General features: G+C 45.8%; 1 protein-coding gene and 1 long non-coding RNA gene across 3 annotated transcripts in view; both read left to right on the top strand.

The window, feature by feature from the left end:
• The window catches only part of LOC122932105, a 27,367-nt gene extending 8,191 nt beyond the window's left edge, over positions 1-19,176 (top strand). Inside the window, exons 2-3 of the long non-coding RNA XR_006388277.1 lie at positions 18,859-18,922; positions 19,036-19,176. This is a non-coding gene — a long non-coding RNA (uncharacterized LOC122932105). The remainder of the gene's footprint in view (positions 1-18,858; positions 18,923-19,035) is intronic.
• A 42,710-nt stretch (positions 19,177-61,886) lies between these two features.
• MBD6 (methyl-CpG binding domain protein 6) lies at positions 61,887-132,041 on the top strand. Of its 2 annotated transcripts, none has more exons than XM_044286905.1 (13): positions 61,887-62,311; positions 85,340-85,513; positions 86,160-86,296; positions 88,138-88,240; positions 88,630-88,798; positions 90,254-91,933; positions 93,360-94,060; positions 108,762-108,954; positions 109,175-109,353; positions 109,950-110,702; positions 122,488-122,540; positions 125,258-125,333; positions 129,603-132,041. In XM_044286905.1, the coding sequence occupies exons 3-13, from the start codon at positions 86,184-86,186 to the stop codon at positions 129,672-129,674; spliced, it is 4,092 nt and encodes a 1,363-aa protein (XP_044142840.1). In that variant the 5' UTR covers positions 61,887-62,311; positions 85,340-85,513; positions 86,160-86,183; the 3' UTR covers positions 129,675-132,041. The 2 variants fall into 2 exon arrangements, with proteins under 2 accessions (XP_044142840.1, XP_044142841.1); XM_044286906.1 differs by having other exon boundaries at positions 61,887-62,315.
• Positions 132,042-134,549: the final 2,508 nt, after the last annotated feature.

Raw genomic sequence — 134,549 nt, 5'->3', positions numbered from 1 at the left:
GCCAGGTCTAAAAAAGTGGGTGGGGAAGGGGACGGGCCAGCAGGCCTGTCTCCTTCATCATTTTCTACACCTGATTTCGGCATACAAAATGGTCTAAATGTAAGACAACAAGAAAGCTGGCTTACATGTAGACCGGCACTGGATACCCCAAAGTTATGTAGAGGCCGGCACCACTTTGGCGGATCCGCTGCTAGCGCAGGGGCTTTTTAAGACCAGCATTTTTTTAAGACCGGTTATAATAAATGATCCCCTATGTGTGTCAGCACTTGGTTACCTTGCTCTGTAACTTTACATGGCCTGACACTTCATGGCTGAGTTGCTGTGGATTCTAAACGCTTCCATTTTACAATAATACCGCTCCAGTTGATCATGGAATATTTAGGAGGGAAGACATTTCACGAACTGTTACAATGATAGCCTCCTGTTACAGTACCCCGCTCAAATTCAGTGAGCTCTTTAGAACGACCCAGTCACAAAGGGAAACTACACGGCTAGGTGCCGGATTTGATATACCTGTGGCAATTGGACTGAATGTAACACCAGAATTCAATTATTAAGAGGTTTGTCCCAATGCTCTTGTCCAAAGAGTATACTCTCACCTAAAGAATTATTAGGAACACCTGTTCTATTTCTCATTAATGCAATTATCTAGTCAACCAATCACATGGCAGTTGCTTCAATGCATGTATGGTTGTGGTCCTGGTCAAGACCATCTCCTGAACTCCAAACTGAATGTCAGAATGGGAAAGAAAGGTGATTTAAGCAATTTTGAGCGTGGCATGGTTGTTGGTGCCAGATGGGCCGGTCTAAGTATTTCACAATCTGCTCAGTTACTGGGATTTTCACGCACAACCATTTTTAGGGTTTACAAAGAATGGTTTGAAAAGGGAAAAACATCCAGTATGCGGCAGTCCTGTGGGCGAAAATGCCTTGTTGATGCTAGAGGTCAGAGGAGAATGGGCCAACTGATTCAAGCTGATAGAAGAGCAACGGTGACTGAAATAACCACTCGTTACAACCGAGGTATGCAGCAAAGCATTTGTGAAGCCACAACACGCACAACCTTGAGGCAGATGGGCTACAACAGCAGAAGACCCCACCGGGTACCACTCATCTCCACTACAAATAGGAAAAAGAGGTTACAATTTGCACAAGCTCACCAAAATTGGATTGTTGAAGACTGGAAAAATGGTTTCTTGAACATGACAATGAGTTCACTGTACTAAAATGGCCCCCACAGTCACCAGATCTTAACCCAATAGAGCATCTTTGGGATGTGGTGGAACCGGAGCTTCGTGCCCTGGATGTGCATCCCTCAAATCTCCATCAACTGCAAGATGCTATCCTATCAATATGGGCCAACATTTCTAAAGAATGCTATCAGCACCTTGTTGAATCAATGCCACGTAGAATTAAGGCAGTTCTGAAAGCAAAAGGGGGTCCAACACCGTATTAGTATGGTGTTCCTAATAATTATTTAGGTGAGTGTATGTCAGCCACCAATAAAAGCAAAAAGTGAATGAAGTCTATTCTAATTAACCCTTTAAAGCAAAATGATGTAACTGGACGTCATTTTAGTTTAAGGGATGTATGGAGCGGGCTAATGTCAGCTATTTAACACCCACTGTACTCCAAACAGAGCCCCCGCAATGAAATCATAGGGCTCCGATCAGTTACTATTGCAGCCTGGGACCTTATGAAGGCTCCCATGCCTGCCATAGTAAGCTGCCTGTTAAGCCCTACCTGTGGCAGGGATTTATTTGATGCCTGTAAAGATTCGGTAGACTGCAATAGGTTTCAGGAGGTCCTATAAGTGTGCTGCCACACAGCAAGTCTATGTGAAAATGTTTAACCCAATACATGCTGTGATAAAAAAAAAAAAAAACTCAAGGGACAAAAAAAGTTACTGTCTTAAAACAATACTACTAAGAAAATTGGTGTTTGTAGGGCATTCCCTATTGACCAGCATGTAACAACTGGACATGGTGGGGAAGATTTATCAAACTGGTGTAAAGTAGAACTGGTTTAGTTGCCCATAGCTACCAATCAGATTCCACCTTTCCTTTTCCAAAGGAGCTGTGAAAAATGAAAGGTGGAATCTGATTGGTTGCTATGAGCAACTAAGCCAGTTCTACTTTACACCAGTTTGATAAATCTACCCCGGTGTTTTTCTCTCCAGAAGGGATAAAAAAAAATCGAAGAATCATTATTCACCTCTAAAATCCCCCACCGTTGCCATGTTAGTGCTGCTTCGCTCTCCATCGCTCTTCACTTTATGATTCTGGCGCGACACACTGGAACTGCCAGGAAAGGACTGCTCAGCCAATCACAATTTACTGAAAAAGTAAGCTGCATTCACGCTGACAACATTTGTGACAATTTTTAATGGATTGTGTCAGAAACCTAACAGATCCCACGACTTTAGGTAATGCTCAACAGGACATTTGGGTTACGGTAACAATGACTTAACCTTTTAGTGACCAGGCAATTTTTTTCATTGTCACATTCCAAGAGCTATAACTTTTTTATTTGTCCGTCAATGTAGTTGTATGAGGGATTCTTTTTTGTGGGACAAGTTGCAGTTTTTAATGGCACCATTACACTTACTGAGGCAGGGGGGAAATGGGGCATGGGAAGAAACAGCAATACATCACTGAGTTTTTATGTTCTACATTTTTTTTTCTTTCTTTCTTTCTACGGAGCCATGTGAGGGCTTGATTTTTGTAGGACTCGTAGTTTTCATTTGTATCATTCTGCGGTACATAACATTTTTTATCCCATTTTATTCCTTTTTGGTGGCCAATAAGCAAAAAGCTATTCTGGCATTTCTTTTTGTACGATGTTCATTATGTGGGGTAAATTACATGATAATTGTGTAGTGCAGGCATGGACGCGGCAATACCAAATAATAGACGCCGAATATGTCACAGTACACCCGGAGGAAGACACCAGCCGGCATCGCTCTGCAGAGAGGGTCTTCTTATTTGCATATGATAAAAGTTATTTTTCTGCAGTGACAGGGGCATGTATTAAAACAGGACTAGGCTATTTAGGTTTAGCTGACATTAGCACATCGCTAATGTCAGCCAGGTTAATACTGTTATTTCTGCTGACAGAAGCCCTTTAATAAAACTTTTACTCCAAAGATAGGGCCCTTATATTGTGAGCCCCATTGGGGACAGTTGGATGCTAATGTCTGTAAAGTGCTGCAGAATATAGTAGCGCTATATAAGTGCATAAAATAAATAAATTACAGTACAGTGTATTAGTGAACTGGATTGTGTTTCTTTTCTTGCTTTTCACGGCAGCAGGAGTGGATTGGCCATAGACCTTACAGGGAAATTTCCCGGTGGGCCAATGTCCAGGGGGCCGACTGCTGCTGGCTGGGTACATAATAAGCTAGCAGTGGTAATTAACTCTGTGAGAATCAGTTACTTATGTACCCAGCCAGTGACATGCCCTTCTGAATTCAACTATGTTCCCCATTTCACCTCCTAAGCCCCCTGCTCCATATCATAATCAGAGACAATTGGAAGAGGAGAGGAGAAATGGCCTCTATTGATGGCCAACTCAGAAGGACAGCTTTTGGGGCAATATATGGTGCAGGTATGTGGTATTTTGCACTATGATATTGCTGACGCCCCCCCCCCCCCCCTACTTTTTTTGCCCCGCCTCCTGTCAATTTAGACCCTCTAACAATATGGGGCCACTGTTAGGTATTTTTTCCGGGGCCACTGTTAGGTATTTTTTCCAGGGCCACTTTAGGTTCCCAATCCGCCCCTGCTCAGCGGTCTGGTCTAAGTGCTGCAAAGGTCCCCAGTGCACTCCCTCTGTCTCCCATTAGCCCCTGCAAGTAATATTGCGGGGTGCCGATGTGTGTATAGTCTGAATGGGACCTAGTGTCGACCCCAAGCCTGCTTTGACTGTTCCCCAGAAGGCTGTGTCTCTCTGGCCTTTACACAACTCTATAGAAAGAAAAATAAAAAAGTTATGGATTTTATTGCAAAAAAGTAGTAAAACATTAAAAAAACTTTATGTATTTGGTATCGCTGTAATCGTACTGACCCAAATTTACCACATTTGCAGTTTTCTCTTATCGCCCCCATGATTAAATACTACTTTATGTTTTCTCATCATGACTTAGGCCCCTTTCAGACAAGCGAGTTCCACACTCCGGACTCGCAGTGTGAATATGCAGCAGCTCCCGTGCTGGCCTCCTAGTACTGACAGGGTCTCATAGCATTATATTGCCTTATTATGTTATATAACCCTTAGAGGTCTGGAATATATTGTATAACACTGACAGCATTATGTCACTGTCATCCAATGCATTCCAGAACTCTAACTTCAGATTGGTGGGTGTCCTACTGGTGGGAACACCACCAATCACGAGAACGGGGGGCCCTGCAGGCCCCTTGCTGCTCCTCTAAAAAGACAGGAGCGACCATTTGCACATGTGCATAGCTGCTCCATTCATTTCTATGGGAGTTCCGGAGACTCCGCTATCTCCGGAGCTCCCATAGAAATGAATGGAGCGGCCGCGCGCATGTGCGACCGGCCTCTCCGGTCATTTTAGGGGAGCAGCAAGAGGCCTGCAGGGTGTACGGGGCCACCGTTCTCGTCATTGGTGAAGGCCCTGCAGTAGGACCCCCACCGATCTGATAGTTATCCCCTATCCTGAGGATAGGGGATAACTTGTACCTACCGGAACACCCCTTTAACTAAATACTCTTCTAATACACTTGTAAAAACTCTTCTAAAACCTCCTCCAAATTAGAAATTTGCTAACAAAATTGACCTGTTTTCAGCAAATAATCTGCTACAGATTTTTCTGCCACAAATTTTGCTGTGTGAACTTGGCCAAAGACCCAGCAGCTCATGCAGATACCCAGCACCCAGCGATCACATGATTGTTAGAAGTGGAGCAAGGAATAGCATTGCTGCTCCCTGATCTGTATTAACTGTGCTCACTGAGCACTGTGTATATAGCGACGGAGAAGGCAGATGGTAAGATAATTATGGTGGGTTTGTGGGGCTCTCTAGGTCCCTGAAAACACTTTAGGGCTCATGCACACGAACGCATTTTATTTATGTGTCTATTCCGTTTTTTTTTTTTGTGGACTGTATGCGGAACCATTAATTTCAATGGGTCTGCAAAAAAACGGAAGGTGTGCATTCCGTGTCCGTTCCGCAAAAAAATAGGACATGTCATATTATTGTCCGCATTATGGACAAGCATAGGACTGTTCTATTAGGGACCAGCTGTTCTGTTCCACAAAATATGGAATGCACATAGACATCATCCATATGTTTTACGGACCGCAAAATACATACGGTCGTGTGCATGAGCCCTTAAATACATATCTGGCAATTACATAATTACACAATTACATATGTGGCAATTACAAACTCCCAGCCTCCTGTGCTGATCACTGTGTGAGATGGGGGGCATGTAACTACAATGCTGTACTCCCCTTCTGACAAGAGAGGCAGCTGCAATTATACAATTCAGACGTGCATCACTACTTTACAAACCATGGCTCAGGGAGCCACCTGCTGCTGGAGAGCATCATTTCACAATGCTTTCTGTAACCTTGCAACAGCAAACATGGGCAATTGGTGTGACATGCTGTTCCACTTTGCTGTGTCACAGGTTTTGACCTATATAAAATATAATTTTTACATTTTCTTCATGTCACAACCTATCAGAACATGTTTATGTGAAATAAATGAAAGCATATCTTCAGCCACACCTTTTATGGTTATTTAATGTAAACCATAGTAAAAAAAAAGATTAATAAATCCATTATTGTAATAGGTCTTATTATCACCAGTGCTTGTTTGAAAATAATCTCCAGTGATTCCGCCTATTTCCTCTGTCTTCAACACCCTAGAACTAGAGGGACGCCGTCTGTTTCCTAAAGGATATGTATGCACTGGCTTTCATTGGTGCTGCATGCCGTTATCTAGTAATTCCAGGCCACAATATGTCATTTTTGTTATACTACAGTACTTTAGTGCAATAAAAAAAATTTTTTATGGAAAAAGCCCCTTAATGACCAGCAACATTTTTTCATTCCAGTTCCATGTGGACTGTAACTGTGGCTGCTGTGTGCCGCTGTTCCCCTGCTTACCGCCGCAGTTCCGGCACCATGTTCAGCTGTGATCTGCGGCTGGTGCTTCCTATTTCACCTCTGCGGTCCTGGGCTCTGTCTGTGTGGGTGCTGTTGTTCTGGATCCGCTCCACAGTTTGTTCCTGCTGCACTTCCTTAAGGGCCAGTGCACATCACTTCCTGGGCTTTGTGGCTTAGGTCATGTGACCTCGCTGACCTATTCTAGCCCACCTAAGCATATGTAAGTGGCTCAGCCCCCTTCCCAGATGCCTCAGCGTCAAGGTCCTCGTGTCCTGCTAAGGTTCCTGATAACTACTTGTGTTCCTGACTTGTACTTGTGTTCCTGGATTCTGCCACCCATCTGATCCCTGCCTGTTTGCCTTGAATCTCTTGTTGCCGAGCCGGATTGCCTGACCTGTACCTGTGCTGCCTGCCCTCACTTTTTTCCTGTCTGACTTTGCTTCTGCCTCATGCTTCGGTCCTGCACTGTTGCTCCTGGTAACGACCCCGTCTGCTGACATCGCCTGTACTTCTGGTACCTGGATCAGCTGCCTTGTGTGCCTATCCTCCTGAAGAGGAAGCGACCTGGTGTTCCCCTTGGCAAAGTCTATCCCCACCATCAGGGTTACTGTAAAGAATCAAGGGGTTCACTGAGACAATGCCCTTAGAGGAGTTGGGACTCGTGGCAGAGTGAGTTTACACCCGCTGATTCATGACATGGAAAATAAAATATATTTTGCACAAAATAGTGGTTTTGTTTTGGTTTTATATTTTTTTTATCACATTACTTAAATCCGTTATGAAATTGCTATTTTATAATGTACACTACTCACAAAAAGTTAGGGGTATTTGGCTTGTGGGTGAAATTTCAGGATAAACCTAAAATGCACTTAATCTGCCCTTCTGTAAACTTTTGAATGTCCAACTGTTCAATGTTTCAGTACGTTTTGCACAACTTGCAGTTCTCAAGGAGATTAAGGGCAAAATTCACAACAGGTGTTCGATCCATGAATTACCCAATACATTTCCTGGTTTACTTAGTATTGGTATTTAAACAGTCCTCCTTATCAAAATTAACATTTTAACATCATGAGACCAAGATGACACTTATGAATTAATCAACAGCACCTCTCCATTGCAAGGCTTCAAGCAGGATGTTCTCAGACGGAAGTGGACACTGAGCTTAGAGTGTCACAGAGTGTCATCAGCAGATGGCAACAGAGATACAGAAAGACTAGAAGAGTCACAGAAAGGCATAGAAGTGGACGTCCTTTGGCCACATCCCACACTGACGACTGCTTCATTGTGAACAATGCCCTGCGGAACCGGATGATGAATACCGCACAACTTCAGGCACATTTAAGGGAGGTGAGCGGCACCCAAGTGTCACATCAGACTATTCAAAACCGTTTACATCAGTGTTGTCTGCATGCTACATAACCTGCAAGGGTACCTGACCACACCACCAGGCACAGGTGTCATTGTCTTGCATGGGCCAGGGAGCATCTACGCTAAAGGAGGGACCAGTGGGCCTCAGTGTTGTTCACTGATGAAAGTCGATTTCCGCTGAGCAGAAATGATGGCCACCAACGATGTTGGAGACATCAAGGAGAGTGCTATGCATCAGCCACTGTTGTCACCTGACGAACCTTTGGTGGTGGTGGTGTTATAGTGTGGACAGGTGTGTCTAGTCAATACAGAACTGCCCTACACTTTGTAAATGGTACAGTGACAAGCCCATACTACTTGAATAACATTAATCCAGTCATTGTGTCACAGATGGTGTTGCAGAAAACTAGAAGACAAAAATAAAGATCCGACTGACTTGATCCCAAACTAAGAAACATAAGGGTGAGCCCTATAAAAGCCCTAGAGCTCTCCCTGACTGCTCAGCCCATGCAAAGATCTTTATGATAGATAATTGCATGCCCTCGTACCTAGACTGTGTGACACCTGAAAACCCTATAATAGTGAGGGGACACGACCACCGCTCCCTACACTTAATACGGAGGGAGTCAGGGTCACCTAGGATCAAGCCAACAGGAAAACACAAATAAAGGAACAGACTTATCTGAGGAACCAGCAGTTGCGGCATCTAGCAGAGAGCACAATCCAGGAAGTTGTATAAACCGCAAAGTGATGCAGTATGGGAGGGGATATAAAGGGATGCAATCAGTGCAACTAGATGACAGCTGAGAGATGACAAAACGAAACCAAAACAAAAGAACCTCAAGCAAGAGGTACTGAAGAACGTCTGTCAGAGCTTCTCAGAGATCTAGTGGTGACACATTGTGCCTCTGCATGAACAACACAGGCCTAATTTAATCTTCGTGGATGACAATGCACCAGCTCATCGAGGTCGCATCATAAGGTAACGGCTGCTGGAGACCGGGGTACCTCAAATGAGTGGCCTGCACTTTCTCCAGACCTGAATCCCATTAAAAACCTATGGGATTAGCTGGGTCACTGTGTAGAGGCTTGTAACTCTGTACCCCAGAACCTCAATGACCTGAGGGCCGCCCTTCAAGAAGAGTGGGATGCCATACCTCAGCAGACAATAATTTGAATTGTGAACAGCATGGGACATCGTTGTCAAGCTGTAATTAATGCTCAAGGCCACACGACAACTTATTGAGACATTGACATTTTTGGTGGGGGTATACCCACCACTGTTGGCTTTTGTTTCAATAAATTGTTTGAGATGAGGAAATCACCATTGCTGCTTCTACTTAAATGCCCTACTTTAATGTTGTAATATCACTGTAACGTGAACTTTTTACGTTTTCCATAAATTTCACCTGAAATCCAAATATCGCTAACTTTTTGTGACTAGTGTATATTTTAAGCTTATAATATACTAGCACACTCCTGTATGGCAGCACATTATACTCTGTGGGGTAGATATATTAAGACTAGTGATGATCGAGCACCAAAGTATTCGAATGTTCGGCCCGAACACATTGCTATATTCGTGTGCTCGGCCGAGCACCCGAGTATAATGGAAGTCAATGGGAGACAACCAGGCACCCCCTGCTCTGAAGAGGGGAAGGTGCCTGGTCCATTGGAAAAGGTCAGAAAGTGACAGAAACACCACCGAAATGGATCGGGAACAGCATGGGGACAATGTCTGGATGCATCTTGGACTCCCAGGTCGCTGCTGGGAACCATGTTGTCCGAGTTGTACGCCACTTTTACAGACTGAAAAATATGCACAAACCCCCCCCCCCAAAAAATCAATTTTACATGAAAAATTGCTAGGAAACATTTTTTCCTCTATATTCAATTGTATATAAAGTGCAAGTGCTGCAAAAAATTACAAGCAAGAGGCACTCCGAAACAGCCTGTAAATCACATAAAGGAGGGCCTCATTCACATTGCGGTACAATTGTTAAGGTAGTGGGACTCCTATACTCATAAAGCTGATGAACTAAGTGAAAGGGCTGCCAAAAATTACAAGAAACCGGCACTCCAAAACACCCTTTGTTACACATAAAGGAGGGCATCATATACACCCTTGAAAAATTATGATTGATGGCCTGCTGGTGACCCTCAAAAACATTTGGAGCAAGCGCCTGCTGATCTGATTATCTAAAACCTTAGGCCTGCTGCCGCATTGGTGACTCTAGATAACCTCTGGGCGATTGCACGTCCTTGTGACATTGACGATCCATTTGGATGTCTGCCCTATTAACTTTCGATGTTCTTTTCCGCGCCTACCATGTTGATCTCGGGTAATGGGGAATCAGGGTTCGATGTCGGAGAGGGAGCTTGAGAATATACCACATCCAAGGAAGGTCAAAGGCTGAAATCTGATTGGCTGTTGTTGCCTTGCCCCTTTTTTCCTAATTGTGAACCACCCAGAGAGGGTGGGTCAAGTTATAAAGGCAGAAGCATGCAAGGAAGGCAGCAGGCGCGCGGCAATTACCCACTCCCGACTCGGGGAGGTAGTGACGATAAATAACAATACAGTACTCCTAAGCGGCCCTGTTATTGGAATGAGTACATTTAACCTTAACGAGGATCTATTGAAAGGGCAAGTCTGGTGCCAGCAGCCAACTTGCTTCAGGCCTCCACAACGTTCACCCAGTGTGCCATCATGGTGAGGATTGTGTTGACCAGACTCTCGGCTACTGAGACTGGACTTGTAGGTGAGTACCTGCTGCCGCTTTGTTGACTCTAGATAACTTCTAGGCGATCGCACTTCAACGTGACGGCGACGATCCATCTGGATGTCTGCCCTATCAACTTTGGAGCAATTTTTCAACAAGGACCTTCTGGTATCGCTCGGTTTGCTTGTCCTCTCCACCAAAGGAATGAGAGATAAGAAGTTCTCTTTGTAGCGGGGGCCGAGAAAGGTGAACAACCAGCAATCCGTGTTCTCTAAAATGCGTATAACACGCGGGTCGTGGGGAAAGGCAGCTTAACATGAAGTCAGCCATGTGTGCCAGAGTACTAACAGGCAAGACTTCGCTGTCATCATCAGAAGGTGAGCTGACCCTGTAAAAGATTGCAGGTGACCTGACCCTGAAAAACATTATATGCAAGGGTCTGCAGTTGAGCTGACCCTGTAAAACATTATATGCGAGGGCCTGCAGTTGAGCTGACCCGGTAAAACATTATATGCGAGGGCCTGCAGTTGAGCTGACCCGGTAAAACATTATATGCGAGGGCCTGCAGTTGAGCTGACCCGGTAAAACATTATATGCAAGGGCCTGCAGTTGAGCTGACCCTGTAAAACATTATATGCGAGGGCCTGCAGTTGAGCTGACCCTGTAAAACATATGCGAGGGCCTGCAGTTGAGCTGACCCTGTAAAACATATGCGAGGGCCTGCAGTTGAGCTGACCCTGTAAAACATTATATGTGAGGGCCTGCAGTTGAGCTGACCCTGTAAAACATTATATGTGAGGGCCTGCAGTTGAGCTGACCCTGTAAAACATTATATGTGAGGGCCTGCAGTTGAGCTGACCCTGTAAAACATTATATGCGAGGGCCTGCAGTTGAGCTGACCCTGTAAAACATTATATGCGAGGGCCTGCAGTTGGTTCAGCTGACCCTGTGAAACATATGCGAGGGCCTGCACTTGACCCTGTAAAACATTATCTGCGAGGGCCTGCAGTTGAGCTGACCCTGTAAAACATATACGATAGCTGCTGGTGAGCTGACACTCTAAAACATCATATGCAAGTGCATGCTGTTCAGCTAACGCTATAAAAAAAAAAGTGAGTTTGAGGGCCTGCAGTTGAGCTGACCCTATTAAAAAAATTAGAGTAAAGGGAATATATACAATCTGGATGAGGAGGAGAAAGCAAGATTCAACCATATACTCTTTTTTTGTGATGGAAAAGGTGCATGGGAATACACTACAGTAGATTGAGTACATTATAAATGATAGATTGAAATTGCCTTTATGTTCATCATCAGCTCAGCTCTCCTTTGGTGGAGTTGAGAAGTCAGGGGCAATCCAGGCCTTGTTTATTTTTATCTGAGTCAACCAGTCAACATTGCCAGTGGACAAGCGGATACGCTTATCTGTTATAATGCCACCTGCAGAACGAAATACACACTCAGACAAAACGCTGGCGGCAGGGCAGGCCAGCACCTCCAAGGCGTAGAGCGCAAGTTTATGCCACGTGTCCAGCTTGGACACCCAGTAGTTGAAAGGCACTGATGGATCATTTAGGACGCTGACACGGTCTGCTATGTATTCCTTCACCATCTTCCAAAACTTTTCCCTCCTTGTACCACTAGGCCGCGCTTTAGGGTAAGGTTGCTGGCGGGGTGTCATGAAAGTGTCCCATGCCTTGGAGAGTGTTGCCCTGCCTTTGTTGGAACTACTGTGTGTTTTCTCCCTTTCTCGGTTGCCTAAGGAAGTACGGACTCTGCAGGCCGCGTTGTCAGATGGAAAATTTTGGAGCAATCTCTCAACAAGTACCTTCCGATATTGCACCGTTTTACTCGTCCTCTCCACCACAGGAATGAGAGATTAGATGTTCTCTTTGTAGCGGGGGTCGAGAAGGGTGAACACCCAGTAATCGGTGTTATCTAAAATGGATTCAACGCAAGGGTCGTGGGAAAGGCAGCCTAACATGAAGTCAGCCATGTGTGCCAGAGTACCAAGAGGCAAGACATCGATGTCGACATCAGGAGGACTCTCCATCTGCTCATCCTCCTCCTCCTCTTCTGCCATCTACGCTGAACCGATGGAATTAAAGTTCCATGGGTACTACCCTCTGTAGCAGAGGCAACTGTCTCCAGCTCCTCCTCTTCATGGTCCAATTCGCGCTGAGAAGACGAACTGTGGGTGGTCTGGCTATACCCCTGTGTAATGTCCTCCCCCATTTTCTCGTCTGCCATACTCAGAGCATCGTCCTTAATTGTAAGCAGCGAGTAGACACAGTGGGATGGTTACACTGATAATAGCGTTATCGCCACTAACCATCTGTGTCGATTCATCAAAGTTTTTTAAAACCTCACAGAGGTCTGACATCAATGCCCACTCCTCGATTGTGAATAGTGGCAGTTGACTCGAAAGGCGATGACATGTTGCAGCTGGTATTCTATAACTGCTCTCTGCTGCTCACAAAGCCTGGCCAACGTGGAACGTAGAGTTCCAGCACATGCTCACGTCGCACAACAGTCGGTGAGCTGGAAGCCGCAAGTGCTGCTGCAGCGTTGACAGACCGACTGAAGCTGTGGACGACTTGCGGAAATGGGCACACACACGGCGTGCCTTCTCTAGTAGCTGTGGCAAATTGGGGTAGGTTTTAATAAACCGCTGAACCACTAAGTTTAAGACGTGGGCTAGGCATAGAATGTGCCAGGTTGCCGAGCTCCAAAGCCGCCACCAAGTTACGGCTATTGTCAGACACAATAATGCTTGGTTGTAGGTTGAGTGGCGAGAGCCACAGCTCGGTTTGGTCCCTTATCCCCTGCCACAGCTCTGCGGGGGTGTGCTGTTTGTCCCCTAAGAAGATCAACTTCAGCACGGCCTATTGACGCTTACCCACAGCAGTGCTACACTGCTTCCAGCTAGCGACTGATGGCTGACTGTTTCTGGAGTTGGAAGTGGAGGAGGAGGCGGCGAAGGAGGAGAAGTGGGGGTTGGAGCTGGCGGAGACCCTAATGGACGTAGAGCCTGCAATCCAAGGAGTGGGTAGCACCTGTGCCATCCCAGGGTACGACTCACTCCCGGCCTCCACAACATTCACCCAGTGTGCCGTCAGGGAAATGTAGCATCCATGTGTCCGTGGTTAAGTGGACCTTCCCAGTAACTGCGTTGGTCAGGGCACAGGTGATGTTCTGGGACACATGCTGGTGTAAGGCGGGCATGGCACACCGTGAAAAATAATATCGGCTGGTGACTGCGTCCCGAGGGATGGCCGCCGACATCAGGCTGCGGAAGGCCTCAGTGTCCACAAGCCTAAATGGCAACATTTCAAGGGCCAGTAATTTCAAAAGTTGCACATTTAGTGCTATGGCTTGTGGGTGGGTATTTGCACTTGCGTTCAAATGACTGTATGTGTTATGGACATTTGGATGCTGCGCTGGGACAGGAAAGTGGATGTTGTTGCTGATGGTTCATGCGAAGGTCCAGGTGCAGGGCGAGGGGCATCCAGGCCTGCGTCTTCGACAGGGGATTGGCCAGCAGTGCATAACACAAGTGAAGAGGAGGCAGTGGTGTGACCCGCAGACCCAGATTGTGGACCCAGGCGTTCGGTCCACTTATTAGGGTGCTTGGATGCCACGTGGCGGATCATGCTGGTGGTGGTGAGGTTGCTAGTGTTCACGCCCCGCCTCATTTTGGTACGGCACAGGTTGCAAACTACCACTTGCTTGTTGTCTGCACTTTACTCAAAAAAGGGCCATACTGCGGAACACCCACCCCTTGGCAAGGTAGATTTACGCATGGGGATGCTCGGTGTAACGGTTGCGGGCCTGTTTGGTGTGGGCCGACTTCTCCCTTTTGCGCCCCCACTGCCTCTTCCAGCCTGTTGTGGTGCTGCGGATCCCTCCCCCTCTGTACTGCTGTCCTCGCTCGGCTTTTCACCTTCCCATGTTGGGTCAGTGACCTCATCGTCAACCACCCTCTCTTCCACTTCCTCACTCTGCTCATCCTCCTGACCTAACCACAACCTCAGTGATTGACAGCTGTGTCTCATCATCATCCACCTCGTGAACTAATGATTGCCGTTCACCACTGTCATCTTCTTGAGACTGTGAAGGCTCAAGAGATTGGGAATCAGGGCACAATATCTCAGGTCCCTCTTCAAGCATGCTGGACGCACGGGCCAAATGTAATAGTGGCGCTGGAAAGAGCTCCTTGGAATATCCGAGTGTGGGATCACTCGTTTGGCAAGCCTCTCCATGGTGGGAGGTAGGATGATCAGAGTGAGTATTCGGTTGACCAGACTCTTGGCTACAGAGACTGGACTTGGTGGAAGAGAGAGTGGTGCTTAACCGACTGGAAGCATTATCTTCAGCAATTCAACCGACCAACTGTTCGCACTGGTCTGACTTGGACAGTTTTGTCCTGCGTCGCCCAGCTTAGTTGGACATGAAGCTCGGTACGGTGGATGCTTTTAGTTTTTTTTTCTGGTGCACTGGCAGCAGGCACAGTTTCAATGCGCCCAGGGCCACAGACTCTGCGTGCACCATCAGCATCACGCCCACTTCCCCGTCCCTTAGTGCTCGCCTTCTTCATATTAATGGTTTTGTCACTAGATGTGTCGCAGATTGTTTTACAGTCCGCTGAAGACACAGTTTTCGGATGCAGGACAGTATATGTCACAGAAACTCACAGAATATGGACACTATATTAGGCCCAGATTAGTAAAATTTCCCCCCAAAAAAACTGTTTTCGGATGGCGTACTGTATTTGTCACAGAAAACAACAAACTATGGACAATAGATTAGGCCCAGATTATTTGAATTTACGCTAAAGAAACAGTTTTTGGGGATGGAGTACTGTATATGTCAACACATATACACTATAGACAATAGATTAGGCCCAGATTATTGGAATTTGCAATACAAACTCAGTTTTCGGATGGTGTACTGTATATGTCACAGAAACCCACAAAATATGGACACTATATTAGGCCCAGATTACTTAAATTTGCCCTAAAGAAACAGTTTTCGGATGGTGTACTGTATTTGTCACAGAAAACAACAAACTATGGACAATAGATTAGGCCCAGATTATTTGAATTTACGCTAAAGAAACAGTTTTTGGGGATGGAGTACTGTATATGTCACGGATGTGTATTAAACGAACACACTAAACAGACAGTAGACGAGGACTGGCACCTGATTATTTAAATTTATTCTAAAGAAACTGTTTTCGGATGGTGTACTGTACAGTTGCAAGAAAAAGTATGTGAACCCTTTGGAATGATATGGATTTCTGCGCAAATTAGTCATAAAATGTGATCTGATCTTCATCTAAGTCACAACAATAGACAATCACAGTCTGCTTAAACTAATAAGACACAAATAATTAAATGTTACCATGTTTTTATTGAACACACCATGTAAACATTCACATGCGGGTGGAAAAAGTGAACCCCTAGACTAATGACATCTCCAAGAGCTAATTGGAGTGAGCTGTCAGCCAACTGGAGTCCAATCAATAAGATGAGATTGGAGGTGTTGGTTACAGCTGCCCTGCCCTATAAAAAAACACACACCAGTTCTGGGTTTGCTTTTCACAAGAAGCATTGCCTGATGTGAATGATGCCTCGCACAAAAGAGCTCTCAGAAGACCTATGATTAAGAATTGTTGACTTGCATAAAGCTGGAAAGGGTTATAAAAGTATCTCCAAAAGCTTTGCTGTTCATCAGTCAACGGTAAGACAAATTGTCTATAAATGGAGAAAGTTCAGCACTGCTGCTACTTTTCCTAGGAGTGGACGTCCTGTAAAGATAACTGCAAGAGCACAGCGCAGACTGCTCAATGAGGTGAAAAAGAATCCTAGAGTGTAAACTAAAGACTTGGCATATGCTAGCATCCCTGTTAGCTAATCTAAGATACGTAAAACACTAAACAAGAATGGATTTTATGGGTGGATACCACAGAGGAAGCCACTGCTGTCCAAAAAAAAACATTGCTGCACGTTTACAGTTTGCACAAGAGCACCTGGATGTTCCACAGCAGTACTGGCAAAATATTCTGTGGACAGAGGAAACCAAAGTTGAGTTGTTTGGAAGAAGCACACAACACTATGTGTGGAGAAAAAGAGGCACAGCACACCAACATCAAAACCTCATCCCAACTGTGAAGTATGGTGATGGGGGCATCATGGTTTGGGGCTGCTTTGCTGCGTCAGGGCCTGGACGGATTACTATCATTGAAGGAAAAATAAATTCCCAAGTTTATTAGGACATTTTGCAGGAGAACTTAAGGCCATCTGTCCACCAGCTGAAGGTCAACAGAAGATGGGTGTTGCAACAGGACAATGACCCAAAGCATAGAAGTAAATCAACAACAGAATGGCTTAAACACAAGAAAATACGCCTTCTGGAGTGGCCCAGTCAGAGTCCTGACCTCTTGAGATGCTGTGGCATGACCTCAAGAAAGCGATTCACACCAGACATCCCAAGAATATTGCTGAACTGAAACTGTTTTGTAAAGAGGAATGGTCAAGAATTACTCCTGACCGTTGTGCACGTCTGATCTGCAAATGCAGGAAACGTTTGGTTGAAGTTATTGCTGCCAAAAAGGTTCAACCAGTTATTATTCCAAGGGTTCACATACTTTTTCCACCTACACTGTGAATGTTTACATGGTGTGTTCAATAAAAACATGGTAACATTTAATTATTTGTGTGTTATTAGTTTAAGCACACTGTGATTGTCTATTGTTGTGACTTAGATGAAGATCAGATCACATTTTATGACCAATTTGTGCAGAGATCCATATCATTCCAAAGGGTTCACATACTTTTTCTTGCAACTGTATATGTCACACACTATGGACACTAAATTAGGCCCAGATTATTGGAATTTACGCTAAAGAAACAGTTTTCGGATGGACTACTGTATATGTCACGGATGTGTATTAAGCGCACACTATAGACAATAAATGTGGAGCTGATTATTGGAATTTACGCAAAAAGACACTGTCTGCGGATGATGTACAGTATATTTACACTAATAGGTATTATAAAAACATATCTTGCTGCTGACAAACACACACAGTAGTCCTTAAAATGACTTTGGGGTCTTTGAAAAGCTTTTGGTAGTAAAAACAGCAAATTTCTCTCCCTGCACTATCTTTCTCTTCCTGACTGATCAATTTAGCGCAGGTAAAAATATATTGCTGCTCTAAAATACACACACACAGTAGTACTTAAAAGGACTTTTGGGTCTTTGAAAAGCTTTCTTTGAATAATAAGGCCTCCTGCACACGACAGTATGGCTTTTTCAGTGTTTTGCAGTTTGTTTTTCACGGATCCGTTGTTTTGTTTTTTTGTTTCCGTTCTGTTTCTGTTCCATTTTTCCGTTCCGTTTTTCCGTATGGCATATACAGTATACAGTAAGTACATAGAAAAAATTGGGCTGGGCATAACATTTTCAATAGATGGTTCTGCAAAAAACTGATGCATTTCCGTTCTGTTTCTGTTCCATTTTTCCGTTCCGTTTTTCCGTATGGCATATACAGTATACAGTAATTACATAGAAAAAATTGGGCTGGGCATAACATTTTCAATAGATGGTTCTGCAAAAAACGGATGCATTTCCGTATGTGTTCCGGTTTTTTTTGCGGACCCATTGACTTGAATGGAGCCACGGAACATGATTTGCGGGCAATAATAGGACATGTTCTATCTTTCAATGGAACGGAAAAACGGAAACAGAATGCATACGGAGTACATTCCGTTTTTTTTTTTGCGGAACCATTTAAATGAATGGTTCCGTATACAGAACGCAAAAAACGGCCCGTAAACGAAAAAAAAAAACGGTCGTGTGAAAGAGGCCTAACTGTGAATTTCGCTCCCAACACTGCCTTTCCCTTCCTACGCTCTGCTCTCCCTGACTATGACTGATCCGAGCACGTGTCATCGGGTGCTATATAGCACCCGATGACGCGTTCCGGTCAGCCAATCACTGTAATGATTGGCTACTGGCATTACAGTGATGGCAGTACTTGCCTGCACGTTTATTGGCTGCTTAGCAGTCGCGAAACGTGCGGGAAGCAGACTCGAGCACATGCGGTACTCAGCCGAGCACCGCCTTGTGCCGAGCATAGCGATGCTTGAGCCGAACAGGTATTCGGCCGAGCATGCTCGCTTATCACTAATTAAGACATCAAAAGCCAGTCTTAGGCCAGTCTGTTTGCACAAAATGTGCCAAATTTATGAAGAGGCACAGACCTGTTAATACATTTGAAGCATCAGTCAGAAGTCTATGCACCAGAGATTCTATAAACTGTCTTAGATTTGAATTATAATTTACACCAGTTTCTGGTGGAAATTATAGTAAATCTGATGGGTCATGGGAGGTCTTGCCTTCCCCCTCTAAGCCGTGCCCACTGTTCCCTTTTGAAAAGTAGACAGAAGAGTAAGAAGTTGCAAACTGTTGTGCAGTCATATGGCGTGTGCCATAATCTGCGTCCTTTTCATAAAAGTGGCATAAAAAACGGAATAGCCGTGCCCCTGCGTCTCTGACACCGGCTGCTGTTAGGCCAACACTAGTGTGCCCTAAACTCTGGATTACTGGACAGACAGAACTGACGTCTTTTGTAGGTGCCCATGGCTGACTGCAACTTACCCCCAAATCTCTGATTGGATCATTAGGAATCCTGGTAAGGTAATTAACTTTATTTTCTTTTTTCTTTTACTAGTGCACGCTGAAATGCAATATTACTAATCTATTGTCATTTTTTGTGCTTTTAATTTTTTCACTGACATACAACCTATTAGGACCCTGCCTTAGGACCCTTGCTGCCATAGCATCCCAGCTGAACCCATGAACATGTTGTGGAGCCAACATCTTCAGTCAGTCTACTCAGGTGTTGCAGTCACTCAGAAGTTGGAAAGAGAATGTCTTGGAGAAGAAATCACTGGATGTAAGAGGTATGTGGGGCGGCATTCTCCTTTATGACTAGGCAGCAGGCCGACAGAAGGGCTCTGTGCTGCAGCCTGCGTCTTATCAACTGGAGGACCGAACATGGCAGCGGACACAGGCCACCACACAGGGGCAGCTTCTGGGGAGGTATTGTGAGCTGCTAGGGCTAGGACATAACATTTTGTTGCATTGTCGTGTTTGGTTCTGCTGGAGCAGTATATTGTTTTGCACTGTGGTATTAGAACTGAAAACCAAATACCAAAGTGCAGCACAATATACTGCCCCAGCAGGACAAAATCCCACCCCAGCAGAACCAAACACCACAGTACAGCGCAATATACTGTCCCAGCATTTAATTCTGCTGGGACACTATATGGTGCTAAGACTGTGGTACTTGGTTCTGCTGGGGCAGTATATTATACAGCACTGTGGTACTTGTACAGCACTGTGGTACTCGGTTCTGCTGGGGCAGTATATTGTGCTGCATTGTGGTACTTGGTTTTGCTGGGGCAGTATATGTGTCACGGACGTACCGAGACATACGGACGTTCCGGCAACAGGTGGCAGGAGATCTGTGAGACTGGCAAGACATGATTTGATCTGACATGTTTTCCTTTTGGATCAAATGACGTCTGTGTTTCTGGTGCTTGCCACACCTTCTTTCCCCAGGTATGGCTTTTGTGGTCATTTAACCTTCTCTATTTATTGTTGTTTCTTCCACTATGCTATGCGGTTTATAGCTTCTGTTGGACTTGTGGTTAGCTTGTGTTTGGTTCTCGGCTGAGTTCCTGGTGCTACCAAAGCTTCATTAAAGATAAGTGTTTCCTTTCCCTTTTGTTTTGATATATGTGTGTGTTGCCTTTCCCTATTGTTTGTCATTAGGCCTGACGGAGACTCCTGTTTGTCCTTCCCTTTGGAGGAACAGGTAGACTCAATACTGACATTAGTTTCAGGGTCCTATAGGGTGAGATAGGATTCTAGGTATGCGGTGTATGAACTTGCCTACCTTTGGTGTCTGTTCATACTGGTAGTCTGTCAGGACTGGAGTTAGAGTTTTCTCTAGGAGGTGTCCATCTTCCTTCCCTAGTTTCCAGGCCTTATTCCGGTATCCCCTGCCCCTCCTATGCTCGGTGTGGTGTTTTCCTCCCACACACACGAGCGTGACAATATGGTGCTGCACTGTAGTACTTGGTTCTGCTGGGGCGGTATATTGTGCTGCACTGTGGTACTTGGTTCTGCTGGGGCAGTATATGGTGCTGCACTGTGGTACTTGGTTCTGCTGGGGCAGTATACTGTGCTGCACTGTGGTACTTGGTTCTGTTGGGGCAGTATACTGTGCTGCACTGTGATATTTAGTTCTGCTGGGGCAGTATATGGTGCTGCAGTGTGGTACTTTGTTCTGCTGGGGCAGTATATTGTCGTACTTGGTTTTGCAGACATCATGTTATAGAGCAGGAGGAGCTGAGCAAATGGGTATATAGTTGTATGGGAATTACTTTAATTGTATTAATTTAAATTTCTCATTGTATACTTAGGAGTCATGTGGGCGGTCTTAATCAGAGATGGACTGCTATAACTGTATGCACACTCATACAAGGATAGCTGTCAATCCTGAGTACAGGGGGGGACAATTCAATTGCATCGCCATACTCAGCTCTCGTCTTGTAACTGGCACAGGTTCTAACTGTAGGTATGGCTCGTGGCAGTTGAACCTTTCTTCCCAACTGTCCTGAATTTGGCGGGACAGTCCTGGATTTCAGCTGTTCTGTGGTCCCTGGATGGCTGAGGGATGTCCCGATTTCAACTGTGTATTTGTCCTGTGGACAAAATCTTCCAGGAAGAATCGCCAAACAGTGGGTAAACAGACATGAGTAGGTTATTGGCTATTTCCTCGGGGGCCCCCTTTACTGCTCTTTGAGAGAAATTTGAGAACCGCACTCTGCTATTTAGCGTTCAGGTGCCAACCAAGGGCTATAAGCAGCCAATACATATAAAAGTAAAGTTGAGGCACACAATTTTCACGATTTGCGAATAGAGAATTTATTCATTTGCATGTAGTGCTATCATCATTTTGCCCAATCTGTTTCAGAATTTGAACATTTTTATAAACCGTACGTTTCGGTCGCGCAGGACCGTCATCTGCGGTTTTATCTGTTCAGACGGATGTGGGTTACTGGGGCGCTGGATGCATTTTAGGCCCCAGGCTGTCATGATAACCAGTCAGAGCTCTGCGATTTTACTGCGGGGGCTCTGATCGGAAGGTGATCTCTATTGATTGTGGCATTTGAGTAGTTAAATGACCAATTTAGGGGTCATCAGTGATCCCAGTCATTGCGTACATAAAGGGGTTAGAGGAGATCTCTGGGATTTTGATATTGATGTCTATCTTTACGATTATTAGTATCAGATCGGCAGAGGTACCAGTGGCGTACTGCCAATATAGGCAGACCACGCAGCTGCTATGGGGCCCGTGGGAGGGGGGGGCCCGGAGTGCATGGAAGCAAGGGCCGGCTCCCAGCTACCACCATTCTTCCTTCTCTGCTGCTGGACTGCATTTAGTTTTACTTTGGAGAAAGGGACAGCACAGTACCGTGCAGGGATTGTTCCTTTCTCCAAAGTAAACTTTACCGATCTGACATGAGCAGACAGCTCCCCCCCCCTCCTCCTCTCTGCAGTGTGATATTCCTTCATGTGTGAGGAGGGGGCGGAGCCAGAGGAGCCGAGGCAGCAGCAGGAGATAATGGAGACCCTGCACCTTCTGACCTCCGGTGTCACTGTGCCTCCAGTATAAAGTTCAGTCCCTCACCGGTCCTCCTACACAGCAACAATGGGGTAAGTTACTGTGGGAGGGAAGTCAGAGTCCTGATTGAAACTGCTGCCAGAGAACATCTTGTGTCCCCCTGCTGTTCCAGCCCTTCACAGACCTGCCCACTGACTATCTCACCTATACTTCATGCAAAGCAAGAAGTTATGTCTCCCAGTGACTCCCCCCCCCCCCCATCAGTGGCATTTCAAATTTTCCCAGCCCTCACCCCCATATGTATGATGTAATGTCTCTGGAGGTTATATCAGCGCTGGAGCGTTATAAGAGAAGCAGCTGATATCAGTCACATAGGATGCAATGTCTCTGGCGGTTATATCAGCGCTGGAGCGTTATAAGAGAAGCGGCTGATATCAGTCACATAGGATGCAATGTCTCTTGCGGTTATATCAGTGCTGGAGCATTATAAGAGAAGCGGCTGATATCAGTCACATACGATGTAATGTCTCTGGAAGTTATATCAGCACTGGAGCGTTATAAGAGGAGCGGCTGATATCAATCACATAGGATGTAATGTCTCTGGAGGTTATATCAGCACTGGAGCGTTATAAGAGGAGCGGCAGATATCAGTCACATGTGATGTAATGTCTCTGGACAGTGCACAGCCCCCATCATTTAACCCCCCAGGTGCCACGATCAATGCTGATCGCGGCACCTGTGAGTGAAGGCGGAGGAATGCGGTTCCCTCTATAAAAAAAAATTATGATTTATCCATAAGAGTTTTAAAAGGTTATTTATACATTGTATTTCTTTACTTATTAGCAAATGGGTGTGGCAGCGGAGGAGCCACGGCCAGGGGTGGGTAATGGGCGGAGTTAGGGGGCCCAATTCAGATTCTTGCTATGGGGCCCAATGATTTTTGTGTACGCCCCTGGGTACAACCATCACATTGCGTATGTTATGCTAAGATTTCCCACGTGGAATCTGCTTCAAAATTTTGTGCAGTCTGTTTTTGGTTCGGATATGAGTTTACCTGTTTCAATTAGAACTACAAGAATGGACATGTCGCTGTGTCACATCTTTTTTTCAGAGCCCCAGTTTTTAAAGGGCTTCTGTCACCCCCCAAAACTCTTTTTTCATTTTTGGGCATATTAAAACCCTTATTGGACGACTATTCCCTATATAGGGCTCTTACCTTGTTCTGTGGCTTGGTTTCACAAAAAATCGAGCTTTTAAAATATGCAAATTACTTCACTACCAGCAAGTAGGGCGTCTACTTGCTGGTAGCCGCCGCATCCTTCTTTTAAAAAAACACCCCCTCCTCCTGTTGATTGTCAGCATTTAAAATCCCGCGCCTGCGCCTTATGTGTCTTCATTCGGCGCAGGCGCTCTGAGAGAAGGACGCTCGCTTCCTCAGCACTCCCTCAGTGCGCCTGCGCTGATGACGTCACCTCTAAACCCGATAGAGAAGACGTCAACGGGGCAGGCGCACTGAGGAAGTGCTGAGGAAGCGAGCGTCCTTCTCTCAGAGCGCCTGCGCCGAATGAAGACACGTAAGGCGCAGGCGCAGGATTTGAATTGCAGACAGGGCCAGCCAGAGGAGGAGAGCACTCACTGGCCCTGTCAATCAACAGGAGGAGGGGGCATTTTTTTAAAAGGCGGATGCGGCGGCTACCAGCAAGTAACCGCCCTACTTGCTGGTAGTGAAGTGATTTGCATATTTTAAAAGCTCGATTTTTAATGAAACAAAGCCACAGAACAAGGTAAGAGCCCTATATAGGGAATAGTCGTACAATATGGATTTTAATATGCCCAAAAATAAAAAAAAGGAGTTTTGGGGGGCGACAGAAGCCCTTTAAAACTACCGCACGGTTTTCCTATTGAAATCAACTGGAGGATCTGTGCGAATTTTAGGAAAGGAATCCATGCCAGAAGAACTCCATGTGACTTCACTCTTAGGGCTCATTCAGACGGCTGTATGTGTTTTGCGGACTGCACATGGCCACCTCTCTCATAGAAAATGCCAATTCTTATCCGCAATTGCAGACAAGAATAGGACATACTCTAGAATTTTTGCAGGGCCGCGGAACGGAACAACGAATGCGGACAGCTCGCGGTGTGCTGTCCACATCTTTTGTAGTCCCATTGAAATGCATATGTCTGCACCTCGGAACGGGTGCGGAACAAAACAAACAGCCGTCTGAATGAGCCCTTAGTAGATGAGATTTACAAAATCTCACCTACACAGTCCAAAAATTTCAGCATGTAAACTGACCTGCGGTGTGCAGTGCGAGATCTGCAACATGTCAACTGTTTGTGTGGACATTGCAAAGGGTCAAATCTACAAGAAAATCTGCATGTAACATGCAGTGAATCCTTGTGGAAAATCCACATAAAATACATTGCCTTGTGGATGTGGTATTAGGGGTTATAAGAGCTTTCAAATACAAAAATTAATAAATGGAAGGGTACGGACACTCATAGCGGGTCTGATGCCTATCCGGTTGTAATCTACAGTGGTTAAATCCATACCAAATAGCACAGATTTTGCTGTGGGTGTTGGTGTGGAAAATCTGCAGATCATTCGCAGATATCAACCTGCAATGCAGGGTATAAAATCAACGGCAGATATCCGCAACCATAAATTGACTTATTTTTTTTCTTAATCTCTCATCCACTTCGCTGCTATTGTAAATGCTATGGATTCTCCACATGCAATTCCATTCAGAGAATCCAGAGCATTTATGGTATATGTGGCCATACCCTTAAAGGGATTATCTCATGACAATCTCTTTCATACAAAGCTAGGACCAGGCCTGTACCTCACGTGGATCCAGAGCTCCCACAATTTATTGCTCTGCTAGACTTATTTTAGATGGTAGCTCAGGGACGTGTCCTTTTTGCTGCTGCTCTCCTCCTATAACTGGCACAGCTTCTAAAAGTACATATGGCTGGTGCCAGTTGAAGCTTACCTCCCAACCATCTTGGAGTTGTCAGGACAGTCCCGGATTTCGGCGGTTGTCCCACGGTCCTGGGATGGCTGAGTTATGTCCTGATTTCAATAGCCTAAGGCTGGGTTCAGACCTGAGCATTTTACAGCGCGTTCCTATGTGCTGTAAAATGCTCAACAAGGAGAAACCAATGCTTCCCTATCGGCATGGTTCTCACCTGGGCGTTTTACAGCGCGTACGATCGCGCTGTAAAACGCCAGACGCCCCAAGAAGTACATGAGCTTCTTTGGGGCGTCTCGTCTCGCGTTCCCGTACATAGACTTTCGGGAACGCGCGACAATGGGCGTTCGCTTGTCTCTGTATGCGCGATTGCAAACACCGGTACAATCGCGCATACAGAGCGCTCCTTTCAGAACGCTCAGGTCTGAACCCAGCGTCAGAGACAGTTGAATGTAATGGGGAAGCAGGGGGGCATCAACTCTCTCCCTCACCACCCACTGGCCAGGGCTCCCCAGCAGGTGCAATGCAGTGACACATTGTGACAGAGGAGTGCACAGTGCCAGGAATAATTTCCCACTTGGTGATGTATTGTGCCTGCTGGGGAGCGCATGAAGTACTCCAATCATTGGGGGAACTGGACTAGGTGAGTATTACGTTTTTGTGCATTTTATTTTATTTTATTAATACTACAGGGAGAGCACTACTGTGTGGGGGCCATAACTAAAGGTGGCCATAGTCAGACGACTGTATATTTGTGTTCGCATCCGTTCCGCAATTTTGCTGAACGGAAGCGGACCTATTCATTTCAATGGGGCCGCAAAAGATGTCCTATTCTTGTCTGCAATTGCTGTTCGTTCTGGTCTGCAAAATGCACGTTTGGTATTCATGTTCTGCGGATCCACAATTTGCGGACCGCAAAACAGATATGGTCGTCTGAATGAGCCCTTAGTCTAAAGCTGATCAAAATGGACGATTTCAACCGACCAGTGACAGAACATTATCCTTTAAAAAGAAGTCGGCCGAAAAGACTGTCGGATGAAAGATCCTTTGTCCATCGCCCGGATTCATTGAATGTGTATGGCCAGTTTGAACAACTGTAACGGCCAATATGGACGAAAAAGTGTATAACCGTGACTGTGAAACGAACGTTCATCAGATTATTGATTGTTCACCTGCTGATCAACTATTAACCAACTTTTTTCTAATGTGTGCAGCCACCTTAACTACTGTGTGGGGGCATAGCTACTGTTTGGAGTACAAAGGGTGTTGTAAGGGATCGCCTCTTATTTGGGGGTCATTCTCACGACTTTAGGACACCAGGTTTCAGGTCCAAACCGTGCATTTATTGCGCACACTCCAACCAATACAGGTTATTATGAAGTCGCAGCTTCACCTAACACATGTGACATCCACATAAAATAATAAACACTTGCCCGGCTAGGCTCTAACTAACAGTTTCCTGACTCACCCAAGTCCCTGTTCACACCCTGTGAACACAAGCGGCTTTCTCAGCCAATGTCCCACAGCCTCCTGGCTGTACAGAGCACAGTACGCTCACTGCCTCCAGTCCAGTGTCTCAGCACACATGGGGAATAGTGGTCTCTCAGCCCTCCTAGCTTGGACCACACAGAGCCTCCAGGCCTCTGTCCACAGGCAACACACTCCCCCCCTTGCTGACACCCTGGGAGGTGCTTTGTGCCAGCCTGATTACCTCCAGCTGGTCTCACCTGTGGTGGAATAGGGGTGTGGACCGAACTATCCACCCCTTCCTTGCCTCTAACCTGCGTGAGACCTGTCACTGTCTCACATATCCCCCCCCCTTTGTTCAAGCCCGTGAGGGTGAACACCTGCATAACCACGGGAGGCTGGTGAGAGGGCATCCACCTGGCCTGGACGTGGGGAACAGCCATCCACCCGGCTCTTTGGCTGCTCCCAATAAGAACCGGCCCAGATTGGCTTTACAGCCACACTACGTAACACAGTGTCAGAGAGCACTAGCTGCCGCTGACACAGAAAATTACTGGTTCTTATTTCACCGAGGCCAGGAACCTCGGTGACACGTACCTTCCCTTTGTTCTGCGAGACCCACGCCAGCAGAGCTTGGTTTATCACCAAAACCAACATCTTGCCTAACCTAAACTGCCTAAAGGCCTCATGTGCCCATCTCATGACCAGATACTCTTTTCCTACTTTTTCCCGAGTGATAATGATGCGCTGTCGTATATTTTGATCTCTCTCTCTTTTTAGATCCTCTGGCTCCTGTATATGCGCCTCACGTCCTTTCTTGGACTGCTGCAGCTCTTGCCTGAACTGTTCCCAGTCATGGTCATATCCCGACACTTTCTCCTTTGCTTTGCAGGGCTCCTTCAGCAAAGCATGCTGGCCCCTACTTGCTTCTTTTACGTGCATCTGGGTCACTTCTTCCTTCTTTCCAGCAGTAGTTACCCCAGCTACTATGGCAGTTTTAGAGACCTCTGCTTCTTTAGCGGCTTTTTCCACTTTGGCCGCGGCTCCCTTTGGCTTAACTTTGGTCTCTGTAGCACCTGGGGACTTCACGTCAACCAACACATCGGCCTTAACTTTTTCAGTCTTTGTCTTCTTGAATTCTCCAGTCTCTTTGACCGCCTTCTCAGACATGGCACCATACACTTGCCCTGTTAACCCCTCCCCCTCTTTCTCATCGAGGCAGGAGGCACCAGGGTCTTCAGCAGACTCCTCGTCTTCTGTCATTTTCTCCAGAGGCTCACCCAGGACACTGGAGGAGTCAGGAGTCAGGAGATACAGCCCATCGTAATAGCCCGGATCCGAAAACTGATCATTCACCTCCTCGTACTTCTACCCCAGCAGCCTGCTGGCTATTTGGAAGGCCATGTATGCAAAGGGGACGTCTTCCAGGCCTAGGTTACACACTACCACGGGTCTGTGGTCTTCGGCATCCACATCAGCCCCATCAACTGGTTTAGCAGAAGCATCTTCCATCTTCTCTGCCACAGCCAGCACCACAGTGCCACCCTCTCCAGTCCCATTTTTAACAGGCTCTAGCTTCTTGACGTCTTCCAGAGGATCTTCCTCTTCCGGTTTCTCACTTTCTTCCACCTGCTGTGCAGGAGCACGCTTAGGCTTCTCCACCTCATAGATGGCATCTTTTGAGCTCATGAGAGCTTCCATCTCTGCTCTGAGTTGCTTGTTCAGCCTCTCTAATTCATTTCGCTCCTCAAGCACTTCTTCAAGGGCTGTAGCCAAGGAGAGGGCCTTGGACTCTTTCTCCCGAGCATCAGCCTCCGCTCGGTCATGTTCTTCGGCATATCGAGCCGATATGTATTTCTCTTCAACCAAGAGCTGGTCAAACTTCTTTTGTTTCTTCTCCAATCTAGATACAGTTTGTCTCTGGTGGTCCAGGTCCACCATGCGATCACATAACTCTTGATCAAGTTGAGCCATCCTGGCTTCCAAATGTCTTTTCTCCTCCAAGAGAGCAGATTTTTCTGAGGCGCTGCTTAGAACCTCATCAGCCAGCTCAGCTCTTTCCTGCTCTGCATGAAGTCTGGATCGCTCAGAAGCTGCAAGTTCCTCTTGAAGTTGGAGAATTTCCGCTTCTATTAGTGACTCTAGTTCCTTCAGTTCATTCATCTCTTTCTGTGACTCCTCTGGAGATTCCTGCAGTTGCTCTGCGAGAACCGCTTGCCCCATCTCTAGTGTATCTAGGGACTGTGCAGAGCGAGCGAAAACATCTTCAAGTTTGTAGCTGTACTGTCCTGTCATCTACAACTGTCATGATATGAGCTTCAGACACTAGGCTGTCACCCGACTGAACTCTCGTCTCGTCAGATATAACTGTCATCTGGTCGCTAGACTCGCTACTAGTAACCACTTTAGTTTTTCTGGGTCTTGACATGGTAGCCTCACTCTCAGAGTTGCTAACTGTCACGGCACATTGGCCACTTATACTGCTCGTGTCATTATTAACCCTGGCCTCTAGGGGCACCCCTGAGTCAATCCCCACCTGGGACATTTTATTAATCATAGAAACCTGTGGAGACTGCACATCCACCTCTGGTCCGTGTGGTACACCCTCTAGCCCCGCCACATTGTCTACAATGGGGTCTCCTAGCGGTGTTTCTTCAACATTTATCAACACTTTTATATCAGACACATGTTTACCAACAGGGGGAGCTTTTTCCCCAATCACAGCCTGCAAAGGAAAAGGCATGTCATTATTATCACATATTTCACATTTCCATTATGCATTTCGGCAAACATGGTACCATCACTGTTTTCAATGGTCCTTTTCCTTACAGGTACAGGTACAAGTTCTGCAGGAGTTTTTGCACTCTCTGCAGAAGTGTCTCCATTACTCCACAACTCCCAGCATAAGGGAAAAGTACACCCCAACACTCCCTCATGCATAAGCGTATGTGTAACATCAAGTTCATCAGTCTCTGTTCTCATTGGAGTCTCACGCTCAGTGAAAATCAGCGGATAGTCCTTCTCCACACGACTGTCCAGCACCTTTATTATTTTACCAGTCTCAGGTTTCAATATTGTGCTACCTCTCACTCGGGCTAGCATGGGATCCCGGATCCTTGTCATCCCATGTCTAGCTTTGGTCATGGGCAACTGAGGTAACACAGAAACCTTCTCCCCTGCAGGTTTCTGCGAGGGAGCAATCACAGCAGGCTTATCCGCCTGTTCAGACACAGTTTTTTCTCTGTGTGACTTATCACCTACCGGCCCAGCAGATATCCCCTGCCGCCGGCTCACTGTCACTGGGTCTGCCACATGGTTAATAACAGGAACAGTCTTACCCTTTGTAATCAACCATTCTGGTAAAGCAGTGACATTCTCTCCCGCGGACTCATCAAGGTTGTGGTTGCTCCTAGCAACAGCTTTACTGCACCTCCGCACTTCCTCTCTAGGACTCCGGGCACAGTCGCAGGGAAGATATGCACTCCTGAGAACCGCACCGCTCTCCACCTCTTTGTCTTCCCGACGGTTGCCCTTGGCAACGGCATATCTTTGCTTTTCCCCTGATAGTCCCGGCACACCACCAACCTCTTGGAACTTTGTACAGGGTCCATACAGTGTTGAGAACCCATTTCTCAAGGCCAGCTGCAACTGTGCCTCCAAAGCCTCTTGCTCTGCATCAAATTTCGCCAATTCATTTTTAGTGTAGCCAATTGCTATGGCCATGTCTTCTGCCTGCTGTATGCGCCAGCGCTGCCGGACATACTCTTCCCCGAGACCCATGGTAGCAGGAAAAGCTTTCAGCCACAAGTCCACTTTTGCTGGGCTACTGGCCCTTTAATTCACTGCAGTTTTACTTGCACCACAGCAAAATAGTCCACACTCTTATGAGCAGCACCTGCTCCACTGGACAAAAAAAAGCTTCCGTTCCTTTAACGCCACACACGGCAAAAAACAGCTTTTAGCAGCACCTGCAGTCTCAGCGTTGCCCCTAGCAACCAACCGTTGCCCTTCTCTCATGGACAACTTGCCCGCATTCAACACCAATTGTAAGGGATCGCCTCTTATTTGGGGGTCATTCTCACAGATACGACTTTAGGACACCAGGTTTCAGGTCCAAACCGTGCATTTATTGCGCACACTCCAACCAATACAGGTTATCATGAAGTCGCAGCTTCACCTAACACATGTGACAGCCACATAAAATAATAAACACTTGCCCGGCTAGGCTCTAACTAACACAGAGTTTCCTGACTCAGCTAAGTCCTTGTTCACACCCTGTGAACACAAGCGGCTTTCTCAGCCAATGTCCCACAGCCTCCTGGCTGTACAGAGCACAGTATGCCCACTGCCTCCAGTCCAGTGTCTCAGCACACATGGGGAATAGTGGTCTCTCAGCCCTCCTAGCTTGGACCACACAGAGCCTCCAGGCCTCTGTCCACAGGCAACACACTCCCCCCTTGCTGACACCCTGGGAGGTGCTTTGTGCCAGCCTGATTACCTCCAGCTGGTCTCACCTGTGGTGGAATAGGGGTGTGGACCGAACTATCCACCCCTTCCTTGCCTCTAACCTGCGTGAGACCTGTCACTGTCTCACAGTGTGTATAAATACATTTGTCACTGCTGTTGTCCCTCTCTGGCCTGTTTAAAATTTGGGAGGTTTGGTTGAAGGATGGAGCTGAGCATGTGCGTCCACCTCAGCAAAGTTACTAAGGTGGACGGAGAAATAATTAAAAAAGAACAAACAGCAGGTGGCAATCTACAGATACATTTTATTAAATAAATTTAATTTTTTTTTTACTTACATGCAATTACAGAAGTATTCAGAATCAGATCCAGGTGCTGGATAGAAATGTAGAATATTTTCATGGGATAACCCCCTTTAATTAACAAATAAAATCTGTTGGCAGTTCCCCAGGTCTTTGTCTACAAGTGGCTGGTACGTAACCACTAGAAGCCTCAGCGACACCAATGACTAATGTTGAGCGAATCTTTTGAGACTTTCATCCGAATTTCAGGGTAAATTTGATTCGCCACAATGGAAAATTTCCTCGTGCTTCGTGGTAACGAATCGATTTTCCCAGAATGGCAGTAAAAAAATAAATTAAAAAAACCATACTTACCTCATCCGTTTGAGCGTGGAGAGCCGGCCGCCGCCATCTCGATTGAAGATCGTACGCAAAATCCCATGCGCGGTCATGTATCACCAGACCGGCCGACGTGATTGCGTCATCATGGGCTGCGCAAGTTTTGCGTTAGATCGTCAATCAAGATGGTGGCTGTGGCTGTCTCTTTCCAATCAAATGGATGAGGTAAGTATGTTTTTTTTTTTAATGTTTTTATTTTTTTACACTGTAATATCAATGTCAGATGCTGTGATCAGCTATAAGGGGAGCACATTGCACCCACTACTTACAAAATAATGTGCTTTGTGACAAAGTAATTTGTCATAAAGCTAATTTTTTATTTTTTTTATTTTTAGAAGCAGCCTAATCAAATCTTTCAATAATTTGCTCATCTCTACCAATGACGTACTACTGGCATTATGCTAGATGTGTGACTGCTCAGGTTACTGATTGGGTGCAGCAGTCACCCCATGTGTCATGTCACTAGGTCGCATGATGCATATGGGACATGTCTCCCTGTGGTCAGTCATTGGCTACAGCTGCCACATCACCAGTGTCAAACCGAATATTGACACAGGGAGACAGGAGAGCATCATCGGGGGAGCTAGAACCCAGCAGCACTGAGCATGTACCGGTATGGTATGTATGTTTCCTAACTAAAGGTTAATCACTGCATGATAAATCTCCAAAACCTTCTCGAAAATGAAAAGGTCTCCAGCTTGTTAATATTATGAGTGAGAATAATTATACACCAGTCTTAGGCCTCATGCACACGGAGCATCGGAAAATGCTCCGTTTGGCATCCGCGTTCGTGATCCGTGTTTCCAGTCCGTGAAAAAAATATGACCTGTCGGACAACGGTTCACGGACCCATTCAAGTCAATGGGTCCATGAAAAATCACAGCTGCACACAAGATTGTCATCCGCGTCCGTGATCCGTGTCAGTTTTTTCCTATCATTTCAAAGGCAAACTTGACTTACATTTGTTTGTTCATTTTTCATGTCCGTGGATCCTCCAAAAATCAAGGAAGACCCGCGGAAGAAAAAACGGACACGGATCACGGAACAACGGAAACCGTTTTGGCGGACCGCAAAAAAAACCGTCTGTGTGCATGAGGCCTTAAACTGTACTTTCTTGGAGTAATATGTACCAAATTTATTAAGAGACGTGCATATCTTTGCTTGGGACCCCCGTCTAGGAGCCTGAATGATGTGCTGTTCTGGTGGACTTCCAGATGGTGGGCTATAGCCTTTCCAAACAAAGGCCTCATGCGCATGGCCATGTATATTTAAGCAAGCCCGCAAACCACTGATCTGCAAAATACGGATACCCTCTGTGTACTATACCATTGACTTCAGTGGGTCCGCGGACCACATTTTGCGAACCAGAATAGGATATGTTGTATTATTTGCGGGCGGAATGGACGTATGGATGCAGACAGCACATGGGTGTATATGGCAACCCAAAGAAAAAAATTAATAAAGATAAAAAATAAAAAAAAAACATATCAAAAATATAAATATTGCATCACCATAATCATACTAACCTGCAAAGTAAAGTTATACTACACAGTGAAATATATAAAAACAAAACTGAAAAATAAGTGGCAGAGACCGATGATGCAGCGATTATGTTCCCGACTACCCCAGATGACCACTGAGGCTTGTGACGGGTTGCGACAATTGCATGGAGTGTACAGTGATGTAATTTCTGCAGCAACGGAGACAAAGACCGCCGGTACCACTGGAGCAATGGTGTGGCGAGGGCACTAAGGAAAGGAGGTGATTAAGGTTTTTATTTTATAGCATTTCCAACCTTTTGTAAAATTTTTGGGGGTCCAGATAAAATATTATCACATATTTCTTATTATATAAAAGTGCAGCTGTGGTAAATTTCACCCCCTGTAGCTATAGGCTACTGTCTATATGCAGTGATTATAGGCCCAGATTAATGTTGGCGGAGGCCAGTAACCCACCTCTAGAAACCTTGACATTACATTACATAGGAGCTATGAAGAAGGACAAGCCAGCAGGTGTGGTATTTTTAGGGCCCTTTCGATGCATACATCTCAATTTTAAGGGGGTTGTCAGGTTTAGGCACCGACTAACCCAATCCTCAGAACCCATGCCCAATTTATAGAAGACACTTGCCCACAATGCTGCCGTTCCTGCGCTGCTGCTCTGTTTCCAGCTGCTTGACAACTGTGGCCTATCACTGGCTTCAGTGGTCACATGTGCTAGAACCACACATAAGGCCAGTGACCGGCCACAGTTGTCACAGGACCAAGCCACTTCTAGTCAGCTGGTGACTAGTGTTGGGCGAGAATATTCGTATCCCGAATTTTAATTGCGAATATCGTCACTTCGAGAATTTGCCAATAGTTAGAATATAGTGCTATATATTCGTATTCGCAAATATTCTAGATTTTTTTCCATCTGAACCCATGATCCCTCCCTGCTTCTTGCTTGTAGGCCAATGAGAAAGCTGCAATGTCTTTGTCTGAGCTTAGCAACATCCCTAGCAACCAATAGGAAAGTTGCCTACCCCTTACTATATAAGAACGTCCCCAGCAGCCATTTTCTGTAGTTTTTTACAGTTCTGAGAGACAGAGAGCAGTGTCATTGCTGTGCTCTGTGCTTTACTGCATCATTACATTAGATAGATAGTTAGATAGTTAGATAGCTCATATATATAATACAGATAGTCAGTGGGAGATAGTCAGTGTAGGTTATATCCTGATATAGTGGAGCTGATAGGTTCTGCTGTCCATACATACATGCTACAGACATAGAGCTGTGATGTCACAACAATACTTAGTGCATCAATCAGTAATATGTAGTCAGACCTGCTAATATGTGAAGTTGCACGTATTGCGCCAAAATATGTGCATTATTAATTGATGATTTGTGCAATCGTGAATATATTGGAGCACTCTATCTGCATATAAAGCTATTGTAATGTTCTGCCGTGCGAACCATTTTTTCCAGTTTTAGGAAACTTCTAGCAGCTTGAAAAATGTAGCAAACGTGACCCACGCCTGTATTGCGCACGCATTACGCGAATATTACATTGCCGGTTTTCGCAATCAAGAGAATAATCTTGAATTTATGACGAATATTCGCCCAAATATTCGCGAAATATTGCGAATTCGAAGATTGCCCATGCCTCTAATCACTACTGGTGACTTGAAGAAGCTGGAAACAGGGCTGCAGCTTAGGAATAGCAGGACTTTGCACAGTGTTTTTTTTAATTGGGTACAGGTTAAGGATTAATTTGGCTGGCTCCCAGGCTGGACAACCCCCTTAACCAAAACTGAACCATAACCTGCAACTGTACAACCTGTGCTACCATCCACGTATTGGTCACCATAGACCCTATGGTTATCTAGGTTGGGATCAGTTGAACCACAAAAGGGAATCTGTCACCATATACCCTTGAAATAAATCTAGCTGACATTGGAGATGTGCGTTTGACAGCTGAATCCAACCCCCGTTTGTCCCGTGTTGTTGGTGGTCCCAATCCAGAGATTTAAGGGTACGATCACATGGCATGGTCATGTAGCTGTAGCTGTGCTGCGTTTTAGTACCATGCAGTCGTATGGGCCGCGGCAGGCTCTAATTAAATGAAGACTGAATTGCTTAATTGGTCTGTATTGGTTGTTACTAGCCACCTGGCTCCTTCAATACCGCACGACCATAAAACAATAGAGACTGACTAAACAGATTAGAGCCTACAGCAGCCCGTATGCCCGAGCGGTACTTGAACACAGAGCAGCTGCGTAGCAAAAGGCCACACGACCATGCAGTCTAGTCGAACCCTAAGGCTTCTTTCAGACGGGCGTTGCGGGAAAATGTGCGGGTGCGCTGCGGGAACACCCGCAATTTTTCCGCGCGAGTGCAAAACACTGTAATGTGTTTTGCACTCGCGTGAAAAAAATCGCGCATGTTTGGTACCCAAACCCGATTTTCTTCACAGAAGTTCGGGCTTGGGATCGGTGTTCTGTAGATTGTATTATTTTCCCTTATAACATGGTTATAAGGGAAAATAATAGCATTCTGAATACAGAATGCATAGTAAAATAGGGCTGATGGGGTTAAAATAATAATAATAATAATTTAACTCACCTTAGTCCACTTGATCGCGCAGGCCGGCATCTCCTTCTGTCTCCTTTGCTGAACAGGACCTGTGGTGAGCATTCATTACAGGAACAGGACCTGTGATGATGTCACTCCGGTCATCACATGATCCATCACCATGGTAAAAGATCATGTGATGACCGGAGTGACGTCACCACAGGTCCTGTTCAGCAAAGAAGACAGAAGGAGATGCCGGCCTGCGCGATCAAGTGGACTAAGGTGAGTTAAATTATCTTTTTTTTTTTTTTAACCCCTCCAGCGCTATTTTACTATGCATTCTGTATTCAGAATGCTATTATAATAATGATCGGGTCTCCATCACGCAACCCAATTCACTTCTATGGGGCCTGCGTTGCGTGAAAAACGCACAAAGAGGAGCATGCTGCGATTTTCACACAACGCACAAGTGATGCGTGAAAATCACTGCTCATGTGAACAGCCCCATAGAAATGAATGGGTCGGTATTCAGTGCGGGTGCAATGCGTTCAACTCACGCATCGCATCCGCGCGGATTACTCGACTGTGTGAAAGGGGCCTAAGGGATTTTATTTTATGCAAATTAGCCCCTTGGTGCAACAAGGGCATTGCTTTTGCACCTCACTGAACCCAGAGCTCCGCCCTCTTTCTGTGCCAACCCCGCTCTGAGTGACAGGGCCAGGCAGTGTAGAGGTAATCACGCCTGGCCCTGAAATCTCGCAGGTGCGCCGATCAAAAAGGCGCATGTGCAGCCTCAAGGTTTCAGGGCCAGCGGCGATTACCTTTACACTGCCTGACCCTGTCACTCAGAGCGGGGGTGGCGCTGAGCTCCCTCGTTACACCAAGGGACTAATGTGAATCATATAAAATCACCTATATGTCTGGATTGGGACCACCAATCAACATGGGACAAAGGGGGTTGGATTCACCTGCCATGAGCACATCTCTAGTGTCAGCCGGATTTATTTCTAAGTACGTGGTGACAGATTCCCTGTGTAGGGCCCGTAATATGGATGCCAAGATGAGCTTTATTACAGCCTCCTGAGAGTGGCCTAGTTTTTTTGTTTTACCACAGTTGACGTAAAGGAGCTATCCCACAAAACACATTCATCATCCATTCACTGATGGAATACCCATCAATTACTAGAATGGGGATCCCAAGTGGAGCGGTGGCCTATGGGATTTGCAAGAGCATGCACGAGCAGCACTCCATTCAAACTCCTCTAGAACAGGGCTCAGGACCCCCTGATAGTGATCAGTGGGGAGGAAAGTTAGGATAGGGCTACATGTGTCGCACGACAGCAAGTTATGCAACAAGAAATATGTGCGACTTGCAATGGCGGATTATAATAGGGGCATTTGGGTCAGCAGCCTTGGGCCTGGCATCGCTAGAGGACCCAACGCCGACCCAAACGCCCACATACTGCGGCGGGGCATGGGAGAGCATAGTTCCCTGCCCCGCCGCCGATCACCGCCATAGGCTTTAGGCCTAGTAGGCCTGAGACCTATGTGGTAGTAAAACTATTACATGGGGAGCAGTGTTGAGGCAAATTGCTTTTGGGGGGATTACTATGTGGGGGCAGTGTGGGGGAAAATTACTACATGGGGGTAGTGTGGTGGATGTTGCTATTGGGGAGGCACTGTAGGGGCATTTCTATTATAGGGTCATATTAGGGGACATTATTTTTGGGGACACCATACAGTACAGGCATTATTACCTGGAGCACAATATAGGGTGTCATTATTATTACTGGGGGTACTCTGGGGGACATTATAATTGCTGTAGACACTATAGGGACCTTTGGGGTAATTTATCAAACTGGTGTAAAGTAGAACTGGCTTAGTTGCCCATAGCAACCAATCAGATTTCACCTTTCATTTTCACAGCTCTTTTGGAAAATGAAAGGTGGATTCTGGGCAGCTAAGCCAGTTCTCCTTTACACTAGTTTGATAAATTACCCCAATTATGTCTACTGGGGTCACTATTTTTTTCAGCAGTATAGTACCTGGGGCATAAGGGAGCACAGTGGGCACAGTATTGGGAGTGGCAGCAGGATGACATTGTCAGGACACCAGGATAGGGAGTCTGTGTAAGGCCTAGTTCACACGAACGTTTTTTTTGCGAGTGTACGGGCCGTTTTTTTGTGTTCTGTATACGTTCCGTATACGGAACCATTCATTTTAATGGTTCCGCATTAAAAACGGAATGTGTTCCGTAAGCATTCCGTTTCCGTTTTTCCGTTCCGTTGAAAGATAGAACATGTCCTATATTTGGCCACAAATCACGTTCCATGGCTCTATTAACGTCAATGGGTCCGCAAAAAAATGGAACACATACGGAAATGCATCCGTATGTCTTCCGTATCCGTTCCGTTTTTGCTGAACCATCTATTGAAAATGTTATGCCCAGCCCAATTTTTTCTATGTAATTACTGTATACTGTACATGGCATACGGAAAAACGGAAAGGAAACGTCAACACAACGGAACTCAAAAATGGAACAACGGATCCGTAAAAAATGGACCGCAAAAAACTATAAAAGCTATACGTTCGTGTGAACTAGGCCTAACAAACTCTGCAGAGTAGATATGCAGCTGAACGAATTAGTCATGGCGGTGTGGATCATGAGGAGAAGAGGAAAGAGAAGGTCTACATAACAGGAGACGTCACTGGATGTAATTGGTATGTGGTGCTATATTCACACTACTGTTACCTGCGTCTCATCTTCTCCTCCAAGTCTTTTTTATTATAATCATATGTATTTTATCTCACAATATTTTTATTGAAAAATAACATGTAAACATACATAACATATAAATCACAGTAGTGCTTTCCCCTACATAGAGTTGGGTAAGATGTTAATCATGAATGCATAGTTACCCATACATTGGACGAGTTCTACAGTTATGTACTTGAGGACCGATGGATGGGAAAGTGTGGGGCGGGGGGGGGGGGGAGGGTATAAAATTAGGGAGGAGGTACATAGGATAAAATCAACAACGACAACAAAACTAGTTAGAACTAGTTAAAACTTGAGCCAGGGGATAAGTACATTATTGTGCCCAATCCTTCAACTCGGAGAGACAAAGTAGGTACTGAAGACTATAACAGAAGACTGTTAATAATTATTAAGTAAATATTAAGTAACAGCTAATGATTGACACAATGCTATACAATACGACTAGCTATAAAGTGATGCAATAATACACACGAGCAGGTAAGTAATGAGGGAAAGAGTTCCCCCAAAAGTCTAATTAGCTCCCTGATTTCATGTTGTAGCTCCCCAAATTTGTACACACCAAACAGACAACTAGAGCCCTCTAGAGTGGTTATGTACCAGTGAGGAGAGGGAACTTGTCCCTCCATATCTCCCACAGTTTTAAATACACCGCAAGGATACCTTTGCATGAAGCCATAGTACCTTCCATTTCACAGTTATAACTGACTCTACGAATAACATCTGAAAGCTGGGGAACCGAGGTGGACCTCCAGTGTTTGGCTACAAGTATTTTAGAGGCAGTTAAGACATGGAATATAATGGTGCGGAATAGTTTTGGAAAGGAGTCTGATTCAGTAAGAAGTAAGTACATAGGTGGTGTAAAGGGTATCACACACAAAAATCCTTTTCCCAAACTCCATAATCTTAGGACATTCCCAAAATACATGTAAGGCTACTTTCACACTTGCGTTCGGAGCGGATCCGTCTGGTAGCTCCTATAATGCAAACAATGGTATCCGTTCAGAACGGATCCGTTTGCATTACGATATATTTCAGAAAAAAATCTAAGTCCAATTTGTACTCAGACGGATCCGTCCAGACTTTACATTGAAAGTCAATGGGGTACGGATCCGTTTGAAATTGCACCATATTGTGTCAACTTCAAACGGATCCGTCCCCATTGACTTACATTGTAAGTCTGGACGGATCCGTTTGGCTCCGCACGGCAGCGTTCGGGTGTCCGCCTGCTGAGCGGAGCGGAGGCCAAACGGAGCCAGACTGATGCATTCTGAGCGGATCCGCATCCACTCAGAATGCATTGGGGCTGTAGGGATCCGTTCGGGGCCGCTTGTGAGAGCCTTCAAACGGAACCCCGAACGCAAGTGTGAAAGTAGCCTAAGATAGTACCTAGATGTTGCTCGCATCTCAAGCATTGTGCTCAGACTTCTGAAAAAATTATAGATAAACGCTCTGGGGTCATATACCATCTATATAAAAATTTCTAGATGCTTCCAAATGAAGAGAGTACTTAGAATACCTCAGAGGGCCTAAGAATATTGTTTGCCAACATACAGAATCATTTGAGATGTTCAATTCTACCCCGGAAACATTTGCTATATTGTATATTTCCAATAATAATTTGTATAACCTAGACAGGCCCTTACTCCGTCTTGGAGCACCAAAGAAATATAATACAAAGGGAGATCTGGTCGAGCTGTGGTTTTTGGGTAAGGAACCCAACAAGGATCTTTGGCCTCATGCACACGACCGTTGTTTCATTCCGTGTCCGTTGTTCAGTTTTTCGTGATTTTCTGCGGACCCATTGACTTTCAATGGGTCCGTTGAAAACTCGGCTAATGCACCGTTTGTCATCCGCGTCTGTGATCCGTGGTTCCAGTCTGTCAAAAAAATATAACCTGTCCTATTTTTTTCATGGAAAACGATTTGCGGACCCATTCAAGTCAATGGGTCCGTGAAAAGACGCGGAGGCACACAAGATTGTCATCCGCGTCCGTTTTTTTCCTATCATTTGCATGGCAAACTTGACTTAGACTTTTTTTTACTTTCCTTCATGTCTGGTGATCCTCCAAAAATAAAGGAAGACACACGGAAACGGAAACGGATCACGGAACAGAACCCCATTTTGCAGAACGGAACACAACAACGGTCGTGTGCATGAGGCCTTAATCTGAGATATTTGAAGAATTCCTTATTGCATATGTTGTATTTATCTGCTATAGTGGAGAAAGATACTAAACCCGATCCATCCCAGATAGTGCCTATCATCAAAATCCCCTTCCTTATCCAGTCTGTAAAGAAGATATCAGGGATCATATATTCTATAGTTCCCAAAGAGATTTGAAGGATCTCCAAACTAACCACTTTTTTGGAAATAATTTATTTCCATAAAATCATTTGTATTTTAAATTTGATGTTCCAATGAGCGCTGCAGCCTCTTTGCTCCTTACCAAGCACAGCTCTGTCCATATGATAGCTCTGTGCTTGGTATTACAGCTCAGCCCCAATCACTCAGCTGGGACTGAGCTGCACCTAGACCATGTGAACGATGAACGTGATGTCATATGGCCTAGGAAGAGACTGTGGCGCTCACGAAGCACCGCATCCTCTTCATACAGAAAAAAAAAATGGAGGGAGGGGCCCAAGTTGGGTAGACAGCCCCGGGCTTATCATGCACTTAATCCGCCCCTGGTGACTTGTCTGCAATTTGCTGTCGCATGAATATTTTAGAACTGTGATTTGGCTGTAAAAACACAATCCTGTCGCAGGTGACTAACGCTTCGTTCACATCAGCGTTCAGCCTTTCCGTTCTCCTACTTCGTTATAGGGGCAGAAAAAAACGGAAAGGACGGATTCGGCAAATAACTGAGCCAAATGGAGCCTACGGACCCCATAGACTCCTATAGACTATAATGGGGTCCGTTAGGTTTACACTCAGAAGATGATTTTGGAGCGGAGTCAAAAGTAGTGCATGCGGGATTTTTATCTCCGCTTCAAAAATCTTCCTCTGTGCGGAAACCTAACGGACCCCATTATAGTCTATGGGGGTCCATGGGGTCTGTAGGCTCCATTTGGCTCAGTTATGTGCTGAATTCGTCCTTTCCGTTCTTCCTGCCCCTATAACGGAGTAGGAGAACGGAAAGGCTGAACGCTGATGTGAACTTAGCCTTACAATAAAGTCAATGAAATAAAAGTCGCAAATGACTTGTGACGCAACACAAAATGCATCAGGGCTTTTTTTGCTACTGTCAAATCACAGCACTGCGGCACCATTGATAATCATTAGATCAAGTGTCACACGACATGTGTGTCAGCTCGGCTGCCCATTAAGATGGCCTTGTCTTCCCTATGGGCAATAACTTTTCATTCTCCAATCCTAACTCCCTTGTGATTTGCACATAGAATTAGGCCCATATATATTTGGACAGTGACAACATTTTTCTAATTTTTGTTCTGTACATTACCACAATTGATTTTGAACAAAACAATTCAGATGCAGTTGAGGTTCAGACTTTCAGCTTTAATTCTGTGGGTTGAACAAAATGATTGCATAAAAATGTGAGGAACTACATCATTTTTTAAAATCAATCCCTTCATTTCAGGGACTCAAAAGTAATTGGACAAATTAAAATATTGTAAATAAAATGTTAATTTCTAATACTTTGTTGGCAATGACTGCCTGAAGTCTTGAACTCATGGACATCACCAGACGCTGTGTTTCCTCCTCTTTAATGCTCTGCCAGTCCTTTACTGCAGCGGTTTTCAGTTGCTGTTTGTTTGTAGGCCTACATACAAATCAAAAAAACAAAAAACTGGAGACAGCACATCCAAAGTAATGGAATTTAATCCGGATGCAACGTTTCGGCTTAGATAGCCTTTGTATGTACGCTGGTACGGTTGAGCGAACCCGAACTGTAAAGTTCAGTTTCTTACTGAACTTTAGGGTTTTTTGTACCCGAACCCGAAAAGTTTCATAAAAGTTTGGGTTTGAGTTCGGTGTTCGGCGATTTAATGGCGCTTTTTGAAAGGCTGCAGGGCGGCAAATCAACAAGCGTTTAACTAGTGTGCCCTACTAATGGCATGGCTGTGATTGGCCAAGTGCAGCATGTGACCCAGCTTCTATATAAGCTGGAGTCACATAGCGCCGCAGGTCACTCTGCTCTTACTAGTTGTAGGGATAGGATGCTGCTGCTGTGAGGGAGAGATTAGGAATCTGCAATTGGTGTGAAATCAGCGATCTACAGCGTTTTTTGTTTTCGGGGTGCAATGCAACATTTTTGTACCCTGCCCTGATCCCAGTGAGACTGAAAAAAAAGTTTTAATCCGTCTGTTAGTTAGGTGGGCGTCGGCGGCCATTTTGTGCAACAGCGGCGCACCAGCACTGCATATGTGCCAGGGACAATCATTTAATCCTGTTCTTGTAGTTCAGTGGCTGACATATACCCATTTTTAAAGTGCACCTGTGCCAAGGGAAGGGAAAATAATACCGTCTGTGAGTTCAGGGACCCAGGCGGTGACATATCCCCATTTTTTTTCTGTAAAGTACCCCTGTGCTGCATTTCTGAGAGTGAACTATAATCAGTTAAATCCATCTGTTCCATTGTGGGATAACATATTTAAATTTTTTGTTGTAAAGTACCTCTGAGGCCTGCACTACATATGTGACAGGCAGGCACATAAATTCAGCAAATCCATTGTAGGGGTGACATATCCATCATTTTTTATGTTAAAAATCCCTGTGCTTCATTTGTGAGAGTTAAATATAATCACAGTGAAATCCATCTGTTTCATTTAGGGTTTAAAGTACCTTTTTGCCCTGTGTTGCATTTCTGACAGTCCAATAAAACCGCCAAATACTGCGGTTAAATTTTTTGCTGAAAAATTAAATTTTTGGTTGCTATAAAGTACATTTGCGGCCTACGCTGCATTCCTGTCAGTCAAATAAAACCATTAAAGGGAACAGGATCAGATGAGTATTCAGTAGTCTAACAAATAGCCAGGAACCTAGAATTAACAGGCAACCTGTGGCCAGCAGGCTGCCTGTATTTATAGTGGGGTCTGAGGGTCATGTGATGTGGCCAGCGTCACATGACCGACAGACAGACAAGTCGAGCACCGAGTGATCAGTTCGGCGCTCAAGGCAGACCTAGGAGCAGGGAGCCTCCCAGCTAGCAAAGCCGTCCTGGGAAGGAGGCCAAACACAGATCCTCACTCCCGTAGCTAAGCAGCAGGTCTGCAGCTGATGGGAGACCGAGTGCGCCTTTGGCGCCCCGTGACAGTACCCCCCTTCCTTTTACGAGGGGCCACCGGACCCAAGACTTCAGGCGATGACCTTTCAGGGTGTTCTAAATGAAATTTTCGAACAAGTCCAGGAGCATGAACCTCACTGGCGGGTACCCAAGATCTCTCTTCGGGTCCATACCCCTTCCAGTGAATCAGGTACTGTAAGGAATTACACACTCTCCTGACATCCACTATCTTAGACACCACATACTCGACAGCATCACTAACAAGAACCGGCGGAGGCTAGGCTTTCAACGGTACAACAGGTTCAAAATACTTTTTAAGTAGAGATTTATTAAATACACTATGAATGTGGAACGACTGGGGCAGCTCCAACTTAAACGATACCGGATTAATCACCTCCGTGATCTTATACGGTCCAATAAAACGAGGAGCAAATTTTCTAGAAGCTACCTTGAGAGATAGATTCTTGGAAGACAACCATACTTTATCCCCAACCTGAAAGTTCACCCCCCTTGATCGTCTCCTATCGGCCTTGAGTTTTTGAGAACTTTGAGCCTTTTCTAGGTTCGATTGAACCCGGGCCCAAACTGTGCACAGTTTGGAGGAGAGTTTATCAGCTTCAGGGTTAGAGGAGGAGACGGACGACCCAGAATGAAAACAGGGATGAAAACCATGGTTACAAAATAAAGGGGAGACCCCAGCAGAAGAATTGACACGGTTATTCAAAGCAAATTCAGCCAACGGAAGGAATTTGACCCATAATTGCTGGTCATCAGCAACATACAACCTCAAGAATTGTTCCACAGACTGATTAAGGCGTTCAGTCTGCCCATTACTCTCAGGATGGTAGGCAGAAGAAAAAGACAATGAAATTTTTTTATGTCAAAAACCCCTGTGCTTCATTTGTGAGTGAAATATAATCACAGTTAAATCCATCTTAGGGTTAAAAAAAAAACTTTTTGGGGCAATAAAGTACCTTTTTGCCCTGTGCTGCATTTCTGGTAGCTAAATCAGTTTCATTGTGTGAGCGAAAAAAACTTTTTTTTGGGCAACAAAGTACCTTTGCTGCCTGCGCTGCATAGCAGACCAGGCAATAAGTTAAAACAATTTGTCTGTTCCATTGTTGGGTGACATTAACCCATTTTTCCCGTCAAAAAAACCCTGCTCTGCCTAGGTGACAGGGACCTAAATTTCTAAAATTCTCTGTTCCATTGTTGGGTGACATTAACCCATTTTGGCCGTCAAAAAACCCTGCTAAAAACGTCTGTTACTTCGGTGGGTGACCGCAAAAAATGAGGAGAGCGTCAAACAAGGGACGTGGTCCTGGTCGTGGTGCTGCTGGTGTTGGTGGAGCTCCTATTGCAGGGAGAAGACGTGGCCGATCTGTGCCAGCTACATGCCCAAGTGAAACACCTTCCTCAAGTGTGAGTAGGCGACAGAACCTTCAGCGTTATTTGGTAGAGCCGAATGCGGCTCTACAAATGGCGAGGCCAGAACAAATACAGGCGATAGTAGATTGGGTGGCTGACAGTGCCTCCAGTTCCTTCACATTGTCTCCCACCGAGTCCCCTTCTGAAAGATCAGAGTTGGCACCTGCAGCCCATGGCCATCAGTCTTTCACCTCATCCAGTCTGAGCCCCAAGTCATGCAGCAGTCTCTTCTGCTTTTTAATGACTCTGCTAGCAGGGTTTCCCAGGGCCATCCACATAGCCCTGCTCTAGAAGTAGAAGAGATTGAGTGCACCAATGCCCAACCACTTATGTTTCAGGATGAGTCCATAGGAGGACCACCGCAGCACGTCTCGGATGATGACGAAACACAGGTGCCAACTGCTGTGTCTTTCTGCAGTGTGCAGACCGACCAGGAGAGCAGGGGTGAAGACTGGGTGGAAGATGATGTGGAGGACGATGAGGTCCTCGACCCCACATGGAATCAAGGTCATGCAAGTGACCTGTGTAGTTTGGATGAAGAGGCGGTGGTCGCACAGAGCCACCAGCACAGCAAAAGAGGGAGCAGGGTGCAAAAGCGGAGCGGCCGTCCCCTAGACAGTACGCCTGCTACTGCCCACCGCACCAAGGGACCGATCACACAAAAGCCAGCTCCAAGGAGTTCCCTGGCGTGGCAGTTCTTCAGACAATGTGCTGACGACAAGACACAAGTGGTTTGCACGCTGTGCAATCAGAGCCTGAAGCGAGGCATAAACGTTCCTCAACCTGAGCACAACCTGCATCTAAGTGCTAAGCATGAGCTGCAGTGGAGTAGACACCTCAAAAACCAAGAAAGGTCTCTGGCTTCTCCTGCAGTCTCAGCCTCTTCATCCTCCTCTGGAGTGACAGTGGCACCTGCCACCCCGCAAACAGAGGATGTGCCAGCAACGCCACCACCTCGGTCACCAAGCATATCCACAATGTCCCATGGAAGCGTTCAGCTGTCTATCTCCCAAACACTGGAGCGAAAGAGGAAGTACCCACCCACCCACGATCCCTGGCCCTGAATGCCAGCATTTCCAAATTCCTGGCCTTTGAAATGCTGTCATTCCGTCTGGTGGAGACAGAGAGTTTTAAGAATCTGATGGCGGTGGCTGTCCCACTGTACGTTGTGCCTAGCCGCCGCTACTTTTCCAGGAGTGCCATCCCTTACCTGCACAACCAAGTGGGGGACAAAATCAGGTGTGCACTGCGCAACGCCATCTGTAGCAAGGTCCACATAACTATGGATACGTGGACCAATAAGCACAGTCAGGGAAGTTATATCTCACTTACAGCACACTGGGTAAATGCAGTGGCGACTGGGCCTGAGGCGGATAGCAGTTTGGCGCATGTCCTTCCACCACCGAGGATTGCAGGGCGTTTCTCTTTGCTTCCTCCTCCTACTCCGCTTCCTCCTCCTCTACCGCCTCCTCATCCAGTCAGCATAACACCTTCACCATCAACTTCAGCACAGCAAAGGGGAAATGACAGCAGGCAGTTTTGAAACTTATCTGTTTCGGGGACAAACCCCACACACCGCAAGATATGTGGACGGGCATGGAACAACAGACCGATGAGTGGTTGGTGCCAGTGAGCCTCAAGCCCGGCCTGGTGGGTGTGCGATAATGGGCGAAATCTCATATCAGCTCTGGACCTAGCCGGTTTGACGCACATCCCTTGCCTGGCGCATGTGATGAATTTAATTTAATAACTTGGCCCACCCTCTCCACCCAATCAGATTTCAGCCATTGACCTGGATGTGGTATCCCTTTCTCAGGCTCCCTCTCCGTCATGGAACCCTGATTCCCCATTTCCCGTGATCACCATGGTAGGCGCATAAAAGAACATCGAAAGTTGATAGGGAAGATATCCAATTGGATCGTGGACGTCACGGGGGCGTGCGACATGGTGGGGCAGTATGTGTGCACACACCTACATGTACTAACTAATGGGTCTGCCCCCTTCAACTTCTGGGTCTCCAAATTGGGCACATGGCCTGAGTTTGCCCTTTATGCCTTGGAGGTGCTGGCCTGCCCTGCAGCCAGTGTATTGTCTGAACGTTTGTTTAGCACGGCAGGAGGGGGTTATCACAGACAAGCGCAGCCGCCTGTCCACAACCAATGTGGACAAGCTCACGTTCATTAAAATGAACCAGGCAGGGATACCACAGGACTTGTCCGTACCTTGGGCAGAATAGACATGTATACCGGCCTCACCCAGCCATTGTTGTACTCCAGCGCACTTTCTCTTTGTTTTATTTTTTATATTTCCCAATGTTTTGGGGTCTACCCAAATTTAAACAAAAAAAATAAAAAACAAAACCAATGTTGGCTACCTCCTCCTCCTCCATCGCCGCTTCCACCTACACCGCCACATCCACCGCCTCCTCAACCTCCTACTCCATATGGACCTTATCCTCCTAGAGCAAGATTATTATTTTTTATTTTTACGTATTTTGTTATTTTAAGTCATTTCCTTATCCACATTTGTTTGCAGAGCACTTGCCATGCTCTTAACCACATTTTGCTGCCTTTTGTAGCCCTCTAGCCCTTTCCATGACTTTTTTAGAGCCATTTTAGTGCTCCAAAGTTCGGGTCCCAATTGACTTCAATAAGGGGTTCAGGGTCAAGTTCGGGTCCCAAACTCAAACTTTTTTGCAAAGTTCGGCCTGTACTTCCAGGTGTCCGCTCAACTCTGTACGCTGGATTGGGGGCTTTTTACCACCCCCTGGAGACGTGCACCCACTATATCGATGCCAAGGAGTGCTGTTCATCCATGTATCGCTCTGTTTGTGGGCCTTTCTGTCTGAAGTTTAGTCTGTAACAAGTGAATTGCTCTATTGGGTTCAGATCAGGTGACTGACTTGGCCTTTCAAGAATATTCCACTTCTTTGCTTTAATAAACTTCTGGGTTTCTTTGGCTTTATGTTTTGGGTCATTGTCCAACTGTATTATGAGACGCCGGCCTATCAGTTTGGCTGCATTTGAGCACACAGTATGTCTATGAAAACCCCAGAATTCATATGGCTGCTTCTGTCCTGTGTCACATCATCAATAAACACTAGGGACCCAGTGCCACTGGCAGCCATGCATGCCCAAGCCTTCATACTGCCTCTGCCATGTTCTACAGACGATGTAGTATGCTTTGGATCATGAGCTGTACCATGCCTTTGCCATACTTTTTTCTTTCCATCATTCTGGTAGAGGTTGATCTTGGTTTCATCTGTCCAAAGAATGTTCTTCCCGAAGTGTGCTGGTGCTGATGTTTTTTTTTTTTTTTTAGCAAAGTCCAATCTAGCCTTCTTATTCTTGAGGCTTATGAGTGTCTGTATTTACCTTCATGCAGTCATCTCTTTATGGTAGACTAGCTGAAGGACCCGGCTTCGCTCGGGTACATTTCATCTATTTTATTTAATGTTTGTGTGTGTCGTTAAAAGATATCAACACTGTCCACTATAACAGTGACATCTACAGCACACCGCCCCCTTAACAGTGACCTCCACAGCCCCCCCCCCTTAACACTGACCCCCCAAGAGTATCCCATCCCTTAAAATTGGACCTCCACAGCAGCCCACCCCCTTCACTTTGACCTTCACAGCAGCCTGCCCCTTTAACAGTGAGTTTCACAGCACATCACCCCCTTGACAATGACCTTCACAGGGGCCCGCCCCCTTAACAGTGGCCTTTCCAGCAATCTGCCCCTTAACACTGACCTCCATAGCGGACCATCCCCTTAACTGTGACCTCCACAGCAGCTTGCCTCAGGGTGGCCAGAGGTCCAGTTTTAGGCCGGACATTCCGGCTTTCAGACTTCCTGTCCTCTGTCTGGCGCAGGGCCTGGACTGACACAAGGATGTCCTTTTGAACAGCTTACTCTCAGATAGCAGCACTGTGCTATCTGAGCGTAAGCTGCAGGGAGAAAGTCACACTCACTCCCACCCCTGCAGCTGACAGAAATAGATTTTTAACTTCATTTTTTCAATCCCTGTCAGCTGAGGAGTGGGAGGGAGCGTGACCTAATCGGATTGGGGTTGTGGCTTAGCGGGACCTAGAAGTTAATTTTTAACTTCATTTTTTCAATCTCTGTCAGCTGAGAGTAGAAGGGGGCATGGCCTAACCGTATTGGGGCGTGTCCTTTTGCACAGCTCACTCTAAGACAGCAGCACTGTGCTGTCTGAGTGTGAGCTGCAGGGAGAAAATCACCGTCTCTCCCACCTCTGCAACTGACAAGTTGATTTTTTTAGTTTCAATGGGGTATTTATTGATGAGAGCATAGTAAAAATGTTTAACATTTCAATATAGAACAATTCAGGTCTTAAACTTGAATATACTTCAAATGAAATAACAGTACATGGTGACATTCCTATTGCGATACACGATTTAGTACAGTCGGTGCAATAAAGGCAGAATATAAAACCAGACAGTGAGTTGATGATATACATCTCGACATGTCACTACCAATCATAAAGTAAGACAGTAACGTATGTCTGAGGAGTGTGGGGATGAAAGCCAAGGTTCCCAGAATTTTTCAAAGGTGGAGAAAGTATCCATCCGAATGGCCGATAATCTTTCATTCAATAAGATCCTGTTGACCCTGTCTAATACCGCTTGGTAACTTAGGTCAGGTGACTTCCACTTATAAGCTATATGTATTCTTGCTGCTAATAATATAAACTGAGATAGTTTAAAGTTTGAATATCGAAGCCAAGTAGGTTTATCACCTAGTAGGCACAGCTGTGGAGATGTCGGATAGGTACAACCTAGAGTGGAGGATATAAGATTGCTAATCTTGCCCCAAAATCTCCTAACTATTGGACAAGTCCACCAGATGTGAAGCATTGTACCATTATCTTCACATCCCCTAAAACACCTTGGAGAAACTTCAGGATAGATATGGTGCAGTCTAGATGGCACCAGGTAGGTTCTGTGTAAAATCTTTATGGAGGTTTCTGCTAATGTTGTTTATGGGAGAGGCTTAACTGTGATGAGTGGGTGAAGCGCTTCCCCTGACCTAGCTGGCTGTGTTGTGCCGGAAGCCAGGAGCGAGGGTAAGCCTAGTAGTGGGCATACCCTAAAAGGGAGTGTTTGAGAACAGGGGGGGTGGGTGGGTGTGAACAGAAGCGCCCTGAGGAGCTGGAGGCTGGGGCTTAAGAAGGTAATATGCCCCTCCCACAAATTCAGGCTGACTTTTCAGCCTTCCACTTATGGGAGAGGCTTAACTGTGATGAGTGGGTGAAGCGCTTCCCCTGACCTAGCTGGCTGTGTTGTGCCGGAAGCCAGGAGCGAGGGTAAGCCTAGTAGTGGGCAAAAATAAACGAGGAGAGCAGAGTAGTGACCAAAAGCCTTCAAAACCACCCAGAGAGCAAGATTACAAAATGCCTGGGAAATCTCAACATGCGGGTTCGGGATGTATCTCGTGAAGCAAGAAGAGCGCCACCTACCCAAGCATTTAACCCGTGCGCCGAGACCCCGTTTTCGATGCTGAGGGCGCAGCTCCAGTTCAGAGCGAGAGTCCCGTGGTGGCCAGCGGGTTACGACCGAGACCTGAGGCCAGCGTTATGATGTGGGCCACAAAACTGGATTGATGACAGGGGCCCCCAACGCCAAGGAAGCAGCGGGGCCTCTGGGGAGGCCATTGCAACGGGGCCAGCAATTGACGGGGGACCATGACTGGGCACCAATCGTTGGAGGTTTTAAAACCTGACCTCCGAGGATGGTCCATGCTGATTGGCCTTCGTGGAAGGGAGCCAGAGGCCACAAAGGTCATGGGCCCAGGACAACTGTCGCACCGGCAACCCCTAACGTTTAGGGGAGGTGCTGGTGAACTCACCTGGCCCGAGGAACCCGCAAAACCCGAGATACACGGCTGCCCTAACAATCAAACTAGGAGAGTGGCCAAAAAGGAAATCCATCCAGCGCGGACGAGAGTCTCCCAAACATCTCACCGGAGACAAGCTGCGCGCCACCTACCCGCATGGCGCAGTGCTGTCTCCCCGCTAGGTACAGCTTGATGGTGTTAAATGACAGCCTGAGATTTGCAGTGACAGTGGGCTATGAACGCCAGGGTGTAGGAGACATCGTTCAAGCCACCTGCGGGTGGGACCTTAAAAAAACTTTGGAAACCTTGACGCCGGCTTGGTAGTTTCCTGATGGTACGGGAAAACCTCTGAGCGTTTCAGGCAAATATATTGGATCCTGACCGATTCAGGCAAATGCGAACAACCTGTGGGAAATACGTGACCTGAGTGAATCAGGAAAATACATAGTAACATAATAACATAGTACATAAGGCCGAAAAAGACATTTGTCCATCCAGTTCGGCCTGACATCCTGCAAGTTGATCCAGAGGAAGGCAAAAAACCCCTGTGAGGTAGAAGCCAATTTTCCTCATTTCAGGGGAATAAAAAATTCCTTCCCGACTCCAATCAGGCAATCAGAATAACTCCCTGGATCAACGATCTCTCTAGTAGCTATAGCCTGTAAAATTAATACATACACCCTGGAAATACCGACAACCTGAAGAGACAGGAAAATACAAACCTGAGCGATTCAGGGAAATACATGACCTGAGTGATTTCAGGGAAAATACGTAAAACCTGAGCGATTCAGGGGAATACATAAAACCCAAGCGATTCAGGGAAATGAGACCTGGGGTGCGTCAGAAACCCCCTCCCCGGAAACCCCCCTAAAAATATATACATATTTCCCCCCTTTTTTTTTTTTTATATATATATATTTTTTTAATGGAGGTGCGTAAAGCCGCCACCCGGCTCGACCTTACCTGAAACCTGGCACCGTGGAATAACCAGACACGGAGACGCCCTGTGACACAATTGAGGAAGGATCGAAATTCCGGTGGCCTGAGGCCCTGCTTACCTGAAATAAACTAGCGTTGGTACGAGACCCGGAGAGAGGTGTGATCTGGTGGCACTGGAATGAAGCGACGGAGAACCAGGATGCAGCCTGGGCATCATGGCCAACTGCTGGATGACCCTGAACTGCCAGAATCAGGGCCCGAAGTCGCGCTGCATGCAACAAGACCTGTGGGAAACAGAAATCCAGACGTGCCGGACACGAACCGGGTAACCAGGAACCAGCCGGACCCTGCTGAGAAACCCCCGAGCGTTCCAGGCAGCTGCATGGAACCTGAGCGATTCAGGCAAATACATTGAATCCTGAGCTTACCTACACCTTTCGGGGAGGATGACAGGCCTGGGTGAACCAGGAGGCAGAGGTAGGAATGAGCCTGGGCGAACCAGGAGACAGAAGAAGGTGCGTGCCTGGGCGATCCAGGAGGCAGAGGTAGGAATGAGCCTGGGCGAACCAGGAGGCAGAGGTAGGTATGAGCCTGGGCGATCCAGGAGACAGAGGTAGGTATGAGCCTGGACGAACCAGGAGACAGAGGTAGGTATGAGCCTGGACGAACCAGGAGACAGAGGTAGGTATGAGCCTGGACGAACCAGGAGACAGAGGTAGGTATGAGCCTGGACGAACCAGGAGACAGAGGTAGGTATGAGCCTGGACGAACCAGGAGACAGAGGTAGGTATGAGCCTGGACGAACCAGGAGACAGAGGTAGGTATGAGCCTGGACGAACCAGGAGACAGAGGTAGGTATGAGCCTGGACGAACCAGGAGACAGAGGTAGGTATGAGCCTGGACGAACCAGGAGACAGAGGTAGGTATGAGCCTGGACGAACCAGGAGACAGAGGTAGGTATGAGCCTGGACGAACCAGGAGACAGAGGTAGGTATGAGCCTGGACGAACCAGGAGACAGAGGTAGGTATGAGCCTGGACGAACCAGGAGACAGAGGTAGGTATGAGCCTGGACGAACCAGGAGACAGAGGTAGGTATGAGCCTGGACGAACCAGGAGACAGAGGTAGGTATGAGCCTGGACGAACCAGGAGACAGAGGTAGGTATGAGCCTGGACGAACCAGGAGACAGAGGTAGGTATGGGCCTGGACGAACCAGGAGACAGAGGAAGGTAGGTGCGTGCCTGGGCGATCCAGGAGGCAGAGGTAGGTGCGTGCCTGGGCGATCCAGGAGGCAGAGGTAGGTGCGTGCCTGGGCGATCCAGGAGGCAGAGGTAGGTGCGTGCCTGGGCGATCCAGGAGGCAGAGGTAGGTGCGTGCCTGGGCGATCCAGGAGGCAGAGGTAGGTGCGTGCCTGGGCGATCCAGGAGGCAGAGGTAGGTATGAGCCTGGCGAGCCAGGAGACAGAAGTAGGTAGTAGATGAGACAGCAGTATATCACGTGAAGCATAGATATATAACATGTGGCATGTCGCCCATAGAGTAGAAGACTGCGGTGAGCGTATGGTGACCGCTAAATGGGTATGGCGAGGAATGATGGCCTGGACTACTTATGGTGAGACCCCCAATTTTTTTTTTTTTTTTAATTTTTTTTTTTTTTTTTTAACCCGTGCTAACCTGGACCCTTCCAGCCCAGCGGAATGAGGAACCAAGGATGACTGCCTCGCTCCCGCACGGCGGGAGTGCGTATGAAATGGCTGGAGATTGGAACCTACCGATTAACTTGTAGATCTATTTAAATTTCTTTATAAAATAAAATAAAATTTTATTGTATAATTTTTTATTTTTTTTTTATATATTGTAAGAGAATGTCTGGAGTGGTAGTGGATGGAAGATACGTACCACTGGGGGTCGTGGCCCTGGTGGAGTAAGAGCAGGGTGGGTGTCTGTTCCCCACGGACCACCACGGGTGGACAGGTTTCAGTTGTTGGTGTCAGTCTACACTGATCCTGGCAGGTTGGTTATCTCTGGCCTTAGTTGGGTAGGGAAGGAGTTAATCCTTCACTATGCTTGCTGGGTGTGGTCTGCCTGCTACACCCAGGGCTGTGAATATAGGTTTGATGCTCACTGACTGTGGGGCTGCTGATGAAGTGTGGTCTCCTGTCTCACTGCAGGAGGCTGATCGCTGTAGTCCGCTCGTCTACCAAGGACTGCCCAATTGCTGCAGGCTCAGCGAAGGACCAAAAGAAGGGGATCCTGTGGCCGGAGCCAATCCCTTGTCCAGGCCGACACGTGGCCTGTCTAACTTGCATGAACTTGGACAAACCCACCCCATGACAAGGTGTAGTACTGACCACGGATGTGAGAGACTGTGTGAACAGGCACCAAGACGCCTGCAGCGTTTGGGGATCCTTTGTGGGAGGTGGGGGTTTATGGACATTGCTGTTGTGTTGAATTGCACAGTTTAGATGTGATGCACTGGAGTGAATAAAAGAGCACGGTTTTTCCCTTAACAAAAGAGTCATGGTGCATAGTGATTTTAACTTTGACAGGGTTTCTGATGTACATTTATGGGCCCAGGCCTGACGGAAGCACTCCGGCGTGCGCTCCAAGCTGGAACGCACGCCGCACACGCGACCAGGCCCAGACCCGGCCGAGGGACTCCGGCGTGCGCTCCAAGCCGGAACGCACGCCGGCCACGTGACCCGGCCCATGCCTTGCGGCGGATTTCCGGCGTGCGCTCCACGCTGGAACGCACGCCGGCTTGCAGTGGGGCCTGAGGTGAGGACGGGGAGGCCGTGTGGAGAGGGGGATCTGCGGGCCAGACCCTGCCCCCCCTGCTATCTCGGGAGGAAGTTGGAGGGGAACACAGGGAGGGAACCAAGGAAGGAGACAAGAAGAAATTTGGTGCGGACATGAGAATTGGCACGCGTTCCACGCTGGAACGCATGCCAACTCGGGGAGCCGGGAGTATGTGACCGCGGCTGATGGAGCCCTTGTGGCGCATTGTTTGCGCAAAATTACCTCTCCTGAAGACGTGTATGAAAACAAAACCAAACGAACCGAACCGAACCAGATGAAAGCTACTCACAACATGCACAGATGCAGCACCAGAGCAGGCGACTCCCTATCCAGAATGTGAACAGAAGCGCCCTGAGGAGCTGGAGGCTGGGGCTTAAGAAGGTAATATGCCCCTCCCACAAATTCAGGCTGACTTTTCAGCCTTCCACTTGCCAAGACCCTTTAGTGAGTGTTTGTGAGCGCTGGTGCCATCTGGATGCGGTGTAGCTCTCGTTCAAATCCTCCTCCCAGGCCCTCATGTAAGGCAGTTTAGCTCCCTCTTGTGGTGCGTTGAGTATTCCATAAATCTGAGATAATAGGCCTTGTTTACACATTGAATAGGTAACAAATCGCTCGAACTGGGTAAATTCGATAGATTGGTTATTTGCACTAAGTGATTGCAGAAAGGAGAAAATTTGCCTGGTCAGAAACCTTTCCCGTACAGGGGGGGAGTATTTGTCCTCAAAGTCTGACATAGAAAGCAATTTACCCCTAGTCAAAAACCTGTAAAGGGAGCACAGCTTGTTGGAAACCCACCAGTCCATGGAGGATGCTTGGATGCCTGGGAGGAAAGCGGAGTTACCTACCAAGTATGTTAGCGGTGGGGTTTTGGATTGCAGTGAGTACTTAAATCGAACTGACCTCCATAATATGAGGGAATAGTGTGTTAGTATGGAATTGGTGCGGATGATACCCGGTAATAGAAGGTTGGACCAAGTCAGAGCTCTCCAGGTGTATGGTGCTATCAAAGATTGTTCCAATGGGATCCACAGCGGATGTGTTTTAGGGTCTAGGTGAGTTAAAAACAATTGCGCTAGTCTGGCTGCCTTATAATATTTTATAAGATCTGGCACTGAGAGGCCTCCTTGGGATTTGTGACGACACATCGTCGCCCTAGCAATTCGGGGGCGTTTGTTAGCCCAAATGAATTTCATGATGGCAGCCTGGAGAGCTCTTAGATCCCTACAGATAACTGGTAACTGGGAGTGACCGAAACAGGTAGAGGAGTCTGGGAAGAACCACCATTCTTATAATGTTAATCCTACCGACCCAAGACACAGGTAAAGTATTCCAAGATATAAGGTCGGTTTTGAGTTTACGGTACAGCGGGACAAAGTTAGTTTTATAGACCATTTCAATTGAAGTGGGTAGTTGTATCCCTAGGTAGGGGATATGGTGGGGCTTGTGCTGGAACGGGAAATTATCTAGAATAAGGGATTTCATGTGGGGTGTAACATTACATAACAGGAGCTCTGATTTGGTGTGGTTCATCTGACAAGTTGATTTTTAACTTCATTTTTTCAATCCCTGTCGGCTGAGGAGTGGGAGGTGGCGTAGCCTAATTGGATTAGGGGCGTGACTTAGAGGGACCTCGGGTTTTAAGTTTGTCTTTCGAGGGTGGACACAGTGTGACAGGGGCGTGTCTGGGCTCCATCTTGCAAGACTGACGCCCCTCTGGGCACCTTACTGGCTCATTTGCATACCAAATAAACTGGATTTTCAGAGGATAAAAACATCTATTGCTGGAACAAAGGCACATTTTGAAATAAGGTACTAAGTGCTATTAGGCCATGGCTTTACTTTAATAGCAATTATCCTTGTGACAGATTTCCTTTAAAGCAGTGAAGATAAATGGCTGGGTTGTTATGGAAACCGAGAGTAAAACTGTGTATGTGGAGGCTAACGGCTTGCGAGCTTCTATTGGCTGATAAGGGTCATGTGACCAAGCTTCTATTGGCTAATGCATTTTTTGGGGGAATATCTCAAGAACGGTACGTCCTAGGGAGCTGAGACCTAGTCTAAAACCTTCCCCGATACCTGATGTACTTGTGTGCCAAATTTCGTGATTGTAAATGCGACGGTGCGGATTCCTTTAGCGGACATACACACACACATACACTCAGCTTTATACAAACCAGATTCCAAAAAAGTTGGGACACTAAACAAATTGTGAATAAAAACTGAATGCAATGATCTGGAGATGGCAAATGTCAATATTTTATTTGTAATAGAACGTAGATGACAGATCAAACGTTTAATTCGAGTAAATGTATCATTTTAAAGGAAAAATACGTTGATTCAAAATTTCACGGTGTCAACAAATCCCCAAAAAGTTGGGACAAGTAGCAATAAGAGGCTGGAAAAAGTAAATTTGAGCATAACGAAGAGCTCGAAGACCAATTAACACTAATTAGGTCAATTGGCAACATGATTGGGTATAAAAAGAGCTTCTCAGAGTGGCAGTGTCTCTCAGAAGCCAAGATGGGTAGAGGATCACCAATTCCCACAATGTTGCGCAGAAAGATAGTGGAGCAATATCAGAAAGGTGTTTTCACTGGGCCAGGGATCATTTAAAATGGAGCGTGGCAAAATGGAAGACTGTTCTGTGGTCAGACGAGTCACGATTCGAAGTTCTTTTTGGAAATCTGGGACGCCATGTCACCCGGACCAAAGAGGACAAGGACAACCCAAGTTGTTATCAACGCTCAGTTCAGAAGCTTGCATCTCTGATGGTATGGGGTTGCATGAGTGTGTGTGGCATGGGCAGCTTGCATGTCTGGAAAGGCACCATCAATGCAGAAAAATATATTCAGGTTCTAGAACAACATATGCTCCCATCCAGACATCATCTCTTTCAGGGAAGACCCTGCATTTTTCAACAAGATAATGCCAAACCACATTCTGCATCAATCACAACATCATGGCTGCATAGGAGAAGGATCCGGGTACTGAAATGGCCAGTCTGCAGTCCAGATCTTTCACCTATAGAGAACATTTGGCGCATCATAAAGAGGAAGGTGCAACAAAGAAGGCCCAAGACGATTGAACAGTTAGAGGCCTGTATTAGACAAGAATGGGAGAGCATTCCTATTTCTAAACTTGAGAAACTGGTCTCCTCGGTCCCCAGACGTCTGTTGAGTGTTGTAAGAAGAAGGGGAGATGCCACACAGTGGTGAAAATGGCCTTGTCTCAACTTTTTGGGGATTTGTTGACACCATGAAATTCTGATTCAACATATTTTTCCCCTAAAATGGTACATTTTCTCAGTTTAAACTTTTGTTCCGTGATTTATGTTCTATTCTGAATAAAATATTAGAAGTTGGCACCTCCACATCATTGCATTCAGTTTTTATTCACGATTTGTATAGTGTCCCAACCTTTTTGGAATCCGGTTTGTACATTATATTTGGATATTGATAGCCCTATATCTTGGAGAGTGTTGTTCACTTGGTTGGTGTTGTGAAGGGGTTTCTCTTCACCATGGTAATTATTCTGCGATCATCCACCACTGTTATCTTTGGTGGGCGTCCAGATTTTTTTGCATTGTTGAGGTCACTAGTGCTTTATTTCGCAGGATGTACCAAACTGTAGAGTTTGCCACTCCTAATAGTATAGCAATTTCTCAGATGTTTTTTTTCTGTTTTCGCAGATGAAGGATGGCTTGTTTCACCTGCATGGAGAGCTCTGCATGTTTACTTCTCAGCAAAATCTTCAAAATGCAAGCACCACACCTCAGATCAACTCCAGGCCTTTTATGTGCTTAATTGAGAATGAAATTATAAAGGAATTACCCACACCCAGGGGCAGACTGACAACTCATGGGGCCCCCGGGCAATAGGAGATTATGGGGCCCCTATGTCTCCGCCCACCCTCCAGCCACACCCACCCACAGCCCCATCCACATCACCTACACTTGGTACAGAATTTCTCTTCACTATGTTCAAAATAAAAGTTAATTATAGTTAATGGGGCCAGCGGGCATTCTGTCTGCATCCAGCAGTGCCGGATGCAGTAAATTCCGGCAGGCTGTTCTCAGCTGGAACAGCCTGCCAGAATCACTAACGCATATGTGAAGGCAGCCTAATACAGCGCCACATACCTCTTTCATCCAGTGACGTCTCCTTTGATGTAGATATTCTCTTTCTTCATCTTCTTCATTCAGACCAGACCGCCATGATGATTTCTTTCAGCAATCTCTCATCTCTGCAGAGTTTGACACAGACATCTTAGTTTCCTACTTTTCCTCCCACCTTCTCAACATCCCATCATGCACCCCAAATACTGAGATGCTGTGCCCCCCAAAACTATACTGTAGAAACAGATAAACCCCCTAAAAATAAAAGTTACACGCAGATAGCGCCCCCTTCAATATTTATTGGAACACAATGCTCTAAAAAATAACTGCACCCAGCAAATAGTGCCCTTGACACTAATAGTGTAACCATGATGTCCCCCAAAAATAACTGTGCTAAGCTGATACTGTGCCAGGGTGCCCCCACAGTAATAGTGCTCCCCAAAATCCCAGCAATAGTAATAATTCTGTGCCAAAGTGCACTTAGTAGTAATAGTGCCCCTACAGTGCCCCCAACAGTAATTGTGTCCCAGAAGTAATAATGCTCCCATAGTCCATTTGTAATAAAGTCCCCTTATAATGTGCGCCAGTACAAAAAATGCCCTGTTGTGTGGCAGTAAAAAAAAACAACTCCTCTTAGTAGAGCCAATGTCCCCAGAGTGCCCTCATGTGATCAAATGACCCGTACTGTGTGCCATTACAAAAAACACTTAGTGCCCCCAGTTGAGCTAAGGTGCCCATAGTGCCCCTATAATTTGCGGCAGTATAAAATACTTCTATATAGTGCTCCAGAAGATGCCCCCATAGTGCTCCTCACCAGTCCCCATAGTGCCCTTAATAATGTACCAGTATAAAATGCCCCTACAAACTGCTCCACATAGATGCCCCCATAATGCTTCTCTCCCCCCTTCCCCATAGTGGAACTAAAATGCGTGCCATTATTAAATGCCCCTATATAATTCCCCCATAGTGCTCTTCTCCCCCACTTATCCATAGTGCCCCCCCATAATGCATGCCAGTATATAGGGCCCCCAGTAGATGCCCCAATAGTGCTCCTTTCCCCCACACTTCTCCATAGTACCCCCCATAATGTGTGTCAGTATGTAGGGCCCCCAGTAGAAGCCCCCCATGTTTGCCAATATATAGGCCCCCAGTAGATGCCCCCATTGTGATCCCCCCCTTCTCCATAGTGCCCTCCCATAATGTGCCAGTATATAGGGCCCTCAATAGATGCCCCCATAGTGCTCCTCCCCTTCTCCATAGTGCCCTCCCATAATGTGCCAGTATATAAGGGCCCCCAATAGATGCCCCCACGTAATGTACTAGTATATAGGGGCCCCCATAGTGCTTCTTTTCCCCCTTCTTGCTATACTATACTAAAAATAATTAAAACAATAAACACTTATACTTACCTCCATGACACTCTGTGTCTCAATGCAGGCCTCTTCCGGCTTGTGTCCCGCTCTGTACGGCTCAGGCGGCGCAATGACGTCATTGCGCCACCTGCAACGGCCTCTGAGAGGCTACAGGCACTACGCTACGCCTGCAGCCTATCAGAGGAACGGGCAAGGGAGATGCCTCTCCCCATCTGTACGGCGATACAGATGAATATAGAGATGAGCGCTTCCACAATGGAAGTGCTCATCTCTCCCTGCCACTGCCGCTGGGCCCCCTAGTAGCTGTGGGCCCTCGGTCCATGACCGAGTGCCCAAATGGTCAGTCCGCCCCTGCCCATGAAACAGCCTTTGAGTGAATTGTCCGATTACTTTTGGTCCCTTTAAAAACAGGGTGCCACATGTAATGGAGCTGAAACTCCTAAACCCTTTATGCAATTTTAATGTGGATACCCTCAAATGAAAGCTAAAAGTCTGGACTTTATGTCCATTATATAACTTTAACTTGAATATGTTTTAATAAACAGGTAAAAAAAAATAAAAATTTGTGTCAGTGTCCAAATATATATGGACCTAACTGTAGCTGTCAGGTCTTAGCAGACCCAGATCAGCTCTATAGTGAGGTTGTACACATCTCTGGGGTTGTATCCCCCTTGTATAGGAGGAATCAGCAATAATAAAAAAAAAAGTTAAATGTCCCCCAAAGGTCTCGTATGACCTTATGAGGACACAAAGTGTAAAAAAAAAAAAAAAAACTAAATAAAAATACGAGCTTACAACAGAGCTCCTAGCCCTTCCCTTGGCAACCATAACCCATACTGTATATCAAAATGACCGTTGCGGAAAGGGGACATCATTTAAAATAAATATTTCAGTTGCACATTCTGCTATTATTATAGGGGTCCTGCAGTTTTTTTTTTTTACTTGAATGGAGCTTAGCCCCCGCCCAGGCCATTGATACTAGTCGTGACGTCACTGGGCCTGCGGTAAACCGAGAATACTGCGGCGCTGCTGGAGCGTCGCTGCCTTCTCAAACAGCTGATCGGCGGGGGTCCGATCAGTTTAAAAAAACTGCAAACCGTATTTTCCTAGGTATAAAAAAAAATACAAGAATAAAAAAAAAAAAAAAAAAAAAAAAGGCGCAAATGTTATTTACATGAAAAAATGTAATTCACGTGAAACAAGTCATGGCTCAAAAAAAAAAAGGAAAATGCTCTGGTCAGGAAGGAGGGTAAAGGGCCTGGCCTTGAAGTGGTTAAGGTTTTAGTTTTTTTTATAGAAAATGTTCTCAAACAGCTGAGGCAGCCGGTCACCACACAGGTTCACCCGTTTTTTGCATTTTCTTCTCCTCTCATAATTGTGAAACGCCAGTAAGCAGAAGAGACGAGCCGGTTGGAGTACGAGCAGCGCTCTCCCGCCCGTCACTCCCCTCCTGTGTTACTTTTTATGTCACGGAACCGTTCGTGTCACCAGCCATTTTGTGCAGGTTACTGTAACCCTTCTGAGTAGAACTAGAATTCATCTTATCCGTCTCATTCTTCATAAAAGTGATTCTCGCGACTGGCGACAAGTCATTAACCCTTCCGCCTGTGACAGCAAAGGAGTTACAAAAAAAAAAAAAAAGCAGGAACGCTACGTATTGCATTTGCCCACAACCAAAATGGCGGCTCGCGCGCTCCTTCCCGGCTCCCGTAGTGCGGCTTGTGTATTGTGGGCATGGGATCCCCAGGGCTGCCCTCCGATCCTTTCGGCGCATGCGCAACAGGAAACTCCATGATCTGGCTCTGGAGCCCAGGGAAGGAAAAGAGCCACTGAGAAGAGAGAGGCAGGGGTAGCTGGGAAATCTAGTAGCAAGCACAGGCCTGAGCCAGCCAGCTGCATTACCTGCCCCACTATCCTCTAAGCGGACGGACCCCCGGGGGTGGTGAACAGGTTCTGTGGGCACTGCACGGAGCAGAGTGACACAACGACCCCCCACTGCCAGCCAAGAGGAGCCTGCTAAGGAGGGGCTGCTGCTGCCAGGACATCAACAACATCCCCAAACCAACAATAACAAGAATGAGAGGGAAGCAGTAACCCGGGGCAGGCTTTATTGCTCTTTGTTGTGGCATTTATTAACCCCCCCTGCTCCGGAGGCCTGGGAGGAAGGGGCAGCTGCTGCCTGTCATCCGCACGGTGCTGCCCACAAACTTCAGCTGCCGGAGGTAAGTGACAAGAGCATGTCACCTCTCCAGGTGTGGGGGCAGGGATAGGAAGAGCCCTGTCTGGGTCAGATGGACACAGCTCTTCTCTCCATGCTGACGGTCTCCCCTCTGGGGCTGCACAACCATTTCCAAGTCATTCTTATGATATCAGGACTTACCTGGCTGTGGGGCTAGAGTTGACACCGCAGTAATGTATGCCGTGCCCTGGGATGTGGCAAAAGGTACGTGGAACCGCGTCTGCAGAAGTTGTCCACTGTCTGACACGGCCACACAAGCTGCCGCTGTCAGTGAGCGCCATACGTAACATCGCCGGACCGTATACATCATCCCCATGCGTTTATGCGGACAGCACGCCAACCCATTCGTTTCTGACGGGCCATGCGCACGTCTGTATATATATTTTTCCGGATCCGTATGGCCGTTCCGCAAGTTATAGAACATGTCCTATTCTGGTCCACATTGTGGATGAGAATAGTCCTTTCTATTGATGGGAGTGAGAGAAACGCTGAAGGTATCCGTATTTTGTGGATTTGTGGTTTGCGGACTGAAATCCGGACACGTGTGCATGAAGCCCAAGGGTGTTTTGCGGTGGTTTTCAGCACTTTCACCTGCTGCAGATGTTAGCTCAAATTAGGCAGGCCACACAAGTGACTTTTTTTTCCAGCCGCTTTCTATATCCTCCTGGATAGAGAAAAAAAAAGTTTCAGTATGTAAAAAAATAAATAAAAATTTCTAGCAGTTTTTTTTCTCTATGCATAAGGATATGGAAAACGGCAAAAAAAAAAAAACCCCATCCATACATTTCATGTATAAAAACAAAACTAAACGCTAAAATGCCATAAACATTGTTTGCAGTATGGAGAAAAAAAACAACAACGTTTCTAGGGCTTATTTTCAGTCGTAAAAAAATGCAATAGTGAATTCATGTGTGTACGAGCCCTCAGGGTACAGGGGCTCTTGCACACCACCATGTGTGCCCCGTGCCCGTGTTGCAGCCTGCATACAGTGGGTCTGCAGTATAGGGCACCGGCCCTGTGCACTATGTCTCACGCATGGGAACCCATTGACTTGAATGGGTCCACAGTCCTCAAGATACAGAGAGGAAGCACTGCGGAGCGCTTCTGCAGGATTTTGGTCCATGCCTCCGCCCCTCAAAAAAATAGTGCCCATGCATTGTGGACTGCAATTTGTGGTCCACAGCAGTGGCATGGCGCATGAGCCCTTACAGCAGGCATCTCAAACTCCAGCTGTTGTAAAACTACAACTCCCACAATGCCCTGCTGTAGGCTGATAACTGTAGGCTGTCCGGGCATGCTGGCAGTTGTAGTTTTGCGACAGCTGGAGGGCCGCAGTTTGAGATGCCTGCCTTACAGGCTGCTAGATCTGCACTAGTGTTGGGCGAAGCAAACTTCGGATGCTTCACCCGACGTCGCTTCGTTCAAAACTCCGGAATAATACTGTACGGAGATCCGTCTCCGTACAGTATTAGAATATATGGGATCCAATGAGCCGAAGTTTGTTATTTGCGAAGTCGCGCGTGACTTGAGTTGATTCTTAAAGTGGAACACCACTTTAAAACTTGAAACCGAAACTCGGCTTCTGTTCCATCTGGTACCTCGAGGCCGAGCCCTACTTTAAAAATCAGCTACCGAAGTTACTCAATGAAGTCACGCGCAACTTTGCAAATAACTACGGTAACTTCGGCTCATCGGAGCCCATACATTCTAATGCACAGGCACAGACTGTGGGGCAGCCGCATGCGGATCGCGGACCCATTCATTTGGGTAGGATCCGCAAAAGTACCGCAAAATAGTAGTGCATGCGCTACTTTTTTGCAGTGTGGAGGAACGACTAGAAACACCACGGAAGCACTCCGTGGGTTTCCGATCCGTGCCTCCAGTCCGCATCTCTGTGATTGTTGTGAAAATCCAGGTGCAAAATGCAGTGTGTGCCTATGCCCTAAGTCAGGGGTAGGCAACCTCCAGCACTCCAGCTGTTGTGAAACTACAACTCCCAGCATGCATACTTGCTCTGCTCTTCTAAGAACTCTCGTAGAAATGAATGGAGCATGCTGGGAACTGTAGTTTCACAACAGCTGGAGTGCCAAAGGCTGCTGATCCCCGCTCTAAGGGACGGCTACACACGCCGACAATGGTCGTGGCCAGGATCACAGGGGCATCGCAGTGTAAAGGTAATCTCATAGAAATAAATGGTGTTCCGCTACTGCGACCCCTGATTTACCAAATTTATTTGCTATTCAGGAATTGCAGTTGTACACAAGCGACCCCCTTCAATTTTATGGGATCACCACTATACTGCGATGTCCCTGTGATCCTGGCTGCGACCAGGGTCACCATGTAGCATACCCTAAGGCCTCTTTCACACGGGCGTAGTGTGTGCGGGCCAGACAAGATGCGAGTGCAAAGCGTTTTAATGCGTTTTGCATGCACGTGAGAAAAATCGGCATGTTTGGTACCCAGACCCGAACCCGGACTTATTCACTGAAGTTTGGATATAGGGGAAAATATTAGCATTCTTAATACAGAATGCTAAGTACAATAGGGATGAAGGGGTTAAAAAATAAAAAAACAATAATTAAACTCACCTCATCCACTTTTTCGCGCAGCCCATCTCTTCTTCTTTCTTCTTCTTTGATGACCTGGGAGAAAAAGGACCTATAATGACTTCACTGCGCTCATCACATGGTCCATCACATAGTCCATCACCATGGTGATGATCGCAGTGATGTCATTTTAGGTCCTTTTTCTCCCAGGTCATCAAAGAAGAAGAGCTGGGCTGTGCGAAAAAGTGGATGAGGTGAGTTTAATTATTGTTTTAATTTTTTTTTAACCCCTCCATCCCTAATTTACTTAGCATTCTGTATTAAGAATGCTATTATTTTCCCCAAAACCATGTTATAAGGGAAAATAATAAAGATCGGGTCCCCATCCCGATCGTCTCCTAGCAACCGTGCGTGAAAATCGCACAGCATCCGCACTTGCTTTCAGATGCTTGCGATTTTCACGCAGTCCCATTCACTTCTATGGGGCCTGCATTGCGTGAAAAACACACGATATAGAGCTTGCTGTGATTTTCACGCAACGCACAAGTGATGTGTGAAAATCACTGCTCATGTGCACAGCCCCATTGGAGTGAGTGGGTCCGGATTCAGTGCCAGTGCAATGCGTTCACCTCGCGCATTGCACGCGCACGGAATTCTCGCCCGTGTGAAAGGGGCCTAAGGGTGCTTCCACACTTACTTTTTTATTTTTTATTTTTTCACATGAAATTCATGCTTTTTTTTTTTTTTTTTTTTTGTTTAGGGTACTTTCACACTAGCGTTTATTCTTCTCCTGCATAGAGTTCCGTCCCAGGGGCTCAATACTGGAAAAGAACTGATCAGTTTTATCCCCATGCATTCTGAATGGAGAGCGATCCGTTCAGGATGTCTTCAGTTCAGTCTTTTTGACTTTTCAGGACGGAGATAATACCGCAGCATGCTACGGTTTTATCTCCGGCCCAAAAACATGAACACTTGCCTGAATGCCGGCATTTTTTTTCCATAGGAATGTATAAGTGCCAGATCCGGCATTCAAATTGCCACATTGACGCATGCGCAGACCTTGAGAAAGAAAAATACAGGATCAGTTTTGCCGGATGACACCGGAAAAACAGATCCGGTATTGCAATGCATTTTTCTGACTGATCAGGATCCTGATAAGTCTGAAAATGCCTGATCGGTCAAAAAAAAATGACATGCATTTGCATACAGTTTGCCTGATCAGGCAGGCAGTTCAGGCAATGGAACTGCCTGCCGGAATCAAACAACACAAGTGTGAAAGTACCCTTAGAAAAAAATCGCAAGTAAGATGTGACTAAAAAGTCATGTTTTACTTGCCTATTTTTGAGGTTTTTCTTTTTTGATAGAAAAGTCCACAGGAAAATGTCTGAAAACAGTTTACAGGCAAAACCCCCAGAAAACTGTCTTACAACTCAACTACAAAAAAATGCCGCATTTGTAGGGTGTTCATAATTTCCTCACATTTGGCGTCTGCCTACTTCTTGCTGGCACAAAAAAACACAGTGGGGGAGATTTATTACACTGGTGTAAAGTAGAACTGGCTTAGTTGCCCATTGCAACCAATCGGATTCCACCTTTCAATTTTGACAGCTCCTTTGGAAAGTAAAAAGAGGATTCTGATTGGTTGCTATGGGCAACTAAGCCAGTTCTACTTTACACAAGTTTTGATAAATCTTTTGCAGTGTTTTTAGAAAAAAGACTGCGTTCACATCTCCATTTCGGAGATCCGGCTGCCTGATTGGCCCAGAAAAAAAAAAAAAAAAGTTGCATGTAAAAATTGCCGGATTTTAGAATGGAGATGTGAACAAAAAACAGAATCCCGTGCCATTTGCTGACCCCCTACTGGTGTGTTGTGTAGCTAAGAGACAAAAACCTTATTGCTGGACCATTCTGCTCCAAGCGCAGCCCAGGCCTCATGCACACAACTGTATCCGTTATGCGGTCCACATATCGCTGATCTGCAAAACACTTAAACTGGCCGTGTGCATCCTGCATGTCCCGCCATATTAACAATGCTTTCTCTTGTCCACAAAACGTTCTAACTTTTTTGCAGGACGGCGGATCGGATGCACAGATGCGGACAGCACACTTCTTTTTTGTGGCCCCACTGAAATGAATGGGTCTGCATCCGACCCGCGAAAATTGCTGAATGGAAGCGGACCAGAAATATGGTCATGTGCATGGGGCGTCAGTTTGAGTCAAAATATTGGAATATTTTCCTAACTTTTAGCTCCAGATGTGTTTTTACAGCGTGCGTATCTTACATTATGACAGATTGCATTAATGGAATATTCCTCTTGTGCCGTAAAGGACCCATTTACAAGAGTTTACCTCACACGTCTCCCTTTGCAGTGCAAATCAAAGAAATCTTCCCATTTGTGATGATTACATGCTGTGCTCTGTAGTCCGCATTTTTCGCGGGTCGCAGGTGGGGCCGCAAAAGATGCGGACAGCACACCGCGTGATGTCTGCATCCGTAAGTCCATTCTGCAGCCCTAAACAAGGATAGGACATTTGTGAATTAGTGGGAAAAAATAAAAAATATGTCTGCAGGCTCTTGGCCGGTATCCGTCTTTTGCAGATCCGCAATTTGTGGACTGCGAAACAGGCTACAGTCGTGTGCATGAGCCCTTGCTCCCTCATAGGTCTTTGGAGGACATGTATCAATACACAAGACTGTATGCTGGCCGTGCCTGTACAGCGGGTCCACAATACATGGGCATCGGCCTTAAATCTGGAAGATACAGTGATTTACGGATCAGAAGCACTATGGAGAACTTTTGTGGGTTTTCTGTCCGTGCCTCCACACAGCAAAAAAGTTCATGCACTACTTTTTTGCGTTGCGGACAGTAGTCTGCAGACGGCGGTCACATGGTCGATACCCGTGCATTGCAGACCGCATTGTTTTGCATAAGTCAGTGGGATTGGTTGGTTCATTACATTGATTTGACAGGTGTTTTTTTTTTTTTTTTTTTTTTGGGGGAAACCCTTATTATATGACAAATGCCAACACAGTCAGTATAAATAAATGCAAACTTTAGTCGTTCATATTAAATAATGATAAAATGGATCATACAGAGGCGGCTACATATACAGAAACAGTGACAACAAATCCGTATCCTATTAGGTTTAAAGAACCAGAAATTGGTGTCAGAATTATTCTACACATAACGGAATAAAGTGTCGTGTGGATTCCTCCCCCGAGGAGGGGTTGGAGCTATACTGGTCTGTGTTTTAGGCCTCATGCACACGACCGTTGTGTGCATCCGTGGCCGTTGTTCCGTTTTCCGTGACTTTCTGAGGAAAAACCCGGAAAATGCACCGTTGTTCATCCGCGGCCGTGTTTCGTGTCCGTCAATAAAATATGACAAGATCCGTCTGCATAAAAGCTTTTTCAGATCTAAGTTTTCACTTCGTGAAAACTCAGATCCGACAGTATATTCTAACACAGAGACGTTCCCATGGTGATGGGGACGCTTCTAGTTAGAATATACTGCGAACTGTGTACATGACTGTCCCCTGCTGCCTGGCAGCACCTGATCTCTTACAGGGGGCTGTGATCAGCACAATTAACCCCTGAGGTGCCGCACCTGAGGGGTTAATTGTGCGGATCTCAGCCCCTTGTAAGAGATCGGGTGCTGCCAGGCAGCAGGGGGCAGACCCCCCTCCCCAGTTTTAATTTCATTGGTGGCCAGTGCGGGCCCCGGCCCCCCCTCCCCTGTATTAATTTCATTGGTGGCCAGTGCGGGCCCCGGCCCCCCCTCCCCTGTATTAATTTCATTGGTGGCCAGTGCGGCCCCCCCCTCCCCTGTATTTATTTAATTGGTGGCCAGTGCGGCCCCCCCTCCCCCCTATCATTGGTGGCAGCGGAGAGTTCCGATCGGAGTCCCAGTTTAATCGTTCCCATGGTGATGGGGGCGCTTCAAGTTAGAATATACTACGAACTGTGTACATGACTGCCCCCTGCTGCCTGGCAGCACCCGATCTCTTACAGGGGGCTGTGATCCGCACAATTAACCCCTCAGGTGCGGCACCTTCGGATCCGTCTGTATGAAAGTAGCATACAGACATGGATCATTGATGCGGATGACAATCTTGTGTGCATCCGTGTTTTTTCACGGACCCATAGACTTGAATGGGTCCGTGAACCATTGTCCGTCAAAAAAATAGGACAGGTCCTATTTTTTTGACGGACAGGAAACGCGGATCACGGCCGCAGATGAACAACGGTGCATTTTCCGAGTTTTCAACGGACCCATTGAAAGTCAGTGGGTCCGCAGAAAATCACGGAAAACGGAACAACGGCCACGGATGCACACAACGGTCGTGTGCATGAGGCCTTATAGAAATGATGTGAAAACACCAGGAAAAAAACCAAGAGCTACAGCATAATTAACAACAATGCTAGCACCGAAAAACACTTGTGTGTCCTGTGTTTTATATTTCCAATAGAACCTCAACGACCATCTGGAGCTGGTGATTTTACAGCCAAAAAAACACTCACTAAGGGTACTTTCACACTTACAGCAGAGGATTCCGGCAGGCAGTTCCGTCGCCGGATTCAGCAAAACGTATGCAAGCTGATGGCATTTGTCAGACGGATCCGGATCCTGATCCGTCTGACAAATGCATTGAAATGCATTTGTCTCTCCGGTGTCATCCGGTGAAAAACTTATCCGGTATAAATTTCTTTTGCATTTTTTTCCGGATCCGTTTTGCCGGAATACTTAATGACTGATCCGGCACTAATACACTTCAATGTAAATTAATGCCGGCATTCCATCAAGTGTTCAGTATTTTTGGCCAGAGATAAAACTGCAGTATGCTGCGGTATTTCCTCCATCCAAAACGCCGTTCATTGACTGAACTGAAGACATCAAAGGATCCTGAAAGGATTGCTCTCTATTTAGAATGCATTAGGATAAAACTGATCAGTTCTTTTCCAGTATTGAGCCCCTAGAACGGAACTCTATGTCGGAAAAGAAAAACGCTAGTGTGAAAATTGCATAAAAACAGCAGTAAGAAAACTGTGTGAAAGCCCCCTGAGGCTATGTTCGCACAACTAGTGCTCATGCACACGTCCGTTGCCCGGCCGTGTGCACCCCGCATTACGGATGCGGACCCATTCAAGTAGTCTGGAAGGTCCGGTCTCTCTCCGTGCCTCCGCACCACAAAAAAAAAAAAAAAATAGAACATGTTTTATTTTTTTGTGGTGCGGTCGGATCGCTGACCGATTCAAGTTGAATGGGTCTGGATCCATCTGGGGAATCTGCACAGGTGCTGCCCGTGCATTGGGGACCACAAATTGCGGTCCCCAATGCATTGAACGGCCGACCAGCGGAGGTGTGTATGAGGAAAATAAAAAATAATTTTCCCCAGACTCCCAAATTACACCCCCAACCTTCATCAGGCCTCAGATCAGACCCTAATATCGGATCAAAAATAACTAAATGGACTTATTCTTCAACGATGCTCCCTGGTCCTCTCTGGGCCCCCGGTGCACTGTGATGTAATGTTGCCCAGCATCAGTGTGTACAATGTCAGGACGTAGTGAGGACTGCACAGCACCCACAGGTTACCAGGGAGCGGTAAGTACAGCAGCAGTGCGTCACTCACCGTTCCATGCGCCTCCTACATGCTAATGACCAGTTCCATAATAAAAGCGCAAACTAGTATTCGCTTTATAAGGCCCCATGTACACAAATGTATTTTCTTTCCGTGTCCATTCCGTTTTTTTTGTTCCGTATACGGAACCATTTATTTCAATGGGTCTGGAAAAAAAACAGAAGTTACTCTGTAAATTCCGTTTCCGTATTTCCTTTCTGCAAAAAAATAGAACATGTCCTATTATTGTCCACATTACGGACAAGGATAGTACTGCTCTATGAAGGGCCGGCTGTTGCGTTGTGCAAAATACAGAATGCACACGGACGTCATCCTTATTTTTTGGCATACAGTTGTGTGCATGAGGCCTAAGACGCACTCCCACCTTTACACCGCCCCCCCCCCACTTTTTTTTTGGGGGGGGAGGGTCTTATAAAGTGAAAAATACGGTAGGTCCCAGACACACGTCCATATCCGTTTTGCTGTCTGCAAATCTTAGATCTGCAAAACACAGATGTTCTACTTTTTTGCGGAATGGACAAACGCATATGGTTATAAGGGAAAATAATAGCATTCTTAAATACAGAATGCATAGTACAATCGTGCTGGAGGGGTTAAAAAATAAATAATTTAAGTCACCTTAATCCACTTGCTCGCGCAGCCGGCATCTCTTCTGTCTTCTTCTTTGCTGTGTACAGGAAAAGGACATGTGGTGACATCACTCCGGTCATCACATGATCCATCACCATGGTAAAAGATCATGTGATAGACCATGTGATGACCGGAGTGACGTCACCACAGGTCCTTTTCCTGTACACAGCAAAGAAGAAGACAGAAGAGAAGCCGGGCTGCGCGAACAAGTGGATTAAGGTGAGTTACATTTTATTTTTTTTAAACCCCTCCAGCACGATTGTACTAAGCATTCTGTATTAGGAATGCTATTATTTTCCCTTATAACCATGTTATAAGGGAAAATAATAATGATTGGGTCTCCATCCCGATCGTCTCCTAGCAAGCGTGCGTGAAAATTGCACCGCATCTGCACTTGCTTGCGGATGCTTGCGATTTTCACTCAGCCCCATTCACTTCTATGGGGCCTGCGTTGCGTGATAAACGCACAATATAGAGCATGCTGCGATTTTTACTCAACGCATAAGTGATGCATGAAAATCACAGCTCATGTGCACAGCTCCATAGAAATGAATGGGTCTAGATTCAGTGCAGGTGCAATGCGCTCACCTCCCGCATTGCACCCGCGCGGAAATCTCGCCCGTGTGAACTCAGCCTAAGGGTACTTTCACACTTCCGGCAGAGGATTCCGGTAGGCAGTTCCGTCAAAACGTATGCAAACTTATGGCATTTGTCAGATGGATCAGGATCCCGATCCGTATGACAAATGCATTGAAATGCTGGATCCGTCTCTCCAGTGTCATCCGGAAAAACAGATCCAGCATTAATTTTTTTCGCAATTTGTGGAACAGCACGGACAGCCTTTAATATAACTGCCTTAATAGGACAGGTTATATATTTTTTGCGGACCACGGAACAGAGCAACGGATGCGGACAGCACACGGAGGGCTGTCCGCATCTTTTGCGACCCCTTTGAACTGAATCGGTCTGCATCCAAGCCGTCAAAGCTGCGTCTCAGATGCGGACCAAAACAACGGCCGTGTGCATGAGGCCTTAGTACTGGTTTTACAAGAGTTTTCAGCAGCGTTATTGCTGCCAGAAACTCTTCTGAATTATCCCACCCAAGGGCTGGATTAGAAAAACTGGCAAAAACGCTTCTAAAAACCTTTCCAAATCCTTCACTTAAAAACTCCTCTAAAACTGCCACCAAATTACAAATCTGCCAGCAAAAACAGCCTGTCTTCTGCTACTGAGTTTTCTGCTGTGGATTTTAGCCATATGAACCTCAGAGTCCTGAAAGAAAACTCCAAGAGCTACAACATGCTGCGTTTTTTAAAAGAAAGACAAAAGACAAAAACGCTGCCTTTACCCCCGGAGTAAAAAAACATTTGTGTGTCCTGCATTTTATAATTCCCATAGACCTTCAGCAAACATCATATGATGATGTGAGCACAACACAATAGACCCGCACCCGATCAGTGCAGTCGTGGGAATCAGCCCTGAGGGTTAGGCCCATCTTATAAAGTGCTGGCCTATCACAAGCATATGCCATCACTTTATGATTGGTGTGAGGCTTAACCTCTAAAACCATCAAAACCCTGTAAATGTTTGGTCCCCAGCAGTGGTTCATCACTGAACTCCTTTGTGTTGGGAGAACTTGGACGGGAACACTAAATCAGAATTGAGGTACCTTTCTTCCAGAGGTTGGACCCTCATAAACATAAAGTGATGGCACATCCTATTTACATGTGTTATGGTGGTGGGCACTGGTGCCGCATCTTTCACCTTTCTCTTGCAGCTGATGCTTATGGGTCCTTAGGCACCGATTCCACCGCTCCCTCGTTTCTCCTGTCTGCAGACCACGGTCTGCTCCTGTTGGCATAGGTTCTCCCAATGTTGGCAAGAATCGCCGTCTGTGGGTTTATAAGGCACCTTCCCCTGAGCTTTCCTAGTTGCTAGTAACCAGTGAAGGTGTACTGTTCTGTTTGTCTACCTGTGAACCATTCTCTGCCTGTTTACTGACTCGGACCCTCTATTGCCTGTCCTGACCTTAGCCTGTTTACCATATTGATCCTTTGCTGCCTGCCCTGATCTGAGACTTGTTTCAAGGATTTTCACGTGTGCTGCCTACCCTGGCCACTGTCTGTTTCCTGACTGCGAGTATTGCCTGACCCCACTGTGCCTTGCATCGGTGTCTCTGACCCTTGTGAGTCTGATGCCAACTACATCGGGACTGTTCCAGGAGGTAGCGGCCTGGTGGCTTCCTTGCAGCGAAGGCCAGATCTCTGGGGCTAAATGTTGATGACCAGGGGATATGCCGAGAAGCGGCCAGATGAAAAAACGGTTCGCGCAGCAAGATTTATCGAGGTGCATATTTGCAGGGTTGTGGCTGCATCGCTGCCGGTCTCCATTAGGCCTCATGAACGTGTGCACCCCGTAGCCGTGCTGCGGGGCGCAATACAGGAAAACCCACCGTGGGGCAGCCGCAGCGGATCACGGACCCATTCACTTTAATGGGTCCACGATCCGGCCATTCCGCAAAAAGATAGGACATGTTCTATCTTTTTGCGGAACGGAAGTACGGTACAAAACCCCACAGAAGCACTCTGTAGGGCTTCTGTAGGGTTCCGTTCCACACGATTTCGATTTGCGGACCCATTGAAGTAAATGATGGGATGCGGAATGCACACGGAACGGTGCCCGTGTATTGCGGATCCGCAAATGCGGTCCGCCATACGGCCACAGGGCGCACGCTTTCATGTGCAAAAGCTATATAGTGAATGCAGCCAGCAATGCCGGAATGCAGAGAGAGACCTGGCAGGCTGTTCCCTGCCGGAATAGCTTGCCACATCTCTTGAAAATGTGAAACAGGCCTTAACCGTTTGTGCCTCTTTAAAAATAAATAAAATGTTTCCCATAAAACCCCTTTAATAACCCTTTAAGGTAAATTCACGTTTTTCCCCAGATATGCAGAAAAATCTGTGTGTATCACATGCAGATTTTTCCACGGATTTCACCCTTTCCATTGCAAAGAGTATAGTCTGCTCCCGAAAACTCTTTTTGTAGCTATTGTAATGTGTGGATTTTCAGTACAGAATCCTCAATGAAAAGTCCCAAAAATCAGCCAAATCTTTCAGAATCTGCAGCATAGGCCCTGGATGGAGCCTCTGATGCAGATGTGAATGTGGTCTTGCTCTGGCCTATCCGTGGCATTATTCAAACTAAAGTGGTTATGCCCACGTGTGTCTTCCTGAATAATCATAGGATGTTTTCTATGAGAGAATGTGATGGTTAAGGATCCATGTGCCACCCCACAAGGGCCGTGCATGCTGCCTTGGCATATGGTCAGGACTGGCCATAGACCTTACAGGGAAATTTCCCGGTGGGCCGATGCCCGGGGGGCCAGCCACCTAAGCTCTCCTCACCCCCCCCCCCCCTTCCCCCAGCTTAGTAAATTAGGACATGATGCTCTCAGCATTAATTAAAGTAGGAGCATCATGCACTTATGTGCTTGGCCGACGGTCTCAGGTGTCTTCCTGAAGTCAACTATATCGCTGTCCTCAGGACGGTAATACAGTTAAATACTGCAGCAAGGGCAGTAGCATTTTGTGCTGCACTATGGTATTGCTGACCCATTCTCTACTTCTGTTGGCCCTGCCCACTTAGGTGCAAATTAAAAGAAGATGGGACAACATGTCTACAACATGGGGCCACTCTTGGGTTTTTTTCTAGGGACACTTTAAGTTCCCAGTCCGCCCCTGCTTGAACCCAACATGTGCAAGGAATGCTGGAAAATTTCGATCTCTACAATTTTGTATACAGCTCTGGAGATGTACTAGAGGCTGTAGCCCAGGATTCTTAAAAGATAAGAAATGCAAAGTATTTGGTCAACTTTTTTTTTGGAAGATTAATTTTGGATGGAAATAGTTGTGAACAGGAGTTAAAGGGGTTGTCCGGATTTAGAGCTGAACCCGGACATACCTCCATTTTCACCCAGGCAGCCCCCCTGACTTGAGCATCGGAGCAGTTCATGCTCTGATGTTCTCTTTTGCCCTGCGCTAAATCGCGCAGGGCAAAGGCATTTTCAGGAGTTCCGGTGACTAACCAGGCTCTCCGTGGGGCTGCCAGGAAGCCCGGTGACGTCACCGACACTGATGGGCGGGATTTAGCGTTGCCCTAGCCAGTAAAACGTCTAGGGCAGCGCTAAAGCACGCCCATCAGAGCCGGTGACGTCACCGAACACACTGCCGGGCTGAAGCCTCCGTCCGGCAGTGTGTTATTGTAAACAAAAGAGCCCTTGCCCTGCGCGATCCAGTGCAGGGCAAGGAAGCGCATCGGAGAATGAGATGCTCCAATGCTGACATCAGGGGGGCTGCCTGGGTGAAATTATGGATATTTCCGGGTTCAGCAATGAACTCTGATAACCCCTTTAAAGGGAATCTGTCAGTAGTGTTGACTCTGACAGAACTGCTGACAGCTGTAGGTAGGGGCTGGGAAGAACAGGACAAACAAACACATTTTGTAGGAAAAAAAAGTGAATATGAGGTTTTAGGCTATGTTCACATGGCTATGTTCACAGGGTTATTCTTTTTTTCCCCTTTTTTAACCCTGTTCTTTTGTTCATGTGAATTTAGCCTCATTTTACCAGATTCTGCTGCTGCAAGTGCCCTGGAGGCAGTGCTCCTGGGATTGAGCTGCTCCACAGCTCCTCCCCTCTGCTCTGAGTGACAGCCATGGTCTCCTGCAGCGGTCACTCAGAGGGGAGGGGCTGTGGAGCTCCGCCCTTGGGACGTCCAGGAGCAGAACCAGGCAGAATAAAAAAACGACTCCTGATAATGAAAGCTCCACAAAAGGTATGTTTTTCCAGTTCTTCCCAGCAATTAGCCAGTACTGTCAGCAGTTTTGCAAAAAATAAATCCTATACATGGATGTTTTTCTGTGTGATAACTTTTTTTTACATGCCCTTCCATTTATAATTTTTTTTTTTTTTTGTGGATTTACTGAAGTTTTTGCCTCGTTAGCGGTAAAAATGCATCTACTTATTAGTTTTGTCTTTTTTTGTTTTTTAAACATCACAATTGCAGTTTTCCGGGAATAATTTTTATTTATTTTTTTAATTTGTCAAAACCACCAATTATCTCAAAATCGTGGTGCATTAAATGTTTTGTGCTTAAAAATTAGCAGTTTTGGCCTGCTTCTATGGGAGATTTCTTTTTGCCTGGACTCTGGTTCTGCCTTCAAAATTGTCCACTGCCGGTGGGTGAGGTTTAGGTCGTACGCGGCAGCCACAGCATGTGATGCAACTTTAAAGGGGCTGTCCAGTATTTAGAACTTTCCTTTTTTAAATTTGAACTCCAGGCTGGACTAAATCATACTCTTCCGCTCCCCACCACTCTGTTTTGGCTCCATGGGTCTCTTCAGTTGTCTTCTGATACCCATTCTCTAAATGTCCAGACGTACAGACAATTTGTGCCACTGCAGCCTATGATCTTAAGAGACGTGCAGCTTGGGGACATATCATCACTGAGGCCAGTCATTGGCTGCAGCGGCGCACATAACCAGAAGTGTGAACCGACAGAGAAAAGGTATAATAGAAATATTTGGACCCACTCCTAGTTTTAGCTTACAAATACCGATGTAAAAATACTGACCGTGTGAAAGAGGCCTATCTGTCCGGAAGTTTACAGGATGGGGATTGGAAGGGAGCTGGAACGGAGCAGGAGGGTGCAGGAAGTAAAAAATAAAATAAAAAAATACACAGAGCTTGTCAACCCTATCAAGTATACAATAAATTGTATGTCCCAGTGTAAACTGAACTTAATATTTTGACAGTTATATGGGTCATCAGTAGCAGATCAGTGGGGGTCCAGCTCCTTGCACCCCTGACGATCATCTGTTTGAAGGGACTGCGGCCCATCCTCTTCAGTGTTTACCTGTTTGCAGTCTTAGGCCTCATGCACACGGCCGTTGCCGGGCAGTGGCCATATTGCGGCCCGCATACAGCGGGTCCACAATACATGCGCACCGGCCGTGTGCACCCCGCATCATGGATGCAGACCCAGTCAAGTCAATAAAAGCTGCAGTGCGGAACGGAGGCACGGAACCTCACGGAAGATACAAAGTGCTTCCATGGTGTTTCTGTCCGTGCTTCCACACCGCAATAAAATAGAACATGTTTTTTCTTTTTTTCTTTACAATGCGGACGGACCACGGACCCATTCAAGTTGAATGGGTCTCGATCCGTCCCGGCCGCAGCACGGATTTTGCCTGTGCATTGGGGACCGTGTACATGAGGCCTTACTTTGTTGTGGTGGTTCAGTGTAATTAGAGCTGTTCCATCCCATTCAATTGAATGGGGGAGTAAGGCTGCGTTCACACTTGTGTCCACATTCCAGCAGGCTATTCCGTTAGCCTGTTCCAGCATAAATGCCGGCTGTCGGCTTGACAAAAAACGCTGCATGCAGCCGTATTTGTCCTGCCGAACCCTGACATTTATGCCGGAAAAGCAAAAAAAAAAAAAATGGATGACATCCGTGTAACATCACATTGCAACAGTTTTTTTTTTTTTTTTTTTTGCGGATCCATTGTAAGAATGCCTGTCCTTGTCCGCAAAATGGACAAAAATACGATATATACTATTTTTTGAAGGGACTGGACATATGGGAACAGAAAGCACACGGAGTCCTTTCCTTTTTTGCGGACCTATTGAAGGGAATGGTTCCGCATACGGACCTGTAAAAAACGGAATGGAGAAAGAAATATGTTGTAGTGCATGAGCCCTTATACAGTGAGCGCTGGTAGGTTGATGCTTAGACCGATCCGGCTACTTGAATCCAAACGTAACTGTGAACGGGGGCTAAGCTATCATTTCAATGCTTCGCCCCTTCCTAGTAAATGGCATGCAGGTAAACAGTGGAGAGGATGCAGTGCCAGGAGTCGGACTCCCATCATCTGATATATGATGATCTATCCTGAGGATGAGTCATCAATATCATGTAAGCAGACAACCGGTAAAACCTATGCAGGTAGGGTTACCCAGTCCAGCTGTCAGGGAATTACGTGTCCTCATCCCCTAATCACAGTGTCCTAATAGAAATTGAATCTCTCCCGAACTCTGGGATATATATATATATATATATATATATATATATATATATATATATATATATCTCTATCACAGTCACCTGGTGTTCTTGCAATATTGGACTTGTAGGCTCTACCCTTACCAGGCAGTGAGATTGGGATCTGACCTCTGTGGTCAGTCGTGATGTTAGCAGTTTTGGGCTTTTCTGCAGCACTGTACAACAGCCCCTGTCCTCGTTAGGGTTCATAATGCTACTCCATATTAACAGTTCCAAGTTAACCTATTGCTATGTCTTTAAAGTGTGGGGGGAAGGGGATGCAGTACCTGGAGGAAGCCTGTACTATTAGAGAATACTTACCTTCCAAGGTAAGTAATTCTCCTGTCCCCGTACAGCGCTCTCTGCTGCCACCAGTGATTGCAGGCAAGCATATATAAGACACAGAGCATTAGCAAAATCGCTGCATTCCTAGGGGAACACACTGACCCCAATGACTGCTTATGACATATTAATGCCAGACCCCCTGTGCGATAAAACAGCAGCATAGTACATGTACACGTTTCCGATTTGCGGACAAGATTAGGCATTTTCTATTATAGTGCTGGCGATGTGCGGTCCGCAAATTGCGGAATGCACATTGCCAGTGTCCATGTTTTGCAGATCTGCAAAACACTTACGGACGTGTGAATGGACCCTAAAGAGTATTTTTTAGCAGAATCGAGCCTATTAAACCAGGCATGCCGCCTGATGGTGTTTATCCTGTGGATTCAAATGATACCTTATTTATGTCTCTACGTGCGGCGTTTGCAAGAAATGAACGTTTTTCTTTAATATGCAGATGCGGTCGTTGGAGAACCAAGAGGCTGGCTGGGGCTCTCGGAGCACCATATTGTCAGCAATGGCCACTCCACCCTTTCCCCTCAATGGACAGGGCCAGACATCTCACCTGGCCCTGTATTTTTTTACCTGCATTGTAGTTCCGGGTACTTGCGCATGTGCAGAGAATCTGCTACTGCAGCAGTGCTGATACCTACTGTGCATGTGCTAACGATGTCGGTGTAAAGGCTGAAGTGGAGATGCTGGCTTTGGACAGAGGAGTCGAATAGATCCTCTGAGCACCTCTGCTCAATTCTTCCAAAATGATTTTTTAGTAATTCAATTTTTTATTGAAGACTTTGCAGTATAATAACAATATAATGCAATGTAGAAGTAACTTGCACAACTAAGTATTAAAAATAATTTTTTAATACATCTAACAGTGATCATTGCAAGATCTGAGTGTTGATTGTACAGCAGAACATTTTCAGGTTCATGTAAATGACCTTTTGAAGAACCGTGCGAGGACGGCTGGCACCTCTCCAAAGTTCAGCCCGATGAGAGGGGCAGGAACAAACAGCATTAACTTCCATTTGATTAAAACTCTTTGCCGGGATAAAATCAGTGTAAATGTCAACTTTAATCCAACTCAGAGACTCACATCATATGAGACATTACAGGCGAGGCGAGGAATCGGTGGTCGGGGTAGAGCCGTATTTATTACTGTGTGTCCCGGGTCATAGTCCTAATACAGAACCTACCACATCCATCAGGTTTGCCACCAGCCTTTTTAATAAGATGCTTTTTATCCATGTGACTTCATTGTGATCTGTGACCTTATGTCTATACAATTTAAAGGGGTTGTATCACTTTAACAAGTGGCATTTAGCATAATACAAGGCACTTACTAATGTATTGTTATTATCTATATTGCCCCCTTTGCTCACCTGAATCATTTTTCTATCACATTATACACTGAGTGTATCCATGGTTACGACCACCCTGTAATCCATCAGAGGTGGCTGTGTTAGCACACTATAGGAAAAGGCAGACTCCTTTTCCTATAGTATACAAGCAGGACGACCGCTGACGGATTTCAGGGTGGTTGTAACCATGGAAATAAGGGGGGGGGGGGGAAGCAGCAGCAAACACTATAAAATAATACTCGCCACTAAAGATGAGCGAATTTCATATTTTGAAATTCATTCACGCTTTGTTTACTGGTAAAAGGTGAATTGTCTTATGGATTCCGTTGCCACGGACCATAACGCAATTCTATGACGGAATGCATAACCTTTAGAGGCATTCCGTTATTCATTCTGTCATAATAGAAGTCTATGGGCTGCAAAACGGATCCATCCAGTTTAGGTTATGTAGGAGAGGACTCCCCTGCATAACGGAAACCGGACGGATCCGTTATGCAGCCCATAGACTTCTATTATGACGGAATGAATAACGGAATGCCTCTAAAGGTTATGCATTCCGTCACAGAATTGCGTTATGATCCGTGGCAACAGAATCCATAACGCAATTCACCTTTTAGCAGTAAACGAAGCGTGAATGAATTTCATAACCTGAAATTCGCCCATCTCTACTCTCCCCCTCAATCCAGTGCAGACGCCCCTGCAGGACCAGCAGTCCGTATATCCAGGTGGTCAGTACGTTCTCCATGCAGTGTGTGGCACCACCACTAGCGGCTCTGCTCATTGATGTCAGTAGTACTGCACGTAATATGTCATTTTTCTTTATTAGAAAATAGTGTGGCCTTTATTATTTTATTTGAAAAAATATACTTTTGGGGGTCTGTTGTATAGTAACAGCCCAGGTAGCACCAAGGTGACCACCATATCTGTGCTCAGTGCCAAGGTACCTCCACATGGTATGTCAATCCAGTGTTAAAAAAATCCACATTGAATCAAAATCTGAGGATTTTGTTGGGGATTTCACCCTTGTGAATCGAAAAGGCAGAATGGAATGACATGCAGCAGATTTAAAGGGGTTGTTTCATTTCAGCAAATAGCATTTATCATGTAGAGAACGTTAATACCAGGGACTTGCTAATGTGATGCGATTGTCCATATTGCTTCCTTTGGTGGCTGGATACATTTTTTTCCATCACATTATACACTGCTCGTTTCCATGGTTACGGCCACCCTGCAATCCAGCAGCGGTGGCCGTGCTTGCACTCTATAGGAAAAAGCACTCCCATGGTCCTGGCCACCAGAGAGGCTGGCGCTTTTTCAAGCACGACCAGTGCTGCTGGATTGCAGGGTGGTCGTAACCATGGAAACGAGCAGTGTATAATGGGATGGAAAAATTAATCCAGCCAGTAAAGGAGACAATATGGACAATCACAATACACTAATAACTTTCTCTACATGATAAATGCCACTTGCTGAAGTGACTCAACCCCTTTAATACCTGGACCACAGGTCATTTTCTGTGCAGTGTGTGGTTGAGATGTCATAAAACCTCACCCACTCTGATGCTGATGTTAGACCCTGTTCACATATTCCGCTGCCTGAACCCCTCTGGTTTCTGCTGTGGTGTCTCAGCTTGCATGTCGCACATACTGCATTGAATGGCGCTGACGCACAAGCGGACACCTTCTGCGGTTTCCAGCAGCATCCTCCCGGACAAAAAAAGGATACGTGCCTTCTTGTCACAGCCGCGTGGACTGCATTGAGAGCAGTGGGAGGCCGAGGTTTGTGGTGCAGAGTCCAACGGCGGATAACGTCCATGTGAATGAGGCCTGATGCTGCAGATTTTTCATGTGCATTTCTGCAAACATACCCTTAAGAGTTTTTTTTATGTAGCTAAGGAACAAGCAGTACATCCATTACTAATGAAATGAAGTAGCCACATGTAATACTTCTCTCCAGTCTTATGAGTCACACTGCAGCGCCAAGCAATGAAATTCCGGTAAGTCCCTGATACATTGGGGAGGAATATATAGCTGCTGGAAACTGCAAGATGATTAGAACGTAAGTAGATTTTTACTAGAAATAAGAACAGACATATCAATCCTTAAAGGGGTTTTTCCGAGACTTAAATAACTGATGACCTATCCTCTGGATAGATCATCAGTATCTGATCCATGGGGGTTCAACACTCCGGAGCCCCGCTTTTCAGCTGTTTGAGAAGGTGCCAGTGCTCTGGTGAGCGCCGCGCCCTTCTCTCGGATTTCCTTAGGCAGAGTGACAACACGCTAATCAGTCACATTGCCTAGGCGCAGCTCAGCCCCATAGAAATTAATGGCACAGCCGCTATACGATGTACGGTGCTGGGCTTGGTGAGCTGAGGGAGGGCTGCGGGGCTCACAGGAGCACCTCTGATTCCTCAAACAGCTGATGGGTGTCGGACCCTCACTGATCAGATACTGATGATAGGTCACCAATATAAAATTCCCAGAAAACCCTTAACTATTAAATGAGAGATTTATGGGGTGTTTATAAGTGAAATATCCCTTTCAGATTGCCTGCAGGGTTTAAAAGAGTTATCAAGTGTGTAAGCAAATGCTCTCAAATACTTCATAGACCATCAATTTAAAAAAAATCTAGATAGTCCTTCAAAGTGTTTCCCAGGATGTTTAGGGTCCATTCACACGTCCGTTCTTTCTTTCCTGATCTGTTCCGTTTTTTTGTGGAACAGATCTGGACCAGTTCTGTACCCATTCATTTTCAATGGGTCCTGAAAAAAAATCTGACATTCATTTTCAATGGGTCCCATTTTTAGGACCCATTGAAAATGAATGGGTACAGAACTGATCCAGATCTGTTCCGCAAAAAAACGGAACAGATCAGGAAAGAAACAACGGACGTGTGAATGGACCCTAATACTGATGGCCTATCCTCAGGGTAGGCCAACAGTATCTGGCAGGGGTCTGGCCCCCTCACCGATCAGTGACGAAACTACCCAGCTCTGTGGATTGTGCAGTGACTTTCATGAGCGTCCCCACCTGCCATTAGCTGCGAGACCCCCCCCCCATCCGTGTGCAGGTAGAAGCAACAGCAGCGGTGCGGGGTAAGTATATCACCTATGAGGGACCCGACACATAGGGGGGGATGTTTCAGAAATCGGACAACTCCTTTAAGACCAGCTTCACATCGTGGCAATTTTATTTATTTACCAGTATTTTTGGATCCAATATGAAGCTTTGTCATTCACTAGAATATGGCAGTAAAGGCCCATTTACAGGGGGCAATTGAGGCAATTCTTCGGAACGTACCACTGTAAATGCGCAGCTGTTCGCCTGACAAGCTAGCCTGTCTGTTGGGTGTTTGCAACTTTTGTGCTGCCCCAGTTTATTGGCAGCATATCGCCTGTGTAAAGTGCAGCTGACAAATGATGACACCGTATGGGGAAAAACGGAGTAGCGATCATTCATCCCTGTAATGAAGTGATGGTTGCTTGATATAAATGAATGTTTGCTCTATAGGCCCATGTACATGCTCCCTAAGGCCTCTTTCACACGCACGATACGGATTGGCTCCGGATGCGTTCAGTGAAACTCGCACCATTTTGCAAGCAACTTCAGTCAGTTTTGTCTGCGATTGCGCTCAGTTTTTTACGTGCGGGTGCAGTGCGTTTTGATGCTTTTTTCACGTGTCTGATAAAAAAAACTGTAGGTTTGCAAACAGCATCTCTTAGCAGTCATCGGTGAAAAACACACTGCATCCGCACCTGCGTCCGGATGCAATGCGTTTTTCACTGACACCCCATTCACTTCTATGGGGCCAGGGCTGCGTGAAAAACGCAGAACTGATGTGTGAAAAATAACGCTCATGTACACAAACCCACTGAAATGAATGGGTCAGGATTCAGCACGGGTGCTATGGTTCACGTCGCGCATCGAACCCGCTCAGAAAACTTGCTTGTGTGAAAGGGGCCTAAGGTTATGGATTACCACGGTAGTCGATACAATAAAAAAAAAAACGGGATACCCACTCTGGTCTGGAGTCCAAAAGGACACTTTTTTTGCAATCATTATGTGAATGGGTCTGAATAAACCCTCTTTCTATATCGGTTCCTGTAAAAGTTTTCTAGAAAGGGTCCCACAGAAGTAGATCAGTAGACAGCTAATGGCCACAAAGCCACCGGTCCACCCGCTGGCACTACCACCGCTGCGGAGCCTTGGCATCCTGCACTCACTTGCTGTAAGTGATACTTTGCAAATGTCACTTGAAGGAAGAGAAATTCCTGCACATCCTTCTCTGTGTCCTTTTGCATCATTTCCCAGTACTACCACCTCCATTAACGTCCATGCCAAGATGTGGTGTGAAAGTGAAACCCCCGAAGACTGTCTGAAGTAAAGGTAAGAAATTCCTCTGGCTGACGAAGGGTTAATTCCGGCTGACCCCCTCCTTCCCGACTCCTCCTCCAAATGCCTCTTCTGTCTTGTGGGAATGACTGCTATTCTTCCTGAGGGTAATAAATATCAATTTACTGGCTGGCAGGCTCTTTGTCCTGGGTATTTCATCTGGTTGGAGGCGAGAGAGTGTGGAGGATGCTCTTCCCCCTCATCCACTCCCAGCCGTGTCTCTGCAGTCACACTCCGCACCGACATAAGCACCTTACTATCGCCGCCAACACCAATATGGCAGCCGAATCAGCCCCGGGCTCTCAGCCCGAGTCCACGATACAGGCTCCTGCCCGGATGTTTCTGCAGGGGGGTGTAATGGAGACCTGCCGGTAATCCGATGGCTGAGGGCAGAGGGAGGTTATCGCATGCAGTTCTGCGTATGGCTGCTTCCAGAGCCATGTGATGATGATACTGAGGCTGCCGCCTGCATAGCCTTGTATAGAGGAGTCCTAGGTAGCAACCCTGCCACCAAATGCAGCCTTAGAGGGTGAGTATTGAGTCAGTGAAAATGGTTTGTCCTGCAGAGCTGCTGGCCTCACGCAGGACTACAGTTCTTTTCATGATGGCGAGCGGCCCCTGTGGGCTGTCGTGAACTTTAGGATAGATCCCAGCTATTTTATAGCATGAGTGACTTCCTAATACTGAATGGGTCCACATCCATTCCGCAATATCCGGAACGGGTGCGGACCCGTTTATTCTCAATGGGGCTATGTGCTCTCCGCATTTCCGGAGCGCGGCCCCAATCTTCCAGTCCGCAGCTCCAGAAAAAAAATAGAGCATGTCCTAATCTTGTCCGCAATTGCGGACAAGAATAGGCAGTTCTATGGGGGGGGTTCCGCAATACACCACGGACGTGTGAATGGACCCTAAATGGTATAAAGTACATGCATTCTTCAGATCTTTGTAGCTTTTTTTTTATTTGATTTTTAATTTTCCACTTAATTTTTTTACAGAAAAAATGGAACTCTAGCAATTCTTGTGCCGTCATCTCGCAGCTCTGAAGGAACACTAAGGGAGCAGGTGAAGAGTACCTAACTCTGCCTCTTCCCACCACACAGTGACTGCGCCATGCCGGGCTGTGAGGATCGCATGCAGACCTAACGCCCATACTGTGCCGCGATGAGCAGGTAGGGTTCTTCACAAGTGCACGATTTCATGCCACAATGACACTCAAATCCTTCAGCAGCTATGGATTTGAGAACAATACTTCCATGTGCTGACGGTGGACAAACCCTTATGCATGACCGAGTGGAGCAGTCAGGACACATTCCTGCCTGGATGAAGGTTCACAACTATGGCAGATGACATTACGGTGGGACATTTCCTTAATAAAGTCAATTGTTTTCCGCCTGGTCACAAAACATAAGTGGTGTGTCCGCTGACAAGTGACAATCTTAAAAGACTTGTCTGGTGGGGTAAAACTTTTTAGAAAATGGGCAGAATGGTTTTAAAATAACAGAAGAGGCATTACTTACCTCACAGTCTTTCTCCTACCGTTCTAGCACTTACCTGGTCCCCGCCGGTCCCGTCTCGACACAACGGAAATGGCAGCTCGGCCAGTAATTAGCTGAGCGGGCTTTTCTTGTGTCAAGATGGGACCAGGAAGTGAAGAGTGGCACGGGATAGGTGTGATGACCAATGTCTTTTTTTATGAATACATTTTTTTTAACCCATTCTGCCGAGTGGATAACCACTTTATATATACATTTGACTGGTTGTCACAGTAAGTAACTGTCTGGAGTTGGTTTGTGATGTTAATATTTGGTACGGTAGGTACAAGAGAGAAGAGAGAACAAAATGAATGGCGGCAGCGAAAGTGGAGGAGGAGATAACTATGGAGGGGGCCCGATGGTCCAGGTGCCCATTGGTTGGCAAAGGAGGGTGGAGCCAAGCACCGTGGTCTATATCAGGTAAGTTCCTCTCAAAACGTTAATAACGTATTGCAGCGTTTGGGGCATGTTCTGTATGTAAATTGCTCAGGGGTGTATAACATACCGTATTTTTCGCCGTATAAGACGCACCGGCGTATAAGACGCACCTAGGTTTTTGGGGAGGAAAATAAGAAAAAAAATATTTTTAACCAAAAGGTGTGCTGTGGGTTTGGTGGGTTTGGAACTAGGTGGTCTGTGGATGGCACTATTACTGGGGATCTGTGGATGACGGACACTGTTATGGGGGGATCTGTGGATGACGGACACTGTTATGGGGGATCTGTGGATGACGGACACTGTTATGGGGGGATCTGTAGATGACGGACACTGTTATGGGGGGATCTGTGGATGACTGACACTGTTATAGGGGGATCTGTGGATGACGGACACTTATGGGGGGATCTGTGGATGACGGACACTGTTATGGGGGGAACTGTGGATGACGGACACTGTTAGGGGGGAACTGTGGATGACAGACACTGTTATGGGGGGATCTGTGGCTTTCACTGTTACAGGGGGATCTGTGGCTGGCACTGTTACAGGGGGGGATCTGTGGATGGCACTGTTATACATGTGTCATCCACAGACCCTCCCAGCCCATAACTGTGCCATCCACAGATCCCCCGCCGCTCCTGTATACTAATATAATATGTCTTATTCAATTAATAGTTATTAAATATGCCTCTTTATTCCTAAAAGTACCTTAAATCCTAAGCGCTTCAGTACAATGCCGGCAGGCCGGGCGGCCGGCGCGGCGCGTCACTCACTGACGTCACTTGCCTGCGCCGCCTGCTTCATTCATAAAGTAGGCGGCGCAGGCACGTGACATCAGGGAGTTACGCTGCCGCCCGCCCGGCCTGCATTGTACGGATGAGCTTAGGATTTAAGGTACTATTAGGCATAAAGGGGCATATTTAATAACCATTCATTGAATATGACATATTTTATTAGTATACAGGAGCGGCGGGGCGGGGCTATAGTACAGTGACTGCACCGCCCCGCCGCTATTGCCGGCCCCAGCTCCTCCTCCCAGTCCCTCCCCGAGTCCTCGCTCTCTTTACATCGCTGCCAGCGATGTAAAACTGACTGCATTCGCCGTATAAGACGCAGGGGCATTTCTCCCCCATTTTGGGGGAAGAAAAAGTGCGTCTTATACGGCGAAAAATACGGTACTTTACATATACTACAAAAGGAATGTAGATATAAGAAGGATACAGTGTGACATGTTCTTTATCTACTACTTTATTACTGTTTTATTACCAGCGTCTACATTTTTATACTTTTATGGGGTAAAGAAAAAAAAAAAAAAAAAAGATTTTTGCCAGCAGAATTTGGCACAGATTCCATGTAGTAAAGCCTCCGACAGTTCTCAATGGGTGGTCATGGCGCGCTGTCGGATGGACGCCACCAGAAACCATGGCTAGTGTCCCCTTACAGTTTAGCGCCCTTCTATGCGACTGTTCAGTGACTTTTATTTTTAGTTGTTACTACAGTAATAAGTCGAAGTGCAATTCTGGGTCCACAAAGTGATGATAATTCAAATCTTTAAAAAAAAATGTTTCTTTCCGTTCTGCTCCATCATAGGAATGGAGCAACCAAAATATCAGCAGTGCCAGATCTGTTGCATGACAGACATTAACGGTGCTCAGCAACCCCACTGTCTGTACTGGGGACCATCGTTAACCAGTCAGAAGACCACAGCGTCCTGCACCTTTGTGTCTGGCATTTTTAACACAACTTGTAATGGAGCTCCATTGCGGATGTGAACATGGCCTTAATCATGTTGGTCATTTTGGTGATTTGTCTGTATTGTGTTGCAGTCCCAGTGGTACAATTCTTACCTCTATGGATCAGTTGCGGACTTACCTAGTAACTGATGGAACTTGTAAGTGTGGGCTGGAGTGTCCCCTGAACATCTATAAGGTGAGTATTTTGCATGCCAAGATATGTTCACATCTGCATCAGAAAATAACTTTCCTGGCAAAAGTGATGACATAGCCCAGTGTTATGTAGGTGTAGCTGCACCTTCCTGTTCACTATGTCTCACCTGCATGTTTAATTTTCCTCTTTCTGATCATTGCTATTATTTTTTTTTATATCTTTATGTATGTCGATTAATTGATTGAAACAAAATAAGGAAGACCAAAGCTCCTTTTTGCTACCAGTGAACCGTTTTCTTGTTCCCATACTTGTAAATATCCCTTTTTACTAAATGGTCTGCCCAGTCCAACATCTGGGGTATGGCGTCTGTTATAATCTTCATCTTCTGAGTCCAGTGGGTGGGTGATGCATCTTGTTTTTATCTCCTCCAGGTTTTTAACTTTGACCCAAGAGCAGTGGTTAAACGGCGCAGTGCGGAGGACGTGAAAGCTGAAGAGGACATGACCAAACTCTGCAACCATCGTAGGAAAATTGTAGCCCTTGCAGCTCTGTATAAAAGCATTGAGAGTACACCCCTTGCACTACAAAGTCAAGCTGCTGGTAAATGAGAATTTGTCTCATTGTAGTGTCTTCTGTTTTGATCCCATAAAAATGTATACACTTTTTATTCTTTAGTCTTGCGGGTTAAACGGTTTTCTGAGACTTAAAGGGGTTGTCCGAGTTCAGAGCTGAACCCAGACATATCCCCTTCTTCACCCTGGCAGCCCCTCTGAGATGAGGGGCTGCCTGAATCGAGCAAGGGCTTTTTCTGCAGATCTGGCGACGTACTAGGTCTCTGCTAGGCAGAGTCTTCCACCTAGCACTGTTCCTGGTGACGCCACTGGCACTAGTGGACGGGCTTTAGCTCTGCCCTAGCCTGTAAAACAGGCTAGGGCAGCACTACAGCCCACCCATTAGTGCCAGTGACGTCACTGGCAACACTGCTAGGCAGAAGACTCTGCCTAGCAGTGTAATAATGTAAACAAAAAAGCCCTTACCCTGCGCGATACAGCGCAGGGCAAGCAAGAGCATCAGAGCCATGAAATGCTCCAATGCTCATCTCGGAGGGGCTCCCTGGGTGAAAAAGGGGATATGTCCGGGTTCAGCTCTGAACCCAGACAACCCCTTTAAAAGGGGTTGTTCAGAATTATTTTTTCTATTTGCACCTATATACCTGTGCACCAATACCTGTGGAGAAATCCATACTCGACTGCTCCCTGCAGCGTCGTTCTCGCTCCCTGCCTCTCTACTCTTGTCTTCTGGTTCCTGTCTGTCATCTTCTGCAGGGGCTGGGTCACATTTGCTGCTGCAGCCAATAACTGACCTAAGCAGCACATGGCCAAGTGATGTGCCACTTGGGGTGCAAATAAAAAAATAAAATAATCCAGTACACCCCCTTTAATTATTAATGACCTTTTCTCAGGTCACCAGTAACTGATCAGTAACGGTCTGGCACCCTCACCAATCAGGTGTTGGAAGGGGCTGCGGTGCTTAGGCAAGCACTGTAACCTCTTCCTCGGCCTGTGATAACACTTTTATTGGCTACCTGGTGGTTTTGCAGCTCAGTCCCATTTAAGCGAATGGGATTGAGCTGAAATACCAAGCATGGTGTAGTGCTGTGGCCTGGCAAGCAGCTGAACAGTGGGAGTTCTGGCAGTAGGGCCCTTCTCCGATTGGATATTGATGACCTATCCTGAGCAAAGGTCATCAGTATATTTTCCAGAAAATCCCTTTAAATAAATCTTTTTTGTGATGAATAAAATAGAATATTATGAAACGGTATACGTCATTTCGGTGAGTGAATACAACAACTTAGAAATGACATTAGAACATTTTACTTATTACTAGACATTTACTTATTACTAAACCCAGTAATGTGCCAGAACTAGTAGCCAGTACAGTTTTCAGTAATAGTAATCATTAGTAATGATAACATCCAGTGACATAGGAGTGTGGGTGAGGTGTCTATGTAAAATCTTTACATTTCACACTTTTTCACTGTTATTTATTTGACAGGATGTGGCTCAAGTCAGAGCTTTAATGCAACATCCACCAGCCCAAAGATGGGGCAACACCCTTGTTCCCTGGATCCTGACATCTTCACCAAACTGATGATGGAAAAGGCCCACAACATGTCTGCTCACCACTTGGAAAAAACCCTGGATCACAAGTCAGATACTTTCACTCCCCACCCTGGAGAAAGGTACTCAGACTTGCGATCCAACCAGCGGCCTGCCTTACCTAGACAGCATAGGACTTCTCTTGGCGAGTCCTATGCCTTAAGGAACTGTCCACCAGTGCCATCAAATGGTAATTACGAGGTGTTTTCAAGGACTCCACAAGCCATATGTCACGAACTGAGTACCAGTTCTTTTACACAAGTTACGTCTTCCCAGAATCGGCCTTCCTACCCCTCATGTAGTCAAGAACTTTCAGGCCTGTCCCCCAAACCATTAGCTCTTAATTCCTGTAGTTTTGTGCCAGGTGGCACCTTTAATCGGACGCTTGATGAATCTATTCAGGGCCCACAGCGATCATTTGTCTTACCTGAAAAAGATCCACTGGGTATTTTGGACTATCACAGCTGTAGGCCACCTAGCCCAAAGCACCGTGTATTGAACTCTCCTCCCTTAATTCAGTCTCAGGTTCCCTTAATAAACACTCACCCTACTTCTGAACACAACCCAGGCAACCATTCATCCACAGCCCTACCCCCTCCATTCTCTCCATTCACACGTAGTGGTGTTCTCACATCTCCTTCTACTACTAGATCCTCTATATCCTCCATTTCTTCTCCAGCTGGTAGTGTGGAGCCATCCCCTCAGCGTTCCCGCCATTCATCAGCCTCCTCTGAGCACTTTCCTGCCCCTATAAGGTCAAGCTCAAGATCTCCACGCCCCGTCAGCTCCCCTAAGCGCTCTGTGCCCCACAGTCCAAAAGCAATACTTGAAGGCCACCCTCCCTTTGGGCAGGCCCAACTGGGATCCTCTTCAAATGCCAGCCATGCCTTAACCCACCAAAGCAATAAAACAGCACCACCGGTGTCTTTGGGAGCAGCGCAAGGATTACTGGGCTTTCCCCTCGGATGCATATTGGGTCAGCAAGCCAGTGCTTCGTTTCCTGCTAGCAGCCTTCTTACAGCAGCTGCAAAGGCCCAAATGGCTAATCAAACCAAACCTGATGCCACAGCCCCTAGCACTTTACCCAGCCGAGTGCTGAATCCCAATACTTTGCTTTCTGCAGCTGTCATGCAAGAAGGTCAGGCCCTTACCAGCAGGACTCACTCCCAGAAAAGGGATTTATTGGTGAAGCGCAAAAGACAAAGGAATTCTCCAGGACCGGAAGCCAGTCCTCAGGATGTTAGTGGGCACAATCCTACTAGCCCTAGTGGACTTTCCAGATTGAATTCTTGTTTAAAGTTAGCAGGAACTGCGGGGCAACTCGAGGAAGACATGGGAAGATCCAAAGTCATTTATTCACACTCTGTTTCTGGTCATGCTCCCCCTTCACTTCAAATGCCTCGTTCATTAGTAGAGGAGTCCCCATGCCAAAGCAAAACTCCAAGCCTGTCTCCTGCTTCCCAAGATATCAGCAACCATCTTCTTGGCCTTGTAGGGCAACTAGTCCAGACTTCTACAGAGCAGAACTCAGGGACTTCTTTACCACTGAAGTTACCATCTACACCTACTAGCGCAAGTAAGTTGTCTTTACCTTTCATCTTTTTGGTGGTTACTTTGTGAAAATATCACACTTTTTGAGACTTATTTCATCTATTTAAAATTAGCAGTAAAATTGCAAACATATACTGTGAGGACCTCTCCCCATCCAGGACACATCTGTCTAAGGCTACTTTCACACTTGTGGCAGGACGGATCCGACAGGCTGTTCATCCTGTCGGATCCGTCCTTCCGCTATTTCGCGTGCCGCCGGACCGCTGCTCCGTCCCCATTGACTATAATGGGACGGGGGCGGAGCTCCGGCGCAGTTCGCGGTGAGAGGCCGCCGAACTAAAAAGTCCGACATGCAGGACTTTTAGTCCGGCGGCCTTTCGCCGTGCACTGCCGTGCTGCGCAGGAGCTCCGTCCCCATTATAGTCAATGGGGACGGAGCCGCGGCACGGCGAAATAGCGGAAGGACGGATTCGTCCGGCTGCAAGTGTGAAAGTAGCCTTAGCAAATACTTGTGTTCCACATAAAGTAACAATTCTGAAGCATATTTTCTTAAAACTCTATATCTGATATTCCTCCTAAACAAATTGAATTACCATAACTGTCACTGATTGGCGTATGTGAGAGTATGCAAGGCAGTGCTATCAGTTTATATGTACATTACCAGGTGGAATAACAGAGGAACAGCACAGAGTTCTTTGACAAGATACTCCTGAATTTTTTTATGAGGAGTGCAAATAGTTACTAAAACAGATATGTCAGGGGAGTCGCCAGGTTCTCTTTAAGTCCTGCACATACGCTTGGAGAGTTTGAGAGCACATCGCTCTCTGGAAGCTTTTCTCCACTAACTTTCAATTCATCTGCACGGAAGGAGCTGTAGATAGCTTGATGGAGACTGGTAGCAGAAAAGGCTGTGTTGCGGTCAGTGGGCAGCCATGGCTCGTATGTACAGAACAAAGATCCAGTGTCTGTACCTAACAGACATGCTGGGGGTGTCAGCTATGTAATACAGCCGTTATATTGGAGTGGGCTCAGCTACTGAGCCCACTTCATACATTACTTGGCAACCAACGTACATATGCATTCAGTGGCTGCTAAGAGGTTAAACTACACTATGTAGTTCTGCAGGTTGTTCCACGGGGCCTCCATGTAAGTCCGCCTCCTTAACCAGGAAGTGTTGGAAGAGTTCCGTGCCATAATCGGGTAGGGATATATATACCCGATCTCGCCAATTATTTCAAATAATGAATGCATGGAGTCGACCCCTTTTATGTGATATAATGTGCAAAGTATCCTTTGCTTTCCTATTTTTGTTTTAAGGTGGAATTTTCCTTTCTTAGAGAACTTGTACTTGTACCTTTTTATTCTTAACTTTCTGCCATGATTTTAAAAATTATTCCTAAATCCTATGTAAGTCATCAGTTGCGTAACCAATGTTTTCATTTCTGTTCTAGCATCCTCTTCTGGCCGACCCAGTCAGTCTCCATTACCAAAATCTCCTGTCCCTAGCCTGCCCCAGAGCCATGTTGCAGACGGCAGCAATGAGATGCCATGTTCTCTGACTAATGCTGGGGATAGCTTCCCCCTTTTGGGACACGAGCACGTCATGCCATTTTCTGCTACCCCTGCCCTGTTAAACTTAGCAATGCTGGGGTCATTGCCTCTTTCCCTCAGCTTAAATCAGCACCAACAGCTTCTTAACCAAGGTTTGCTTAATTTACTTTCCTCCTCTTTATTGGGTAGTACAGAACTTGGCCTGTTGGGACTCCAAAACCCGCCTATGGCGTTGCCCTCTGCCATGGGTGATCCTGACTCCAGTGCTGTGCAGGCTTTACTAATGGCGTCTCTACTACATAATCCTCTTTTACCACTCGGAGGGCTTGGGTTACCACAGCTCGATCTTCCACCACAAAACCAACAGCAAAGCGCCCTCTTGTCATCCCTTGCACCTTTGTTGGACGCTTTGCCTGCACCGCAGAATGACACAACTGAGAAGCATGAGACATCAATGACATTGCCTGAAACGTTCCCTGAAAACGCCCTTCAGCCATTGCTATTCCCACCGGTCTCTGCCTCTCCAGCCCTCATTGCTTTGAATTCTGCACTGCTGGCTGCCAGTCTAGGAGCCGTTGACTCCTCTGCCTGCCCTGGACAGGTAAGATTGATTTTTTTTCTATTATGGCATCCTGATTGGTGGTTTAGATTATACTTGGTATTCAGTTTTTTTCTGCAGATCACATAGGAGTTACACGGTGTTCAAAGATGCTGTCTGCTTTGGGCAGTCCCTTTTCTTTAGAAGGGTTCTACCTGCAGTCACCACTAGGAGGAGCTAACTGAAGACACATTTATTCATCTTTCTTTACACTTGATATTAAATGTGTATACAGTAATCTTGTGCTTTTTTTAACACCGTTAAAGCTTTCGTCTGGCTCATTACATTAAAAAAAAGCCTCAGAATAGTGTAAAATAATAAGTCATTCTCACCTTACTGATCCCCTGCTGCTCTTCTCCTGGCATTTTGGTAGGTGAGTTTTTTTGAAGGGGTGTTCCTACTAGGGTTGTTTCGGGTACTGAAATTTTGATACTCAATCAATACTTTTGTACCGGTTTCGATACGATACCGGGATTTAAATTTTTTCGATACTGGGCTGCGCAGTCTAGTATCACAGAACTCCAAGTTCCCTAAGCAGCACAGGGGATAACTGAGGGCTTAACTGCTGCTGATCGCAGCTCCCTGTCAGAGGCAGGGTGCCGGCTATGTGATTCTGCCGGCACCACCTCCTGTATTAAAGGTTAACTATCATTGGTGGCGCAGTGCACCCTTCTCCCCAGTATTAAAAACATTGGCGCAGTGCGTCCACCCCCCCTCTCCCAGTATTAAAAACATTGGTGGCGCAGTGCGCCCCCCTCCCCAGTATTAAAATCATTGGTGGCAGTGGCCACAGGGTCCCCTCCCCTCCTCCTCATTGGTGGCAGTGGCCACAGGGTCCCCTCCCCTCCTTCTCATTGGTGGCAGTGGCAGCTTCTGATTGGAGCCCCAGCAGTGTAATGCTGGGGCTCAGATCGGTTGCCATGGCAGCCAGGACGCCACTGAAGCCCTGGCTGCCATGGTAATCTCCCTGCTGCTGTGTGCACAGGGCAGCAGGGAGAGTGTGAGGTCCTATTAACCCTAATAGAGCTCTATTAGGTTAAATAGGACAATAGATTAAAAGATCCTAGGTTCTAGCCCCTAAGGGGGGAAATAATTAATAAACAGTAAAAAAAAACCAAAAAAAAAAAACACCTAAATATTAAAGGATAACTGTTATATTTAATCAAAAAAATCTATTTTCGCATATGTTACTGCTGCAGCAGCATTAGGCATAAAGTAGGATCGGACTGTTTGATTATGAGCCGGACATTCCATAAAATGCGGAATGCATGCAGCTTTTTTTTTGGTGTTTTATTTATCTCGTGTGGTATCGAATCAAGTATCGCAATACTTTTTTTATGGTATCGAAACGGAATCAAAATGTTGGTATCGAAACAACCCTAGTTCCTACACAATCTGACTTTGGCAGCACTGATTGAGTCTTTATTGCAGACTGCTGGCAACTCATCTATTAGGAATAGTACAACATAGGGTCTTAAGAATAGATGCTCCAGAATTGGTATTAACTGGTGACAGATTCTCTTTAACCGCCTAACGCAGGGATGCGTCCTGCGGGCGGCCGGGTTATTCCTTCTTAGCGCGTCATCTCGCGAGACGCGAGATTTCCTGTGAACGCGTGCTCACAGGATCGCGAGGTAAACGAGTTGATCTACAGCCTGCCAGCGGCGATTATTCGCTGTCAGGCTGTAGATGCGATTTTTTTATTTTATTTATTTTTTTTATTATTTTTTTTTACTCCAAAAAGGTATATTAGACGCAGTTTTTTTTTAACAGCGTCTAATATACCTGCTACCTGGTCCTCTGGTGGTCCCTTTTGCTTGGATCGACCACCAAGGACACAGGCAGCTCTGTAAGTAGTACCAATCACCACACTACACTACACCCCCCCCCCCCCTGTCACTTATTAACCCCTGATCACCCCATATAGACTCCCTGATCACCCCCCTGTCATTGATCACCCCCCCTGTAAGGCTCCATTCAGACGTCCGTATGTGTTTTGCGGATCCGCAAAACACGGACACCGGCAATGTGCCAGAACTATATAGAAAATGCCTTTTTTTGTCCGCAATTGCGGACAAGAATAGGACATGTTCTATAGGCTCTACAAAAAACGCAGTGTTCGCCCGATCAGGCCTGATCTTGTGCGCACACTTGCGTTCATTCCGCCCCACCTCAGTGACAGAATTTTTTTTTTCTGATCACTGCAAAAACACTGTGAAATCGCTGCAGCGCTATAAAGATCACTTTTGAGGGGCATGGCAAGTTCATAGAAGATTTTTTATATTTTTTGGCACAAGTTAGCAGAAATTGTTTTTTCTTACAAAGTCTCATATTCCACTAACTTGTGACAAAAAATAAAATCTTACATGAACTCACCATACCCCTCACGGAATCCAAATGCGTAAAAATGCCCTGTGAAATCCTAAAGGTGCTCTTTGGAATTTGGACCCCTTTGCTCTTGGCTGCAAAAAAGTGTCACACATGTGGTATCGCCGTACTCAGGAGAAGTAGGGCAATGTGTTTTGGGGTGTATTTTTTCATATACCCATGCTGGGTGAGAGAAATATCTCTGTAAATTGACAACTTTGTATAATTTTTTTTTTAAGTTGTCATTTACAGAGATATTTCTCACACACAGTATGGGTATATGTAAAAATACACCCCAAAACACATTGCCCTACTTCTCCTGAGTACGGTGATACCACATGTGTGTCACTTTTTTGCAGCCTAGGTGCGCAAAGGGGCCCAAATTCTAATGAGTACCTTTTAGGAGGGCATTTTTAGGCATTTGGATTCCAGACTCTCACGCTTTAGGTCCCCTAAAATGCCAGGGCAGTATAAATACCCCACACGTGACCCCATTTTGGAAAGAAGACACCCCAAGGTATTCCGTGAGGGGCATGGCGAGTTCATGTAAAATTTTATTTTTTGTCACAAGTTGAATATGAGACTTTGTAAGAAAAATAAAAAAATCTTTTTCCGCTAACTTGTGACAAAAAATAAAAACTTCCATGAACTCATTATGCCCATCAGCGAATACCTTAGGGAGTCTACTTTCCGAAATGGGGTCATTTGTGGGGTGTTTCTACTGTCTGGGCATTGTAGAACCTCAGGAAACATGACAGGTGCTCAGAAAGTCAAAGTGCGTAAATTTAATTTTTTTGCACCATAGTTTGTAAACGCTATAACTTTTACCTAAACCAATAAATATACACTTATTGCATTTTTTTTTATCAAAGACATGTAGATTAAATTTTGAGAAAAATTTATATACAAATGTAGTTTTATTTGAAAGATTTTACAACAGAAAGTGAAAATGAAATTTTTTGCAAACATTTCGGTCAATTTCATCTAATATCAAAAAATGTCAGCAGCAATGAAATGCCACCAAATGAAAGCTCTATTACCCTGGGTTCAGACCTGAGCGTTCTGAAAGGAGCGCTCTGTATGCGCGATTGTATGGGCGTTTACAATCGCGCATACAGAGACAAGCGAACACGCAGTTGTCGCGCGTTTCCGAATATCTATGTACGGGAACGTGCGACACAACGCCCCAAAAAACCTCAAGAACTTGTTTGAGCGTCGGGCGTTTTACAGCGCGATCGTACACGCTGTAAAACGCCCAGGTGAGAACCATTCCCATAGGGAATCATTGGTTTCTCCTTGTTGAGCGTCTGTAAAACGCTCAGGGCTGAATTTAGGGTTAGTGAGAAGAAAAGGAGGTAAACATTATTTGGGTGGTAAGTTGTATGACCGAGCAATAAACCGTGAAAGTAGTGTAGTACAGAATTGTAAAAAGTGGCCTGGTCATTAAAGGGGTTGCACTGAAAATCTGATATATAACTGAGCTAAGCAAGTTTTATGCAAAAAAATATATATTTTTCCTCATTTCCCTGGTTCTTTTCTGGGCCTTTGTTTACATGCAATAAAAACAATCTCTGCCCCTCCCCCACACTGCTAAGGGAGTGGATACAAGAGCTGCCCTGAGTGACATGTCTGCCTGCTGGGAGACTCTGCAGCATGTTGTATGTGTAGGACTACAAGTCCCAGCTGTATAATGACACTGGTAAGGGAGTGGATACAAGAGCTGCCCTGAGTGCTGGGAGACTCTGCAGCATGTTGTATGTGTAGGACTACAAGTCCCAGCTGTATAATGACACTGCACATACACACAGGATCTTCCCCTACCTTCTTGTGTAATGCTCTCTCTAGTATATCAGCTCCAGTGCCCAGCATTGTCCCTGCCTGCAGAGCTGTGCAGCTGAGGGGGTTAAGAATCCTAACAGAGAGTAGACGGCAGTGAAGGGGGCGTGGCCAGCACAGTGACGTCTGGTTTACAGGCTTGTAAACGACCTTTATCAGAGCAGGGAGAGAAGCTGACATCACAGGTCATGTGACCCTCAGTGAAATCTGAGAAACCAGGCATCGGAGATAAAGTGAGTGAATTGGAAAGCTGTTACATTTGCTTAGTTAGGAACATAGAAAGAACAAAAAAAAAACTCGATTTAAAAAAAAAACAATTTGGGGGGGTTTTCGTTTTTTACTTGCAGCCTTCCTAAAACCTTAATTTTTTTTTTATTTTTATTCACATAGCTTTATGAGGGCTTGTTTTTTGTGGGACAAGTTGTATTTTCTAATTGCACAATTTATGGTTGCATACAGTGTAGTGAGAGGTGGGGGGAAAAATCCAAATGGGGTGAAATTATAAAAAAACAAAACAGTTTTATGAGTTTTTTACAGTTTCCTATGCAGCTAAACTTACCAGTTACGTTTATTCTCCTGGTCAGTATGATTACAACTATACCACATATGTATATTTTTTCTTGCGTTTTAATACTAAAAAAAATTATATAAACTTAGGGGGGAAAAAAATCGCCATATTCTGAGCCCCATAACTTATCTCTGAGGGCAAATTTCTTTCCGGAGCGATCTGTTCTTTTCAATGATATCATTTTGGAGTGTGTAAGACTTTAATAACTTTTTATAAAAATTTTTGTGGGAGGTGATCTGACCAAAAAACTGCGAATCGGCCATATTAACTTTTTTTTCCGTTTCGCCATTTGCCATATGGGATAAATATTTTTATATTTTAATAATACAGGTGTTTTCATATACCGTTTTGGGAGTTCATTGGAATTTTAATTATTTTTTTTATATATTTTTTATTTTTTTAGACTTTTTAATAGTTCCCCTAGGGAACTTGAACAATCAATCATTAGATTGGTTCTTACATTGACTCCAATCCAAGGCAGGCTCTCCATTGGAACCTATGGGTAGCAGCCTTGAATCATTCAGGAGGACCGAGGCTGACGCACACATCATCTGGCTCCCCCAATCCTCGCTAGAAGTAGCCAGGAGCGCGTGCTCCCGGTTTTTAACCTCACAGGTTAAATGCAGCCACGGCATCCAAGGGGTAAAATGGATGCAACCAACATTATCGTCAATCGCAAACATTAGCCCTTGGTGCCTGCTGTCTAGAACACCAGGCATCTGGCGGCTCTGGCATCCTCTGTTTAAAATAGTAGGCACCCAGCTAACAATTGCGCTCGTGAGCGGGCGCTGTCTTTAAATACCTGAACGCCAGCATAAGCTTACATTAGGTGCTCGGGAAGGGGTTAAACAAAGCCCTTTTAACCACTCCCATGCTGACATTAGGGTCGGATTTAACCTTCAATTAAAAGATCACTAAGACTAATGTTCACATCACTTTTGGGACACTCAATTGAGTGTGTACCAAAAGAATGCTCCCGATGTGCACACTAAATGTGTCCATACGTTTACAATAGCCCAACCGAGGCCAAAAGAGTGTCCTAATAGGCCTCAGTCGGGCTGGTGTACATCAGGAAAAAAGTAAGGAGCATTTGGGTTACTGATGCCCCTGTATGACGTCTGCCAGAAGCATCAATTTAAAAAGGGTTATTCTATGACTAATGTAAAAAATGAAAATCAGAGATCATATAGTAGATGACAACCTCTCTCTAACAAAGCTAGAACCAGCCCTGTACCTCGCATGGATCCAGAGATCTTCCTGTTCGTTGCTCTGCTAGATTTCTATCAAGCTGACAGCTCAAGGGGCGTGTATTTTCTGCCGCAGCTCAGGGGGCGTGTCCGTGCCCTCGCTGCCGCAGCTCAGGGGGCGTGTCCGTGCCCTCGCTGCCGCAGCTCAGGGGGCAGTTGAAGGATGAAACTGAGCATGTGCGGCCATCTCAGTGAGCAGGTCAAAGAAATAGGGAAAAGAACAAACAGCAGGTGGTGCTATACTGATACATTTTATTGAATAGCTCAGTGGCTATGCTAATTTTTTTAATGACATGCAGATCCAAGTGCTGGTTTGAAAACTGTAGAATATTTTTCGTGGGACAGCCCCATTACTGTTATGGCTTATACAGAGGCCATAAATATAATGTGACCAGATCCTTAGTTGCATAGATTTCATACAGTACTCCCTGTTTTGCAAGTTATAACCATAGCATTTTCTGTATGCGCCAAATAGTAAAGGAAATGCAATGATCTGTACACACGTCTATGTCTGGACATCTTGTATACACTTCAGTGTGCTCGGCTTCCCTTTAAAGTTGTGCCCATTTAACTCTTAGTACCTGAGATCTCAACTCAAGTACCAGTTGGTGCATTATGTATTTTGCATTAAGCCATAGCACATACTTTAAATTCTTAAAGGGGCTCTGTCACCAGGATCAACCCTATTAAACCAGACCTACCGACTGGTAGGGCTCATCATTCTGATGAAAACAATACCTTTCTTTTGTCTGTATGCTAAACAGCTGCAGAGATATCAGTGTTTTTATTCGTATGCAGATGAGCAAGATCAAGCACCAGGAGGCGGGTCTGAATCGTCAGAGCACTGCTTCACACCACTCCCTGTGCTCTGTGACAGGGATAGACGTCCCCATGGGGCAGAGCTGTGTGCTAGCTTGTAAATATCATAAACCCCAGAAATATACCTATATTAGGCTACTTTCACACTGGCGTTTCTGGGTCCGCTTGTGAGATCCATTTCAGGGCTCTCACAAGTGACCCAAAACGCATCAGTTCAGCCCCAATGCATTCTGAATAGATATGGATCCGTTCAGAATGCATTAATTTGGCTGTGTTTTGGTCTCCGTTGCTTTTCAGGCGGACACTAAAATGCAGCTTGCAGCGCTTTGGTGTTTTGGTGTCCGCCTGACGATGCAGAGCCAAATGGATCCGTCCTGACTTACAATGTAAGTAAATGGGGATGGATCCTTTTTTCACTGACACAATATGGTGCAATTGAAAACGGATCCGTCCCCCATTGACTTTCAATGTAAGTTTTGACTTGGACTTTTTTTTTTTTATGAATAATGCAAACGGATCTGTTATGAACGGATACAAGTGTTTGCATTATCTCTGTGTATCCGTCTGTGCAGATACAACATGGATCCGCACCGAACGCCAGTGTGAAAGTTGCCTTAGGCGTATTTCTGCCGCACATTACCACGCAAAGGTTATTTGCGCTGCGACTTTTCCCCGCTCACGGCAGGTCTAAAAAAGTGGCATGGACAGGGCCGGGCCGGCAGGAAGCTGGCTTACATTTAGACTGGCACTGGATACGCCGAAGTTATGTAGAGGTCCCTGCCTCTCCACAACTTCGTGTGGTCCACCTCCGGCTATAGGGGTTATTAAGACCGGCTTCTAAAACGCCAGTCTTAATAAATGACCCCCATAGACTTTTATTATGGGTTAAACATGAAAGAGAAAAACCTGGAAGAGTCCCAGGATTTAACCCTGGGATCTCTACATGCAGAACCGTGCACTTCTCACAAAGCTATAGGCTTACCACATAGAGAAGTGTGTTTTTTCTATGTTTAGAAGCTAACGCACATTACTGGTGTTGTTATAATTATATTCTCTGCCTGTGAATAAAGCAGTAATGTGTGTATTAGCTTTCTGAGCAGAACTCATTGTGGTGAAGCTATACTGCAGGCATCCTTAAACTGCGGCCCTCCAGCTGTTGTAAAACTACAACTCTGAGGCTGATGCCTGTAGGCTGTTCGGGCATGCTGGGAGTTGTAGTTTCGCAACAGCTGGAGGGCCGCAGTTTGAGGATGCCTGCTATAGTACATAGAGTATATGATATGCAGATGCTAGGACACAGCTCTGCCCTCAGAATGTCTAGCCCTGTCAATCAAGGGGAAGGGGGAGTGTACAGAGCACAGGGGGCTCCAAGGATTCAGTCCCGCTTCCTTGCGCTCGAACATCTAATTTGCATATGAATAAAAACACAGATATCTCTGCAGCTGTTTAGCATACAGACAAAATAAAGGTATAGTTTTATTCAGAATGATGAGGCCTTCTAGTCAGTGTGTCTGGTTTAGTAGGGTTGATCTTGGTGGAACTTTAAATTAGCACTCCTACCCGGAAAAAAATATTCTGACCTATTGGAAAGGTCTATTGTGTAAATTGTAGTGAATCTTCTTACTGGTGACTGTATTTGGGAGTTGTAGTCTCCCTGCTGATCCTCAGCTGTGTCATTTGACTAGTACTCTGATCTCCAACTGGCACAGGACAGGAAGTCAGTTACTTCTCTATTCATTCCTATGAGACTGACATCGAGGCTTTAATGGGAATACATAGAGAAACTGGCTTCCCGTCCACACATAAGATGCTGTGTTATTTGGAGAGTCAGACTGTTGGTCACATGACACAGCTGAGGATCAGAAGGGAGGTTATAACTGGTAAGATAATTACCTTCACTACAGGTTACATTATGTACCTTTTCTAACTGGTCAGAAAATAAAAATTTCTATGGGAGTTTTTCTTTAAAGGAGTTCTGGTTTTATGTCTATAAAGCTTACTCTTAGGCCCCTTTCACACGGGCGTTGCGGAAGAGCATAGGATGCGTTGCAGGAAACCCGTGCAAGTGCGCACACAATTTCAGTTTTGTCTGTGATTGCGTTTTTTCCGCGCAAATGCAAAGTGTTTATTTTTTTATGTGATTTGCACGCGCGTGATTAAAAAACGGAATGTTGGTACCCAGACTTCTTCCCTGAAGCTCGGGTTTGGGTTCGGTGTTCTGTAGATTTCATTATTTTCCATTATAACAATAATGGAAAATAACAGCATTCTTTAAAGGGCTTCTGTCACCCCATTAAACCGTTTTTTTTTTTTTTTTTCTTTACTAATAATCCCTACACTGCGATCTCATCATACATAAGCTAATTAATGATTTTCGTCAGTAGAATTTGTTAAAAATCGATTTTTGAAATATGTAAATTACCTTGCTACCAGCAAGTAGGGCGGCTACTTGCTGGTAGCAGCCGCGTCCTCCGATGGTAATGACGCCCCCTCTGCTTGTTGATTGACAGATCCCGTCCGCTGGCCCTTTCTCTGCTGGCCCTGCCTGTTTTGATTCAATATCTGGCGACTGCGCCGCGGCCGTACCTCTCTTCAATCTGCGCAGGCGCACTGAGAGGCGGCCACTCGCTCGGCCGCTCGCTCCTCAATGCGCCTGCGCCGGGTGTAGATGTGACGTCATCGGCGCAGGCGCATTGAGGATGGAGCGGCCGAGCTAGTGGCCGCCTGCGCAGATTGAAGAGAGGTACGGCTGCGGCGCAGGCGCCAGATATTGAATCAAAACAGGCAGGGCCAGCAGAGAAAGATCCCGTCCGCTGGCCCTGTCAATCAACAAGCAGAGGGGGCGTCATTACCATTGGAGGATGCGGCTGCTACCAGCAAGTAGCCGCCCTACTTGCTGGTAGCAAGATAATTTACATATTTCAAAAATCGATTTTTAACAAATTCTACTGAACGAAAATCATTAATTAGCTTATGTATGATGAGATCGCAGTGTAGGGATTATTAGTAAAGAAAAAAATAAAAAACGGTTTAATGGGGTGACAGAAGCCCTTTAACCACTTCAGCCCCGCTAGGTGAAACCCCCTTCATGACCAGAGCACTTTTTACACTTCGGCACTACACTACTTTCACCGTTTATCGCTCGGTCATGCAACTTACCACCCAAATGAATTTTACCTCCTTTTCTTCTCACTAATGGAGCTTTCATTTGGTGGTATTTCATTGCTGCTGGCATTTTTACTTTTTTTGTTATTAATCAAAATGTAACGATTTTTTTTGCAAAAAAATGTCATTTTTCACTTTCAGCTGTAAAATTTTGCAAAAAAAACGACATACATATATATATTTTTCGCCAAATTTATTGTTCTACATGTCTTTGATAAAAAAAAAATGTTTGGGCAAAAAAAAAAAAAATGGTTTGGGTAAAAGTTATAGCATTTACAAACTATGGTACAAAAATGTGAATTTCCGCTTTTTGAAACAGCTCTGACTTTCTGAGCACCTGTCATGATTCCTGAGGTTCTACAATGCCCAAACAGTAGAAAAACCCCACAAATGACCCCATTTCGGAAAGTAGACACCCTAAGGTATTCGCTGATGGGCATAGAACTTTTTATTTTTTGTCACAAGTTAGCGGAAAATGATGATGATTTTTATTTTTTTATTTTTTTCTTACAAAGTCTCATATTCCACTAACTTGCGACAAAAAATAAAAAATTCTAGGAACTCACCATGCCCCTCACAGAATACCTTGGGGTGTCTTCTTTCCAAAATGGGGTCACTTGTGGGGTAGTTATACTGCCCTGGCAATTTAGGGGCCCAAATGTGTGAGAAGAACTTTGCAATCAAAATGTGTAAAAAATGACCGGTGAAATCCAAAAGGTGCACTTTGGAATATGCGCCCCTTTGCCCACCTTGGCAGCAAAAAAGTGTGACACATCTGGTATCGCCGTACTCAGGAGAAGTTGGGGAATGTGTTTTGGGGTGTCATTTTACATATACCCATGCTGGGTGAGAGAAATATCTTGGTCAAATGCCAACTTTGTATAAAAAAATGGGAAAAGTTGTCTTTTGCCAAGATATTTCTCTTATCCAGCATGGGTATATGTAAAATGACACCCCAAAACACATTCCCCAACTTCTCCTGAGTACGGCGATACCAGATGTGTCACACTTTTTTGCAGCCAAGGTGGGCAAAGGGGCACACATTCCAAAGTGCACCTTTCGGATTTTGCAGGCCATTTTTTACACATTTTGATTGCAAGGTACTTCTCACACATTTGGGCCCCTAAATTGCCAGGGCAGTATAACTACGCCACAAGTGACCCCATTTTGGAAAGAAGACACCCCAAGGTATTCCGTGAGGGGCATGGCGAGTTCCTAGAATTTTTTATTTTTTGTCACAAGTTAGCGGAAAATGATGATTTTTTTTTTTCCTCTTTTTTCCTTACAAAGTCTCATATTCCACTAACTTGCGATAAAAAATTCTAGGAACTCGCCATGCCCCTCACGGAATACCTTGGGGTGTCTTCTTTCCAAAATGGGGTCACTTGTGGCGTAGTTATACTGCCCTGGCAATTTAGGGGCCCAAATGTGTGAGAAGTACCTTGCAATCAAAATGTGTAAAAAATGGCCTGCGAAATCCGAAAGGTGCACTTTGGAATATGTGCCCCTTTGCCCACCTTGGCAGCAAAAAAGTGTGCACACATCTGGTATCGCCGTACTCAGGAGAAGTTGGGCAATGTGTTTTCGGGGATCATTTTACATATACCCATGCTGGGTGAGAGAAATATCTTGGCAAAAGACAACTTTTCCCATTTTTTTATACAAAGTTGGCATTTGACCAAGATATTTTTCTCACCCAGCATGGGTATATGTAAAATGACACCCCAAAACACATTGCCCAACTTCTCCTGAGTACGGCGATACCAGATGTGTGACACTTTTTTGCAGCCTAGATGCGCAAAGGTGCCCAAATTCCTTTTAGGAGGGCATTTTTAGACATTTGGATCCCAGACTTCTTCTCACACTTTCGGGCCCCTAAAATGCCAGGGCAGTATAAATACCCCACATGTGACCCCACTTTGGAAAGAAGACACCCCAAGGTATTCAATGAGGGGCATGGCGAGTTCATAGAAATTTTTTTTTTTTTGCATAAGTTAGCGGAAATTGATTTTTTTTTTGATTTTTTTCTCACAAAGTCTCACTTTCCGCTAACTTAGGACAAAATTTCAATCTTTCATGGACTCAATATGCCCCTCAGCGAATACCTTGGGGTGTCTTCTTTCCGAAATGGGGTCACATGTGGGGTATTTATACTGCCCTGGATTTTTAGGGGCCCTAAAGCGTGAGAAGAAGTCTGGAATATAAATGTCTAAAAATGTTTACGCATTTGGATTCCGTGAGGGGTATGGTGCGTCCATGTGAGATTTTATTTTTTGACACAAGTTAGTGGAATATGAGACTTTGTAAGAAAAAACAAAAACAAACAAAAAATTTCCGCTAACTTGTGCCAAAAAAAATGTCTGAATGGAGCCTTACCAGGGGGGTGATCAATGACAGGGGGGTGATCACCCATATAGACTCCCTGATCACCCCCCTGTCATTGATCACCCCCCCTGTAAGGCTCCATTCAGACATCCGCATGATTTTTTACGGATCCATGGATACATGGATCGGATCCACAGAACGCATGCGGACGTCTGAATGGAGCCTTACAGGGGGGTTATCAATGACAGGGGGTGATCAGGGTGATCACCCCCCTGTCACTGATCACCCCCCCTGTAAGGCTCCATTCAGACATCAGCATGATTTTTTACGGATCCATGGATACATGGATCGGATCCACAAAACGCATGCGGACGTCTGAATGGAGCCTTACAGGGGGGTTATCAATGACAGGGGGTGATCAGGGTAATCAGGGTGATCACCCCCCTGTCACTGATCACCCCCCCTGTAAGGCTCCATTCAGACATCCGCATGATTTTTTACGGATCCATGGATACATGGATCAGATCCACAGAACGCATGCGGACGTCTGAATGGAGCCTTACAGGGGGGTTATTATTTGACAGGGGGTGATCAGGGTAATCAGGGTGATCACCCCCCTGTCACTGATCACCCCCCCTGTAAGGCTCCATTCAGACGTCCGCATGATTTTTACGGATCCATGGATACATGGATCGGATCCACAAAACGCATGCGGACGTCTGAATGGAGCCTTACAGGGGGGTTATCAATGACAGGGGGTGATCAGGGTAATGAGGGTGATCACCCCCCTGTCACTGATCACCCCCCCTGTAAGGCTCCATTCAGACGTCCGCATGATTTTTACGGATCCATGGATACATGGATCGGATCCGTAAAAATCATGCGGACGTCTAAATGGAGCCTTACAGGGGGGTGATCAATGACAGGGGGGTGATCAATGACAGGGGGTGATCAGGGAGTGTATATGGGTGATCACCCGCCTGTCATTGATCACCCCCCTGTAAGGCTCCATTCAGACGTCCGTATGCTTTTTGCGGATCCGATCCATGTATCCGTGGATTCCGTAAAAATCATACGGACGTCTGAACGGAGCCTGACAGGGCGGTGATCAATGACAGGGCGGTGATCAATGACAGGGGGGTGATCAATGACAGGGGGTTATATGGGGTTATCATGGGTGATCATGGGTTTATAAGGGGTTAATAAGTGACGGGGGGGGGGGGGGGGTGTAGTGTAGTGTGGTGTTTGGTGGGACTGTACTGACCTACCTGAGTCCTCTGGTGGTCGATCCTAACAAAAGGGACCACCAGAGGACCAGGTAGGAGGTATATTAGACGCTGTTATGAAAACAGCGTCTAATATACCTGTTAGGGGTTAAAAAATTCGGATCTCCAGCCTGCCAGCGGAGATCGCCTGGCAGGCTGGAGATCCACTCGCTTACCTTCCGTTCCTGTGAGCGCGCGCGCATTCACAGGAAATCTCGCGAGAAGACGCGTATATGCGTCCAGGAGGAGTAAAGCAACCACCTCCCGGACGCATATACGCGTACAGCGGTCGGGAGGTGGTTAAGGCCCCATGCACACGGCCGTTGTTCACAGCCGTGTGCGGGCCGTGGAACAGCGGCCTGGATCCCTCCTGAGAGCAGGAGCGCACGGCGTCACTGGTTGCTATGACGCCGTGCGCTCCCTGCTGCCGGCACAGTACAGTAATACACTGGTATAGATCATACCAGTGTATTACTGTATTGCGGCGGCAGCAGGGAGCGCACGGCGTCATAGCAACCAGTGACGCCGTGCGCTCCTGCTCTCAGGAGGGATCCAGGCCGCGGTTCCACGGCCCGCATACGGCCGTGAAACACGGCAGTGTGCATGAGGCCTTATACAGAATGCTAAGTAAAATGTCCATTAAGGGTTAAAAAATTACTTACCTCATTCACTTGATCGCGCAGCTGTTGTCGTCTTCTTTCTTCTTCTTGCAGGACCCCCCCCCCTTCCTTCAACAAATAAAATAAACAAGTGTTAGGGCCCATTCATATGGCACATTTTGGTCAGCAGACTCATGGTGTCCACTCCTTATTGTTTTCAATGGGAGGCCGCGCTGCCGTCTGCTGCTTAAAGCCACAACCGCACCAAGTAAGAACATGTCCCTTCTTGTGGTGGTGTCTGAACTAATTCCACTGGAAACCAGTAGAGATGTCCTTTCACGGCTTAGCTCCAGTCAGTGGAGCTACACTGAGAGTGCGTTCGCGGCATTGAAAGTGAGAAACCGTGGCAGATTTGGCCCCTACAAAATCTACATTGTGAACATAGCATTAGTGTGGAAGCACCTTTATGAACCACAGTGAAATGTTTCAATTGTGATTATCTTCCTGTTTCAGAGCTGTATCAATGCCTCCTGTACCGGATCCAGTTCCATCACTACAACCACTAACTCGCCTGCCTTATCAGAGGGGAAGCTCCCTCCGTCCGAACCACACAGCCCATTCCACCTCCACCAGCCACAACCCCCTGGCAGGCTTCATACTCTAATGCCGCCTCTGCTCAACCCTTTGCTTACTGCTGGATTGCTAGGTAGGCAAGAATGCCAGCAGATGTTGGAATTTGTGATGTTTTTCCTATATTATCCCTCCTACTGCGTTAGGATTTTGTATGATTTATGTGATGTTATGACATAACATACATTATTGTTGGGATTGTGTTCTCACCCGAATAATTAAAATGTAATCCATGGGGAAAAATATTATAAATCTTGTATAAACTGATAAAAAATTAACCTGCTACGCTTTTACAGGGGATCTTGCAGCTCTGAACACTAGCGCCGGTGCCCAGATGGGAAGTCTCCAGTCTCTTTTGGGGGCACATGCCCTGCTACAAAACCAGCAGGCTTTTTTACCGTCTCTCCCGGGGGCGCTGGGAATGCATTTCTTCCACGGACAGTCCCTTTTGCAAGGACAACGCACCAACAACCAGGTAATTCTTCCTTCTTGATTTTTGATACTTCATATAAGGCTACTTTCCCACTGGCGTTTTGGCGTTCCGTTTGTGAGATCCGTTCAGGGCTCTCACAAGCGCTCCAAAACGGATCAGTTTTGCCCTAATGCATTCTGAATGGAAAAGGATCCGCTCAGAATGCATCAGTTTGCCTCCGTTCAGCCTCCATTCCACTTTGGAGACTGACACCAAAACACTGCCTGCAGCGTTTTGGTGTCCGTCTGATGAAACTGAGCCAAACGGATCTGTCCTTGCACACAATGTAAGTCAATGGGGACAGATTCGTTTTCTCTGGCACAATAGAAAACAGATCCGTCCTCCGTTGACTTTCAGTGGTGTTGAAGATGGATCCGTCTTGGCTATGTTAAAGATAATACAAACTGATCCGTTGTGAACGGATGCAGACGGTTGTATTATCTGAACGGATCCATCCATGACTGATCTGCACAAAACGCGTGTGAAAGTAGCCTAAATGATCAACCCAGTCAAGTTGGTTTCTTCCCTCTATCTATTTCTATCACTGTCAACTTTTCCATGAATTCAATATCTGAAGCTGCAATTGTCTCTTACCGCAGAACCATTCATCATCCTCATCAGAGAAAGACATCAACCCATCACCCCACCCAGAAATCTGCGTTACTCCTACATCGCAAATCCCGTCAAGTTCCCAGCAGACCTTGGACTCCAGTTTTCCCTCACAACGAACTGATCTGACTAACAAGTCTCAAACTTTGCCGCTTACCCCCTCGGGGCCTGGTTCCTTTGTTTCCAACACCTCAAGTGCCTTTGAATCCAGCCCCATCCCCAAAGGCCCCCCTTTTCAGGGACCAGTCCATATTGACCTTCCTCCAGACACACCTTCTGATCCCCCAAGAACAGACACATTGTCCCAGTCAATGGACCCTTCTGCCTCAGAAACAGAACCAGAGGTGTCTCCACTGAAAAAGTGCAGACTCCTAACTGATTCTGTCATTCCCTCTGAGATCCCTAATGGAGCTTCTCCAAACATTCTCCCTTGGATGGGCTCCCCTCACCCATCCAACACAGTAAATCATCCTGAATCATTGGATCTTTCTAAGGGCAAAGAACGGGGCTACAGGTTCAATGGTCGATCTCGGGCTGAGAGATCATATGGTCGTAGGCCTCGTGGTGATAGGTTATCCAGCTCCAGACACTCTTACTGGAGATTTAATGGAGAAGATACCTCGCAGAATGATGGAGAGGAAGCAGGACAGAGCCAAGAAATCGCACAACCAGTGCTGGGAATCCCTCCATTTACACACCATTGGCATGAGGAACGAGAACAGCCAAGGGAGCAGGAGGTGGATGTACGTATTGAATACAATAAGCATGTAGAGTATTAATGCACCGTCGTTTAATGGCTTCCGTAATCTCGTACAGTTCAAGGAGCCTGAAACATGAGTATGTATTCTGCATATGTTCTTGTCCATATTCTGCTGATTGCACATTATCAGTACTCAGGACCATCATTACTGCATACATAAATCAGGTTAATTAGTAATTAAAGGGATTTTCAAGAACTTTAATTCAAAAGAAATTAAGTGCAGGAAATATACAAAAAAAATAAACTCACTCACCGGTTAATTCCCGGCCACTCCAGCGCTGATGCTGTTGTCCCCAGCAGTTTTTACTTTCCTGAAGTGATCACATGGAATAAGTCCATGTGGCCAATGCAGACAATTACTGGCCTCATTGGTGATGCTGGCATTTGCAGCACGCAATCGTAGACCCACATGTGAATGTACAGCACCAGGAAAATAAGGAAGGATCAGTGTGGGATTCAACTAGTGAGTAGTTTTTTTCAATTTTTTTTTTTTCTGCAGTTGATTATCTAACCTTCGGCTGTCCCTTTAAGTACTGAGTACAAAATGTTTAACCCCTTAAGGACTCAGCCCTATTTCACCTTAAGGACTTGGCCATTTTTTGCTAATCTGACCAGTGTCCCTTTAAGTGCTCATAACTTTAAAACGCTTTGACTTACCCAGGCCGTTCTGAGATTGTTTTTTCGTCACATATTGTACTTCATGACACTGCTAAAATTGGGTCAAAAAAGTTAATTTTTTTGCACAGAAAAATAAAATTTTTACCAATTTTTTTTTAAAATTAGCAAATTTCAAAGTTCCAGTTTCTCTACTTCTGTAATACATAGTAATACCCCCAAAAATTGTGATGGCTTTACATTCCCCATATGTTTACTTCATGTGTGTAGCATTTTGGGAATGATATTTTATTTTTTGGGGATGTTACAAGGCTTAGAAGTTTAGAAGCAAATTTTGAAATTTTTCAGAAATCTTCAAAATCCCACTTTTTATGGACCAGTTCAGGTTTGCAGTCATATTGTGAGGCTTAGATAATAGAAACCTCCCAAAAATGACCCCATTCTAGAAACTACACCCCTCAAGGTATTCAAAACTGTTTTTTCAAACTTTATTAACCCTTTAGGTCTTCCACAAGAGTTAATGGCAGATGGAGAAACAATTTAGAAATTTCTATTTTTGGGCCCCCCCCTGCGTTGTTACTGGATGCCGGCTGAATGATTTCAGCCGGCATCCCGTTCCGATTAACCCCCGCGGCGCCGGAATCGCGAATTAAAGCCATGACGTACCGGTACGTCATGGGTCCTTAAGGATTCGGGAAACATGCCGTACCGATACGTCATGGGTCCCTAAGGGGTTAAAGGGGTTGTCCAGTGCAGTGCAAAATTTTAGTAAAGTGTTCAGAGTGGTTTTAAATTAAAGAATCAAAACTCACCATCCCTCAATCCCTGATGTACCCATTCTATCTGGGTTTCCACTAGTCCAGTCTCCACAAGCAGGAAATGCCAGGAGAAGCCTGCTCAGCCAATCGCTAGCCATGGCGCTATACTTTTCTTAGCCAGTGATGGACTAAGCTGGCATTTCCTGTGTGCCGAGACCAGCGGGTACCCATTAAGCATTGGAATGGGAGTGGCACGGGATCAGTGGTGGTGAGTATTGATTCTTTTTAAACCACCCGGAGCACTGTACTAAAAATGTTACTTCGCTTGTCAACTCCTTTAACATTTTTTTCAAATCGGCACTAAATGACATATGTACAGTTGCTGTCTGATTTCTAGTGTGTTCCTGGTTTAAGCTGGCCATGCACTAATGATTGAAAAGGCCAATTAAGGCTACTTTCACACTTGCGGCAGAGTGATCCGGCAAGCAGTTCTGTCGCCGGAACTGCCTGCCAGATCCGTCAAAACGTATGCCAACTGATGGCATTTGTAAGACTAATCAGGATCCTCATCCGTCTTACAAATGCATTGAAATGACGGATCCGTCTCTCCAGTGTCATCCAGAAAAACAGATCCAGCATTTTTTTCCCCACATTTTTATCGGTCTGCACATGCGCAGACCGGAAGGACGGATCCGGCATTGCAGTATTTTGAATGCCGAATCCGGCGGCAATAATACATTCCTATGGAAAAAATGCTGTATGCTGCAGTATTATCTCCGTCCTGAACAGTCAAAAAGACTGAACTGAAGACATCCTGATGCATCCTGAACGGATTTCTCCCCATTCAGAATGCATGGGGATTAAACTGATCAGTTATTTTCCGGTATTGAGCCCCTAGGACGGAACGCTATGCCGGAAAAGAAAAACGCTAGTGTGAAAGTACCCTTAGACCATTTGCTGCGAACTCTTGACACCTTTTTTTCTGGTACCTATAACAGGAGTTAGATTGCGGTGTTAGATTATTTTCAGTCATTGCAGGTGCCGTTGTCCTAATTAAAAAGTAAAATAAAATCTCATGGTATAGTCCGTAAACCACTGTTCAGCACCTGGGCTCATTTTCATTCAGATATTTTTTTCATCTGTGTTTTTCTGTGCGTTCTGCAGCCCTGAGCACCAATAAGTACTTTTTTTTTTTTTTTTTTTACTGGTCGCTTTTGTGCTCAGTTTTATTATTATTTTTCATCTTTTTGGGGGTGTAAAAAATAGATTGTGTTGAATAGAAATCAATTTTAGGTAATGTTAGTGTAGATTTTATCACGCACGTATCTGTGTGCATGCGCACGTTCCGCACCTGCTGAGCGCTGATCAGAAACATACATTTTTTACTGTGCAGATTTTTTTTATATATATAGTAATAAATTTTAGTTAGGTAGTGTTAGTGTAGATTTTTGCACGCACGCAACATCTTTGTGCGTGCATCCTGCAATTTTTTTTTTTACTTTTTTTTCTCTACTCCTTTTCTCTATATTTCAAATTTATTACAACATACATACATAACCCTCACACTAAATACAGTTTTACACATTTCACACATCACACCCCAATAAAATAAAAATGGCCTGTCCATCCCAACGAGTATACTCAGCTGAAGAGACATACGCCATGCTTGCCTCCGATACTGAGTCTGCCAGTGAGGGAGAAGAGTTTGGCACTTTCTTCTACTCCTCTGCCCTCTAGAAGGCGCAGCTGAGGCAGCCCCCCAGAGTGAGCCCACATGGACACCACCCCCTGACGATTATCAGCCCCAAATTCCGGATTTTGAGGGCAGCTTCGGAATACAGATTGATTGTGCGGGCTTCACTGAACTAGATTTTTTCAAAATCTTCTCTGAAGATTTCGTAAATTTAATGGTGGCCCAAACCAATTTATATGCCCATCAATTCATTGATCAGAACCCTACATCGGCATACGCTAGATCCCTAGGTTTGACCCCAGTAAGTGCAGCAGAGATGATGACGTTTTGGAGACTCGTGCTGCATATGAGCGTTGTAAAGAAGCTAAACTTTAGACAATATTGGAGTTGGACATTTTCTACCAGACTCCAATTTACAGTCAGACCATGACCCGGAAACGATTTGAGTCAATTAGGAAATTCCTACACTACAACGACAATACACAGTGCCCACCCCAAAATGACCCGATATTTGACCGTCTGTTCAAGGTTAGACCTGTCATTGACCACTTTAACACCAAAATTGTTGAGGTGTGCAACCCAAATAAAAATGTCTGTGTAGATAAGTCCCTGTTAATTTTCAAAGGGAGGGTTAGATTCCACCAGTACCTGCCTAGCAAACGGGCAAGGTATGGCATAAAGATATACAAACTATGTGAGAGTAGCTCCTGGTACACCCACACAGGGCTCCAGATGGTGACCAAAATGGTCGCCAATGCGACTTAAAATTGCTAAATGGTGACAAGCCTTTGTAGTCTTGTCACCATTGGCGCCTAGACCCTCCGCTGCTCTGCCAATTTCTCATTAAACGGACATGGCACGCACTGCTCTCAGTGCGTGCCATGTTCTTCTCAACACAGCACGGGGAGAAGGAGGCAGTCCCTCCCCCTGCACCGCTGCTGCCACCATTGGGCTGATAGCAGGGAGAAGGAGGGGAGGGGCTGTGGCCACTGCGCCACCAATGAATAAAGTTTATGCTTAATACAAATGCAGGCTGCGCTGCGGGTGCCGGCCATATCCCATACCCGGCGTGCTGCGATCCGCCGCTTTTAACCCCTCAGGTGCGTCACCTGATGGGTTAATAGCGGCGGATCGCAGCATGCAGTCATAGAGGCTGGGTATGGGATATGGCCGGCACCCGCAGCCTGCATTTGTATTAAGCATAAACTATTCATTGGTGGCACAGTGCACCAAACCCCCACCCCAGTATTAAGCAGAATCATTGGTGGTGCAGTGCACCCCCCTCCCCCCAAGTATTATTATCATTGGTAGCAGTGGCAGTTCCGATCGGAGCCCCAGCAGTGTAATCCTGGGGCTCCGATCGGTTACCATGGCAGTCAGGACGCTACTGAAGCCCTGGCTGCCATAGTCTGCTCCCTGCGGCTGTGTGTACAAAGCACAGGGCAGCAGGGACAGTGAGAAGTCCTATTCACCCTGATAGAGCTCTATAAGGGTGAATAGGACAAGGGATGAAAAGATCCCAGGTTCTAGCCCCTAAGGGGGGAAATAGTTATTAAAGGGGTTCTGCACTTTTATTTAACTGATGATCTATCCTCTGGATAGATCATCAGCTTCTGATCGGCGGGGGTCCGACACCCGGGACCCCCGCCGATCAGCTTTTTGAGAAGGCAGCGGCGCTCCAGCAGCGCCGCGGCCTTCTCACTGTTTACCGCCGGGCCGCCCGCCCACTGACGTCACGACTTGTATCAACTAGAGTGGGCGCGGCTAAGCTCCATTCAAGTGAACAGAGCTTAGCCTTCTCAAACAGCTGATCGGCGGGGGTCCCGGGTGTCGGAGGATAGATCATCAGTTAAATGAAGGTGCAGAACCCCTTTAAATAAAAAGAAAAAAAATAATAATAATAAAGGTTAAAAAATAAATAAAAATGTTGTTTAAATCACCCCCTTGCCCAATTTTACATATAAAATATATAAACAATAAAAAAAAATGACATATCGCCACGCCCGAAAAAGTGCGAACTATTAAAATATTTTGTCTGGAGCCCTGCCACAAGTTCCACATTTACGAACGAAAAGATTCCCACATGCACAAAAATACTTCAGGAAATTACGGTGCCCATGTCGTACCAGGGCAACATTTTCCAGGTCAAGTCCCCCAGAGAGCAAGGAAGGAAAGGAACCAAAAAAGATGCAGGGTATGTTCCAAAAGGGGGATAAGGAAAGACACCATTTACCACTGCGAAACCTGCCCTGAAAAACCTGGCCTGCAGTGTTTTAAAATCTACCACACATCCATGGAATATTTTTGATTTCATCCTTTATGCTGCCTGTAATATTTCCACTTTATATCTCTGATTTAGGCCTTTTGCACACGACCAAATGGCTTTTTTAGTTTTTTTGCGGAACGGAACAGCTGGCCCCTGATAGAACAGTACTATCCTTGTCCGTTATGCAGACTTTAATATGACATGTTCTATCTTTGAACGGAAATGGAAGGCATACGGAGTACTTTCTGTTTTTTTTTTTTTTTTGCGGATTTATTGAAATTAATGGTTCCGCATACGAAACGCCAAAAACGGAACGTAAATGGAAAAAAAAAAACGTTTGTGTGCAAGAGGCCTTAGTCTACCTTGCTTGCCATCCACTTTCCAACAACCACTACATATTCTTTTCTGTGAGACAACTGTTAGGTCAAAAGTGCCCTTTCCACTCCTTAAAATGTTCGCACGGCGGTGCTCTTTCCAAAATGGGGTCGCTTCTTGGGGTTTTTAATTTCTAGGGACCTCAGGAATTTTTTAAATGCGACATGGCACCTAAAATCTACGTCTGCCAATTCAGGCCAACAAGCAAAATCCATATTTTGCTGTTTGCATGCTGTGCGCCCATACAGCAGGCTACGAGCACATATGGGGTGTTTCCTGAATGGGGAGAAAATGGGGAACACATACTGGGGTGCATTTTCTCCTTTAACCCCTTGTGAAAGTGAAAAATTGGGGTCTGCTAGTAATTTTTCATTTTTACAAATGTGTGCTTAGAAATCCTTTAACAAGTGTTTCAGGGGCTCTATACCGGAAAAGAACTGATCAGTTGTATCCCCATGCATTCTGAATGGAGAGTAAGGGCTCTTTCACATCTGCGTTCTTTTCTTCCGGCATAGAGTTCCGTCGTCGGGGCTCTATGCCGGAAGAATCCTGATCAGTTTTATCCTAATGGATTCTGAATGGAGTGAAATCCGTTCAGGATGCATCAGGATGTCTTCAGTTCCGGACCGGAACGTTTTTTGGCCGGAGAAAATACCGCAGCATGCTGCGCTTTTTGCTCCGGCCAAAAATCCTGAACACTTGCCGCAAGGCCGGATCCGGAATGAATGCCCATTAAAAGGCATTAAGCCGGATCCGGCCTTAAGCTAAAAGTCGTTTCGGCGCATTTCCGGATCCGACGTTTAGCTTTTTCTGAATGGTTACCATGGCTGCCGGGACGCTAAAGTCCTGGCAGCCATGGTAAAGTGTAGTGGGGAGCGGAGAAGCAGCATACTTACCGTCCGTGTGGCTCCCGGGGCGCTCCAGAGTGACGTCAGGGCGCCCCACGCGCATGAATGGCATGTCATCCATGCGCATGGGGCGCTCTGACGTCATTCTGGAGCGCCCCGGGAGCCGCGCGGACTGTAAGTATACCGCTCCCCCGCTCCCCTCTCCTACTATGGCAACCAGGACTTTAATAGCGTCCTGGCTGCCATAGTAACACTGAACGCATTTTGAAGACTGATCCGTCTTCAAATGCTTTCAGTTCACTTGCGTTTTTCCGGATCCGGCGTGTAATTCCGGCAAATGGAGTACACGCCGGATCCGGACAACGCAAGTGTGAAAGAGCCGTAATCCGTTCAGTTTGCATCAAGATGTCTTCAGTTCAGTCGTTTTGACTGATCAGGCAAAAGAGAAAACCGTAGCATGCTTCAAAACTGAAGACTTGCCTGAATGCTGGATCCGGCATTTTTCCCCATGTATTAGTGCCAGATCCGGCATTCAAAATACCAGAATGCCGGATCCGTCCTTCCACAGAACGGTAAAAATGTGAAAAAAGATACAAGACGGATCCGTCTGTCCGCTTGACAAGTGGAGAGACGGATCCGTTCTTGCAATGCATTTGTGAGACGGATCCGCATCCGGATGCATCTCACAAATGCTTTCAGTCACATCCAGATCGGTGGATCCGGCGGGCAGTACCAATGACTAAACTGCTTGCCGGATCACACTGCCGCAAGTGTTAAAGTAGCTGCCGCAAGTGTGAAAGTAGCCTAAGTAAAAGCGTTTTAGTTATCGCCACATAAAGTGACACATGTCAGATTTGCTAAAAACGGCCTGGTCCTTAAGGTGAAAAATGGCAGAGTCCTGAAGGGGTTAAAGGGGTTATTGTCTCCTCTCAGACTTAGGCCTCATGCACACGACCGGTCCGCAAAAACGGGGTCCGTAGGTCCGTGATCCGTGACCGTTTTTTCGTCCGTGGGTCTTCCTTGATTTTTGGAGGATCCACGGACATGAAAAAAAAGTCGTTTTGGTGTCCGCCTGGCCGTGCGGAGCCAAACGGATCCGTCCTGAATTACAATGCAAGTCAATGGGGACGGATCCGTTTGACGTTGACACAATATGGTGCAATTGCAAACGGAGCCGTCCCCATTGACTTTCAATGTAAAGTCTGGAGTCCCTTTACTTTCACACTTGCGTTCATATAATGCAGACGGTGGCTCCGTTCAGAACGGATCCGTCTGCATTATATTGTTAAAACATTTCTAAGTGTGAAAGTAGCCTCAGACGGATCCGTCCAGACTTTACATTGAAAGTCAAAGGGGGACGGATCCGTTTGAAAATTGAGCCACAGTGTGTCATATTCAAACGGATCCGTCCCCATTGACTTAGTCTGGACGGATCCGCTTGCCTCCGCATGGCCAGGCGGACACCCGAACATAACTTGAAGCGTCCCCATCACCATGGGAACGCCTCTATGTTAGAATATACTGTCGGATATGAGCTACATCGTGAAACTCAGATCCGACAGTATATTCTAACACAGAGGCGTCCCCTCCTAATTAAAATCGCCCCCCCATCATTGGTGGCAGTGGAGACTTCATACTTACCAGCGAGCTGCAATGTCTGTGACCGGCCGGGAGCTCCTCCTACTGGTAAGTGAAAGGTCTGTGCAGCGCATTGCCTATAGCACAGACCTGTCACTTACCAGTAGGAGGAGCTCCCGGCCGGTCACAGACATCGCTGCTCGCAGGTAAGTATGAAGCTTCTACAAATTGCTAAGTAACCATGGCAACCGGGACTGCAGTAGCGTCCCGGTTGCCATGGTTACCGATCGGAGCCCCAGCGATTACACTGGGACTCCGATCGGTAGTCTCCACTGCCACCAATGATAGGGGGGGGCGATTTTAATTAGGAGGGGGAGGGAGGGGAGAGGGCCCACTGGCCACCAATGAGTTATCTACAGCGGAGGGAGGGGGGGCCCACTGGACACCAATGAGTTAACTACAGGGGAGGGAGGGGGGGCCCTCTGGACACCAATGAGTTAACTACAGGGGATGGAGGGGGGGCCCACTGGACACCAATGAGTTAACTACAGGGGAGGGAGGGGGGCCCACTGGACACCAATGAGTTAACTACAGGGGAGGGAGGGGGGGCCCACTGCTGGACACCAATGAGTTAACTACAGGGGAGGGAGGGGGGCCCCACTGGACACCAATGAGTTAACTACAGGCGGGGGGGGGGAGGGGGGGTCTGCCCCAGGCAGCAGGGGGCAGTCATGTACACAGTTTTTCAGTATATTCTAACCTGAAGCGTCCCCATCACCATGGGAACGCCTCTCTGTTAGAATATACTGTCGGATCTGAGTTTTCACGAAAACTCACCTCTGAAAAAGCTTTTATGCAGACGGATCTTCGGATCCGTCTGTATGAAAGCAACCTACGGATCACAGACACGGATGCCAATCTTGTGTGCATCCGTGTTCTTTCACGGACCCATTGACTTGAATGGGTCCGTGAACCGTTGTCCGTCAAAAAAATAGGACAGGTCTTATTTTTTTGACGGACAGGATACACGGATCACGGTCTCGGCTGCAAAACGGTGCATTTTCCGATTTTTCCACGGACCCGTTGAAAGTCAATGGGTCCGCGAAAATAAACGGCACAACGGTCGTGTGCATGAGGCCTTAGATTGCTTTTTCAGTGCTCCAGATGGCGACTGAAATGGTCTTCAATGCGACTCAGAATTGCAAAATGGCGACAAGACTTTGTAGTCTTGTCGCCATTTGCGCCTAGACCCTCTGCAGCTCTGCCTCTTTAAGAAAAGAAATGCTTTCATCCAGCAGACACACGCTGCAGAAATCTGCTGAGTAAAGATCCGCCCCTCACACGATGCGGCATAGAGGGTGGGCGTGGCTTGGGTTCCCGCTTCCAGTAGTCTGGCAAGTTTGGAGTTGAGTCTGTGCTGTGGAGCTGAGCTGCTGGACACATTTCAACTAGGGTCGCACAGTCCACGGCTGATAACGCGATCCGAGTTACCCCTATTTATTAGTGTGTTTTATAGGACTATATAGGTCCCTATGAGGTCACAAGGAGAAGCCAGAGATCGGTAAACCCTGTAAGAACTAGTATAAGCACTGGCTGTGCTGGTTTAACACCACAGTATGTCGGTGGGATCCGCTGTCCTGGTCTGCATAGCATTATATTGATTTATGATGCTATGTAACCCTTAGAGGTCTGGAATGTACTGGATAAGGGTACTTTCACACTAGCGTTATTCTTTTCCGGTATTGAAATCCGGTAAAGGGGCTCAATACCTGGGAAAAAAACGCCTCAGTTTTGTCCTAATGCAGATCGACAAGGAGAGATTGCCACCTATACTGCGCACATTCTAGAAAAGGACGGCGATGTTAGTGCACGGCTCCTTACTGACACGTGGGTGATGGGCAGAGAGAGGTTAGCTGCTCCAAAGACATGTAGTAAAGTTAAAAAGAGGGGAAATGGCACTGAAGCCGCCTATAACGGGTTAAGCACAGGCTAGTTCAGCTGCCAGAGGTGGTCCCCTGCCTTTCCCACATCTCTGCTTGCTGGCAGTGAATGGAAACCTTCAAGGTTGACATTCACAGACTGAATGTCCATGTCCAGCCACAGTTACAGTGACCCCACTGTCATGCTGGTCCCGTCAACATGTGGTTGCACCGGCGACTCTCAAGTGATTGTTTTTTTTTTTGTTTTTTGTTTTTTAAGGAGTGCAGTGGGGATAGTTTATTTTGACCCATTCTGTGTCACATATAGAAGAATACTGGTTTGAAACCCCTTAAAAAAAAAAAGCAACTCCTTAAAGGGTTTGTATACACTAATTTCTGAGACTGGCAGGACCATACTTACCTGATCCCCAGTGCTGGGTCCCGGCTCGTTTGCTCCCCAGCCCCCATTGTTTGTCTTGAGTCCCTTCATGAAAACGTCCTATTTGACGCCGTTACAGCAAATAACTAATCGCTGCTTCCCTTGCATTATGGTAAATGGGGGCAGATCTCCACTGTGGCCAGTGATTGGCTGCTGCGGCATCAAGATAAAGGTTTTCATGGAGAAATCCAAGGCAAACAGCGGAGGCCTGGAAGCGAATGAGCCAAGGCCCAGCACCTAGGGATTACCAACGCGAATCTGGCGAGTCTGACAGGTCATGGAAATGAGTGCACAACCCCTTTAACTGCGTGGGCTGTAGCTTAGAAAACCCCATGCTCCTAAGCATCCCAGCTATATTATATGTATTTTAAATTTAGCAACTAAAAATGTATAATTTTTTTTTTTTTTGTTTTGATATACCATCAAAGTCAGATAGGTGCAGGTCCCACCTCTGAGATGGCACATATATCTAGAATGGGACCTCGAGAGTGAAGGAGAGCACGCCGCGCCTGGGCAGCTTTCTCTCGGTTCATTTTATGGGAATTGTACAAAATAGTGATGCATGCCTGGCATTGTCGGGAGTCCTATCGAAATGAATGGAGAGCCCACTGCAAACACTTCTATAGGACTACCTGAAATGGCTGAACCGGTGCTTTTGCCATTTACGGCAGTCCTATAGAAATGAATGGAGGGCGACCATGGATGTGCTGTGTGCTCTCCTCTCCCTTTCTGAAGATGGGTGCCGATCCCAGAGGTAGGACACGCACCTATCTGATATTATTATTTATTATTAAAGCGCCATTCATTCCATGGCGCTGTACATATGATAAGGGGTGCACATACATAATACAGACAATTGCACGAAGCATAAACAAGACAAGTTACAGACTGGTACAGAAGGAGAGAGGGCCCTGCCCGTGAGGGCTTAGTATCTACATGGCATGGGAGAAGGACACAGTAGGAGAGGGATATTGGTGGCATATTTTAGCAATATGCCACCAGTGTCTCAAATGAGACAGCCCCTTGAAGACAAAGTCGCAGAACGGTTTTTGATGTGCTGTACGGTGTTATCATTCATAATAATGTTAAAAGATATAATTTTTACATAAATTGTAAGGTTGTTCTGGTTAAACTCACTAATACATGACTAGAGCTACTTCTTTGTATAGGGTGTATTATGAGTATAATCTGGTCATTTCAAGAGTTACAGGGCAAAAAATTTAAATTAATAAGTGTATTTAATGCTCTCAGGAACTAAGCTGCTTTCTGCCCATCAGGTGCCACCCCAGCTGCTGAAACGCTCCCGTAGAGGAAGAAGAAGAGGCCAAAAGTAGGTTAAATTGCAACAATTGCATATCAGTTAATGCTTCCTTTGCACTTTACTAGGTCTTCAAATGTTGAAAAGTCCGGTCATTTTCCATGTACAGATAATCTGGCAGATTATGGGAACCGATATCTGTCAGATCATCAGCATAGATTAGGGCTGTGTTTACATGCAGCAATCGCCTCCGCCGTATGGGAACAATTAATAGATACAGTGTTCCCTAGAAAATCATTGTTCCAAAGCAGCAGATAATTGTTTAGTCGGCACAATCTGCTGCACAGGAACAATGATGACGCGATCACAAGATGAATGATCTTTCATTGCTCATTCATTAGGTGATTGCCGACACCTTTTACACAGACAGATTATCGGGAATGAGCACAACTGTTACGCAGTGTATGGCACTGTGCTTGATAAGCTGTGAGAAGACTGCTGCACCCACCTGAGCACCTTGGATTCTTCAAAAAGCTGATTGTGGGAGTTCAAGTTGGACCAGCACTGTCCAGATATTGATAACCTATCCTGAGGATTGGCCATCTATATTGAACCCTAGGAAAACCTTCTCTGCTCTAAATCGATCAGGCAGTGTGACTGAGGAAGGGAGTATGGTACTTGTGAGCGAACAGGCTTGTAGATGTGATCGGTGACTGGGCTGCAGCTCCACTCTATCTGTAACATGTAATAGGAACAAGGAGAGGGCCGCACAAAACCTGATCTTTGAAGGGAGTTTCACACATAAGGCACGTAAAGGCCAAAAATCCTCTTTACACTACTGAATTGAGCAGACCATAGTCGGGAAGGAATCGTTCCTTCCTGACAATCGCCTGCTCATCAGTGAAGGAGACCGATCTCCTCTACAGCCTGGGGAGGAGCGATCACGAAGGCCATCACTTCTCACACTGCCATACAGAACCATTGCTTGCCGGCAGCAGAGTGCTGTTTAGATGGCACGATCTGCTGCCGACAAATGATCCAATTACCTGATGAATCGTGTTCGGCTCATTCCTCAGGTAATCGGCAGCACCTTTACGCATGCAGATTATCGAGCACTTTTTAGCGGTGATCTGCACAATGTTCAGGCAATGCACAGGGGCCTTATATAGTATCTGTTTTTCACTTAAGGTATACTTTAAAGGGGATCTGTCAGCTCCAAAACACAACCCAAACTAGAGTAAGCGCTGTATAGTGTAAGTGGTGCTGAGTCCGACTGTACGTTTCTTCTTCATGCTTACTTGTATTCGGATGCTGTGCCCCCACAAACCAGCAGTAAAATGCATTTAAAGGACTCCTCTTTGAGTCCTCTCCATTGTGTGCGTGAGTTCAGGAGTCCTGTCAATGCCTTTTAGAGGCACAGCATCAGAACGCAAGTGAGTATAAAGATAGAAATTACATAACCGGACTCGGCATCACTTACACTATACAGCACTTACCCTAGTTCTGGGGTGTTTCGGGGAAGACATTTGTTAGTATAGGTAAAATAGTAATATGTAATTCACCATGACTTCTGGATCCCCACACAATTTAGAGAAAGTAATGCCTAAAGCTCAATATGTATATAAAATAATGCACCACTGAAAATATTAGTAAAATATGTAATTCTGGTTTTTACATGCAGTGCTGCAACATGGCTTCATAGGAAAATGTTCCCATAAAACAGTTTTATAAAACAAGGCTGGAAGTGATTCTGTAATGGAGCAGTTTTTCTGCTGCCCTGATTGTATATGTTGTGCAGTATTAGGCCCCTTTCACACGAGCGAGTATTCCGCGCGGGTGCGATGCGTGAGTTGAACGCGTTGCACCCGCACTGAATTCATTTCTATGGGGCTGTTCACATGAGCAGTGATTTTCACGCATCACTTATGCGTTGCGTGAAAATCGCAGCATGCTCCTCTTTGTGCGTTGCGGTGCGATAATCCACGCAACGCAGGCCCCATAGAAGTGAATGGGGTTGCGTGAAAATCGCAAGCATCCGCAAGCAAGTGCGGATGCGGTGCGATTTTCACGCATGGGTTCTAGGTGACAGTCTATTCACTGTATTATTTTCCCTTATAACATGGTTATAATGGAAAATAATAGCATTCTGACTACAGAATACATAGTATAATAGTGCTGGAAGGGTTAAAAAAATAAAAAAGTTAACTCACCTTATCCTCTTGTTCGCGTAGTTCGTTCCCGGTCTGTTCTTTGCTAGCTGTGGGCTTGTGCTAAAGGACCTTTGATGACGTCAGATCACATGCTCCATCACCATGGTGATGGACCATGTGATTGGAGCATGTGATCTGACGTCACCACAGGTCATTCAGCCAAAGCCCACAGCTAGCAAAGAACAGACCGGGAACGAACTACGCGAACAAGAGGATAAGGTGAGTTAACTTTTTTATTTTTTTAACCCTTCCAGCACTATTATACTATGTATTCTGTAGTCAGAATGCTATTATTTTCCCTTATAACCATGTTATAAGGGAAAATAATACAATCTTCAGAACATCAATCCCAAGCCCGAACTTCTGTGACAATGTTTTGCACTCGCGCAGGAAAATTGCGCATTTTCCCGCAACGCACCCGGCTCTTATCCGGGCAAAAAACATGACGCCCGTGTGTGTGTGTGAAAGAGGCCTTATACTGCTAGACCTTAATGTTGCAGTCCTTGTGATGGAATATGACTAACACATGGAGACACTGCCTCATTATTCTGACATTTTTACACTTTGTTGTGATTCCAGTTCCCAGAGGATGGGCTCTCGTATAGAAGCTGTTCCTGCAAAATGGCCAACTATAGATCCCGCCAATGGTTTAAATGTAAGAGTTGTACCCAAGTCTCCTTTAGTGTACTCGCAGCTCTCATAGAGGAGAACATATTTTTTGTATGCACCTGCAAGTAATATATTTTAAGACCAGTGTAGGCCAGTAGTCCTTGGCCATACATGTCTAAATATAAAAGGTAATACACTGCTTTAATACTGTTTTCTTTCTTAGAAATAAAGCTTTAATAATCTGTAGTAAAGCATTAAAGGGATTCTGTCACCTCTTTTTACCCTATAGAGCTGCGGACATGCACGGCTAGATCGCCGCTATCTTTGTCTGGTTTTATTGAGTGTAAAAAATAATATATATATATATATATATATATATATATATATATATATATATATATATATATATATATATATACGGACAGCACATCCAATAGAAAAATGCAAAAATTTATTCAGCCACAGTGGCACAGTGAGGCGACGTTTCGGCTCAAAACACAGAGCCTTGCTTGAGATAGTGTTTTGAGCCGAAACGTCGCCTCACTGTGGCTGAATACATTTTTGCATTTTTCTATTGGATGTGCTGTGCGTTTCCATCTACATACTTTAGGTAAGCAGTGACAACCCTGGACATAGAGCGGGTGCTATCTCTTTCATATTGGTGCTGCCACACTTTTCCTTTTCTAAATATATATATATATATATACAGTGGAGGAAATAATTATTTGACCCCTCACTGATTTTGTAAGTTTGTCCAATGACAAAGAAATGAAAAGTCTCAGAACAGTATCATTTCAATGGTAGGTTTATTGTAACAGTGGCAGATAGCACATCAAAAGGAAAATCGAAAAAATAACTTTAAATAAAAGATAGCAACTGATTTGCATTTCATTGAGTGAAATAAGTATTTGAACCCCTACCAACCATTAAGAGTTCTGGCTCCCACAGAGTGGTTAGACACTTCTACTCAATTAGTCACCCTCATTAAGGACACCTGTCTTAACTAGTCACCTGTATAAAAGACACCTGTCCACAGAATCAATCAATCAAGCAGACTCCAAACTCTCCAACATGGGAAAGACCAAAGAGCTGTCCAAGGATGTCAGAGACAAAATTGTAGACCTGCACAAGGCTGGAATGGGCTACAAAACCATTAGCAAGAAGCTGGGAGAGAAGGTGACAACTGTTGGTGCGATTGTTCGAAAATGGAAGGAGCACAAAATGACCATCAATCGACCTCGCTCTGGGGCTCCACGCAAGATCTCACCTCGTGGGGTGTCAATGGTTCTGAGAAAGGTGAAAAAGCATCCTAGAACTACACGGAGAGGAGTTAGTTAATGACCTCAAATTAGCAGGGACCACAGTCACCAAGAAAACCATTGGAAACACATTACACCGCAATGGATTAAAATCCTGCAGGGCTCGCAAGGTCCCCCTGCTCAGGAAGGCACATGTGCAGGCCCGTCTGAAGTTTGCCAATGAACACCTGAATGATTCAGAGAGTGACTGGGAGAAGGTGCTGTGGTCTGATGAGACCAAAATAGAGCTCTTTGGCATTAACTCAACTCGCTGTGTTTGGAGGAAGAAAAATGCTGCCTATGACCCCCAAAACACCGTCCCCACCGTCAAGCATGGGGGTGGAAACATTTTGCTTTGGGGGTGTTTTTCTGCTAAGGGCACAGGACAACTTATTCGCATAAACGGGAAAATGGACGGAGCCATGTATCGTGAAATCCTGAGCGACAACCTCCTTCCCTCTGCCAGGAAACTGAAAATGGGTCGTGGATGGGTGTTCCAGCACGACAATGACCCAAAACATACAGCAAAGGCAACAAAGGAGTGGCTCAAGAAGAAGCACATTAAGGTCATGGAGTGGCCTAGTCAGTCTCCGGACCTTAATCCAATCGAAAACCTATGGAGGGAGCTCAAGCTCAGAGTTGCACAGAGACAGCCTCGAAACCTTAGGGATTTAGAGATGATCTGCAAAGAGGAGTGGACCAACATTCCTCCTAAAATGTGCGCAAACTTGGTCATCAATTACAAGAAACGTTTGACCTCTGTGCTTGCAAACAAGGGTTTTTCCACCAAGTATTAAGTCTTTTTTTGTTAGAGGGTTCAAATACTTATTTCACTCAATGAAATGCAAATCAGTTGCTATCTTTTATTTAAAGTTATTTTTTCGATTTTCCTTTTGATGTGCTATCTGCCACTGTTACAATAAACCTACCATTGAAATGATACTGTTCTGAGACTTTTCATTTCTTTGTCATTGGACAAACTTACAAAATCAGTGAGGGGTCAAATAATTATTTCCTCCACTGTATGTATATATATATATATATATATATATAGAAAAAGAAAAACCACAGGCGGCACCACCTGGCGTACAAAGTGGGTGCAAAGTCCAAGTATGGTAGCAGGTGCTTACCCAGTCGTAGAGTTGAAAAAATCGGACTGCACTCCAAACGTATCCTCAAACAATGTGTGTTTATTCACCCATATATGGCAAAGCGACGTTTCGGCTCAAACTGAGCCTTTCTCAAGCTTGAGAAAGGCTCAGTTTGAGCCGAAACGTCGCTTTGCCATATATGGGTGAATAAACACACATTGTTTGAGGATACGTTTGGAGTGCAGTCCGATTTTTTCAACTATATATATATATATATATATATATATATATATATATATATATATATATATATATATATGTACGTAATGTAAATCAGCCTGGTAAGGAGCCCAAGGGGCTGCACTAACAAGTCAGATCGTTGTAATCTCGCAATGCGCGAGTTCGTGCATGCACAGTGCCAGCATAGTGTTCCTTCTCTGTGCTGGCTTCACCCTTAGGGAAGAAACTGCGCATGCGCGAGCTCACGCACCGTGAGATTACGGCGATATGACTTTGTGAGCAAGGAGGAGATTCCTGGATACAGGTGGTGCTGGGCTCCAGAACGGTTAGTACAGCCCCTTGGGCTCCTTACCAGGCTGATTTACATATATATATATATATATATATATATATATATAATCATTTTTTACACTCAATAAAACCAGTCAGAGATATGGGACAGGTATATTGCGGACATGCTAGCGGCGATCTAGCCGTGCATGTCCGCATCTCTATAGGGTAAAAAGAGGGGACAGAATCACATAAGAAGTCAGGAGCAGTGGAAAGATTTGCATTAGTTACTTATATACAGATTTTACAGTCGATTTGCTGTGGACTTCATCCTATGCATCGCAAAGGATAAAATTGACACGATGGATATTTAAAGGGGTTTTCCAAGATTATTATTTTTTAACTGATGACCACTGCCTTCTGTCAATTCATCAAGCACAGCGCCGTACATTGTATAGCGACTGTGCTTGGTATTGTAGGTCAGCCCCATTCGCTTAAATGGGGCTGAGCTGCACCTAGGCCATGTGACTGAACGTGACCTCACTGGCCTAGGCTAAGCTGCAAGAAGGCCGTGGCGCAGCTGATCGTCGGGTGTCAGATCAGATACTGATGACTAGGGATAAGCGAATTGACTTCGGATGAAACATTCTAGTCAGTACATTCTAATACTGTACGAAGCTCCTGCTCCGTACAGTATTAGGCTCCATTCACACGTCCGCAACGTGTTTTGCGGATCCACGGAGCTGCGCATCCGCACAACGCGGAAAGCGGCAATGTGTGTTCCGCATTTTGCGGTCCGCACATTGCCGGCACTAATAGAATATGCCTGTTGTTGTCCGCAATTGCGGACAAGAATAGGACATGTTCTATTTTTTGCGGAACGGAAGTGCGGATCCGCAATTCCGGGTCCGGGCAGCACATCGTGCTGCCTCATAGGAATGAGTGGGTCCGCAATTGTGTTCCGCAAAATGCGGAACAAAATTGCGGACGTGTGAATGGAGCCTTAGAATGAAGTTTTATGTGAATCGACTTTGGATGTTTCATCCAAAGTTGATTCGCTCATCCCTACTGATGACCTATCCAGAGGAGAGGTCATAAGTTAAAAAATCCCGGAAAACGCCTTTTAAATGCATGTCACAATTTCCTCACTCATTCCTTGCAGATTTTAATGAAGCATGTGGATGAGATTTAAAAATCCTGCAGAATTTTTACCCGCATATCTGAGATGAAAGATCCACAGTGCGTACACCCCATGTGGACACACCCAAACCATATCTGAGCCCAATGAAAGTCATGGACTCTGCTTCCGATTTGATAGTAAAAGGACATAGAGGAAACGTAGTCTTATTTTTCTATAATATTCAAGTACTTTTTTTTTTTTTTCGCCTAAAGTGTCAACCCTTTAATCTTTTACAGGCTGAACGTCCCATTATCCGCCAGAACCGCCCTGGTCGACCAGCCAAGAACAGACGACGGAGGATCATTTAGAATAATGTAACCATGCTCGTTCTTAGCACCGTATCCGACAGACCGGTGTCTGTTCATCTACACCTCAGAGGCACTTCCCTGCTCCACATTTGTCTCGTCAGTACAGCCGGCTCCTCTCCAGTGTGGGCTTAGGCCCGGCCCACTCCATTCACAGCGCTTGGGATCTTTGTATGAGATTTAAAACACTAGACATATATCCTTTGAGATATTATAGCTCCCCCTTTTTTCTGTAAGAGGGCAAGGGGTGGCATATCTGTGCGGTTTTCCAGGGTGTTGAGGTAGGAGCAGACCATTATCCCCACTTCTAAATTCTCGTTTGTATATAGTAATATTTGTAGTTTTACGACAAGAAATGGGCTCTGAAGAAACACTGTAATCAGGTCTAGATGCCTAGTGGCCCCAAACTGGTGTTGGTCTAAAGGTCCCAGCATACTTTGCCAGCCATATCACTAATGATGTGTACTGGGACTTGTGTAACCCAAGTGGAGGACCACTAGATGCTGGTATCTACTCGCTAGAAAATCCATGAACCATCAAGTGATTCTGATAGGCTCCTAAAAGCACAATCTACACGATCACATCCTCTCACGTGCTGTTCCTTTGTCCATTACATTAATTTATTTATTCTCTGTTTTATGTAAATGTTTTTCTCCTATCCGTTCTACATTCTGGTACTTTTGGTTTGGAAGTGTAAAATGCTAAAACGGTCATTGTCCTGGTCACTAATGCACATGTCACAGGTTTTGTAGGTTTTCTGGTTTCTCACTTGTACTCCATTTCACCTTGCAGCACCTTTAAGGTCTCGTACATACAATATACGTACATTTTACTATCTGTATACAACCTCCATAGACTTCATTGCAGAGGTCCGCACACAGCGCCGCCTCTCCAGTGAACTCCAGTCGGGAAGTGGCTTTTGTGAATCTGTAAAATGGGGTTCACAAAACCCTCATTTTCCAGCTAGGTGAAGCAGTGGGATCCCCAACTCTCAAGCATTTCCTCTGGATTTGACATAAATCCTTAAGATACGAATAACCCTTGGACTACTGGAGGTCTCTACTTTTTCTGGCAAAGTTGCTGTTTTAATGGTTAGGGCCCAACTCTCCCATCGAAACCATTTATCAGATGCCGGGCTGTTTGTACAGAGCATGGAAATAACACGCGTTTTAAGACATTAGCTGATACATCATCTGCATCCACTAAATGAGAATTCCTACATTATATAGAAGGGAGTCACATATATTACAAGTGACCCCTGCACAATATCTGACCAGTTATCGCTAAATATCGGATCCAATATACTGTCTTGCATATAAACATTTTAACAGCGCACTTTTTAATCTGTGTCTAATGATGAACTAGGCGGCATGAAATGTAATGCCACAACGGCAAATAACCGTATATAGGAGTAATGATCGTAAGTATCACATGCAAACGACATAATCGGTCTCTTATTCTTTATATCCTGGTAACTGGTGTGTTATCAAGTGTTCTCTGCGGGCAGTAGCGAGAAGATGATTAGCTGAGAATTAAGGTATTTTTATAGGTAATTTTTATAAATGTATGCTATAGGAGGGTAACAGAGGACCTGTCATGTCTTCTGACAATTCAGATTTAGTAAATACTTGTATTCCCCATTAACTCACAAGAATCGGGGCAAAAAAGGTAATTACGACTTCACTGTCTGAATAGACACTACCTGTTCACACTGAGATTTTGGTGCACTTTCTGAGTGGAATCCGCACCAAAAATCTCCTCTAAACAGCCCCCCCCCATTCATAATCGGAAGCAGCACTTTTTCCAAGTGAAAAAAAAAAAAAAAAAAAAAAAAAGCAGCAGTATCATCATCATCATCATCATCATCATCATCATCATGCCCTATCTTGGCCTCTCTGAATCTCCCATTGAGCTTAATGGGAAGTGGCAGAAAACACTCAGTATGCGTCCGCACCAAAAAACACAAGCTGAAATGCAGATATGCATTGGAGTGTAACCCCCATCCCACCTTCCCCCAAGAAAAACGGTGCAAAAAAAAAGTGGGCCAAAAAAAAAAAAACGCTTTTAAATTCAGCGTGTATTCCAAATCCATCATTCAGGTTTCCTGATGCAGTTTTAGAAGCTAAAACCACAGAATTTGTTTCCGTAATAAATTCTCGCCTCTTAGGACAATCTGAATGATAACGCCCAGTTGGCAATTTAGTCCTGCATTTCTAGGAAGGATAAAAAAAAGTCCAGGATTCTTATTTCACAGGAAATACAAGTAGTCCCTAAGGCTACTTTCACACTGGCGTTTCTGGGTCCGCTTGCGAGATCCGTTTCAGGGCTCTCACAAGCGACCCAAAACGGATCAGTTCAGCCCCAATGCATTCTGAATGGATAAGGATTCGTTCAGAATGCATCAATTTGGCTGCGTTTGGTCTCCGTTGCACTTTTGAGGCGGACACTAAAACGCAGCTTGCAGCGTTTTAGTGTCCGACTGATAATGCAGAGCCAAACTGATCCGCCCTGACTTACAATGTAAGTCAATAAGGACGGATCCGTTTTTCACCGACACAAATGGTGCAATTGACTTTCAATGTGAGTCAAGACGGATCCGTTTTGACGTAGACTTTCTTTTTAATGAATAATGCAAACGGATCCGTTATGAACGGATACAAGCGTTTGGATTATTTGTGCGGTTCCGTCTGTGCAGATACAAGACGGAACCGTACCAATACGCAAGTGTGAAAGTAGCCCAAGACAGATCTGGAGAGCCAAGAGGCCTCTTTTATAGTTGCACATCTAGTCATTTACTATTGTCATACCTGTAAATCAGTGACAAGATGGTGATGGGCCTGGAGAGAACATTTAGAAAAACCTAGCACCGTGTTATTTCCTCTTTTCCATTTGACCATTCTACATGTACAACAATGTTATGTAATATATGTAGCTAGGATTGGCATGGCGGCACTGCTCCAAAATCTAGATTTTCTAGTGATAACATCTCTTGCATTATCAATCACCAGATGCTTCATGGGCTTGTTCCTCAGTGTCCACCAAAGTGGCAATTGCTAAACTACCTAGTGAAGACTGGGAAGTGTTTTATTCCTTCGTTGCGTCTTCTCCTGCTGGACAGATCCTAAGATGCATTTTACCTGCACAGGATTTTAAGATTTGCTGGGAGTAGTGATTTGGGCTTCACTCTATGGGTTGATGCTGTCACTTTTTGGGTTTAGAGACAACTAAACGTTTTACCATCCCTCAAATCACAACTGACACAAGGTGCAGCTGCAGTCTAAGGCCCCTTTCACACAAGCGAGTTTTCCGCGCGGGTGCGAAGCGTGACGTGTACGCATAGAACCCGCACTGAATCCTGACCAATTCATTTCAATGGGTCTGTGTACATGATGTGCATCATTTCTGCGTTGCGTGAAAAACGCAGCATCTTCAATATTCTGCGTTTCGCGCAGCCCTGGCACCATAGAAGTGAATGGGGCTTCAGTGAAAAACACATCGCATGCGGATGCAGTGCGTTTTTCACTGATAGTTGCTAGGAAATGGTGTTTGTAAACCTTATCACGCGCGTGAAAAACGCATCAAAACGCATTGCACTCACGCGGAAAAAACTGAACACCATTGCAGACAAAACGGACTGAACTTGCTTGCAAAATGGTGCACTCTGAACGCATCCGGACCTAATCCGTCACGCTCGTGTGAAAGAGACCTAAGGGATGAGACAGAAATGTTGTCACTCTGTAGCAATAGGTCTCCAGAGAAGGTATCCATTTTTCAGAGACCAGCAATCTGATAAGGCCATGTGCATGAGGCCTTATAATGTATTTTAGCTAATACAGACCGGCCTTTATGTATTTTAACAAAGAAACGTGTAACAATTTAGCTGTTTATGCATATGGACCATCTCAAGGATGAGAGATTGGATGTTTGATGCCCTCACTGACAGATGGTCTCATAGCTCCACCAGGACAAGCCCCCCCCCCTAGCATTTGGACCTTCACCAGTCAGACTATTATCCAGTTTAGGTCTCATGCACATGACAGGATGTATTTTGCAGTCCGCGAGCTTGGATACAGTCTGTGTTGCATCCACATTTTTTTGCAGACCCTTTGACTTCAGTGGTCCACATTTTGCAGCCAAGTGTAGGACATGTTCTACACATGGATTATCTGTGTGCTTTCTGCAACCGTATGTCCTTTCTGCAAAAAGATAGAATAGGTCCGCAAAATGCGGACCACGGACCCATTGAAGGAAACAAAATTACAGACTGAACACAGACCACATACGTATTTTGAGGATCCACGGTTTGCAGACCATGAGGCCTTATGCAGAGGTGATGGACCTTTTCACTGCTGTGATGCACTGGGTCTTCTATAAAGATTTTTGCTTATGTAATCTTACAGTGAATTTTTTTTCTTTGACCCTCCCTCCCCCAGCATTAATCCAAAAATATTGTTTAGTCCTAGCAGTACCAGCGCAATGTACAAGATGGTGTTGGACTATATCCCATGCACATATGCATGTACACAGTAGTAATATGTACGTGATGTTCATAGTATTGGGTATTGTGACCACAGTGCCACCTTTTCACTGAAACTTTGGATAAAGGCAGGCTGCATGGCTGGCGAGAGGGTGTACACGGTCAGTCAACATATAAAGGGGAATTGGGACCCTATTTTGGTTTTTCTCTCTCTCTGTGATTTGCTTGTCTTTTGCAGTGATTTGTTTTGGGTTTTTACTGTACTCGTTTGTTAATTTGCTTTATTGGGTTCATTTTGCAGTTGTTTAAATTGAAGGCTGGGTTCACATCACATCACTGTTTCGATCCTTAATTTTGATGCCTCCCTTACGCTCATTTTGCATCCATTTTAGCCAATTCTG

This window comes from Bufo gargarizans, chromosome 3 (genome assembly GCF_014858855.1).
Source record: "Bufo gargarizans isolate SCDJY-AF-19 chromosome 3, ASM1485885v1, whole genome shotgun sequence".
Lineage (NCBI taxonomy): Eukaryota > Metazoa > Chordata > Amphibia > Anura > Bufonidae > Bufo > Bufo gargarizans.
Note: the sequence above shows the minus strand (reverse complement) of the source record. Positions and strands in the feature narration are given on the sequence as shown.

Coding starts and splice junctions, on each gene's coding strand:
- MBD6 (XM_044286905.1), top strand. CDS start 86,184: ATGAATGGCGGCAGCGAAAGTGGAGGAGGAGATAACTATGGAGGGGGC. Junction 88,799..90,253: donor ACTACAAAGTCAAGCTGCTG/GTAAATGAGAAT, acceptor TTTATTTGACAG/GATGTGGCTCAAGTCAGAGC. Junction 110,703..122,487: donor CAAGGGAGCAGGAGGTGGAT/GTACGTATTGAA, acceptor TCTGCCCATCAG/GTGCCACCCCAGCTGCTGAA.